The sequence below is a fragment of the Callionymus lyra genome, chromosome 2 (assembly GCF_982586985.1).
Source record: "Callionymus lyra chromosome 2, fCalLyr1.hap1.1, whole genome shotgun sequence".
In the NCBI taxonomy this organism is placed as follows: Eukaryota; Metazoa; Chordata; class Actinopteri; order Syngnathiformes; family Callionymidae; genus Callionymus; species Callionymus lyra.
Window position 1 is genome coordinate 14,236,241 of NC_141819.1, and position 122,961 is coordinate 14,359,201.

General features: G+C 37.3%; 4 protein-coding genes across 7 annotated transcripts; 2 read left to right on the plus strand and 2 right to left on the minus strand.

Moving 5' to 3' along the window:
• Positions 1-19,519: 19,519 nt before the first annotated feature.
• ttll7 (tubulin tyrosine ligase-like family, member 7) lies at positions 19,520-100,217 on the minus strand. 2 transcript variants are annotated; one of them, XM_087783601.1, is made up of 22 exons: positions 100,141-100,217; positions 92,017-92,363; positions 90,990-91,121; positions 89,272-89,393; positions 86,449-86,516; positions 86,189-86,347; positions 77,765-77,981; positions 75,864-76,028; positions 74,501-74,659; positions 60,755-60,849; positions 56,724-56,871; positions 54,592-54,665; positions 52,594-52,729; positions 49,810-49,896; positions 45,666-45,903; positions 43,961-44,256; positions 43,711-43,845; positions 41,010-41,090; positions 38,600-38,760; positions 36,260-36,433; positions 23,645-23,749; positions 19,520-23,489 (listed from the first exon to the last, which is right to left on the minus strand). In XM_087783601.1, the coding sequence occupies exons 2-21, from the start codon at positions 92,039-92,041 to the stop codon at positions 23,689-23,691; spliced, it is 2,733 nt and encodes a 910-aa protein (XP_087639727.1). In that variant the 5' UTR covers positions 92,042-92,363; positions 100,141-100,217; the 3' UTR covers positions 19,520-23,489; positions 23,645-23,688. The 2 variants fall into 2 exon arrangements, with proteins under 2 accessions (XP_087639727.1, XP_087639729.1); XM_087783603.1 differs by lacking the exons at positions 19,520-23,489; positions 23,645-23,749; positions 36,260-36,433; positions 38,600-38,760 and adding an exon at positions 41,216-41,347 and having other exon boundaries at positions 41,015-41,090.
• A 1,327-nt stretch (positions 100,218-101,544) lies between these two features.
• On the plus strand, positions 101,545-113,388 carry prkacba (protein kinase, cAMP-dependent, catalytic, beta a). 2 transcript variants are annotated; one of them, XM_087783594.1, is made up of 10 exons: positions 101,545-101,872; positions 105,804-105,865; positions 105,964-106,092; positions 107,646-107,744; positions 107,827-107,909; positions 107,983-108,109; positions 108,185-108,280; positions 108,396-108,518; positions 108,586-108,750; positions 110,462-113,388. In XM_087783594.1, exons 1-10 carry the CDS (start codon positions 101,827-101,829, stop codon positions 110,585-110,587), a joined length of 1,056 nt encoding a protein of 351 aa, XP_087639720.1. In that variant the 5' UTR covers positions 101,545-101,826; the 3' UTR covers positions 110,588-113,388. The 2 variants fall into 2 exon arrangements, with proteins under 2 accessions (XP_087639720.1, XP_087639719.1); XM_087783593.1 differs by lacking the exon at positions 101,545-101,872 and adding an exon at positions 104,238-104,410.
• A 273-nt stretch (positions 113,389-113,661) lies between these two features.
• samd13 (sterile alpha motif domain containing 13) lies at positions 113,662-116,406 on the plus strand. 2 transcript variants are annotated; one of them, XM_087783598.1, is made up of 5 exons: positions 113,662-113,841; positions 113,951-114,040; positions 115,357-115,399; positions 115,475-115,592; positions 115,700-116,406. In XM_087783598.1, exons 2-5 carry the CDS (start codon positions 114,013-114,015, stop codon positions 115,844-115,846), a joined length of 336 nt encoding a protein of 111 aa, XP_087639724.1. In that variant the 5' UTR covers positions 113,662-113,841; positions 113,951-114,012; the 3' UTR covers positions 115,847-116,406. The 2 variants fall into 2 exon arrangements, with proteins under 2 accessions (XP_087639724.1, XP_087639725.1); XM_087783599.1 differs by lacking the exon at positions 113,662-113,841 and having other exon boundaries at positions 113,848-114,040.
• Positions 116,380-121,588, minus strand: uox (urate oxidase). The gene is made up of 8 exons (XM_087783596.1): positions 121,562-121,588; positions 120,613-120,825; positions 119,995-120,111; positions 119,842-119,920; positions 118,977-119,163; positions 118,789-118,912; positions 116,625-116,708; positions 116,380-116,561 (listed from the first exon to the last, which is right to left on the minus strand). The coding sequence occupies exons 1-8, from the start codon at positions 121,571-121,573 to the stop codon at positions 116,487-116,489; spliced, it is 891 nt and encodes a 296-aa protein (XP_087639722.1). The 5' UTR covers positions 121,574-121,588; the 3' UTR covers positions 116,380-116,486.
• Between the last annotated feature and the right edge of the window lie 1,373 nt (positions 121,589-122,961).

Genomic DNA, 122,961 nt, shown 5'->3' on the forward strand with positions numbered 1-122,961 from the left:
CTTACTTAATACTTCCTGTTGTTTATTTTTTATAAACTAGAAGACACAATAGGTGCTATAAATATATTCTGCAGATTAATTCATCTTTTCTACCCCATAACAGACAAGTTTTATTCCAGTATCAGTTATCTATTTATTTAAAAATATATTTTTTTATTTATTTTTTATTTTAGGTAATTACTCATGATTAATACACACAAGATATATGTGTTATGTGGTGGTAAATTTTAACTCATACACCAGTTAACTAACAACTAGTCATGGGTTGACGAGGCCTTGTGAAACAGAGTATCACAGTAACACAGTATCATGATACAGTGTCTTAATTTTGAAAGACCACTAGGTGGCACTCTAAGTTTGGAAATAATGCAAGGATTTATTGTATCAATATATAAGAGCCAGAGCTAGAGAAGAGAGTGTCAACTATTGGCCTTTTAAAAACAAAGACGTTTATGTAAGTAAGTAAGTAGTTAAGTAATGGTTATTTTTAAAGCGCCTTTCTAGACCAGGGTCACAAAGCGCTTTAACAATCAAAAACAATACACAGTTAATGTATCATGATACAGCCCCTAGAATGCAGTATTTGGCTCTAATCTACTAATTCAATAAAACTTGCATCCTTGAAACTAAGAGTGCCATCTAGTGGTCTTTCAAAATACAGACTGTATCATGATACTGTGTCATGCTGCTTAATGAAGCCTCATCAAACCATCACTACTTATTAGTGACGGTTTGATGAAGCTTCGTGAAGCAGTGTCTTTATTTTCAGAGTCCACTAGATGGCGGTCTCTGCACTATTTTTCTTTGTTTTGAACAACTGTTCTAATGAAACATCATTTTTAAACTGATGGCGACACCTACTGACCTCTAAACAACATGACACTGTTTCATGAAGCTTCATCAGCCCATCACTACTGCTTACTATCAAAAAGCGCAAATAATTCATAACATTTTGTGGAGCTTGAGGCCTTGGCTCCTGTAAGGTTTTGCTCATGTAAGCGTCGAGAAGCTTCATTTAAAATGAGCAAAAACTGCAAGATATTGGTTAAAATGGTGGATTTGTATTTTGAAATCATCTTAAAACATAATCTAAACACTGAAATGAATAGTTTTAGTTCTTAAGAATACATTTCCACACATTTATTCAGAGTTCAGGACAGAGAAAGATCCGGTCTCGTACAGTGACCCCAGCATCTCGTATGTCTGAGCCACCTTGGCTCCTCTTGACGTGGCTCCACTCTCTCCAAGCGACGGACGCCCTGCGGCGAAAACACCATCCTTGGCCGCTCGTTCCCAAACACTTGGATCCGGACACAACATTAGCAACCAAATATCACCGAAGCGAGACTTTCTGATGCGGTTTCAAACTCAACAAAGGACACACAATCTTTAAAGACAACATGTGAGCTGTGAGAAAGTCTTCACCTGATCACATGTTTCAAACCCCCTTCGGTCTCTCTCTCCCCGCGAGGCGTTCAGGGACAGGCTTCACTTCATTTATAAACAGCCTGTCTATGGGGGGTTAGTTTGCTTTACAGTACCGGCAGGAGGGCTGATGGGAGTCAACCAGGGTCAGGGCAGGCGGAGGCTTTATCGCAGCTTCTCTGACAGAGGGGCGTCGCCCCTTCAGACCCCACAGATTGTCGGTTCAATAACATCTCCGCGCCGAACACCCCGGCAGAGGACGACGCAAATCAAGCGTGAATGATCTGTGGAGAGAAAGTCTTTCCTGTCGTTGTTTTAAGTCTGTCACCGGTGTTGTTTAACATGAAAGAAGGAATTTAAGTATTTAATATTGTGCAAAATCTCTTTCTTTTTGCAGTCCTTGACATAAATTATGATATTAGCTATGGTGGTCTATTAATGGAATACCTTTTTTTGGAGTTTATTGTCTTTCACTTTTATGGCTTCTGTGCGTTGATGCATATAAGGTAAGGTAAAAGGTAAGGTAAGACTTTATTGATCCCTCGGGAGGTCTTCTTCGGGAAATTGTTTTTTTTCCAATAGCCACAGAAAATACAGCTATTTTTCATGAAAAATAAAAATAAATCAAAATGAAATAAGAACAAAAACATAAAGAGATATGCGACCACAAATAAAAGTGAAATATTGTGGTTAAACAAAGTGTGTTTTTAACAATGTTTTGACATTTATAATCATAGTTAATGTCACTGTTGCTGCATTAGTTCAAAGATGGAAATATAATTCTACAATTATACAATCTTACAATAGTTTTTACACTTATTTCTGTGTTTTATAAAGCTTATATGCAAAAGTATGAATTCTCGCAGTATTCCAATTTTTTTTTTTTCTTTAAATCACATTTATATAATCTTTTTGGCCAGTTTTTGCTGAGCGATGGTGGTTAAAAAGAAATGGTCTCTATGCACACATACTTTTTTATTTCCAACAAGTCAGTCCGTTCACCTCTGGTCACAGGAGAAAATGGAGAAACGGTTGCTAAGCTAACAGAGTCAAATGGGAGCAGAGACAAATGGAAGGGCCTTTAAACATCATGTGTGAACTTACATCAATAAATATGGAGGAAAAAAAAAAGGCTTTATGTTTGCTTATTGGTTTATGTTAGCTAGTGTGTTTGTCTTAGCCTGGTTTATGTGATCTTTATTTCACTTTTAGAATAATGAAATCAATCATGTAACATTTAAGTGAAAATAAATGAATTTGGAAACTTTTTTTCATCCCTTCAGCTACAAATAAATGGTAATATTTGTTTTTTTTAAGTCTGTCCATGAAACGGGAACATACATTTTATCTGTTCACTATTGGCAAAAGCAATTTTGGATTATTAATATATACTGGCAATATACTTTCAATTTTAGATAAAATTTGGGTGAAATTTAAATTTCAACGGGAACATGTTCACTACAAGTCTGTGAATAAACCAAATATATCAAGTTTTGCTTAAAATGTATTAAAAAAAATGTTGCTTTGAAGCAAAATATTAAATATTATCAGTGTTTTGTTATAACTCAGAACATTAAGTTGATAAATTTACTTGTCTGAGGGGAAAAAAAGAGAAGAAAAGTAAATAAGATAAAGGTCATTTGTAAAGCGCCTTTCTAGACCAGGGTCACAAAGCGCTTTAACAAACAAAAACAATACACAGTTAAAATATATACTTTAAAAGGCCAAGACACATAAGACAAACACAGGAGTTCCAGAAAATCAAGGAAAAACCTGCACAAATAAAAAGGTCTTAAAATATTTCTTGAAGGAGTCAGTAGATCATCAAACACAGAGGAAGATCGTTCCAAAGCTTAGGAGCAACAGTCTGGAAGGATTTCTCTCCTCTGGTCCGGAAGTCTGTTCAGGAACCATCAGTAGATTCTGATCCACAGACCTCAGAGCCCGAGCTGGGGTGTAAGGCTGGATCAGATCACTGATGTAAGGAGGAGTCTGACCATGAATAGATCTGAAAGTAAGAACCAGAATTTTAAAGTTGATCCTGAAAGAAACTGGCAGCCAGTGAAAAGTTTTAAGGGTCGGGGAAATGTGAGTTCTTCTACTAGAGCGGGTCAGAATTCTCGCTGCAGAGTTTTGTATTAACTGCAGGCGAGACAGATCCTTCTTGTTTAGACACGAAAATAAACTGACATTGTGACATTTTGACATTGTTAAAGTACAACTTATGAGGATTAAATCAAGTTCTATAGTAAAACAAGATCCCGTTTAGAATCCGTTCTTTCAGGCGTATACGTCGAAGGAATAAAGTGGCGCTGTTGGATTCTATTCATTCAAAAAGCTATTAGCCTCATGGCTACAGTAAATAAAGTAGCTAGAGCGATGAGCGTAGAGTGAGGCAGAGCCTTTGTTGAATTCAGAAAAGAGTTATGAAGTGGGTTGATGAATTATTCTTAGTCTTGAATAGGTCGTAATAATTTATTGAACGTGTCAAACTTTGAAAGTTGTCCACAATGAGCCATAACGCACTTTTACAATTTCCATTAATCAATTTAAATTCTGACCAAAGGTGCTCAAAGGTACTTAACACCGTTTTTTTTTTTTTTATGATTCACCAACTCCATAATTTCCTTAATAACTTCTAAAAGTTAATCTTCCAGCACAATACTTTTTTTTTTTTTCTAATGAATTGAGGCCATAGTTTTTAACCGACCACTGTCCTTGTCGTAGCGTCGTCCCCTGGAGAACGCTTGAAAGGAGTTTACAGGCAAAGCGAACAGAACTCTTGGCAGATGTGAACAGCACGGCTCTGCAGAAGGGCAACTTAAAGAGACCTTACAGGTGTTTTAATGAGCAGCTTTTTTTTCACTGAAAATCCCTGAAACAATTTCACTCCTAATCAGCCTCTGGGCTATTTTTACCAAACCCTGTGGGCCCCTCCAGCTCCGCCACTTTGAGGTAGTCTGCCGGGGTGTCGTCTTCTGATGAGCGGCTCGGCACATTATTAGGACGTGTTCGGATGTAAAGACGTCGTCTCGTCTTATTTTGAAAAGTCATGAATGAGTAAGATTGTTTAAATAAATACATGTAATTATACCTTTATTTTATTCTTGTTTTCATCAAGTCTTGCCTCTCAAAATAAATGTTAAAAAAAATGTAAAAACATTGAGAATATTTAAATAAAATGTCTATAGAATGAGTTTGCATTTTTATTTATGTTAAAGATGTATTAATTGTTTATGATGCACAATTGTACCATAACAACTTCCTAGTTGGTGGGATCCTTCACTGACAAAGGCAAAAAAAGAAATAACATAAGAATAATATTTATAGTTTAATACTATAATTTAATGACAAAATTAAACCTAACATGTTTTATTTATTTTTCTATTCTAGTTGGCTTACTAGAGAATAATCTTTCTCTCTTTATTTTAAAGTTTCTCATGAAGCTTAATGAAGCAGTGTCATTATTTTCAGAGTCCACTAGATGGCGGTCTCTGCACTATTTTCTTTGCACAACTGTTCTAATGAAACATCATTTTTAAACTGATGGCGCCACCTACTGACCTCTAAACCACATGACACTGTTTCATGAAGCTTCATCAGACCATCACTATCTGATAAGCCTCTATTGTTTTTATTTTTTTTATTCGTCTTCAATCTTTTCAAAGCCCTAAGAAAAGAGTCCCCTAAAGAAGTGTAAGATCCCAGCCCTGTTCTAGTTCGCAAGATTGCTCGGGTATCCCAGGCAAAAGAAGTGGGACACCCTGGAAAGGTCAACAGTTAACCAGAGTGACACCTACAGAAAAACAGTGTGTGTTCTGTGTTTTTGTTAGTTTGGGAGGAAATCAGATTATGTATCAACAATAGCACAATATTTAGGTTGTAAGATGAATAGGAAACTTAAATGAAGTGTATCATGATACAGTTAGTGATGGTCTGATGAAGCTTCATGAAACAGTTGTTTAGAGGTCAGTAGGTGGCGCCATCAGTTTAAAATCAATGTGATGTTTCATTAGAACAGTTGTTCAAAACAAAGGAAAATATTGCAGAGACCGCCATCTAGTGGACTCTGAAAATCATGACACTGTTTCATGAAGCTTCACCATCACATCACCATTGTAAGATACAATGCCGTACATAAAACAATCCCCCAAAAAAAGATCTTTAATGACAAAATCAATTAAACCTCTCTCGTGCACAGTTCCCAATATACGTGGGACCAACTGCCAAAACGTTCCCAGAGTATATTGAATATACTGGTGCAGCCATTGTGGGAGTATGTTTGGCTGATAACCTAATGAAAACAAACGGATGCCAATTTGGCGTGCGCGCTATTAGAGGGTAGAGGCCTGATCATGACTGGAATACACTCCTCAGCATTTATGAGAAAGCTACACCAATCCTTGGTCCCAATCTCAATAGTGAGTCTGAGTGAATCTAGTCAATTACAAGGACAAAGGAGAAAACGGAGTGAGATTCATTATAAATCGCCGCTGAAATAGGAGCAGTTGGAGTTCAAGCCGGCGCCGTCTCTTTGTTGCGTCGCAGCACCACGGGAGCTTGGAGTCCCTGACAAACCTCAGATCATCTTTAACGCGAACGCTGGCCTTTGAAATAATTGCAGAGAAAACCCAGATTAAAATGGGAATTAAATTTGGTCGGCGTGGTCTCTTAATCAGTCCACGAAAAGGTTGGGAGCGAAAGAGAAGAGTCATGATTCCACTTGTTCATTCTCCAGCGAACGGCGGAGCTGCACCCACACCTGATGACTTCTTCAATAACCCGGGGGCGAGTGTCTTGACATCTCTCACCCATTAGCCCGGCGTGAGGTCCACATGAATTCTAAAATTACTGAGGAGACATAAAAACACCTATTAACCTCCGGTGTCATCCCTCAAAGTATCGTGGCAGCTGCACCAGCTCACCTTCTTTCATAAAGTATTCACACTCCCTGATACTGGGGCGCGTGGAAAGAGCTGACAAATGATTAAAAGTTTGGCTCCAGAGTTTCTGTTTTGTAGGAGGGAGTTCTGAGCTGAACTGTTATTAAAACAGAAGCTGGAGTGGTTCACTTTCAGGTGTGCGTCCATCATGGTGGTTAAATATAGCAAAGGCACTTTGATTATGAAAACTTTTTAAAGGGTTCAACTGATTCTTCACAAGATAGATTTTTGCTAAAACTCATACAAAGCGCAATTGTGTTTTAAACAAGTTCAAATGAAGCTAGTTTTGACAGAATATTTCTTTAAAGTGAAATGGTCATGTCGCAAAAGATTACATTCTGTAACACGAAGTTAAAAATAGGGCACATTTACAGCATTTATCGCTTGAAGTAATAGTTCACCCATAATTAAAATTTCATTCATTTTCTACTCACCCTAATGCTGACTAAGAGTTGGGATTATTGTGAGTAATTTGTTCCTTTTAAGTGTTGTAGACAAAAATCTTTGGTCATTTTAATGTACCGACTGGAGCTCAGTTGTCTTCGTCTTTATCTTCATCCAAAAAGACACATAAAAACATCCAAATACCTCCATACTGCTCGTCTGTAACTTCCATCTTGTATTGAAGCCTCAACATCAGGAATTGTTTAGGAAAAACGTAAAGAAGTCTATATTTCAAGTGTGTTTTTTAGCGGATGCTGCTAGGCTAGCTGCTAAGCTAGCTGCTAGGCTAACACCAGACACAGACAGGAAGTACCCCTAGTAAATAGAGATTAAATGTAGGAAGTAAAATGGGAGCACTCAATATCTTAACCTTGAGTATTTCCTATTTATGTAAGATGTTAGCCTAGCAGCTACCCTAACAGCAAGCTTTAAAAGATTTACAAAAGCGCGGTATGGTTGCTCAAATCACAGTAGATTACAGTTCATGTTAATCTTATGACCTAAAGAGATGTTTATTGTTCAAAGTTTAAGATAAGATAAATAAAAGAGTGTATCTATGTCAACAGTTATACAGAGACTTACAATAAGGGTGAAATTGAATGGAAGGACTTTGTTCTGAAGGGTACGATGACTCTATATGATAATGAGTTAGCAATCGGATTCATACATTTCACACTAAAAGAAACAATAATAACAACATTTTGCATTTTGCACATTGCAAAACTTCAGTATTGGTGAACAAAAAAAAGAAACACAAATCTTCATAGACTTGACTGAAAAACAATATCAAACACTAGTGAAAAATTTCCTTATCAATATTATAACTGTATAACTGTGATTAATCAAACAACGAGGTTTGTCACCGGGCGTCATCAATACCGGAAATCTTCAGCTCCAAGGGACTTGTTGTATAAACAAAGCGGGGCGTGATTACAGCTGGCTGGAGGAGGAGTGGACTCTGCTCTCGTAACCTCTCGTTCGCCCAGATTTCAGACGAAATTTGTAAAGTAATAAGTTGAAAACATGGTCATGATGAGAGATTTACTGCATCTTGGAGAGGAAGACTTCAACAGTTGAAAAATGGGAGTCATAAGGGTTGGGATGTCACATGAATTGCCCTTTAAACAGGAGATATTTTTGAGTTACGAAAAAATCTGCAGTGTCGTTGTACAAGTCACAGTTTACAGCCGGCGTCACAGCAACATGGACAGATTGATAATGGCGAAAATTTGTGTAATTGTGCTCAATCTAACAGGTGCTTGAACCAGACGCTGTTTTATGCCGAGAAGTCAATTAGAGGCGGTCGTAATGCAACCAAGTATTTAGGTTCAAGGATGACGCTCTACAAGTTGATAGATACAGACTCACTGTCGTCTGAGATGCCAATTATTTCCAGTTCCAGGGTCTGAATGCCGAGAATGCTCCTATAATTATCAAAAAGCCGAGCACCTTCAGTGGCTGAAAAGCTGTAGATACTTGAGAATCATTTGCTCCCATTGAGTACCCAGAGTAATTATCGTCAGCCTTAGAACTGAAAGAAAGTTTGTTTTTATGTAAGCTCCTTTGATTTAGCACCTTAACTTCAGAAGTACTTGGAGCAGCTGCCGCCCGACTTTCAATGCTGCTGAGAGAAAGAACAAGCCGTGAGTGTCTCGTCTATCTGGGGTCTTTATGTTTCAAACTCAGACAAAAATGAGAGCACATCTTAGCATTCATCCGCACGATCTCGTGCAAAACTACAACACTGGGAAACAAAAACAGATTTGGCCTTGTACAAAAAAACTGAAGCACACCACGTTCAATTTGATTAAAAGACACACACGAAACAACACAATTTCTTTCATTATTAAAGTGTTTTTTATTAGACGTTTTGTTTAGTAATAACAAGCTCTTATCTGTACTTTGATTTGGTTTAAAATATTTTTTGTTTGTGTTGCTACTGGTGTGAACTACGGTGGCCCTGAAGGACAGAAATCGGTACATTTGAGTTGATAAAACAGTGTACCAGGCCAAACGAATCTGCAGTCATGAGAATTGTTTTATTCACTTTATCATAGGCTGTATTTTAAAAAGAAATGTGGGAGGAGCTCCTTAGCAGAGGTATGCACTGTCTAAGTGCTTTTTCTAGTTATTGAATGAATCTGTTTACAGATTGTTCCAAAACCATTACGTGTAATTTAGAATCTACAATTAATGGTAAAATTCATGATTCATTAAGTAACTGTTTTAATAATGTTAAAAAAAAAACATACATCTATAAATATGTAAACACTGAGTCTGGTTCTGCTCCAGGATTCTGCCTTCATCGCCACTGACATGCTGTGATTCCCTCGTTGTTCATTAGCTGGAATCTGTTTTTATTTTCTCCGATATAGTCTTACTTAAATAAGTGTCTTGAGATAACTTTGTTATGATATGACACTTTAAATAATATTTAATTGAATTGGTGATCAGTAATATATGTCAATATACTAGAGAAAACATGTTACATGTTATAGTACTCTTTGTTTATTTGCTCTTGTCAAATTAATTCAGATCAGATGACAAAATATACGTTCAGAACTACATGTCCTCTAAAGAAAACACCGGTCTAAGCACTGCTATGTTGGTGGAAAGTTGACGAAGCACCAGTTGATCAATAGGAATTTTCGTGTTCTAAAAAAGAATACTTGGAGTTCTTAGCATGGTTTGGATACAAAGTACTTTTTGACCAAAGAACTGAAGCCAGTTTAGGAAAAAAGTGGTTTTGGTCCAGAATACATTTGAAAGATTTTGAATATATTTAGTAATTTTCCTGCCGTCGTCACATATTTAATGTTGTCCCAAAACTTTGGACGTCCTTGACTTCCTGTTGCCATCATTGTTGAGTTGCTAGCTTAGCCGCTAGCAGTTGGTTAGTCAAAGTTCTGACACAAGGAAAAAAAATCGTACTTTTCTTCTCCTGGCTTCTGGACAGTTCATCCGGAAAATGTTCTTTTTCGTCTCCAAATACACACCATGTGAACCCCCGCGTGCACACACACACACACACACACACACACACGCACACACACACACACACACACACACACGCACACATAGGAACAATTACCAAAGGAAGCCAGCGAACTCATCGTATGGTTTATATTTGTATTATTTCCTTGCCACGAACAAAGAGGAAACCAGCGGCTCTCCGAGGGTTTCGGGGTCACTGTATTCAAATGATCTCTGTTATTGCCAACGAAAAGACGATGAGGTCACGCGTTGGCCTGATGCGAGACGTCTGCGAAAGTTTCAAAATGGCAGCAGGTTCCACGCAACAGACCTTGTGGTCTTTGTTTGTCTGGCTTCCCTCGAGCAAGAGCAGAGATCGGCCAAAGTAACGTCTCCGTTCATTACTGGCCTCAAACTGGAGATTACACATAATCTGCAAATGATCCCAAACAATTAGGGTGGAAACTAATTAGAATCCGGTCTCTTGTTTTGTGTTGGTGAACCAGGCAACGAGAAAAAAGGTTAAAACAAATAAAACAAAATGCAAACTGAGCTGCTTTGTTGATAGAAATTTAAATAAATTAACCCTGGAATAAAGTGGATATGTAGACCATGAAGTGACAAACAATAAATCACTTTTTTAAATTACAGTAGCAAGACATTGGAGCCTGAATATTGGAGCTGAATAATCTTAGAGATAAATATTCATCAGACGAAGTCAAGGAGAGTTTGTACGGTCGCTACTTAATGTTGTTTTCGGACCACCCCGAGTGTCCTTGTTTATCAAAGATGTAGAAAACACAAATCTCCACAGGAAATGTAATTCTCTGGTGAGGCTAGTTATGTTTTGTTTTTGGGAAACTCAGGTTGAATATACTATAATGTGCACGATATCATCAAAATTATTTACAGAGTTTTTAAAAGAAGTACTGAGAGATTTTTTGAATTTACCAGGAAGATAAAATGAAATATATTTACACATAAAACTGACACAAGAGCCTTTATCTTGTTTTGTAAATAATATTAAAGATTATATTACTCATTTAAAGGTGATTTGGCAGTTGATGTAAGTATGTCTATTGTATCATCAGTGTGTTTCTGTTTGTAAAAAACTCTCTTTTCATTGAAATATTTACATTAGAAAATTATCTTAAGCCTCGCCCACTGTAAACAATCTTGTTTACCATAACAATAACTTCAAAACATGGTCATGATGAGAGACTTACTGCATCTTGGAGAGGAAGACTTCAACATTTGAAACATGAGAGTGAGTCAAGAGAGTTGGAGTTTTCACATTAGTTGACCTTTAAGTTTCGTACTTTTAGCAATAACTTTTGATTTTCGGTTCTCTTATTAGCAACGTGTCCAAGAGAAGTAAAAGAAAAACCGACAGTTAGTATTTTCCACCTGCTTTTTCAATTAAATGTAAAAACGCAGAAATGCTATTTCGCTAAATTATAAGACAATGTTTAGAACCCATATTATGGTTTTGCCCCAAATCCATCCAACCAAATAATTTCATGTAGTGTCGAACAATTTTAAATTGGTCAATAATATCAAATATTTACCTCAGATTTAGGGCAATGTTTAAATTTACCGCCATAAATTAAATACTGATTTTATTTAGTTTGGTTTTTCCTGCCACAAAAGTTTTCTGGCAACTTATCTTCAGCTCCTATTTTTCCACCACAGACTCTATCAAGACAAAGTATTTTTGGCTAATAAAATAGATTAGAACATCAGGTAATCACCCATCAATGTTCATGAACTTTTGGTAGTGACTTAAAAAACTAGATGGAAGATACAAGATGCCGAAATATTTTTATTTTACTGTAGTTTGTCTGGACTCTGGTCCTCCTCATCAATAGAAACCAGGTGGTGTTCTGAACATATTGAACTGGGGGGATGCTAAGGGTCAGACCCATTAAAAAGATTTGAGCACGGCCTTGGTATCTTCCCAGAAAAACAGGAAGAAGTTTCTGTGGAGATTAAATCTGGGCCTTTTTTATCTTTCCTGCAGCTGCTCCTTTAACAAGACTTCATGACAAACTTCAAGCTGTTGTAAAAAAACGACACGATAACCAACTTTGATTTTTTTGGGATCAGTGGTATTATTCCTGTCGAGCGATAACACGGAGGCGAATTGTTTCGTCGAATCGATAGATTGCAGCGACACCACTGGGGTCGACGGAGTCGGGGAGATACACGTCTGAAAAACCATTCGCGTCTCGGGTCTACTTCAGGTGAGCATGCGGGGGTCTAGATGAAGTAGACTTCACCTGCTGTTGAAGCAAACACCGATGCTCAGCAGTCGACTAATAGGCAGAGAGAGTCGGCGGCTTTGTTTCCTGTCTCCCGGGCTGCCTGGAGGGCCCGTATTGATAATCGCCAGCCTGCCTGGCTCAATAACTCCCCGGAGGCTTTACAGCAGCAAGTGACAGAAGAGAGTCCCTGGACGGTCTTCGCGCCCCAGCACCGGTAGACTCGTGAAACAACCTCGTCTCATTTATTCCCATTTTGAGTTTCTCCTCTCGCGCCCGGGCCACAAGGACAAATCGGTCTCCTCTCCCCAATCAGACCCGATAATCCGACACCGGCGCCGCTCACACCTGGATACGCTCTTCTCCGTCTTGTTAGGATCCGGATAGGAAGGAGAAGTGACTTCCTCGTTTCACTTCCACCGCTGGGCTTGTTCCCGCACATTAATGCCTTTTGCTGCTCGGCTTCGTTCGCTACACACACTCCGGGGCGAGCCCACGGCGATGAATGATGGCCATATGCAGAACCGTGCTCGCAGGTGAGTCCCTGTGGCTGCCATGAAGTACAGTCCTGAGCCAAGTGAGACCGAGGATAGGAAGTGACGCGACGTGGTCTAATCCGGGAGGAGTTTAATAGATTATTTAGTTGAGCATTTGACTGAATAACCTTCATGAAGCAAAGATGAAAGTGATTGTCTGCAATACATCTTGTTTTAACTATCAGCGTGAAAGACAAATGACGTGGGTGGAAGTGTTTAAAACTCATGTGAAACTCCATCTCCTCTGACTCACTCCCATGTTTTAAATGTTGAATCTCCTCTCCAAGATGCAGTAAGTCTCTCATCATGACCATGTTTTCAACTTATTATTTTATAAAGTTCTCATCCGTCTAAAATCTGGGCGAACGAGAGGTTACGAGAGCGAATCCATTATGATGTAATAATGGCTTCACTCCTCCAGCACAGCTGTAATCACACCCCGCTTTGTTTATACAATTAGTCCCTTGGAGGTGACTTCCTGGATTGATGATGTGCGTGACAAACTTAGTGCTCAACCAATCACAACATAGTGGGCGTGGTTATGTTAAACAAGATGTAATCTCCATAAAAAACAAGCTAAGACCCGCCCACAGAAAAAACAAGCTTTGTCTGTGGGCGGGGCTTAATCATAGTTTGTAATGTAAATATATTTAATAAATAAAGGGTTTGTAAAAACAGACACATTCTCACACACTGATGATACAATAAAGGTCCAAGATCTACTTAAGACACACTTAAATCAAGACTTTAGTTGACCTTAAATGACGTCTTACCTGTGAAATTAAGCCTCATTTTTCTCGTCTTAATTTAGGTTCTGCTCACACGTCTTCAACTTTCTGTTGGACTTTGGTATCCAACCAGATCCTATGGTCAACTACGTAATGTTAGATGAAGTACTGTGTCAGGTACAAGTCCGGTAAAAAACGTTGACTATAACCGATCAAAGACTTCCAAAAAGTCAGAAATAATGAACAAGAAACATTGAAAACATAGTTCATCAAACTGAGGTATTATTTGAGTTCAGCACAATCGAAGGAGTATTTAATAAATGTAAAAAATCCTCTTTCACCTGATGATATCGTCTTATTCAAACGTCTAGTTTTGAGTTAGTACTGCGTGTACTTTATATTCCCATCGTCGTTATATTTAATGACATGTTTAATGGTTGATTCAATCACACACTCTGAGGGGCGGAGTTCAACATCCAGCCCTGGAACATGTATTCCTTGATTATAAAACAGTGAAGGTGACCCTCCGCTCAGCACCTGGCAGCGCTAGGCTATCATGATTCACGGAGTCAAACACCAGAACAGCAACAGTGTCTCTGGACTGCATCAGGCGTCTCTTCAAGCAAAACACAATGCAAATGTTCGGAGGTTTTTCTCGCGGATCCAGAGCCAGTGGACCAGGGACAGAAACAAGTTGTCCGTTGAGTCGCTGAAGGAGCTTTTATTCGTGCAATTTCAGATAAATGTCTTGCAAGACGTTAAGGTTTATTCGACGAGCGAGAAAAAAAAATATGCTGGACAGACCAGGAAGAGAAGGACGGAAAAGAAGAGAAACAGACAGAATAAGATACATTTTTCCTTTTTGTTTATATATTATTGATTTAATGTATGACCTCAGATTGTTGTCAGACCAGAAGATTTGATGTAAAATACACAACTAATACAGACCATCATTTTGTCACACACGCTAGCATTCTAAAACACACAATTAAATTCACTACACACTGGTTCTCACACACACCGTTTTGCACTCACAAAAACACACACACCTCTGCAATGACACGCATACACACTTGCAAACATAGACAAGCAAACTTGCACTCAAACATACACTATCAGACAAACACAATTGCATTCGCACACACACTTGCATTCACATAAACACTCACACTTTTGCATATAAACACGAATTTGCACTCATGAACACTCACACTTGCGTATAAACACACATATACACATACTTGCATTCACACGAACACACACAATCGCACTCACAAACAGACACTCACACATATACACACAATTTGCCTGGCGAACACGCACACCTGTATTCACAGATACACAGGACACGCTTGCACAGACATTTATAGACGCACACTTGCATACAACAACACGCACTTGGATTTAAACACACACAAACATACACATATCCACTCACACACACTTGCATATACATACAATGCGAATGACTTACACGCACACCTGTATTCACCCGTGCACAGACATTTAAAGACGCACACTTGCACACACAAACACAAACTTGGATTTAAACAAACACAAACAAACACACTTCCACACACACTTGCATATACACACAATGCGACTGACGAACACGCACACCTGTATTCACATGTGCACAGACATTTAAAGACGCACACTTGCACACACAAACACAAACTTGGATTTAAACACACACAAACATACACACATCCAATCACACACACTTGCATATACACACAATGCGACTGAGGAAAACGCACACCAGTGTTTACCTATGCACAGACATTTAAAGACGCACACACACACACTTGGATTTAAACAAACACAAACATACACACATCCACTCACACACACTTGCATATACACACAATGCGAATGACTTACACGCACACCTGTATTCACATGTGCACAGACATTTAAAGACGCACGAACACATGGATTTAAACCCACACAAACATACACACTTCCACTCACACTTGCATATACACACAATGCGAATTACTTACACGCACACCTGTATTCACCCGTGCACAGACATTTAAAGACGCACACTTGCACACACAAACACAAACTTGGATTTAAACAGACACAAACAAACACACTTCCACACACACTTGCATATACACACAATGCGACTGACGAACACGCACACCTGTATTCACATGTGCACAGACATTTAAAGACGCACACTTGCACACACAAACACAAACTTGGATTTAAACACACACAAACATACACACATCCACTCACACACACTTGCATATACACACAATGCGACTGACGAAAACGCACACCAGTGTTTACCTATGCACAGACATTTAAAGACGCACACACACACACTTGGATTTAAACACACGAAACATACACACTTTAACACACACACACTTGCACACACAAACACACACTTGGACTTAAACACACACAAACATACACACATCCACACACACTTGCATATACACACAATGCGACTGATGAACACGCACACCTGTATTCACCCGTGCACAGACATTTAAAGACGCACACACACACTTGGATTTAAACACACGAAACATACACACTTTAACACACACACACTTGCATATACACACAATGCGACTGACGAACACGCACACCTGTATTCACCCGTGCACAGACATTTAAAGACGCACACTTGCACACACAAACACAAACTTGGATTTAAACAAACACAAACAAACACACTTCCACACACACTTGCATATACACACAATGCGACTGACGAACACGCACACCTGTATTCACATGTGCACAGACATTTAAAGACGCACACTTGCACACACAAACACAAACTTGGATTTAAACACACACAAACATACACACATCCACTCACACACACTTGCATATACACACAATGCGACTGACGAAAACGCACACCAGTGTTTACCTATGCACAGACATTTAAAGACGCACACACACACACTTGGATTTAAACACACGAAACATACACACTTTAACACACACACACTTGCACACACAAACACACACTTGGACTTAAACACACACAAACATACACACATCCACACACACTTGCATATACACACAATGCGACTGACGAAAACGCACACCAGTGTTTACCTATGCACAGACATTTAAAGACGCACACACACACACTTGGATTTAAACACACGAAACATACACACTTTAACACACACACACTTGCATATACACACAATGCGACTGACGAACACGCACACCTGTGTTTACCTATGCACAGACATTTAGAGACACACACACACACACACTTGGATTTAAACACACACAAACACGCACACATACAAACATACACACCCTTGCAAAGTGATTGTGTTCACACTTGCGACAAAAGAACACACACAGGCAGCAACATTTCTCTAAAGGTCACGTGTCTCTTAAAGACGACTTGAAAGGATGAAAAAGTGAGTCTCAAGTGTCTGAACCTCTCACTGACGGTGACGCACATTTGTGTCGACGAACGAGATCGAGCAGATTTTTGGGGCGACTTGTGTCACCGTGTGTGTGTCGGACTGTCCTTATCTGGTCGCACACCTCCAGAGCTGGACTCTTTTGTTGGACTCTGGCTGGTCTTGAATAGGAAGAGCAGTCTGGAGCTACGAGGAGTGATGAGGTCAGGACAACGTTGAGTCTCTCTGCTGTGGGGGGGCGTGGGGGGTCATGGGGGGGTATTTTTGGACAGCATGCCGGGGGTCACCGCCTCGGACTGACAACTTCTGCTCTCATCTGTTCTCAGCGGCCGCCCGAGGTCTCACCCTGAACCTCCGCCGCTGACAGAACCCAAAAGAGATGGTGGGGGTCGGCATGAATGGGGGAAGGGAAGAGGTGAAAGGTCACAGGAACTTTGACGCCGCGGCCAGGAGGGAAATCAAAGCGAGCCCCCCCCCCGCAGACCAGGGTCGGAACGCACACACATGTGGAGCGGCTCCCGGGTCAGAAGGCTCATGACGGAGGTACACATTCCTAATTCTGAGACAAGTGACGGGTCAAGAGGAGTCACCTGTCCTCACGGGGCCACGGGTGGGAAACGTGATCGGACCCCCGGGGGGGCCAAGTCGCCCAGGAGCTCCCTGGGTAATGGATATCAGGTGAACAGGAAGTTTTAAAAGCCATTAGCTTCCTGGGGCACTTAGCCTCCATGTTGATAGTTAGTTCTGCTGGTTCCTGCCAGGTTAGCAGTCGGACCGCTCGCAGACGGGTGTCCATTACCATCTACCGTCAGAACCATTTCATGGACGATCCTTGATTGACCCCTAAAAAAGAATGATTTGACGAAAACATTGCTAGAAAACTTTCATTTAAAAATAAATCAAAAAGAATCGAGAATACATTCTGTAGTCATGTGTTGATGATGCTTCATGAAACAGATGTTTCATGATACAGTGTCTTCATTTTGAAAGACCAGTAGATGTCACTCTATGCTTTATAATTTTTGGGCTCAAATCTACTGATTCAATGAATCCTCATTACTTTGGGAGGTGCTTTGTATTTCCCATTTCTTATTATTATAGAGGGGTTGAAGAGGCTTCACGAAACAGCTGTGTAGTGAAGACACTGTATCGTGATACAAATGCCACTAGATGTCACTCTCTGCTTTATATTCCTTGTTTTTTATCTAATAATTCAATGTACCATGATTTTTTACCATGATTTTAAAACGTAAAGTTAAATCTAGTGGCCTTTCAAAATGAAGACACTGTGTCATGATACAGTGTCTTCACTCAACAGCTGTTTCATGAAGCCTCATAATAGTGATGGTCTGATGAAGTTTCATGAAACAGTGTCATGTTGTTTATAGGTCAGTAGGTGGCGCCACCAGTTTAAAAATGATGTTTCATTAGAACAGTTGTTCAAAACAAAGGAAACTAGTGCAGAGACCGCCATCTAGTGGACTCTTAAATAATGACACTGTTTCATGAAGCTTCATAAACCCATCACTAACATCCCATGATCCCATGTCACAGAATAGGACACACTTAGTCACATCATTAGTTGAGGAAACACGGTACAACAAGTGTCGACAGAATAAATCTTTCAATTCAAGTTGAGACTTCGACACCGGACCCAGTGAAACCATCATAGAAAGGATCTAACGGTCATAAAGAGGTGACTGACACCAAAGCCAAGAGCATAAATTCAGGGTTTATTTGATTCCAGATTTGAGGCCAGTTTGAAGGAAATACTGTAGCTGTATATTTCCAAGATACAAACAGCGATGCAGAGAAAATGTCTTTATTTCAAAGATACACTAAATGTGTTCCAAACTACATGTAACTGAATCTAAGTGCACATTTTCAAGACCCTCCCGAAAACTGTGAAATGTTTCCTGACAAGAACAAATAGAGAAGATGTCTGCCTGCCATTGAATCTGTTATCTCGGCCCATAGACGGGATTTATAGTGAAAGCCCTGGTGCTCGAAGTGACTTTCTAATTGTGTGAGAAATACATCCGACCATAACTCTGAACCAGGAGTCCAAGGCTGGGTTTTCCTTTTAGTCCTTTAATCTGTTGGTTTTCAAGATAATGAAATTCATCTCACGCAGTTATAATCAATACACCAGTTGTGGTGGCCTCAAGGCCCCGTACTTGGCCCCGGTCAGATGATTTAGAGACCACTATTATATCCACTCCTACTCAGTAGTTTTTTTGGAAAGTTTTCCATCAACTGACTTTCACTGATCACTGTCACTGAGGGGATTCATTTTGATGTCAGTCGTCCTGATTTAAATGTTCTTCGACCTCTGACCTTTATGGATGACCCTAATCGTTTGTCTCACACAAACACGTTTTAACAGATCGTAGGTTTTCCCTGCAGATATGACTTGGCTCTTCTTTTTGTCAGGTGGCCTGTCCAGGTACTAAAAAAAAAAGAAGACCCTATCTGAGGTGTAGCTTAAATTAATTTCAGACTTGAACACAACACACAAAACTAATGTTGGATCATCCTTTAATGTGTTGATTATCACTAAATAGTTAGTGATGGATCTGATGAAGCTTCATGAAACAGTGTCGTGTTGTTTAGAGGTCAGTAGGTGGCGCCATCAGTTTAAATATGATTTTTCATTAGAACAGTTGTTCAAAACAAAGGAAAATAGTGCAGAGACCACCATCCAGTGGTCTCTGAAAACAATGACACTGTTTCATGAAGCTTCATCAGACCATCACTAGTAAAAAGGGTAAAAATGAATACAAAAAAACAGTGTTTGAACATTTTATTGCTATGTAAAATGAAAAGAAAAATCCTTCTTACAGTTTTCAGCAGATAAATGAACATTTGGCATTACCCATGAGTACTGAGGTATGACGAGTATTAAGGTAATAAGCTGCTTGTTCACATGTTTGACACGACACATGTTGCACTTTTGCCATTTTCTGAAGGTAAACTCTTGAAACTTGTCGTCGTTTTTTTCCTCCGAAGTTTGTCTCAGGGCTTTTCGAACAGCTATGGTTTGAATGTTTAATCACAGTGGAACAAAGCCATTTCAAAGCAACCTTGGTGAACGGAGCTTTTCATTGTGGTCCAACTCTTCCTCTCGTCGTCATCATCTCCTTCACTCCATTTGTCTCCTGCTGAATGGCGACCTTCCTGTGTCGGATTCCTTGTCAGACTCAGAATGAATGAAGTAAACACAAGGTCAGGCTGTGAACCGCCAGAAAATACTTTCATCGCTCCCATGAAGTCGAGTCGAGTTCAAAGTAATATTTGAAACTTGGATAAGCGTCAGATTAGAAGCACTTCTCGTTGTTGGCAGAGATGTTTCTAAAGCATCGGTGTTCGAGACGACTCGTGGTTCGATACTGTCATCACTCGACGTCCTACGGTTATAGCGAGATCCATGTTTAACAACTGGAAGCAGATGTGCAGACAGTCCGAGCCAAAAGTTAAAGAACCACCTCCTTAAAAAATGTTTGTCCGTTGATCCAAAGAGACATAGAACTATAACGTAGAACATTTCCTGAAGTCTTTCATTCTTAAAAAGAGGGGGAAGAAGTGAACCAAAAATTGAGGACATTCAAGTTAAACCTGTGGTTAAATTATAGAAACAGTGGATTGATTTTTAACATTTAATTAACAAATCGTGATACACATTAAAGTATTTCAAGGCCTACCTTTTGATGTCATCGATTTTTTAATGAAGATATTAAATGTTTGAGTGAAAGGGAAGCATTTATATCAAGAGCTACAGAAGCTGGTAATTCACTTAATTTGCTTAAAATACAACATTTTAGACATTTGTTTATGAGAAAGTTTTTTTTCTGGAACATTTTGTGTATTTGATCAATCTTCTCAATCGAGAAAATCACATTCACTGGTATATTGTTGTTGTTTTTTGTCATTTCTTGTAAATAAAAAACATCTCTTGTGGCAAATAAACCTGAAGAAACATGTTTTGTACCTACAACTGAATCAACATGATCAGAAGTCCTCAAACCAGCAGGTATAAGTAACTATAAATGATATTTTTCTTATCAACAAAGCTGTTTTTGTTTTTATTTCTAGCACCTTCTGAAACACAATCACATACGTTTTTTTAAATGAGGTAAATTAATGGATTGATTGACTTTTGAAGTAGAATCCAGTCGTGATATGTTGTTAAAGTGTCATGATACAGTGTACTCCAGAGCCCAATACATGCTGTTATTATTAGAAAACATGTAAGTTTTCATTAAAACAGTTTCTCGAAGCGAGAGATTATACAGCAGAGAGTGTTGGGCCCTGAAAACGACGCATCATGAAGCTTCACAGACCCATCACTCGTCAAAAAATGAAGCTTCATGAAGCAGTGTTTTCTTCAGCAAAATCCACTAGATGGCACCTTTGTTTATAACATTTTAACAACTGGTTTACTGAAACCTGACGTCATTTCTTATCCTACTGAGTACGGGTGTTAGAAAATATTGGCAAAATATCACAATATTCTTTTCCACGATACTGTATCGGTAATTAATAGCACTGTATCAATTTATTTTCATTTTTGGCTGGCAAATTATATTTTATAAGGTTTTTATGGTTTATAGTTCAATATTGTGTGTAAATAAAACTTCTTTTTTTTTTAAATTAACGTGCAAATATTCATGCCGTTTTTCCTTTTTCTGTTGCAACTAATGTCCTTCTCTTCTCCGCAGCTAAATTAAACATTGAAATCCTGAGAGGTCACGGCCAGGACTGAGTACAAGAGGATGCAGTCGACTGCAACAGCATTTAAAAGCCGATGTTTTGACATATTTTTGTTTCAAAACAAATGAAAGTAGTTACGACTTCATCAAGAGTCATGTGGTCTGTAAATTCTGCAACACCAGAGTCAAGTACTCGACAATACTACACATATATCCTTGATACTACAGTACAATATATCGTATCCTTGCAACTGTAGCATGATACATATCGTATCACCAGGTTCTTGTCAATAGACAAGTTTCATGAAGCTTCATCCCAACATCGATCCAGATCATGGTACATTGTTTCTAGAGCTCAATCCGATGCATCATATCGTCAACTGGCTTCTGACTTTGGCCATAAACACCTACAACGTAACTTTCTTAAATGACTTCCATAAACCAACTTCCTGATCATCATCCTTAAAACTTGCTTCAACGGGAGGTTTTTAAGAAAACTCTTGACATTCAAACCAGTGAAAATGGACCACTCACAGTAGAAGTGACCATGTTTATTTATCTTCTTTTTTTCATTTCAAGTGTGGTCCGAAGCGTTTGGCCGAGACTGTACATGCACATTCCTGCTCCCTGGCACTTCGCTCTTATATATTAGTGAGCTGGAAAACAAGCTGTGGCTTCTCTTCAGAAGTAAATCAAACGATACAGTCCAGTTAATGTAGCTCAAGAGTTCCTTCAGTGTTCAGTACAGTAGCGTGTGTTCAAGACAATAATTCAATTAAAAATTAAAAAAACTTCAAGTGTATTCTCGGCGCATTTTTCTAAGACTAACAAACACGTTCGGTGGACGCACTAAAATCTACGCATGCAAACACTAGCATTCACTCTTGTCTTTTCTCATGTTTTTTTGAAGTAACAAAGTGCATATTGGTGTGAGACTCTTCACACGCTGGTCCAAATTGACTTGGCTTTGACTTCAAACGTATTCTTCTCATGGCGTCTTGCCTTTTGTTTCGTCTTCAGGCAGAATTCTCGGCTCAGGGTTTTTTTTTAATCAAAGTCTTCCATCGACTAGTCATGGCTGTTTAAAGGAAGTACAACCACCAGACGTCCATTCAGGGACCGGATGACAAGCTTGTTACTATAGCGATAAGATAAGAGGCCGGACGTGAACCGAAGGAAGCTAATTTTGGCCAAAGTTTTGAGATGAAATGAAGCCGATCGCTCGATGTAAAGCTTCAGCCTTTTGTTGTTCGGTGTCAATCCCTCGCAATAGAGCAGCTTTAAATTAAAAAAAACGCATCCCTCGTTCCTCTCACTCTCCAGGACATTCAAAGCATCAGCAGCTTTCCATCATCATTATAAAAAACCTACTGTAAATGTTAAGCGTTAGGAAACATTAAATAAAAATCTCATCGACTGCAATCATCGAAACGTAAACTTTTAAAACGAGAAGCTTCTAATATAAAATAAATACATCCGTTAGAAAATAGCAAAAATAACCTTGTTATTTTTCCTCAAGCAAGACTCTGGCATTCACGCTGCATAACAAAATAAATACATAAATTAATCATTGTTTTAAAAAAAAAAAAGTCAATCTATTACAGTACTGTGACTTGAAACTGTACAGGAGGATATAAGTCGCACTAACGGGGAACAATGGCAACGAGATCAATCATACAATGGAGGTTGCAGTTGTCACACAAAGTTAAACAAAAACACACAAAGAGAGGCGATACCAACTCAAGAGTTTGTCGTCGACCGCGGGCTCAAGGTCGATCCTTTGTCACGAGCTGCACAAAGTGGGAGAAAAAAAAAAACCCATTCCTGGATTTGCTGGGATGCAAGTTTGGCTGTTCGGGGAGTCGGGGGGGGGGTCAGAGGGGTCAAAAGGCGGGAGCTGTCTGAAGCCAAGGTCGTCTCATTGACCTCAGAAGTGGCCCGTCCTGGCGGCGAAAAGGCTGCGTGAGCGTGGCGTAGTGGACGAGGTTTTTCGGCCCGGTTTGGACGAAGGCCACTTGATGATGAACTGGGAGGTCACTGGCAGCAGGTACCTGGAGGTCAGAGAGAAGACTTTTTTAAAACCAAGAACCAATTAAATAAAAAATAAATGATTTTAATAAATGGATGTGAGACGGTAGGCGTCACCCCTAGATGAGTTTCCTCGCCTTGAATTTTTTGAAAGGTATCATGAACAGAGAGTTCTCACCTATCATGCCGAGGCATTGGCGTCAATATCTGTCTAAGATCTTTCTATGACACCTTCCACCGAGACAGAGCAGTGAGGCAGCTCCTGCTAACAGCGTTCCAGTACCTGAGGAATGAGACCAGCGTCAGGTTGAGATCGACTCGCGAAGGACGGAACCTTCCCACCCCATAGTCATTATCTTTCCAGGGTCATTGCTCAGTGAAAAAAGGTGAACTTTGGCCTGTTTTGAAAAATGTTAATGTGTTGATCAGAAGACGCCAGAATAAAGGAAGGTGTTGAATTCTTCCAGGACTGTTTTTTGGTTTTTATGAGGATGACTCATCGTCAGCCTTCTGAGCCGACGACACACTCCAGGTTATACAAGCTCGTTATACAAGAGCTGACGAGCAAAACAATTATCACTCGTTAAAGTACGTCACAGGAATCGTTTCCATAAAAGTTTAGCGAGAAACGCCTCGTTCCCAGAACAACAGGTGGAAGAACGTTGCTCTTGAATATGCACAGTTTATGGTTATTAGTGAAGTGTGACTGTCAGCAGAAGAGGTACGAGTGGTTTCATAAAGATGTAATATGTCAGTTAAAATAGTAACAAATCGTAAATATATCTAATTTCAATCAATAATAACTAGTTAATTGTGTATGTTCTTCAATTTTGAAGTTACTATCTTGGTGGAACTATTGTTCACGGTTTCTGGGGGACGTATTTGACGTGCGCACAGACAGACTGAGCCCATATTTGCAAGCTGAGTTTTCTCTCATGATATTGCTGGTGATGCAAAGTTTCTAAAGTCAATTTTGTAAGTTTTTATTTTCCTGTACGTCTTCATGCCGAAAGTTTATTTGATTCCCTCGCCATATACAGTATGTCCTTTATGGTTTTTTTAAATATAGTTTTCACAGTTAAATAAAATCACAAAATCATTGAGTTCTTAATTTCGAAGTCAAAAGGAAGTCACTGATGTTTAATATTGAAGGTGAATACAGTCTTACAAACTGGAATTGTCTTTGTATTTTTTCTTGAATTTAAATATACAATACTCATTTTTATTTGATAAATATAGTCGTCCAAAACGTTATATTCCCGGCAACCCTGTGAGAAGTGAAAATCTGCAATCTTTCATTCATGAATTCAACACAACAACATAATTGTCTTATTTTAAATATATTAGTACGTATTACAAATAGTCTGAGCCAACCCTATATTGCCTCCTGACCACTTACACATGTCTGGAATAAGTTTTGATAAAATATAAAATAAATACATTTAAAAAATGTAAACAGTGATAGTGGTAAAAGTAAAAGAGGTAAAAGTGATTAAATTCGACAACTTCTGATAATTTTATGTGGTTTGTCTATTTGTTTGTTTTGGCTGGAAATTTAAAATTGGAAAAATAACTGATGAACTTGGAAATCAAGGCTACTGAAGATAGAAAACACAGACTTCAAGTCAATACTAAAAGGATTCTGTTCAGTTGTATATTTCTGGATGAATTGTTATTCGTCAAACAAGATTGTTTCTGCAATTTATTCTCACATTTTAACATTAACTGTAGTGTTAACTGATGTTCAAGTTCCCAACAGTTTTTTGATTCTGATTTAAATTCAGAAGTGTGGGCGATTAACAACAAAAAAACCTTTTTAAAAGAAACACAAAAAAGGACTTCTTCCATTATAAGAAAAAAACTAATCAAGGAAGTAAGTAAGTAAGTAATTATTTGTAAAGCGCCTTTTTCAGACCAGGGTCACAAAGCGCTTTAACAAAATTTAAAATACATGCTTTAAAAAGCCAAGATAACATAGAGACAAACACAGCTGCCCTAAGAAATGTGGGGAAATGTAAGTTCTCCTACTAGAGCAGGTCAGTTTTGTATTAACTGCAGGCGAGACAGCTCCTTTTTTGTAGACATGAAAATATTTAGTGAATACAGTCATATTATTATATATTGATTTATAAAGATAAACAATTTAAAATAATTATTTTCCCTTTTAAAAATACAATTATTGCAAAGGACTCAATGGTGAACACTGTTTTCCCTATAAAGGCCGAGCAGAAAAGAATACTGTACATAAACATCTCTAGGATGTATAAAGATTAAAAAAAATGGATTTATATGTTATTAAAATTAATAATTGTGTCACAGTTTAAGTTATCACGAAACAATAGATGAAAGCACCACTTTATATAATATATCTGTTTTTAAACTCGATAATAAAAACCATACCATAGAAAATGCGAGTTGTAAAAAATGGCATTTCCCCTTTAAATCTGAAAAGTCGTCCATGAAACGTACAGGACCTGATATAACCTCACAGCGACGGCCACTGCGGGGATCTTTGCTCAGTTAAGGAACTTCACCTAATATTCATTTAATTATAGGAATATAGTGACCAAAGAGAAACAGAACCCGGGGAGACGTTTAGATGTGACAATCTAATCAAAAGAGAGCCACTGGGGCTGAGGATTACAAAGTGGAGAATAATATCTTCTTTTGAGCCGGTGCAAAGATAGCCCACTTTCCTCTGACAGCTCTCTTTCCGTGTGATATCGCTCTCGGACAAATTAGCCGAGCAGCTTCTTCTGACGGCGAACGGGAAGAAAAGGAAACACGTCGCTGAGGGCTTTCAACACAAACCCAGGGAGAGCCTGGGATGGATTCAAATTAACTTCATTTAGTCAGATGTCAGTGTCCTTGAAAAGTGCTTTGAGTGGCCCTCAGGTATCCCTGCACCTCATCATCTCCACTTTTGACTCCAATCACCCGCTAAGTCCAGCACTTTTAGGATTTCTATACAGCCGACCCAGAGAGTGGTCTGGGTGGAAATGAAAAGGCTTCAGTTGGAAAAAAAAAAACAGCTGAAGTTTGGGGATTTTTTAAAGTTGGTAGAAGTCAAATGTATTTACTTTAACATAAGTGTATCCATAAATGATTTATGTTGCAGACTTGAAAGACTGTTATGACTTCCTGTGAAGTCTTACATCTGACAAAATCATTTTTGGATACATTTTTATCAGCGTTGACTCCACTGAAAACAACACGGACTAATAATAATTACTAATAATGGAAAATGCTGATTGACAAGTCGTGAGAATTAACGATGACCATCAGAAGATACGTCTCTATTGTATCATCAGTGTCTGTTTTTACAAAACTGTCTATTTTTTTATCAAAATATTTCAATTTATTTATCTTAAGCCCATTGAAAACACTTTCTGAAGATGAAATCTTGTTTACCATAACCACGCACACTCTGTTGTTACTGGTCAAACATCAAGGTTTGTCACCGCGCGTCATCAATCCCGGAAGTCTCCACCTCCAAGGATCTCTTTGTTTAAACAAAGCGGGGCGTGATTACAGCTGGCTGGAGGAGGAGTGAAGCCATTATAATGTCATAATGGATTCCGCTCTCGTAACCCTTTGTTTGCCCAGATTTCAGACGGGGGAGAACTTTATAAAGTAATAAGTTCAAAACATGGTCATGATGAGATTCGATATTTGAAACATGGAAGTGGTTTACATTACATTCCAATAAAATAAGTTACACTTTCAATAATTTTCCAGTTTACTTTTGAGTTCTCTTGGATGTACAGGGGGGCTTGATTTCTCCACCACAGCAACACACTGAGCTTGAGCAATTGTTATCTCCTGCTTTTTAATGCTTGTGTTGTTATTTATTATTGTTAATATTATTTAATTCATGTTTATTTTCCCAACATCTCCATCATGAAAATATATCAAGGTTTAACTTCAAATGCTGCATGAGCATCTGTTGCCATTGTCCAACATTTACACGGTTTAGAGGGTGCCCCTAAAAGGGACCCTCTATTAACAGTTTTGTTTATTGAAGGTTATAGCATTTCCATGCTTGAACAGGAAACGTATTCTTCCCAGCTCAAGGAACAACCCCAAATACCCAAAACCTCTATGACAAGCAGTGTCAAACTCAATCACACAGGGGGCTAAAAACATTTTACCAGTTAACGTTGAGAGCCAAACAAATATATGTATATATATCGTATATAACCCTTATCTTACTTTTAGGAATCACATCTTTATAGGTCACCAAAGGTTCAGAATCACTGCAATCCTGCAAGTTTTGTGGTTAGTGTTAACTAGTGAGTGTGATCTGGACTTTCTCTTGTCAAACACTTTCAAGTGTTATGGTCTGCAAATTGAGAGAGATTCACACTGAGAAATATACTTATACACAGCGGTGTAAGAAGTAGTAAATGTATAAAGCAGGTCTGCCAGTGGATCAAAATGTCCGTGGAATTGTTATGGATTGTAGCCTTTTTTTCTTTTTTTTTCCTCCGAAGAGCAAAGATTTCGGTCGGGCTGGTGTAATTGTAAATGTATCTTTTATCTTTTGAGTCAGAACAACAAAAAACGAAGCGAAATCACATCGTTATTATGTCCCACAGAGAGACAAGATACATGTAGTTGCAGCTATTTGCTTCGGCGAGGTGCCTCCAAATCCCATCATGAAAGTACAATTTAGTGATTCCTTCACGAATTCTCCGTCTCTCTTGGATTATTTTCTTGGACAAGATTGCCTCCCTCTCGCCCTGCACCCTCTTCTCCACCACTGTGTTGTATGAGAATGAGCACATCTCCACTGGGATTCAGTTCATGGATATCCTTCCCTTGATTTCCATACGATTTTTTTTTTTTTTTTTTTTTTTGCTGAGAATCCAAACCCCGGCCATAGAGAAATGCCAGTGAAAAAAAAAAAAAAAATCAAATATTGAACGTTCATCGGGGGCCAAGTGTGTGTTCTTCGGGGGGGTTCCTCTGGTATTCACTTTGAGAATATTCCGCACACATATATAGAACGATAGCGGTGGTGCGCCGTGGGATGTAAATGGGGAGGGGTATATCTTAACGTCCAAGCGAACTCTTGTCTCTTCGGGCTATGTTTAATTGGAGCCTCATTCTGCATCTACCAGGTTCATCCTCCTTTTGATCACTGAGGAGATCTCGGTAACAACGTGCTTGAAAAAAAAGCCAGAGGGAGGCTTGTTCATGCACTTCTGCTTTAATTCCGCAGCTGACAGGGAGCAGGAATATTCTTGCTGCAGCAGCCCCTCTACATGCCATTTTTTACAATCGTCTCATGTCCTGAATGACGGGGTTCTTCGACGCTACCCCCTAATCCTCCACGGAGATGCGATTTGCCTGGGCAAATTAGCCGAGGGGCCAGACGGGGATGACACGCCATGACTGAGGACGGTTTTCGAGGTGACGGGCGACAGTCAATGACGCAAGAAGAGGCGCGAGAGGTTTTCTGAAGGTTATCTGCCGCCCACGTTTTTTTTTTCCAGCTCGACACCCCAATTAACCCTAATTACCGCCCGCACTCTCAGACGGATGAAAGTTAATAGAATCTCAAAAGTTTTGTCATGAAAAATCAGTCTTCGGGTAGTGACAGTAATTCCAGGCTTAACAAGGAAGTCATTAGCGGGGAAGCTATTTGGCGAGTTCCTCTCTTCAGCCCACACAGAGTGAAGGACTCGTGCCAGACCCCGGCGGGGCTCTTGACACACCTGATCAGGCACTCCGCTGAGAAGGGGCTGCTTGAACACGAGTGGGCAGGTGTGGTCAACAACAGAGGCCCCGGCAGACCCGCGGCGAACAGACCCCCTCTTTGATGCGTGCCAAGGGGTTGTTGCATAGGTGTGTAAGTGTGCGAACCACACAGCCAGCAGGGCCGTGTCCTGCACACTGAGTTCATGCTCGGAGTCCTGCCGTCTGTTTTTAGAAGAAGAGGCCGGCATCAAACGCTGAGTCAGCTTTATGTACCCCCCCCCCGAAAATGTAACGTGGGGCCATTCTAAGGGAAACAGGTGGCATTTAGCAATATGTCATCTAGAAAGAGACCAACGATTATCTTGGGAACATATGCTAAAATATTTTCCCACCTGGGCATGAATTCCAATGGGAATCATCAGAATTACTGAAGCTAGTAGCAAAGCTATGCACTTGCTAAGCTAGCAAATATACAATAATATAAAATGTATTTACATTACACTTTTATTATACATTACAGGGTGATGAGAGTTGGCTTAAAGTTCAACTCATGTGTTGAATTAAGTGAGTCTTCAATAGATGTTGGACTCTATTGTATCATCAGTGTCTGTTTGTACAAAACTCTCTTTTCATTGAAATATTAACATTAAAAATAATCTTAAGCCCCGCCCACTGAAAATACTTTTTTTATGGAGATAAAATCTTTTTTACCATAACCACACCCACTCTGCTGGGATTGGTCAAGTCTCCACCTACAAGGGACTCGTTGTATAAACAAAGCAGGCGTGATTACAGCTGGCTGGAGGGGGAGTGAAGCCATTATTATGTCATAATGGACTCTGCTCTCGTAACCTCTCATTCGCCCGGATTTCAGACGGTGGAGAACTTTATAAAGTAATAAGTTAAAAACATGGTCATGATGAGGGACTTACTGCATCTTGGAGAGGAAGACTTCAACATTTGAAACATATCAGTGAGTCAGGAGAGTTGAGTTTTCACATAAGTTTAACAGATGCTATCAAACTACCAAAAAGGTCATATAAAAGTCATATAAAATTGCGTAACAACTTTAAGCTTCAGGCCTTGACTCCTGCATTTTATGTGATATCATCTACTGCTTATAAAGACACTGAAATTAACAATTTTTTTTGTAAAAATAATTTATGGGGATAAATCATGCTTGTTATATATATATAAGACTCAATTATCAATTATTGAAGGCAAAAGAATGTGTGCTTTTATAATTATCGGCAATGAAATGTGTATTATTTAGTACATTCAACTGTAAATAATTTGTGAGGTTTCTTTTAATTTAAACTAACAGGAAATGTACCAGAAACAAGAGATACATGTTTGTAGAATGACTTGCACAATGTGTTAACATAAACTTCTCAACACGTTTTTTTTTTCCCAGACATCACCAGTGATGTTGTCAGATTAAACAAACAATCCTGAGGAAGGAAGAAGCATGTCATGTGACCCGACAGAAACACATCGCAACAACAGTGTAATAAAACAACATAACTGCAGAATCTAATAACAATTGGAGGAGAAAAATCTCTTTGTTGAGCTTTGAGGGTGGAACTCTTTTTTTTTTTCATCTACCCCACATGCTAACATATGAGTGACACACAGGCTCAACACCATGCAGTGTGAAAGTGAAGGGACTACTCGGGTAAAGGAGAGGAATGTTGTTCAGCCACTTGTATTCCATCTATGAAAAATGTTGGCTGACCTCAGCGCGGATTAAGCTACCGCTACTTGTAAAGAATTCAGCGATCATTCCAAACATAAAGCCATAGAATACCTTGTTTCTCTATTCAAGTTGCCAAATGTTATACCTGGCATTGTTTAAGTGCGCTCAGAATTTTGCAAGGCCAGTGTTGCTTAGAGCCAAAAGAGGCATTAGCTGAATTGGCTTAAAAATTGAAATATAGAGTCACACAGTAATGGGTTCTATTTGCTCGATAATGACTCAAGTTGTTTAAGAAACAGGTTTTATTGCCAAAGTGTGAACTTTAAACTAGTCTATTATACTGTATGGTTGGTATAAAGCATAAAACCTACTCGTTCAATTGATTTTCTCGGAAGGTAGTTGAGGACGAGGACAGATGGCTTCACTGACACACGACAAGTTCATGCACACGTTACAGTTTATCTCACTCGTATAAAGCCAACGAGATGATAATGCTAATTGTATCTCAACTACTTCGAGGGTCCTTGAGTTGAGACGGTTTCATCCATGCCTACCAGGAGGAATATGAAGTGCTTCGTGCCATTAAATCGCACACGACACAGAACGCAGTGTTGTGTCTATGTCGATCATGACACTGACACTGTGCTCAAGGACACTCACACTCGGGGTAATATCGTTTTCAGAAAGACATGTGTGAGAGGTGGAGTGCAGCATGGAAGTGCGGGAGTGAAAAAAAAAAAAGCAGAGTAGTAGTTGCTGTGAAGACCAAATAGTTCTAGCATCCGTCTCCCACATTTAGATGGATATGAGAAGATGTTACATTCCTATTGTGTGCAGTAGAATCACACAATTCCATGTGTTCAATCTAACTAAAACTAAAAGTGTTGTTGTGGTTGCATTTTTGTCAAAAATTGGCTTGTTTTGTTGGTTAACATATAAGGATGGTAAGTTAATTTATGCACAAAAAAAAAAAATCACTCATCACTTTATTTCTTCATTTTTTTCAGCTGTTTTCGGCACCTTATTTATTCCAATGCATACAAGCATATATGCACATGTATCTTTAGATCTTGGCCCTTTTATCTAACTTTGTCTTGAGCAAAATGCAACGAAATTCTGTGTATTGTATTCTGTGTGTGTAAATGTATTTTTAAGTCTCCATGCCAATAAACCCAATCGCATCATTTTACCTTCAACTGCATAAAAGTCACTTCAACGGCCTGGTTTTCAATCAAAAATTGGAAGGAAGTAAAGTAGATAGGAACAATGGGACAAAGACTTTGCCCTAAAACTTTGTTATTTGCTTAACTTGACCCAGATAGGCTGTGGACACAGTTATTCCTTGTCAAATTATTATATTGCAGGATATGTCACAAGATTGCACACTTACATTTTATATTTTTATCCTTAAATCAGTCTAAAAAAATGTATAAAAATTCAGTAGAAGTCAGTAGTGGCAGAGGAAAAAAAAAGAGACAGGTCAGTTTCACTGTACAAAAATATCCTTGGAATTCCCCCACGTTCAGAAAAACACGTGATTCTATCATATAAACATGAAGAAAAATATCTGATTCATGTTTAAATAATTTTCTGCTTCTGAACTGGTATATATAATAGGTTGACCAGGGACTATACATTAGAGAGTTCAAACGTGTGTTTAACATTCATAGCTTCAATATAGACCATCACTCTTACTATAAACTGAAGATACACATGTTAGAAAAAGAGAATGTTTGGAATTTCATTAGAATTCTGGCTGCACACAAGAGTGAAAAAGCGTAAATGATTCTTTTTTTGGGGGGTCATGTGAGAGAAAACAGATGCTGGACTGTTGGTTGTGCCCGAGCAACTATCTTTGTGCAGAGTAGAAGCGGTTTTCGAGGCGAGGTGAAGGCAGCAGCAGATACAGTGGTTAGAGGCGAGATTAGCACCAATGAACCAAGCAAAGACCTGAATCGAGGGGCGAGGAGATGGAGGAAGAGGCAGCGACAGGAGAAGAGCCATGAGTAGCGGCTGGTCCAGCAGCAAATGAGAAGCTTTTCCCACACAAACATAGATAAACACGGAGGAAATAGAAGAGAGAAGCCAGAGCAAGCTTAAGACTCTACCGTTAGCATGGATACACCAAACATTGTGACATATTCATTGATAGTGGAATGACTTACACAACAATTGTATGTTCAAACAACAGTGGTGTGTAGAACAAACGTTGTCGACTCGGAGCTCTTCACACTGCAGGCACTAAGTGATAGCTTGTTAAAATATGCACACAAGTTATGAATCATGTAAAGCGGGGCCCAATGCAAGTGTATTTAAATATACCATAATATCGTGACCTGAATACATTGTATGAAATCAACGTGAGCTAAATATATCGTGTTGTGAGCTGAATATATCTTATCGAATCGTATCTTGAGCTGAATATATATCGTATTAGATTGTATCGTAAGTTAGAAATATCGTATTAAATAAGATAAGGTAAGGTAAGGTAAAACTTTATTGATATTTTTACCTTACCTTACCTTATTTAATACGATATTTCTAACTTACAATACAATCTAATACAATCTAATATGATATATATTCAGCTCAAGATACGATTATAATTGCATCATAAGTAAAAAAAAAAATATCATATTAAATTGCATCGTGAGCTGAAAACATTGTATCTAATAGTATCATGAGCTTAATTTATTGTCTTAAATTGCATCGTGAGCTAAAAATATCGTATCTAATAGTATCATGAGCTAAAAATATTGTATTAAATTACATCATAAGTAAAAAAATATCGTATTAAATTGCATCGTAAGTTGAAAATATCATATTAAATTGCATCGTGAGCTGAACTTATTGTATTAAATTGCATCGTAAGTTGAAAATATCATATTAAATTGCATCGTGAGCTGAACTTATTGTATTAAATTGCATCGTAAGTTGAAAATATCGTATTAAATTGCATCGTGAGCTGAAAACATCGTATCGAAAAGTATCATGAGCTGAATATATTGTCTTAAATTGCATCGTGAGCTAAAAATATCGTATCCAATAGTATCATGAACTAAAAATATTGTATTCAATTACATCTTGAGCTAAAAATATCGTATTCAATAGTATCGTGAGCTGAATATATTAGATTGAATTGCATCATGAGCTAAAAATATCGTATCCAATCATATCGTGATATGAAAATATCGTATTAAATTATATTGTCAGTAGAATATATTGTATCAAATCGTATCGTGAGGTAAATATATAATATTAAAATGAGTAGCGGCTGGTCCAGCTGAAAATGAGAAGCTTTTCCACATGAACATAGATAAACATGGAAGAAATAGAAGAGAGAAGCCAGATAAGCTTAACACTGTACAGTTAGCATGGAAACACCAAACATTGTCACGTATTCAATGACTTACACAACAATTGTATGTTCAAACAACAGTGGTGTGTAGAACAAAACTCGTGAGCTCTTCACACTGCAGGCACTAAGTGATAGCTTGTTAAAATATGCGCACAAGTTATGAATCATGTAAAGCGGGGCCCCAGGAAGGAAAAGAGCTCACTCTCTCATAAGGTCATTTGCCGCACAGCCTCATCTGGGCTCTAATTGAATTAAGCAGTTCTCATGGGGCCCCCGGCTAACCTGAGCGCTAATCTGTGGACCATTTTTTCCTATTAGCAGCACGCTCCCTCTCCCGACTCGCCTCCCTCATGTCTAACAGCCCAGAGCATATGTGCTTTAAAGCTTCACTCACTCTAAATGTGATCTGCTGGAGGGATCAACCTCAATCCAGCGTGAATAGTTGGCTTGTTTGTTTATGAAAAAAACATTTGGATATCAATATTTCAAGTCCAATGATTTCATTTGTTACTGGTATTTCTTAAAAAGTTTCATTTTGTTTTACTTAAAAATTTATAAATATTTACCTAATACTTTACTTTTTATACTAATTTTTTTTATGTTTAAATAATGTTGTTATTTTTTGGCTTTCAAATTAGATTTATATTATTTATCGTATTTATAGTATTTTATCACAGATCTATCGTATCGAATCGTATCGTGAACTGAATATATTGTTTCGAATCGTATCGTGAAATGAATATATCGTATTGAATCGTATCATGAACTGAATATATTGTTTCGAATCGTATCGTGAATTGAATATATCGTATTGAATCGTATCATGAACTGAATATATTGTTTCGAATCGTATCGTGAATTGAATATATCGTATTAAATCGTATCATGAACTGAATATATCATACTAAATAGTATCGTGAACTGAATGTATCTTATCAATTTGTATCATGAACTTAATGTAACGTACTAAATAGTATCGTGAACTGAATGTTACGTACTAAATAGTATCGTGAACTTAATGTTACGTACTAAATAGTATCGTGAACTGAATATATCCTTTTGAATCGCATCGTGAACTTAATATATCGTATTAAATAGTATCGTGAACTGAATGTATTGTTTCGAATCGTATCGTGAATTGAATATATCGTATTAAATCGTATCATGAACTGAATATATCGTACTAAATAGTATCGTGAACTGAATGTATCTTATCAATTTGTATCATGAACTTAATGTAACGTACTAAATAGTATCGTGAACTGAATGTTACGTACTAAATAGTATCGTGAACTTAATGTTACGTACTACATAGTATCGTGAACTGAATGTAACGTACTAAATAGTATCGTGAACTTAATGTTACGTACTAAATAGTATCGTGAACTTAATGTTACGTACTAAATAGTATCGTGAACTTAATGAAACGTACTAAATAGTATCGTGAACTGAATGTAACGTACTAAATAGTATAGTGGAGTGAATATATCGTATCGAATCGTATCGTGAACTGAATATATCCTTTCGAATCGCATCGTGAACTGAATACATCGTATTAAATAGCATCGTGAACTGAATGTGTTGTATCGAATCATATCCTGAACTGAATATATTGTATCGAATCGTATCTTGAACTGAATTTATCGTATTAAATCGTATCGTGAGCTGAATATATCATGTCGAATCGTATCTTGAGCTAAATATGTCGTATTTAATTGTAGTGTGAACTGAATATATGATATCAAATCGTATCATGAGCTGAATATATTGTATGGAATCATATTGTGAGCTAAATATATCATATTGAATTGTATCGTGGCATTAGTGTATCCAAACAGCCCTACTAGCTTTTGTCTTTTTTTTGTTAACACTGAATACAATAATAAATATGTTTAAGAAAAAGAGAAAATTTTCAAAACCTTGAAAAGGAAATACCACTCATGCACTCCAGTCAAGCCGTGGTGCTAAAAGTATTTCTTTCCAAATAAAGCGTATCAAGAAGATCTTTAAATCACCCGGCGTAGGCATCTTCCCACCTTGTGTCGTCCCATTCCGGGCTGAGTCCGGTCAGGGATCCACGGGACTCGGAGACAAACTTAAAGACCACCAGCAGGCAGTCTCTGCACAGCTGGACCAGCCTCCGGCAGCACTGCAGCTCCAGGGGTGAGACCACCTCGCTGCTTTTGTGAAAGATGGTCTCCCACGATGAACTGAAACACACGTTTGGAAAAACAGGTGATACGGTTTCAGATAAATGTGTCGTATATTTTTTTGGCTTATGTTTGTTATTTGAGTTTTTTTTCTACTATATTACTTAAAGTTGAAGTAACTAGTGGATCATACTCTTCTATAAAAACATATTTGAATTGTTTTAAGCATTTTTAAATTATTAAATAGTTCTGTCAATTGATGCTAGGAAGGTGTGCTATTGGGGGAAATTCATAAAAAATGAGGTTGAACTTTTTATTCAAAGGTTGCTCTCACTGTTTAAAAGAACAGCTAAACCACCTTTAATATAAGCTTGGTTTTGAATTACCCTTGCAATAAAAGTGTGAATGAAAATGAATCTTTAAAAAACCAAACCAGCCATTGCTAAATTGTTTTTATTCCTTCATGAACAGAAATTAAATTGATATATTGATATTTAATTGCTATGAATATACTTTTCCTTCCATATTAAACAGTGAACAACAAGTCTTAATATTTTTGAGATGGTTTTGCAAAAAACTAATGAAAATTGAGCTAAAAGAACAGCCAATACAGCATAGATTCAACTCATTTTCTTATGGTAGATACTATTATGAAAAGCAATTAAATGCTATTTCTATTTATAAATAAAAAAGCAACACAATTGCACTTGTTGTTTTTTAAATGGTATAAAGTTATCAGATGGTATTTACGCCCCAAACTAGTCATATAAAAATAAAGTCTCTGTGCTGCGTTAGCAACCGTTTGTACCATTTACATTTGTTCTCTCCAACAAAGACCTGAAGCAAGACGGGCAAGGCTCAAAGAGAATGGAGCAAATCCCATAAAAAGTACAGTTAACCCTCTTCAGAAACGCACACCCCTAACTGTGAGCCGACCTCGAAACCTAAACCGCAGAAGCCAAAGGGGCTGCTTTGATGTCCACACGGTTCCAGTTGGTGGGGCGGCGGGTGCTTGCTCCCAAATGTCTCTATTCTTTTTCAATAGATTTCTTTTTTTTCTTTTTTAAGCCCAGCAAATTCATTTCCAATAGCGGCCACACTGTTTTATTGTTTTGCGAAGCCCCAGAGATGAAGTATCATCCGAGGGTCCGGACAAGGGGGGGGGAGACAGATGGAGGGTGGTGCACGGATCGGGAGCATGCTCCCTGAGAGGCGCTGCTTTTCTTGAAGCCACGTGACATCAAGGTACCCCGTCGGTTCCTCCATGTTGGAGCTACGACCTCATGTAGCGAAGGAAAGAACAATAGACTCGCTGGCTAGCCGGATCATTCAAAAGAAGCTGTGATCAGACGAAAGCAGCATGGGGCGAGTCTTTCTGAGGCTCAGATAATCCTGGTGGGCCACTAAACCCTCAAAACAGCCTTTCCCCAGGTTTTTCCTTTTCTTTTTTTTTTTTTTACTTCCTCTCCGTCACAGGATGCCTGCCTGCTGCCTCTAATCCCATCATCTCGATTACTCACTTTCTGCATTTCTCACGTACAACTGCCAAAAAAGTTAAGAGGAACATGGATGAGTGTGGGCAATGTCTTCAGCTACTGTTACTCCCACCCAAGTCCTCTGCGTCCAGGGAAACATGGCCGGCGAACAACTGAGCTGTTAAAATCATGTCGGGGAGGAGAATTGGAAAAGTCACACCTTCATAACAAAGACAAAGACGAATTAACGCAGCAGCCTGTGTGCTAAGGTTTTATGTAACACCGAAAATTGGCACTCGTGACTCTCGTACTTTTTTGCTCAGCGTCTTTTGCTTCTTATACAGCGTCTCCATTATCATGGCGGACCGATACACATACTTCTATTTCACTTTTAGTCACACTTTTATTTCTTCATTAATATAGTTAACGACTATTAGAGTTGCTGTTCTTGGCACATATTTTAAGTGACACAATGAGTTCATACTTTAAAAGGCAGAAGGTATGAATACAACAATACCTAATGCATTGTTTTGTGAAGAGTTGTGTAATAATGACGTGTCGCCCTCACACTTTGGAAAGAGTGTGTGTGGGTGTTTTGTGATTAACAGTTTCCTGCTACCTTTATTATTATTATTTTCGACAAGATCTCCTGTTTTGGAAAAAGTTACACGAGTGCATTTAACGTTATTTTTCCTCATCGTAATCTTTAATGGGGTTGAAACAGATGCACGGATCAGAAGTTGATGCCTACCCAGTGTTGGAGAAGCAGTTCCAGAGACCCTGGCCGTGACTCCAGAGCAGCCGGTTGAAGACCCGGTTAAAGAGGCGGTAAAGATGGAGACTCTCGACATCTGGTTCCCTCCAGATGCGCTGAAGAGCCGAGCGGACATTGGTGCGAACAATGTCCAACAGCTGAAAGAAGAGGAAAGATAAGTAGACAGGAATGGATGGAACTATATTTAGAAAAGCGCTGAGACAATCCATGCCTCTGCCAAGGAGCTTATTTTATTAAATTAAAGGTGTGACTAATGTGAAACTCTAACTCTCTTGACTCCCATGATTCAAATGTTGAAGTCTTCCTCTCCAAGATGCAGTAAGTCCCTCATCATGACCATGTTTTGAACTTATTACTTTATAAAGTTCTCCCCCGTCTGAAATCTGGGCGAATGAGAGGTTACGAGAGCGAAGTCCATAAGACATAATAATGGCTTCACTCCTCCTCCAGCCAGCTGTAATCACGCCCGCTTTGTTTATACAACGAGTACCTTGCAGGTGGAGACTTCCGGGATTTGATGACACTTAGTGACAAACCTTGATATTTGACCAATCACAGAAGAGTGGGTGTGGTTATGTTAAACACGACTTTATCTCATGAAAAAAAAAGTTTTCAGTGGGCGTGGCTTATTATAATTTTCTAATGTAAATATTTAGATGAAAAGATAGTTTTGCACAAACAGACACAAACTGATGACACAATAGAGTCCAACATCACAACAACACATACTTAAATCAAAACATGAGTAGCTCTTTAGACGAAGAACACGATCCATTTAATTTAAATAATTTAATTATAATTAATATTAATATGATCAGGTTTTCTTGAGTTGATACAAGCGAATGACCAAACCTTCAAAACCTTCCTAAATCCAGATAGAACTACCGAATACTTCTATTTCTTTTTTCCAAAATGTTGTTTTAGATGCTAAATAAACACAACACAACTTAATGGTTGCAGCAAAATATGAAGGGAATTCTCCTACTTTACTTTAAACAAATCCTAAAGCCACATGTCTGGGTGTGTTTGGATCATGGTTTCAGACACAACTCTGAATTAATGAGGACTAATTGTTCTCCTGGATGTGAGTTCGGGGTGCGTCAAAAGTTTGGAGGTGGCGTGAGGACGAGCTCGCCATCATCCCCCTAAACTCTCTCTCTCCCCGCGTCCTTCCACCCCTGCTCAAAGTGAAGCACCGTGGGGTCTTTTTGACTTTGATTCCTTCCACCTCATTACCGAGCGCGTCCGCACAAGTGTTTTCCCACAGCAGTGCAAGACGGTCAGGTCGCATATACATGCCACGACTGGTAAGTAAACACGCATACAGTTTTGGGATGGTAATCAGATGGCAGAGCAGTGGGCGCCACATGCCTGACCTCTGCCTGCTGCTCATTAAGCTGCTGCTCTCCAAATAAAACATCAGCTCGCGCCGCCACAGTCGTGGAGAAAGCAGCGGCTGATAGATCGCATCATTACTGACACGCCTACTGGATGCTATTCCACGTCTTATCACCTCTTCACTTAAGTTTACATCCCACTTAGTCTCTGTGCTGGTTACTGTCTGACATGGTAATGATTCTCACACTGTCGCAAAAATCCCCGTGTTTTCTTTTCCCCCCCTTTTCTCTAAAAAAGTTGTTCAAAAACAGCTTGTTAAATGTTTCTTGGTGAAGCCGCATGAGCCCTGGTGGGGATGAAAGGTAATTTAGAATAGTTGAAAGGAAGGCATAGAGTCTCTATATCACCACAGAGGCTCATTTGAACGAGCGTACACAAACAAACTCTACCTTTAGATAACAATCTTCCATGTTTTTTCACCACGTCTCGGTCCATCAAGCAACGTAACCTGTCGATTTAATCTTATTTAACCACGTTCATAAGTTGTAGCTATGATGTTACAGAATGAGCTAATGGAAGCACTTTTGCAACTTTTGACAGCTTTAATGCTAAGATAAGTTTGGTCTTAAACTTTGGCAGATTTGGTTCAGTCACAGTCCGCTCGAGCTTTTAAGGAGCGACAGTAAACCTATTAGAAGAGAATGATTTACTCCCACAACAATTTCACCGCTCTTGGCACATTTTTAGTGTGTTTTAATGTGATTGTAAAATATTCTTGATCACAAATGTAAATATATCAGATGTACTCTGTCAAGAATTAAACTTAATAAAAACAGTATATGCTGTAGCTCTCCAACTGTGATGTGGCTCTTTCAAAACAGGAATTGTTTAATAAAAAAAAAAAACTTAAGTAAGATAATAATGAAGGTGTGAATATTGTCGTCTTAATTTTGTATTATTTTTCAAGGCCTTCGGTTAGTTAAGGAGTGTCGCTTTTCAAAAGCCCTCATATAACAGACAATGTGAATGAATAGGAATAAAGACTTGCCTTTCTTTGTTTCGTAGAATCCAACTTCACCAGCCAATAGGAAGCAACTTTTGGTTTATGGTATTTCCAGTTGTCAAGGATCTGTGAATATAAACGATAATTTTTCTACATGAACAGAATAAACAAAAATTGAAATTACAATCACAACAAGAACAGTTTTTAACTTCCCCTGCTCAGGTGTTTGTAATTGTTCTTCAGCCTTTTACCTTTTTTTATTTTTTACGTCTTGTTAGTGGAATGATCTTCTGCTTTCGACCTTTTTTTTTTGGGCGAGATTTCCCTACAGCCTGCTTCTTAATTGGTTCGTCTGCTGAGGTGCCATATGTCCTCCCTTCCACCTAAAATAAATGTGAAACTTTTACTGTTGCTTAAATTTGACCTTTCTGGAGCAAATATCATAACTAGTTCACATTTATTCTGGTTAATATGTGCAACAAAGACATTGTAATTGAGATGTTGAATTTGTGATGATGACTCAAGGTACATAAAACAATGACCTATGTTTCAGTCAATCCCTCTCATTGATAATGATGGGTTTGATATGGTTAAGGTTAAATCGTTTCTATGTGATTTATGTATTCTAGTGGGACCAGTACCATTCCTTGAGGCATTTGACTCTGGACCTCATAGAAGGAAGAAAATCATCGAAATTCTATTTATTATTACTGAAATAAAATTAAATTTGACAGGATTGTCTTTAAAGTAACATTATCATGTGACTAAAGACTAATCCAAAGATAAACCTGTTAACTAGTGAAAAAGAGTGAAACACAAACTCTTGATAAACACAACTTTTGATTCAGAGTCCTCTTTTCATGATTATATTGCTAAAACAAAACACACTTATGCATATTGGCACAAAATAAAATCTAGGAGACACACATACAGAACACCATCGTCAGCATACAATCAAACACACGTGAATGCAAATACAAAAACAACTCAATTTTACAGGGTTTTTTTCCAAATCATGCTATTTTATTTTTACTTTTTTATTTAGCTGAGAGTAGGTGAATGAATATAATGCTGTTATTAATCCAGTCCTTGGTACAAAAAATTGCCTAAATAGTCGATGCAGCATCTGTATCGTACACGTATACACTTACTCTAAAAGTTTGTTTGAGCTTTGATGGAGGTGAATGCATTTAAAAGTAATGATGAAATTGCGTTGGGATCTGGAGTATAGTCTACACCGTTCCTGACTGGCTTTTGTCAATAAAGTTTGTGCTAAAATGCCGAAGTGCTGATTTGCTAACAATCACTTTAAGCGCTCAGTATGAACCAACCCCTGCTGCTTGTACTGTTGTGTTAAATTTTGCGTTTCCCCCAGTGCTACATAAAACATCTTACACTGCAAGAGAGGTAATGTGCAAACATAACTATTAGTTCACAGTCAAACTTTTCTTCATGAAAGCCATCGCACATAAATACACGGATGCATCCAATCTAGCCCACGTTTTCCTCGAATAATCTCTCCCACCTCGTGCGTATTTGTCTGCTAAGATAGACTTTCATTTTTCTCTTATTTGTTCTGTACTTTCACAAATTACTTCCAATCAAGACACAGCAAGACAAACACGATGCTTTCCAAGAAACGATAAGAGTTTCTTTCTGAGCTGCAGTTATCTACATCTAAGCTTGCAACTTGAACTTTAAGATAGATTAAAGATAAAGATAAGAAAAAAAACATGTGTTTGAATGCAACTGGAATACCTTGTTTTTTTCTAGAGCAGGTACGAGTTGTATGGCTCTAATAATCAGGAGTCATTAACAATACAGGCGAGGTCATAACTAACTGGCATCCTTGGAAAATCGAAAAAAAACCTTCATGATTATAGAACTGCCTTCTATTGTTCTAAGCTGACATACTAATGGAGCCATATACAAGTGTTTCTTTTGTTCTTTTTCCTATTGAGTGTGTATTGACCGCCGTCTCTTTTTTCTTTTCGTTCATCCTTGGTTTGTCTTTGGTTCATAACTTGATGGACTTGTTTCTGAATCATGATTTTCATGCATAACTACTGTGCCCAATCAACACTACACCAACTCTGAGAGACCCTAAGAACCATCTCTAGTGAAGTCCATTTCAAACACAAATTAAACCTCCTGGTTAATTCGCAGTGCCATCCTAATTCCTTAGATAATATGGCCGCCATATACGTATATACAGTTATTATTACATTATCACAATCTTTATTATAAGCAAATGTTTATTTTTGTTGACAAAGCTAACAACTAGTGTAGAGTGTTTTCACCTGCTGTAATAACTAAATCATTTGGACAGAGTAACTGTAACATCTGTCACTAGTCTTTCTAGTTCAACTGGCAGTGATGCAGGAGCTGCGACGGCCAATGGACAGCTGGTCCTTGAAACCAAAGACTGTAAAGACAAAATTGTCCGAGTTTTTTGCTCACTTATTAGATGTTAATTGGATGTATTGACCACTATAAACTATGGTACAAAATGGACAGTTTTTCTCATCATGATAAAGGTTGATGTCCATGCTAGCGATTTCTAGACTTTTATGTACACTATGACGAATAAAGTTTGTGTTTCACTGTGTATAGGAGGAAAATATTCTCTTTAACCTATTGATACACACAAACTGAAATATGTCACTTATATGCAACGACAAAGTCCCCGTTTGAACGCTGAAAAAAGAGCAGGTTCACTTCATCTTCTCTTCATTCAGATTCATACCTCGTCCAGCATGGCCTCCGCTTCTTCCTCGGTCTTCCCGGGAAACCTGATCCTCATGGCGGTTAACGCGGAGAGCGTCTGCCGTACGAGCTCCGCCTCCTGTTCTTTACTTCTGAGGTTCAACAGTGGCTCACACTGAGTCGAAAACAAAGACAATGAAATTCAACAGTAAAGTTTCAAAGTCCAGTACATCAGAGTCAAGCAGAACATGTTGCGTGTTGCGTGTTGCGTTGTTAGCGTGGCATCTTACTATGTTGGCGTGGATGGTACCCAGGCTGTTGCTATGAGGCACGCGTTGGGCGGAGCCACTGCGGCTCAGCGAATGAGAGCGCAGCGTGGCGGAGCTGGGTCGAATCAGAGGGGTGGCGACGGGGACCATGGGGGCGGGCCTGATCGACAGCGGCCGCACCTCGTTGGACGACGACAGGGAGGAAATGGAGCGAGGACAGGAAATGGAGCGCCGTATCGGACCGGAAAGCGTCGGGGACGCCGAAGGGGTCGGGGTATTTTTCATTGACTTCATTCGAGGTTTCCAGTGAATGCGACCTGTCGGTAAAAAGACGACAAATAGTGAGTGAGGTTCAGGTACACAACAGAGTGTCAATTGTATTTTCTTGGAAGAGCCTTTTCTCTGCGCGAGTCAGTCGTACTCTCTCCTTTCTGCCTGCAGACATTGACACTTGTTTTGGGGAATAAATGATGGCAGCATTACAAGTTCCAACTGCCAAACCCTTGCAAACTACTGAGACCGACTGTGGCTTGTTTTGTCGGAACAAAAAGTAAATAAATAAAAGAGTAGTTCCGGTGCTTTTTTCCCCCTCACAAAACAAAAATTATATGCACATAAAGACCCACACAGATGTTGCGCACCATAACTCCGCATGCTTGTCAAGCAGTTAGCACATAAGTGCGATCTCTAAGAGTGCAGCCTGCATGTGAGTCGAATGTGGAGTTGTGTCATTATACCGTCACACTTGCATGTCGTTTGAGAATGCAGCTGTCCTAACATTTTGGGCATTGCCCGGATAACCACATTAAGGGCCTTGGTTCTTGCAGCCATTTGACGACTCGGTGTGGAATGGTGCTTGGCAGTGCTGTTGGCTCAAAATAGACAAATACACCCACTGAAAGAAACTTTTGATAGCCTCGTCCGTTTTATATGGGTGTAATCTGTCCAGTACAAGCCAGGCAAAAAGCTGCGGTGAAAGTTTTGCCTTTTGCATGTTGTAAGGCAGAAAATAAAACAGGAGTTCTGCCAATTTTGAAGTTGAGACTGAGAGTCGTCACTCTTAATAAAACATGAATATGTCAGTGCTAAACTCAAGGTTTTTTCAAGGTAGACAACAGAAGGTCTTGTTTTTTTATTCCATTTTATTCTCAATCCAATTTATTCTTAAGCTCTCCAGGACGCTTTTATATCCCCAAGTGCTTTTTAATGTTCGGTGTGTTTGCGCCGAGTTACCGAGTGGAGATGTTCCTTTTTTCGAAGGGAACTCTGCCACAAAAGAGCCACATCCCCCCCGAGTCACAGTTGATCAGACGTAATTACCCCGCTGAAGATTTAATTAAAATCAAAGATCTGGTAGCGTTTTGTCAAATTAGGTATGCAGAGAAAAAGTCGGAGAAAGATCAACAACAGCAATTGTTCCCCGTGACTGCTCACGCCCTTCAAAAGAAACGTGCGTGTCGGTGATGCATGAAGACGTTTCTATGGGAGTTAATGACGAGAGTAAATCTTGTAATAAATGTTTCACCTACAAGAAGGTGTTTCACACAGTTTGGTACCATAGATTTAGCTGCACATAACTTAGCAAACACTTTAAGATCATTATCACAGATGAAGAACTCCTTATTTTAATGATGAATTAATATATATTATACTTGTTGGTGGTTTCTTTTGAATCTAAAGAAAGAAAGATTGTTTTACTTAAAGAAAGAAATATTGAATATTCTACCTGAACGCTCGTCCATGTTCTTTTCCTTGCTCCCGAGGTCATACGAAACTTTCTTCTCTCGTTTCTCAATGCCAATGCACTCTATCTCGGCTTGCCTCCTCTCCTTCTCCTCATCCTCGTCTGAAGAGGTGCAGGAGTTCTCCGCACTGCTGCCGCTGGTGAAGTCGGTGGAGTAGTCGGCTCGTTGACGTCTCGGTGTTTGGCTGCACTCTGGCATGGATGTCAACGGCTGGAGGGACTAGCAAGCAAGATACAAATCTACTTTAAAATTCACAAACAGAAAAACATGCATATGTCAACTTTAGATCATTAGATGCTGATCTCCTCAAATGCCGGTATGGAGCTTTACATCTGGAGTTTTCCCTTCAATCATTGCTTTATAATGGTTTTGTGCCAACAAAGCAAAAACTTTTTGGGAGATTGTATCTTGTTTGTAGGTCAGATTTTTCCTTTTTTTTAACCTCGGAACCCACATCTATGCCTCAAATATATCAACTAGCATACTTCATAAGTACCGTATGTGGTTTTCTCAAAGAGTAAAATGTCGATGCAAAACTAAGCAGCTGAAAGAAATATTCAGATCAACTAATCTCACGACGTTATGAGATGTGAGTCAATTTAAATTGTTGCGGAAATGCCCGTAATAATGAAAACGTGTCGGACGTCGGAGATGTTCTTGATTGCTAGTGGGAAGAAGGGACCAGACAGGCAAATCCCTTTTGGACGCTGCGATAAATTAAAAATAATGACCTGCTCTGGATAAAACAGCAAACGCTGGTTAGAGAGGGTCATAAGAAAGACGGTGGACAAGTTTAATTCTGCCATATTTTTGGACTGAATTGAAGGGGTCAGAGGAGCGTGTATACTCAAAGCTAATGATCCGTGATGTTTTCCACCCTCACCATCTTTGACAATTTAACCATTTTCTTCATGAGGTCATCGCAGATACAACATGTCAACATGTGGACCCCTATACCCTTAATAATACGTCTCATTCTCGAGGGATAGGTTTCCTCATTAAGGTCGAGGAAATACAACAAATAAAACTGTCTTCCATCTGTATCTGATTTGCTTCTTCTACTTAGCGACCAGACGGTTTCCGTGGTTCCAACTGGTGACACGAGAACGTCTGTGATCATCTATACACTGATTGTCAAGGACTGAACCAAAAAATCAGCACCTAACCATAAACATGTTTCTTTGTCTACGGCGTTCATTATAAGGGGTGTCTTCGTCTCGTCGCCCGTGTTGACAAACTGATATAACGAATGACGTCTTTCCATGTCTGCCGCGGAGTCAACTCCACGGTGTTGCCGGGCCAAGCTAATGGAGAGGAAGTGATCACAGTCAACAGTGCGTAGTCGTGTGTGTGGGTGAAGAGAGAGAGAAGGAAAAAAAGAAAAAGAAAGGGAGACAGAGGGAGATTAAATACACAGGCAGAGAATAAAGAGGGAGATGGGAACATCAGATTGATGGGATGAGAACTAAGGAGGACAAGGTGAATCTGAGTATTGAGACTGAGAGAGATGGAGAAGAGGTGCAGAACAGATAGAGTGCAACGGAAATGAGCAAAGAGAAAGGCCACCTAACATATGAAAGGAGAGACAGAAACAGATGGCGGCGAGACAAACGTCGGGAGGCAACATTAAGACGACGGCGTGCGGACGGAGAAATAAACTTTGGATATGAGTTAATACAGACGAAGCGGCGCTGAAGGCCCAAAGATAACAGATGCAAGGAGCAGATTCAGATTCTACCATCTTCTTAGATTAGAAGAGAGATGTTACATTGTGTTTTGTTGCAAATTTGAGGATTTAAACTATTAACTATTACAGACCATAATGCTGTTGAGGTCTGGTTAAGTGTCTTAATAATAATTAATTCAGAATATGCATTAAATGAGTTAAAATTGCGTAGAAAACACTTCAAAATTGTGCCACAACTCATCTCCCCATAGCAGTGTCCTCTATTTGGGGGATTCACAACACGGTCATATATTAGGTAGACCTTTATTGATCCCTCAGGAGGTCTCCTTCAGGAAATTGTTTAAATTGTTTAATTATTATGTGTGTCACCTTTTAAGGCTTAATTATTCCTTAAAATAATGTCTCTTATTGTGGCTAATACCAAATATATCGCTATGCTTTAACAGTGAATTTTAAAAAAAAGAAAAAATCAGGGGAGCGCAAGTCTGATACTATAAACGCAACACAAGATTTAAAAAATAACTTAAAAATGACCAGTCTGGAGTCGAACCCATCAGCTTTGGGAGTCGTGTGCTCTAGCAACGGATATATCTATACCCATGACATCAAGGGGGTGAATTGCAATTCATAAATGAAAGAAGTTAAATCAATTGTTGGCCACGTATTAGTATTTTGTGGCCACAGATTCCCTCTTTTATGTCATGTCTGGGGCTAAGTAACTTTCTGCAAAGCTTTTTTTTTCTCTGAAATGTCAGAGGAATCATTACTTAAAACAAGTGCAGAAATAAATATGTGAGTCCTGATAATAATCATTATAGCAACAGTGGCTCACACAAGATACAGTAATGGAAAAAAAAAAAGTTTTGCACACAGACAGAGCTTGAAAGAACACTAAGCACTCATCAATTCAGTGCCAACTAAGAACTCAAGTCACCTTCTACATATGCAGATTAAAATTACGAGTTGGGTAACTGTAGACTTGTGAGTTTTGATCGAGGACCGTTCATACTGTGATACCAGCAGGATATCGAGGAGCATTTGCTCTTAACAACCATAACAGTCAAAGGGTGACTTGTTATAAGAAATGATAGAAAAAAAATTATATTAATTAAATAAAATATTTACTTACTAAGACAACAAATGAGGTATCGAGATGCTTTAAATGAAGAGTTTAAGATTATAGATTTGACTTAACCCACTATTTTAGGTCGAAATTATTGCTTTATTGAATTATATGTGGAGGGTTAAGAGTTACATTTAATGTTTTAAGGTAATAGTGACAAGTTATGTTATGGTTAACTCATCATCAGGATTTTGTATGTATAAAAAAACATTTTAAGTAAAAATTATTACCAAAGTTGTAACATTTATCTATGAGACTAAACCAATGTCTTTTTTAAGAAGGATTATTATAAATCTTAAAGCTAATTAAATTTTCTCTTAAAAATATGTTAGTATATATCAGATAGTATAAGGTTTAAGCCTGTCCACGAGAACAGAGAAATTCCTCATGCTATACATTTTGTGATGCGATGTTAAACGCTAATAGCGACGCACAGAAACCGGACACAACTGTTTGGGTTTAATAAACCATTTAACTAAGGGCTCCTTCCTTCCCTGTCAGGAGATTTTCTCAGTGATTCTAAAACCCCCGCGCTCCCCCCCTGGCACAAAAAAATCCAGTCTCTAAAAATCCTTTGCTCCGCGCCTCAATCTTCAGTTTCACACAAGCATCGGTTCACTTTCACCAGATGGCTTGTGAGCCGTACACCCCGAGGAGTGAATCTATCCGTCACAGCTCTTTCATTCTCCTGCTCCGAATGTCTTTCTCCACACTCTCGGCAACATCGTGACTGACGGGACACAAATTAATTTGGACAACAGTGATTGTGTCTGAACAAGTCCTTATTCCGGCGAAGGCCTCGCTAATGCAACACTGAACTGCCCTGTCGAGTCCCAAACACACAATTTGCGCGTTCCAGCCGATTTAGCCGTCAAGTGAGGGCTGAATGCAAATTTTAGAGGAAAAAAAAAAATGGACGGGTGAAGTAAAGTGATGGAGGGAGTCGTTGTGGGGATAGTGGGGTGTGTATAGGTGACAAGAGTGACAGAGAGAGGAGTGGGGAGATGGACAGAATGAAAGGTAGCATAGAGACAAAGAGGAAGAGGCTGACAGCTGTCCCCCAGGGGAGCTGGTTCTTTTTCTTTCCAACTCTTTTTGATTCTTTTCTTCCTCTCTAACTGCCTACTCGCATCTTTATATTTCCCAGCCATGTCCATGTGTCCTCTCTGGGCGTTAGCTCAAGGCACCTGTCTCCTTCTATCTCCTCGCTGACACTTTCTGGCACCATTTTCCCCCCTCGGTCTCTAGAGGCACGTGGACTCCGGCCCTCTTTCTCGATCGAGCCTCTCGCAGACGGCGCTTCATTTTCACCCACCTTTGGACAACGTTGGCGAGAAGTCTTGCCAGTCAGCTTTTCATCATCCAGCTCGCATTGTTCGAGAAGATCCAGGATGTCTTCTTCCTGCGTACAAAATATTTGCAGAATAATATCACCAGACACAAAATCTTGTTTTGTATAAAAATCTGCTTTTGGTTGTCCTCATTGAGTGACTTGCGTAGCATTTAAATAACGAGTATTTGTAAGTATCTGAGGTAAAATTTAAGTCTAGGAAGGAATAGTAATTGTCAATAATTGTTTTGTTAATAAAGCTATAAAATGAAGTGATTATCTCAAAATGATTTGTGTAGATATCGAAAAAATCATGATCTACAAACTATTGTATTTACATTTAAAGGTCAACAAACCAAATCATATAGATTATTTTATCCATTTCCTAAATAACATCTAACTAATATTGGTTTATTTATTTATTTTATTATATTTTCATTCCCTTAGACTACCTTAGAACGTTCAACCAAAAAAAACAAAAAAACATTAGTTTATCTAGATATAAGTAAAACAATATTTTGGAATTATTGGCTTTAATGTTTCACAAATGTGTGTTAATTACTTTTTAATTTCACCACAATAACATTGAACATACACAGAAGTTGACTTATCTTATAGGTTTATCATGAAATAATATATAATTATATAGAAAAAGTACTTGATTTTAAGGCTAAATTCAAAGCAAAAGGAGACACCATTGACAATTTCAGTACAAATAAAGCAAATTACATTTTTTTCATGACACAACCCTGAGCACACAAACACAAACCCCGCATTCCTGGAATATTCAACATAAACAACTTAGTTTTCATTTCCGTCTACACAATTCAAAGTTGGTGGAAACTGGATGATCAGAAACCTTAAATGTCGCATTTTAATTTAAAATATGTCTATAATATGAAAACCACGTGTGTAAAAAGCATGGTTACATATCCCACAAAGGTTTCGATTTATTTTGAATAGACACTTACAAAAGGACATTGTGTGCGCAGTTATTGTTGACAATGTGCATCTTTTATTGCTGTCGTCTCAAAGACATGTGTGAATGAAGGACGATATGCAGAGGAGGTACAGTATATTGCATCTCTTATAGCTTTCTATGAGTTCAGGAAAATATGTAGAAAGAAAATGATCTATGGGCTGAAATGTGTCGGAGAAATACAAACACAATTTCCATCAAGCTGCAGTGTAATAAAAAAAAAAGCAATATAACATAAGCAGTCAAGAGTCGCCCGGGGTTACTCTGTGTGAGTCAAAACTCTATTTATTTAATTAATAAGTTGGACGGTGAAACTTTTGTACGTGTTAATTTAAGTAAAATGAATCGTGAATAATCTAAATATAACAGTAACTGAAGCACAGTATGACATGACTTCTCCTGCATGATTTTGCCATCATCATACCCGTGTTTAGTACAAACACAAAACTTGAAAAATTAGGGCCCTTGTAGAGCCTGCATGACCACAGCTGGATGATCTACTCCAAACCATGGAGGGCTCTTGTTGCAGCTCTTTAATAATAGCTCAGAGGCAGAGCACTACAAGCATACGGACCCCGCATCTGCTCAACACTTCCATGAGGGTTCCAATCGTCAAAAGAGGGCCGGCATTTAAAGACATAAGCTTTTGTGGGAAAGATTGTCTAAAGTGCTTTGAAGCAATGCTTCAGGTTTTCAAGCACAACTTTCTATTCGACTACTAACCCGGAGGAAGCCAGTATACTCTGTGTTAGCAAATATCATTGGCAGAGGATTTTATATTTATATTTTGTATTATTTTATTTTTTTAAGAAAGTTTCGCATTTCTTCCAGTTTGTGACACAGACAGGGGGAAATACTAGAAAAAGAACTGTTCTTTTGTTAATGGTCAACTAGTTCTGATTAAGAAAATGCATCAGTGTGAATTTTAATAGATAGATAGATGTATAGATAGACTTTATTCATCCCTCTGGAGATCTTCTTTGGGAAATTGGTTTTCTAGTTCAAAGCAGACAATATAAGTCACAGAAAGTTTGATAGAAACAAGAACAAAGTGCAAACACAAGAACAAAGTGCAAATATAAAGAACAAAGATTGAAGGAAATAACGCAAAGAAAAGGAGACACAGATTAAAATTGAATAGAATACATAATGCCTTTTTCATTAGGTAGGTTAGGTAGAACTTTATTGAAACTTTTAACTGTGTTTTTCAACTAGAGATTTTGTAAAACACATTATATCAACTTCAAAAATATATAGTTTTAAAAATCATCAAGATCCTGTTAGTCAAATGAAAACACAAAAGAAATGAAGCGGCTAAATGTCGATGCTAATTCTTTTAAAAATATAATAATAATATTAAAATACAGAAAAGTTTTTCCATTTTTTTCCATTGAGAGGTTATACTTTTGACTGCATGAAGACATAGGAACTTTTATTTGGATTTCCGTGTGAAATAGCTCTTGATGTCTCCGTTCACATTTGGCCCCCACTCTTTTTTACGGCATCAAATGTGGCCCCGCTTCCAGAAAAAGACTGGATACCCAAGAGCTTTATCAAGAGTTTTTAGATACTCGTAAAAATATCATAAGCTAAATGTAATGTCTCTATTTAATTGTTGTTCAGTGTTTGTATTCAAACAGACTCTATAAATAATATCCTCGCAGATTTACTCATTTCTTTGCTTTTGTTTTTGCTTTAAAAATGCTTCCACGTCTGAATATCCACGAGTATTTTGTCGTGTGATTGTTGGAGTCGGAGTGAAGCTGTGCGTGCGCCGCTGACGTACATACCTTCATTCGTTTCAGGGGATTATTCATTTCCTTTTGAAGTGAGGCAGCCCGCCCGGCGAGGAAGGTCTGAAAGGCGGCTGAAAGCAGGTTTTCATACTTTTCCAACAGCATCTTGTCATCGGGAGGGTAAATGCGTCTGTTGGCCACGAACACACAAATCAAAGTAAGCCTGAGATGCCAAAAATGAGAGGAATGTAGCGAAAAAATCTGGTAATTCATACAAACAATTCAAACCTGAATTAACTAAATAGAAAGAATGCCAGATATCAGAGGACGGCAATACAGGTAGAGACATTTTTGTGTTGCCAAAATTCTAATGAGGAAGGCAAAATATGAATATAAAGTCTAGTAATGGGAAGAAGTTCTTTGGCACTTTTAAGAGACATCTATTCAGAGTTTGAGGCATTTCAATTTCCTGTTTTTATAACTTCACAAACATGGATCTGTTTTTTAGACACTAATGCAACTTAATTCAATTAATCAAAATCAACCATTAATGTATTTGCCTCTGAGAAATATTTCAGTTAAAGTACTAAGCAGACACAGTACATCAGGACGTTTTTAAACTTCAATATATAAAAGGTAATTAGACTAAATTCAACTGTCGTCTGTGTGACATTTCTTTAGCACACTTGAAATATTAGAATGAAAGTGGGAAACCAACATCCTGGAGTAAAAAAAAAAAAGAAAAAAAAAAGGTCAATTACCAAACTTTCCACACAAAAGTTCTTCACAGAGAACTCATTTGCATGCTAAGTACCCTTTAAAAGGGATCCTCCAGACAGACCTTCAACTGTCTAATTGACTATTTGACTATTGAAGAAGAATCAGGAGTTGACAGCACTTCACAAAAGAAGAATCATCCACTAACCCAGTCATTCAAAGGTGTGTATGCAGATGTGCATTTCTGTTTTTTAATAAAGGCACTTTTTTATTAAAAAATAGTCTCAGGTTTATCATAAACAAATGATATCTTTGGGGACTAAAGCAAATATCCAACAATACCACGATGACAAATGTTCTCTGAAATGTATATTTACACCTTTTTTATCTCTATATAAAAACACTTGAATAAATTCCGACTTTCTCACTTGCTCTGACAACATCAACCATTTGATGGAGCAGCTGCTGAGAATTACATAGTAATAAGTTCATCATTTAATATATAATTATTAATGCCCTCTGGTTATCACTTGACATGGATTTTATCAAGACTTATTAAATATGAATTAAATAATATTTATTAAAAAAAAAAACTTGGTTCCCCTCACCCCTTGGTTCAAATAGTACCGATCTGTGAGGCATTTGTTTCCGGGAAAGAAAGAATAATAATTTGTGTTATTGATTATTATCATAAAAACAAAAAGATGATATTTTCTCTGGAGTAAAATGAGCCTGTGGCTCTTGACACGTCAAGATGCTCGTTTAAGTCTTTAAGTTTGTTTAAAAATTCAACCTGTAAACTAGTGAAAATTATTTAAAAGACAAACTCTTATTCAGATAAAAACAGTAAAAAATAAATCAATGTCGGTCCGTGAATATATAATGCCAAGATAGTACCAGTCTGTGGCGTAAAAAAGGTTGGGGACCCCCAAACTAAAAAGGTATCCATTGAGTTTTGAGCCGAAAAGTAAAAAAAAAAGAGGGGATAGGTTCACTGACAACTAACGGTAAGTATAAAAAAATAATCCTTTAGATAAACCAAGCACATCAGGTATGACTGTAAAAGAATAGCTGAGACTGGTGCTGTGTCTCAAATCACGCACTTCTCTAAGTGCACTGCTTTACAGTACACTTTAAGACTCGACAGCTTCTTCTTCTACTACTTTTTAACCGGCCGTTGGTATACAATCGCCGATACTTGACAGCGATTTTCACCAATTAAAACAAGTTATTAAATTGTGTTTCACTGTGCTATTGTTGTTGTTGTGTTGTTTTGTGGTAAAAATGTCATGATTGTAATAGAAACTGTCATATTTGGTGAAGGTGTTTCCTTACCTGTAGTTACCCAAGTGTTCTCGTTCATGCTCTTCTCTGCTGATCTGCTTTCGCACCTGAGCCAGTCGCTCTTTCTACAAACAGAAGAGAAAACAATGGTTTTATTTAACCAGAATCAGAAAGTTTTATTGCCAGTGTTGTTAAAACAACATTGGAATTGTTATGGTGGCAGAAGAGAATAAAAGAATGAAATATAAAACACAAAATAAGCAATAGAAAAACTGAATCTAGCACTTGAGGTGATTTATTCACTGGAATTTTTGACATAATCCATGCGTTTGTGTCTTCTCGTTTAGACTATTGTAACAGTTTATTTTGGTGTCTTAACAAGTAGGAGCTGTCTCACTTGCAGTTAATACCAATCTCTTCAGGGAGAATTCTGAGCCGCTCTAGTAGAAGAACTCACATTTCTCCGATCCTTAAAACTCAAGACATTCTTATTTGTGCAGGCTTTTCCCTGACTTACTACGACTCCTTGTGTCTTGATCTTTTAAGTATATATTTTTAATGTGTATTGTTTGTGATTGTTAAAGTGCTTTGTGACCCTGGTCTAGAAAAGTGCTCTAGAAATAACCATTACTTACTTACTTACTTACTTACTTACTTACTTACTTAAAGGGACAACAATCCGAGTATTGATTGCCAGAGCTCTTATATTTATATGTGTTTATTTACACGTTCCTGTTATGTAAGTAGGTTTCTGGAATATGTACGAAACAATAATTAATCAAATAAATTGCTGTGAGGAGTTTAAACAAGTGCATTAAAAAACAGTATCTCTAACAATGGTTTAAAAATCTGGAGCAACTCAACTTTCAACTTTTATCACGACCCGTGCATAAGATCAAGTGATCCACAGCGGCGTCGCTGACGTCGCGTCACTGTAAGGTAAACAGCGTCGGTAACTGTCGGTGAATCCAGCTCTGATTTCTGCTGATTGCGACTGTGTCTGCTTTAAAGGTTAATTAACAAAGGGAGGAGACATCTGGGGGGAAATAATAAGCTGACTGATTGAAATGTTGCCGCATCATAATCTTTCTTTAATGAGCATCAACAGTAAGATGCGATTCCGAAAATCTAGGGGAAAGCAATAAGGTTAGGTAGTGACACTAATCCAAGATGACATAAATGCAATCACCAGAATGGAAAGTAAGACACAACCTTTGTTTCTGTTTTGCTGTTATTTTCCTGGTGACTTATACACACATTGAACAGGTATTTGCAAATATGTCGTATACATAATTGGAAGTCGCCTGGCCAACCCCTCGTGCATGCTGTCACACACATTTTAGCCCCAAAATAATTTTGACAGAATATAACTCAATTAATATTTGAAAAAATTAACCTAAAAAAGAATAGGGCTAAACTTGATTATAGTTATTTTATGGTTAATATTTAAATAAATCTGTAAAATAAATCATCTTTAAATTGACAATTAACATGCAAATATGCACAGCGTTTGTTCATTTTTGTTTTGCAATTAAACCTCTGGCCGCTAGATGGTAGCAGTCATTACGTCTCTGCAGCTTAACGACAATGAAATCATGGCGACATCCCAGTGATGACTGAGGACGAGAGGATACAGCGGACATATTTTGTTTTTCCAAAAAGAGAAAGCAGGTACGACTTTGTCAAGAGTCATGTGGTCTGTAAATTCTGCAACACCAGAGTCAAGTACTCGACAATACTACATATACAGCATGTCCTTGTTCCCACAGTATCACAATATATCAGACTATATCGTATCATTATGTATGTATTGTAAGTTAGTCAGTAAGTAAGTCATTTTTATTTGTATAGCGCTTTTCCAGACCAGGGTCACAAAGCGCTTAAACAATCAAAACAATACTCAATAAAGTATATACTTTAAAGGGCAAGATAAAAGTGATATTGTTTCAAGAGATTCTTTTCAATACACACTAAAAAAAGAATGGTACTGAGTGTGTTTCAATTGACAACATTTTACACAAAATAATACTGACAGAACATAACTTTAACAAAGTACATTTTTTTATTGTATTATTCAAAATGTAAGTTTTTGGAAACATTCTCTGTTCAGTGTTTAAGTTTCAAAAGTTCAGGTTTGGCACCAGCATGGAATGAAACCCGTAAAGATACCCGTCCCTGCTCACCAGTTCTTCTCTTCTTCTTTCAAGCGTGTGACGCTGCTTCTCCCAGTCCGAGGAACTGGCTAGAAGTTTCTTGGTGGAGCCGTGACCGTACAGTCGCCTCTGAGCTTCGGCCTTCTGCTGAGCCAGGTTACGTTTCTTATCACTCGCTCTGGAAAAGACAAACAGACGGTAGGATACTTTAGAGACAGGTTGGGATTTCAATGAATCAGTCATTTCTGTACATGTTACAAAAATGTTTAAGAAAACGAAAAAATCTAAAGATAAATGCAAAAAATGTACTTTTTTTAAAACGTTAGTTTTAAACACACTGCCTGTACAAGCAGATCTCAGATCAAATGAATTCATTTTGTTTGGTTCACGTTGTTCTTCCCAGGAGCTTCTGTACTTGTCTGTTCATTCAGAAGTTGATCAAAACAAGGAGAATTACAAAGAGTTTTAAAAGAAACTTTTGTATTTAGATTGGTTTGATCCTTCAAATATCAATGATCATCGAGGATCACGAAAGAAAGAATCATCAAGTGCTGATAAACCAGAGTCGCAAACAAATATATTATTCAACATCTTTAAACCAGAAGGGAAATTATAAGAATATTTAATGACAGTTTTTCTACAAAAAGATCAGTTTAAATCATTATTTTCTTAAGAAACAAAATGTTTTTTCAGGCAAAATGTTCAGCTTCCTCTTTTCGTTTAGACATAAATTATATTCATATTATTGATATTAGAGAGTTTCTTCTGTCTCGACCTAACCGAGAACTTTATCAAAATACATGGTAATACCTAGGTAGTACATTCTTTAGAATAAATTATCTCATGTCAACGATATAAGAATATAAATATTGACTAATCAATAACAAACAAAAAATATTCAAACTCATTTTCAATGTTAATTCCTATAAATTATGTCTGTTATTAAGTCTAATGCAAACAAACAAATGCCTCAACATTAAATAAATTGAAGGCCAGAGAACGGACGTCTGCTATTGTAGCCACAACACAATAACATCTCTAGAATACTCATGTAAAGATTACTTAAAGTCAAGGATCGAAATCGAGACTAAGAATCCAGAGTCATGTACTCTAATAACGCTATTTTTATTAAATGTTACTTGTTCATTTAAAGTATTTCGTGGCCACATACTAGTATTAGAAATTCCTTTTTTTAACCATGTCATTTCTGGGTAGTTACCCTTAAGTTGTTCTCGTGTTGTCTTGACCTTTTAATCACCTATTTTATTGGGTATTGTTTTGATTGTTTAAGCGCTTTGTGACCCTGGTCTAGAAAAGTGCTCAACAAATATTACTTACTTACTTATTTTCTCACTTACATCCGAAAAAAAAATGTGTACCTCTTATGATTATGTGAAACTGTGTATGTCTAACACAGACAAATAAAACTTATATTATAATATTATATTAATTCTTTTAATTTTTTTCATAAAGTTTGACACATGCAGGATGAAGCACTCGGGGCTGATTATGTTGGATGTTTAAAAAAGAGTTTGGATAACGAATAAATACAATCTCCAGCAGAAAAAAAAGAACAAAAATAGACGTTTTTATTCTAAACAACTGCTCCGCTGCTGCCCAGACAAAGCACAATTCTTTTAAGTCCATCGCTGGCCCTTTAAATTAGATATTGAGTGCTGTTGTGGGCTGAGGTTTATCAATGTCCATGCTTGGCTGCTCCTGAATTGATCCCAGATTGATACAGTTGCTGTTGGAGCCGAGTCAGAGCATGACCCTTCCTCTGTGCACCATCAACCCCAGACCCCCCACACCCCCCCCCTCAACCCTGCTTCTATAGGAAAGTCAAAGTCATTACTATATAAGGAAAAAATGAGCGAGGCAGAACAAAGCTGCCTTTCAGTCCGGCGGGAACATAAGTCGCTTGTCCACTGGAAAGAGATCCGCACTGCTTCTTCAGACATTCCTAATGTATTTGTCTGAAAATAATGAAGTCCACTCTTTAAATCAGTACACAACTAACCCGGGCGTGCAAATCATTTGGCTCAGTGATGTATTTGTAAGCTCTCGCTTAACCTGGTTAACGGAGGGGGGGGGGGATCGTTTCCAGGTATATGGAAAGTTGGCGCTAACACAACGGCAGAGATCTGCTGCGCCTCGTATAATTGATCCATTGTGTGGCTCTGTGAGTCTGATCTCTGCGACTGTGTGACCCGAGACTATATTTAGAGACACGGGTCGGACATGGAGAGAATGAAGACGGGAAAAAAAAAAAGAGAGCAAAGATCCAAAGGTCTTGTGCACAATGATCAATCAGCGTAAAGCCGAGCGACAACACAGGGCCACGCCAAGATAATACACAAGTCAAGTCCCCGCAAAACAAACGAATGAGCAGATGGAACAAAGAAACGTATTTGCATCGACTTCACCTTCGTTTGTGTTTGTGTCGACTTCTTTATGGAAGGAACCATAGTCAAGGAAGTGAGTAAGAAAAACGATCATTTTAAAATGATAATGATACAAACACCCGTTTGGATCCATTTTAACAAGAAGAAAACGGCAGAAATGTCAGCAAAAGACTTCTACAGTTCTACAGTACATTTTCATTAAAAAGTCTCAATAAAAGATCTTTTATCTATTATAATAAAGTCTACAGTTGAAATGGCATCAAAATATGACACAAATGAGATATAATCATATTAAATAATTCATATTGTGAACATTTAGTTATATTCAGTATAATAATAGTAGCAAAGATGGAACAAATTTCTATATTTTACCTTTTATTCTACTTATAAAAATGCACACCAGACACAAGCTCAATTAATCACAACAAATATTTTAAAAGGATAAATAGCAATGATAGGCAATGGGTTTGTTAACCCGTTTAGAGATATTTGTATTTATTTTATAGTGTACTAAATTTATAATTAAAGAACATTTTTAGAAATATAATATTTTATAAATATACATAATATTATATGTATGTATATTACAATTGAAAAAGAAAATTGAGAATTTTGTACAACTACAAGAGATGAGGTGCGGCAACTACAATTGCGGCAGCTGGAGGCCTCTGTAATTTTTATTTTTATTATTTTAATATTTATATAGATAGATGAAACTTTATTGATCACTCTTACAGTTTTTTCAAGCGCACATATCCATAAATCGTCTTTTATTATTTGTCAAATATTTTTGTGAAATAATTCTGTTTTAATTTATTAGGATAATTTAAGTGTAAAGAGGAATTAATAAGTATGTAATGTAGTTTTTTCATTTATATTTTTGGATTTTTTTCTCTCTCAAGCAATTTTTAAAATATAAAAAATTGTGTTTTTAAAACCATTTTTTTCCCCCTTCTTTTACTTTTAGTGCGCCTCAGGGTAGCCGTGTCTGCAGGTTGAATGTGGTATGAATAATGTCCAAAAGTCCAATTATACAAATGTAAGCATAAGTATTTAAAAATATAAGATGTTATTATTATTACTATTATTTTGTAAAATGTGATTTGTTGGGTTATTTCAAAAAAGGCAGCAAAGGGTAGTTTAAGTGCTTTTTATTAATAATCACTGCAACTCAAATGAGTCTTATTATGATAATTATTATTGTTGTGAAAAAAACATACTTTAGATAGTTGCAGTGGTGACCATTTAGCATTTTCATTATACTATAGTATTGACTTATACTAGACTATATATATAGCGCTTTGTGACCCTGGTCTAGAAAGGCGCTATATAAATAGAGATTATTATTATTATTATTATTATTATTATTATTATTATTATATATATATATATATATATATATATATATATACAGTATATAGTAAAGAATATTGTGAATTTTCTATTTTAACGTCTGAAGTCTGTTAGAGTGCATTTTATGTTGAATAATGTAAAAACAAAACGATTCTAAATTTTGAATCTTGGAATATTAATGCAACGTCTTGAGAGTAACCCCATTTTCCAAAAAAAAAAGAAAATTCTGCTGCAAACTATTGTTGTATCATTGCCTTGAGGATTTGAGTGAAACTTTACAAAAGTATCTCTAGAGAACAGTACCTGATATTGAGGAGCTTGAGAGCATTTAGCAGAGCCCCTTTCTTCACGTCGTAGTCAATCTTCTGATCTGTGCCAAAGCTTGGAGCTCGGTTTATCTGCCAGAAAAATATTTAAAGGTTATTCGAATCAATAAACAATTGTTTATATGTGATGCCTCAGACCGTGGATTCATGCTATTTTTTTTTCTTTTAAAGCATGTGACACAGACAAGGACGCAAGTCGCGACTTTTCCTCCATTGAAGGACCCATTAGAACCTTTAGACCTACTTGTGGCATAAATCCGACCCAGCTCGGTTGTGTGAATGCTCCCGAAGAAAGGGCTATGTGTAGACCGGCATGACCCCGGTGGCCCTCGGAACACAAAAAGAACCATAGAGAGTTCCGTAACCCAAGAGCCCGGGCCGGGCACTGTCACAGCCGTATCACCACCTCCACCGCTAATCTCTCTCGGAGCATCTGTGGATCTAACGGCGCGGATCAGTTACTCACCGGCGTGATCAACAGAGTACAGATGGAAGTAGGTATCTCAAACAAAATAAGGAAACTTGTGATTTAAGGTACAAAGGAGGGAATCTCCCAGAGAGACCTCGACGGAGGCTTACTTTTACTAAAAGAGCTTTTTTTTTTTCAAGATGTTCAAATATCAGATATTACACCTGACACAACAAATCAATGTAGCTTTCTTTTTTTTTTAAACCCTTTGTTAGGTTCCCCAGGTCCCTCCATCAGGCTAGAGAGAGGGGGATTGTGGGAGACAACAAAAGGAGTGAAGCAAATGGAAGAAAAACCTACAGTGAGGGTGAATGAAACTGGCAACAAAGGTGTCTACAGTACGAGGAACCCTGAATGTGTCCGGATGACCAGTGTCTTCAATTGTAACTGTTGGGCGTAAAAGAAAATAATATCAGAATTGGAACTGAATGAACTCCAAATATAAAACGATACCTTTATCTTAAACACCTAAAAACCCAATACAAAATACAAAAACAATGATACGAAAAAAGCGTATTTTAGAACGGAAAAGTAACAATTCCAATTTTCCGAAAGTGGGTCACGAAATGTTTTACTACGTCCGTTGATTGACATGTGAGGGGGTTGGAGCTTTGATAAACTCAGACTAACACACCCAAGACTTTGTCTCCCATTGGTTACCACCGGAAAATGAGAGCGCCTCACCAGCCAATCAGGATCCACGCCCAGGTTTTTTTTTTTGCATTCACACGCATTTACTACGCCGTTCCTCCGGTCATGGACTGTCTGGCAAATTAAATAGTAAAGACGTTTGTGAAATAGCAATTCCCAAAATATAATGTTTCATAAATGTTTTACTGATTGTCTTCTTGGATTTCTTCTTAGATAATACATTTAATATGCTACTAGTACTCAATAGAGAAATATAACCTACTTATTTTGACATGTTTTTTGATTTTTTTCTGGCCGTATCTTCATTGCCTCATACAGTATTTATTTGGTGATCATCGTAGTACAGTGAGGTCGTAGAGACGAGGTAGAATTTGCCTCCACTTGGATACAAGGGCAGAACTCAAGGCGCCTTCGGTAGCCAATCAGAGGCCAACAACACGTTCCAATTCAAATGCATTAACTAGATGTTCAAGGGTTAGAGTCGCTTGTGAGAAAACGCTGAAAATTATCATTAAAAGTTAAAGATAATAATGTAAATAAGATAAACACTATATTTATTATTGTTATTATTACACTATTACATTTTGAATTCCCCGTATTTTAAAGAAGTTTTACATTTTGAGCACTTACTCAACAGGGTTTATGTACATTGACTTTCTTACTATTAAAGTAGTGAAATAGAGTTTTTTTGGTTCATCAAATTATCTCTGTTACATTCTTATAATATTGAGATTGCTTGTTTTTGCCGAGCTCCATTAAATCTATTTATTTTAATTCTAATTGCCTTCTACTTCGGGGCCAAAACGTTGTTACCACTTGGAAACAGAAGAAAAAGTGGCGCCCAATCAAATATCGAGAAGTTTTTCGCGAAGCAACTTGCAGCCAATCGGAAGTTCAGGATTAATGCACAAGCCTTGCTGCGTCCACCAATCAATTTACTTGGGATTACGGAGCAAAACCAGCCAATAGGAAAACAGCTAGATCGGCGATTTCAGGCAAATTGGAACCACAAAGGTTTTATGCCTGGGAAAGAGCAACAAAAGCCGAAAGCTGCTTTTTTTTGTAGGAAAAAAAAAAATCCACTAAATGGTTGTGGGGGTAAGCACTCATAAACCCTATACCTCTTCAGGAGTAGCCATTACTAATCCTGACACAAAGGTGCTTACTGCCGTGTGGCACCTTGGAAAACAGAGCGCTGCGATAACATTTAACAAAAACAAGAAGAGGAGAGAGGCGCGGTGTTTCCAGCTTGATGGAAGGTATCGCAAATAATGTGGGAATGAAGCAAAATCGTGAAAAACCGTTTATTTTAAAAAGCAGGTAAGTAAGACGCTGGTTCACCATGCAACACATTATGAATCATCAGCAAATTGTGGATACGTATATTCAAGTATCTAAGCACTTGAATGGCTCTTCTAGTTATTTGTAGCACTATAAGGAACGCTCTTTTTTTAAATTCGTTCGGATGTATTTACTCTGGTTTAAAGATTTGTCTGAATTAAACTACACTTTAATGCATAGGATAAAATACAAATATAATAAAAGCACAACTACTTAGAAAATGAAAGTTATTGTTAATCCCAAAATTCAAATTTCACACATTTTAAAGTTTTAGAGTTTTAGAAAGAAATGTTTGTTAATTTTAATGTAGCGACTAGAGCTCAGTTGTCTTCATCTTCATCTTCTTCCAAAAAGACACTTGAAAACATCCAAATACCTCCATACTGCTCATCTTTAACGTCCATCTTGTATTGTAGCCTCAACATGAGGAAAGGTTTTGGAAAAAAAGCTGAATAAGTCTATATTATTAAGGTTGTTTGTTGCAAAAGTTTAAAGAAAAACAAGTGATACAGTCTATAATCCGGGCAAATATCACAAGCATTTTTGCTTATAACTTAAAAAATAACAGAGTACTGTCAAAATAATCCCAACCCTTAGTCTACAAAGTTTGAATTTTACTTTAAATTCTAAAAGGACTTCACCATTTCGCCCACAGCCCCTGAACCAGCATGTTTTTTAGGTGCAAAAGTAATTGAATGTTGTTTTTCTGACCCCAAAAAAATGTGTCCTAGAAATCAGAATCTGATCTCCTCTCCACAAAAACGTTCTATATGTATGTATAGTATTGAAGTAGCGACTTCAAGGACAACTGTGAAAAACACCGCCTTCTTATCAGGAAAAAAAGAAAGATTTGTGGTATAAAAAGAATGTGTGTCGTTTTTCCCCCCGTCTCAAACTATGCTCTGTGACAGATGCAACGAAAGACTATGGCTTTAGAGCGCTGTAGCCTATAGGTAGCAGGCAAACTGCCAGTGATCCCAGTGACAGTTGTCTTGTTACTTGTCTTCATAGTTTGATTCGTGGTGTCAAGCTGTCACAAAACAGACTGGCATCCAAGTGCTCCCTGACTCGTCTCTCCCTCAATCTCTCCATTTCCCTCCTTGCCTGTCCTGCTTCTCTACTCCCAGTTAGTTTCTCCTCTTCCTCGCACTGCTTCTCGTGGACTTTTGCCCTCCTCTGAGGTACTTCCTGTTCCTTATTTCGCATCTCTAGGTTTTTTCAGTGTCCTCTTTTTTTTTTTTTCCTAGAGGGAAGGTTGGCCAAGTCTGGTCCTAATGAACCCTTCGAGCTCTAAAAGAGAGAGAGAGGAAAAAAAAAAAAACCCTGACGTCTTGAAGTGATCCTGGCGTGGTCTAAAGGAAGCCATCGTTGTGTTCAAGATGCATTTAATAAAAACGTCAAGATGAAAAGATTGGGCTCCCTCCTTTCCTTTTAGATCTAATATAGTTGACCGCGGAGTCATTACGATAAAATAAGACGATATTCCATGCAAACTTTTATCCTTTGTGATGGTTAAATTACACATGCTGTCAAGCGAGGCCGAGTTAAAAGGTCACACATCAACCTTGAGTGCACAGAGTCATCATTTTAAACCAGCTCGGCAGCTGATGTTTGCCTACAACTGTTATTTAAAGCAAATCTAGGTTAAATTTAGACCTAGTTTGCATTTTTTCTTTCATAATTGTACAGTCAAAACGCTTCTCAAACATGTTTCTTTCACCACCTGGGTACTAAAAGTACTTTTCCAAGCTCATATGAAAGAAAACAGACACATAAAAAACTTCTCCGGTCAGATGTGCCAGAAACAGATATGCTCAATCTTCCGAGAGGGCTGCTTCAACGTCTTAGTTGATTGAGTTTCCTTTGTCCGTTCTTTACGCCAATAAAAGCGATATATTTCTACATTTCCACAAAGTGCGTATTGCAAATTTTACCATGAAACGCTGTGTACTCTTTTGACATCATTTTGACCAGTCATGGCTCATGTAGGATAAATACCGGGGCCATTATTTTTACAATTCTCTTCGCTACGTAATTTCGTCTGGGCGACCGGCCCGGAGAGTCTGCGAGTGTCATGTGACCACCAAACTGCTCGACTCGTTGAACTCACCAGGAAGCTAAAAACCTGAAACTGACACAAGAACATTTTTTTCTAAAATGTCAAAAAACGGACATGAAGTATGTGGCAATGGCGCAACAGAGGTATTGCAGTTTCACTGTCCTGACACTGGATTATCCTGAAATACATTATTTTTTATTTTTTAACCAGTAAGTAACTAACACTACAGCAAACTTTTAAAGTAAGGTATTAACAAGTTGTTGTTTTTTTTCTATTTTTTATTTAAAACGAAGCATAGTTTCCATTAATCTAGATTAAAAATGTGTGCGGCCTAGTAAGTAGAAGTTCCACTTGGCAAATCATTCTATAATGGATTTATTTTATTAATACTTACTCTAAGTATAACTTGATGAAGTTTTAAGTACTGTTTTGTCTTCGTCCTGCTTGAGAAATGTATTTTTAACACATTTCTTTTTACTTCTTTTTTTAACATTTGAGTGAATATTGAGCTATTTATATATATATATATACATTTTAACATTTCTTTTTACTTCCTTTTAAATGTTAAAAAAAGGAGTAAACAGAAAAGTCTTAAAAAAAAAAGTATATATTACAAGTATTTTCAATCCATTTACAATTGAGGATGTTTATGTGTATTTTATTTATATATTTTGGTGTAATTGTGTTTTAGTTTCCCATCATAGTTTAGCTCGTCGCTTCTCTTCTAGCTTGGAAACCCCTCACTACTGTCTCAATATTATCCTCATCAAAAAACCATCATGTATTTTTCTTGTTACCAACCATTTCTATGTACAAAAAAAAAAACAGAATAAAGTTACAGATTAAAACCCAACAGTTGGTGCCGATGGCCCCTACTGTATCACAATGACCCTCGCATTGCGCCAACCCATGATGGATCAACGGCAATCAGTTGTTTTCTCTCCACAACAAATGACTTCCCCCGACGACCATTCCTGCGTCTGGAATAGTCGTCAAACAAGTGCAAGAGCCGCCGGTGATTAATCGGTACTGAAAAACGAGCCCCTCTTATTATTCCTGGCAGAGTGTAAACAACCGCTGCTTTGACAAGCCTCCCTTTTCTGCCACGCACACTCAAGGGTATCGGCACAGTTCAACCGCTGTCAAGACGGAGTGCCGGTTGCGGCACAATGGCGGAATGAAAACAGGGGGCAGGAGAGGCAGGCGAGACAGACAGCCGGCCGCCCTGTTAAGTCATGGTCTTGTTTCAGGCGTCGTATCAATCACTGTATTTCTCTTCTTTTGTGTTGCTTTCAGCGGTCAAGGTGGACACGCGGAGAAAGGGCTTTTTTTTTGTTGTTGTTGGAGGTCTCAGATGCGAGGAACCCGACAGGTTTTAATTTCCGCGGAGATGCTTACTAATAGACGTATCAATCGTCTCCACCGATAAATAACGCTAGGCCCGGGTCAATTCTTTTTATACCTTCAGATGTTCAATATTCAAGCACATGGCTCACACAGACACTGGCAAACAGGCCTGATGATAAATGGCTAAAAGCTGAGGTGTGTTTTCACATGGCCCATATATAAGGCCTGTGCGCTCCTAATTTGATACTTATTCTATGAAACAGTCATGTTGGGGGGGGGGAATGGATGTGGATAGAGACAGACGGTCCCATACATCATTCTAATTATTCTTTAATAAACCCAGCAGCTTCCAGGAGACAGATCGCAGGCAACTACTGCCACCTAGAGTCGGTGTTGGGTACAGTTTAAACGTTGCTTCATTGGGATTTCAAACAAGGAATTTCTTAAATATTTCAGAAAAAAACAAAATAGTGATTATCATCTACGGTTAATCCGACTATAAAATGTCTTCTAGATTAAAGAGTTGAGCAACTGCATTTTCACTCGGGCAGCTGTTTATGTTTAAAAACACTTTCCTGTTTTTTGTTTTTTTTTCCACTGACATATAACTTGCGACTTGGAAAAATACACAAAAAACTACAATCAACATCTGTTTGGATGTAACAGCCCATCATGTAAATAACCTTTCCCGGAAAAACAAAAAAAAAACAAAAAGATGCTTTTGTTTCTCCACAGGAAATGTTTCACTGCAGTTGTAATTCGTTTGCAGCGCATGTTTGTATGTGTTTGGAGACGAATGAGACAAAAGAGTCAATGTGTTCACTGTGGCATCTGTTTACACTTGCCAGGACAAACACACACAAGCACACACGCATTTGTACGAAGGGAGAGAGAGAGAGAGAGAGAGAGAGAGAGAGAGAGAGAGAGAGGGAGAAGGAAATCTGGATTATGTTGGCTCCGAGGTATGGACAAGGCAAACCAAAACTCATCTTGAAGCAATTCGAGGACAGAAACACAGGGAAAAGTTGCAGGAAGAGATGGAGCGAGGGAGGGAACCGGGTTGAAGTATCCCAGTCCCCCCGAGGGGGAGCGAGTCCAGCTGCAGCCTGTTGGTGTGTTGACGTCATGCCCACTCGCTCGCAAACACACACACACTAAATGGAGACATAAACAAACCTGTGCCATGGTTGACCTAACTATGATCGCCTCATTAGTTGCCAATCACTTTGCATCACAGGCAGCAGTGGCTTTTAGAAATGAAGACAAATGGCCCGCAGTTTGGAGTCAAAAGTCCTTTTTATACAAGTAGTGGTAGTCGTTTGTTTACTTTATTTACTCAAATATGTGGTCACTGTGTTGATTACAGTTATTCTGTATAGTGGTTTCTAATCTTTTGACAATTATTGTTATTGTCTTACAAAACCCAGAATCCTGTTCCAGTAGTAATAGAAGCTTTTATGTTAACAGCTCTTCGCTACAGTACTCACTGGGTTACATGCTTTGAGGCAGAAGTTTGGAGACGGCGGTTGCATTTATTTCCAAAATAAGTCCTTTTAGAAAGAGACACCTAACCCTTTCTCTCATTTTGACATTTCAGTTTTCATTAAAGTTCAACTAATGTGTTGATTTAAGTGTATCTTAAATAGATGTTGGAATCTATTGTATCATCATTGTCTTTTTGTACAAAACTCTCTTTTCATTGAAATATTTACTTTAGAAAATCGTATTAAGCCCCGCCCACTGAAAAACACTACTTTTTTTTGTAGATGAAATCTCGTTTACCATAACCATGCCCAGTCTGCTGTGATTGGTCAAGCATCCAGGTTTGTCAGCGCAGGTCATTAATTCCCGGAATTCTCGGCCTCCAAGGGACTCGTTGTATAAACAAAGCAGGGCGTGATTACAGCTGGCTGAAGGAAGAGTGAAGCCATTATTACTTCATAATGGACTCCACTCTCGTAACCTCTTGTTCGCCCAGATTTCAGACGGGGGAGAACTTTATAAAGTAATAAGTTAAAAACATGGTCATTACTAAAGACTTACTGCATCTTGGAGAGGAAGACTTCAACATTTGACGTGTTGGAATTTTAAGAAGCACTTGATTTTCAGAGCGAGTCAAATTATTCATCTTGAATATTTAGCTATAAATAATATTTTTTATATAAATCTCCCGTCACTTTAAAAACTAATTTTCTCCATTAGGATGCCAAGTGAAGTGTATAAGTATCTGTAAAAATTAAAAAGGTATGTGACTTTTCTCCACTGGTGAGACCTAAATATTTCTATTTTATTTTGTGCTGCGAACGTTTGTTCTTACAAGCAACGATCCTTCTTATCTGTATGGTCTAAATCCTTAAAATCTGTTTTATAATGAGCATCGTTACTCCTTGTTACCATGTATAAATAAGTGTCTCAACTTAACCACACCTTACATCTGCAAACCTTGTCGTGCAATATTTGTATGTCATTTTTCACTACAGTTTAAGTCGTACGCGCCGAACCACCTTCTTTGACATTTGACGAGACGCAGAGTCCATTGTGGGTCACATTCCTGTGGTTTTAATTGAAAACAGCTGCTGAATGAGAATGCCTTAAACAGATTTCCTTATAAAAAATAAAAAAAGGAAAGTCAAAAACATCATACATCTTTGTCCAGTGTCGGGTTCTCATTACATTAATCACGTTTTGCCGCTGTTTATTTTCAGGAGGAGGATAAAGACAGAGATAACATTTTTTTAAAATCTGGATCAAGCTCAAATTAAATAACGTGCTGCTTCTTTCCTAATTGCGTCTTTGTTTAAAAAAAAAAAAACATCTGGATAGCTGTACGACAAACAAGTTATCCTTCATTTGATGGAATAAGAAACACAGATGATTCCAGTGAATAATAAATTAGGAATCAATTGTGAGTTTAGAAAAAAGATTGTAACAACACCATTTTTGGATACGTCAGTATCTACTGATTGATGCTCAAAACCTAATAAATCATAAAATACTAATAAAATGAAAACTTTCTGGTCGAACAGAGGAGATATTGATTGGTAATTCAAGGGAAGCAGAGAAACAATCTCCGGTGACGTATTGGGATCAGGTGCACATGTACGATGCCTGTGATTTGTCACATTTCCCTCTCCTCGTTGTTATTATTTGTGAATCCTCGCTCGTACTGTTTTCATCATTTCCCCTGGAAAAATAGTTTCCAGCTGTTATCTGATCTACTGAGGGGGATGTTGTAAACCTGCCCCTCTCTTTAATGTCACCATCGGCTAAAAGCCTCTGGAAAGAGTGATTTAGTCCTTCGACAACGACATTGTCTAATTCTGCTCCGGCATCTACAACAGACGGAGTGACGTTCGTGCATGTGTGCGAGACGGCTCAATAAAATGCCTTCTTTATACAAGGGCGCAGATGCCGTCTGGGCCGGAGTAATGAAAGTAAATGTCTCAGGTTACCCCCTTGTGAGAAAGCAGGGGTGTATGTGTCTATATCGTTCCAGTGTTGTTGAATGTGAAAAGGAGGTAAAAAAAAAAAAAAAAAAAGTCTGATGAATTAAGATAAGGATTGAACAAAACCTTGTCAACCTATTTTATCTTCTCTCCTTTCCACGCTCGCCCCGAGCACAATGCAATGCGTGTTTGATGACTAGCCTTGGTTTGAAAGCATCACTCTTGCCGTCTCTGTTTTCACCCTAGTGACAAGCTATTTAGCAGGTGTTCAGCAGTCTGTGGGCTGCTGCTCTGGAGCAGTCCTATTTGTAATGGTGTCTGCTTGGGATTTCTCTTTCCTCGCACTCTTCTGTTGCTTGTCATTCCAGAAGAGCCCCTCGTGGGGTAGACGTACAAGAGCATATTGTTTGACCGCCGACATCTTTTAGCAAATCATTCCATTAGCTGTATTTAGATTATATTAAAACAGTTCATTGATTAAGACTTTTTCTGTCAAGGGAATTAAACAATACATTTAGAAATATAAGATGTTTTTTTTAAGAGTTTTTAACTGCCAACAAATTGTAGTATTTAGGTTAGGTTAGGTTAGGTAGAACTTTATTGATCCCTCAGGAGGTCTCCTTTGGGAAATTGTTTTTCCAATTAGACACAGCAATACAGACCATTATTTGTTTATTTTTATTGAATAATAGTAAGTAAGTAATAGTTATTTGTAAAGAATATTGCTAGACAGTGGAGTCTACTGACTCCTTTAAGAAACATCTTAAGACGTTTCTATTTGTTCAGGCTTTTCCTTGAATTTCTCGAACTCCTGTTGTGTTCTCAGTATTATCTTGATCTTTAAAGTATGTACTTTTTTGAGTATTGTTTTGATTGTTTAAGCGCTTTGTGACCCTGGTCTCGAAAAGCGCTATACAAATAAATATTACTTACTTACTTACTTACTTACAAGGGTCACAAAACGCTTTAACAATAAAAAAAACAATACACAGTTAAAATATATACTTATTATTAATCATAATAATAATAATAATAATAAAATTGCATTTTATCTGAAAAAAAAAAATCGAAAGAGTTTACTTTACAAACATATTTGTACTGATCACAAGACTGCTCATTATCGCTTCCAAAAAATGCCACTTTATATTTGCAATACCATGTTTTTGAAGTGGATTTAAGTAGAAAAAGAAGTCTGGTTACAGAAGTGATGAAGCAGTGTTACATTTTTTTAGAGCTCTGCTGGAGGCACCCTTTGGAAAATAATGAGGGATGAGATTTTTACGGTTCAAAGCAACAAATTTAAGTGTAGAGTGCCATCTAGTGGCGTCTGAAAACAAGTGTATTACTTCATGAAACTTCATTCAACCAGTAATACTTAACAGCAGTTGGGCTTGTTTAGGGTTTTTTCCAAATCACAGAGAAGGATGGAGAATATATATATATTTTCTCAATTTGTTATCTTACTGTAACAGTAGGCTACTTTCATCAATAACTACATAGTATATACTTTATTGAATATTGTTTTGATTGTTTAAGCGCTTCGTGACCCTGGTCTGGAAAAGCGCTATACAAATAAAAATTACTTACTTACTTACTTACTTACTTACTACGTTTTTCATGCCAGATGTTTGGGAATTGCATATAGCATCGATGGATCAATAGTCAAACTGTATCATGATACAGTGTCTTCATTTTATAAGGCCACTAGATGGCACTCTCTGCATTATAAGGCATATATATATATAGGCATTTTAATGTTAAAATACTGTATCATGATACTGTATCTTTACAACACAGCTGTTTCATGATACAATATCTTCATTTTGTATAACTCGTAATCATTGGCTCTGATCTCCTAATTCAATCAAATCTTTTTATTCAGAGTGCCATCTAGTGGCGTTTTAATATTCAGACGGTGTATCATGGCCATACAGTATATTTAAAACACAGATGTTTTATGAAGCCTCATCAACTGTCAGCCCACACCAGCAGCATTTCTGTATGTGTACGTTGTTGTAAAAAAGATCAAGGACTTCCGTGGGTTTATAAACGAGTCAGTAGTTTTTCGTTTGTTCAGGCCGGCTCCAACATAAACGCGCAGCAGACAAAGATTCCGAAACCATCAATCTTACATATGATACCATCTAGCGTTTCTCAAAACCACATTGAATTGGCACTGAATCCACACACAGCTTGATCTTCCATTTCCTGGTTTCAACTCTGCAGAGTGCGATGACCGACTCGGACATTTCCCGAGCGGAGACGTGGGGCTCAAAGGTGTCCCCGAAAAAAGCAGGTCTGACTCGAAGCACAAACAGACTTGGCATTCATAGCACCGCCGTCGGAAACCCGAGAGGAGTCCGACCCTTTCGCAAATAAAGCGTTGGGGTCCGTGTTTTGTTTCGCTGCCAGACACATCTTTACTGATTAGGCAATATGAATGATGAAACAGCTTGAAATGTATTTCATTTAGCTCCCCAATTCTGGCTAAGTGATCTATTTAAAAAAAAAAATGTAATTTGGACTGGAGGGCTTGCTACAGGGTAACATCCAGGGCACTCTTTTGGGCCCGGCTGCATGTTGCCTCCCTGCTGAATAAGAATGAATGTCTTCAGGCTAAAAGAGTAATAAAGTTATTTTCAGGCTTGACAGCCTGTGCAGGGAGGCTATAAGGAGGGGTCTCTGTGCCCTCTACTATCCCCTGACTAATCAGTTGGATTTTGGGAATAAATGATGGCTGCTGTAAATGTTGCATGAAAGAGACGCAGGGTTGTGTGCAAGTGTGTACGGGATGTTAATTGATGAGAGTTATAGGTAACTGCTAGTAGCACGGGGGGATTCATTACCGCTGAAGTGGAACAACTGCATCCACGGCTGTTTGCTGTGTCTCATGAACACAGACACACACTCCAACACACACACACACACAATGGACTGCGAACACCTTTCTTTCTCTTTTTCCCCGGGAAAAAAAAAAGTTAACAAATTCGCAGCTCAGGCAATTAAAACAAACCAACTGGCTTGTTTTAACTCCACATTTAATCCGCTGTGAAGAGTTACAAAGTATGAACATTTTTTTGGGGGAGTGACGGATCCAGGGGAAAAATAAGCGTTTATGTCAATTGTAGAGAAAGACACAGCCACTTCTGGTTAAAGGATTTAGGTCATACTCTAACTGGCTGACATGAAGGCAGGGCGGGATACAAATCCTGGTGTGGAGTATAACTCCAGAATCACTGACAAAAAAAAAAAGAGGGGCGGCGGCGTGCCTTTGCTCGAGAACTTCTTGACCTGAATTTCCTAAGCCAGCCTTTTTCACAGCAGCATGGGAGTTCAGAGCAGGAGCCAGATCTCTCTTTCTTCGTTCGTTCAAGTCCTCCGTGCGAAACATGATCAAGAATGTAATTAGGTGTTTACCATGTTGTTGTACTTGTGCGCACCTACACAAGTGAGAGTGTGTGTGCACGATCCTTTTGATGTGTGAGGTGGTGAAGTGTCTGCGTGTTCAGGGGTGGTATGAAGATGTCCTTGAAACTATTACAACCCCTGTTTGTTTTCCGTGCTTCGGGGGTTTGCGCGTGTGGAGGTAATCAGTATGTGTTTATGCTATCTGTCACCGTGATCGTCTCCATCTCCCTCTTGCACCGTCCGCCTTCGCTTTTACAATCCCCTGACACCAGTGAGGCAACGCAGACCAAATTCCAAATCAATGGAGTCGATAGGGTTTGAAATTGAATAGGTAGGAAAAAATATTTAAATCACAAACTAGAGAGAGATTAAATAACGGCATGACGAGAAGGCAGATTGTACTTTTTGAGTTTAAAAAAAACAGATTGATCAATGGTTTTGGGCAACACGTTCACTATAGAGCAGAAGCTGGGCAAAGTGCGGCCCCGGGGGCCACATGCGGCCCTTTGACTGTATTTATGCGGCCCTCATAATGTCAAAGTATGATCATGTATAAATGGTTTTTAATGCATTAACAAATGTATTTTGTATTTATTATTCATTTACATTTTCCCTCCTTTCTTGTGTGTCATTTCTCGAGTATATATAAATCCCTCAAAACATTTTTTTTAAGTTAGATAAAGTAATGGTTTGAAAAAAACTTGTATTTACAAGAATAAAATTGCAGCTTATTTAGCTTAATAAATGTCACGGCCTAATGACGAACGTCCTTTTTTTGAGGGATTTTCTCATCTTTCTTTTTACTTGACGGCCCCTAACAACATTCACAGAATCTAACGTGGCCCTTGAAGAATTATAATTGCCCACCCCTGCTATAGAGTGAGTAGATAATAATCTCTAAGATGAATCATGAAAATATAAATAAAAATCCATTCCACGATTAATTCCGGTTTCCTTTTCCAACGAGAAAATACATCTTAGAATGAGTGAAATAGTTTTTACCTCCAGAAGCCACGGCTTGAGTTTGCGGTCCAAGATAATGTCAAAGCCCAGGAGCTCAAAGCAGACGCTGTCGCTCCCTGGTGGCTGTCCGGGGCGGCACATGCGGTATGCATGGAGCACATGTGGTTCAGCCACTATTAAGGTTTTCACTACCAGCTCCTGAATGAATGAGAATAAAAAAAAAAATGTATTAAAATAAATCGTTATAATTCTGTTGACATTTCCATAAAGTTGTTTGACCCGACATGAGTCTACGTTTTTCTGTGTGCATGTCAGTGTGAAAGCAAACCCAAACAACACAGCGCTTCTGGCTCAAGACTATTTAAATTTCACTCACAGTCTATTTCCAAAAGTCAGCGATGGTCCAACTGTGTCTTTAGCAGCTTCTAACCCCGTGCGCCTTTTTTTTTAGTGTGTGTGTGTGTGTGTTTGCATGTATATTTTCTGGCTGCTACCTGGCGGCCTATCCCCCAAAGCAACATGGGTAAATATGCTTCCCTTCCCTTCTCACACACGCTGACATGGAAACACACACACACACACACACACTGCCTGTTGGAGCTTCCGCCTCACCAGTGGAGCCCCATGCAGTTTGGCATGTAGTCTGCCCGCAACAATCTTCTTCTGGGTGCAGGAGAGAGGCGCTGTGGTCTGGTTCTGGACTGATAAGGCTGAAGCCCCACGACCACCAATTCTATCTGTCTGTCTGATGTCACACAGTTCCATCCATCTGTCCCTCCAACACCCCCCAATTGACCCACAGGCAGCCCAGTACAAACACCTGCTCCTACAACAAAAAGTACCGGGACTCCGCATTTCGTGTGTGTGTGTTTGTGCCCAAGCTTGTGTCCAAAAAATTATTATTTTTTTGCTTAAGTTATCTTTTTCTCATAGTTTTTTTTTTACTTGTCACAAAATAAGTCACAAAAGCAAAAAGAAACATATCTTTTCTTTTAAGTAACAAAATTAATTTGTGGCCACGAAATATATATATAATTTTTTTTTACCATGTCACGCCGAGACTCGCACACAAAAAATTGAAATTTTTTGTCCCAAACTCTTATTTATTTTGACTTATCTTTGATTGTTGGCTCACCATATTTAACATTTTCGCTTCCATTTTATTTAAAAACAAACTGCAAAACCTCCAAGTGTTTAAAGAGTAATAAGCCCTTTTTTATTGTGTATTAATCTCATTACTTTGATTAATATCATTCATTAATATTGGACTGTGTATTTATTTATTCATATTTTTTAATGTAAGGGTATGGCATCTGTTTATAATACATATCTTCTGTTGGAACCAATTAATTAAACTCTAAAATGAAGTTTTTTAAAAGTGTAGAAAATTCCAATAACTCACTGAAACGTCCCCCCAAAATTTGGCCACGTCGTAGTCGTTGGCACGTAGAAACTCGGTGAACCAGCTGATGGATCTCTTGCTGCCTTTGTCCACCGTCTCGTCCCGTTCAAAGTTCTCGTTGTGTTTGTTGACGGAGTAGTTGGTCAGATGCATGTAGAGTTGGCTCTGAGGGGGGATTAGAAATAAGAGGGTCACGATTCCAGACGATCAGAGACAAAATAGAGACATTTCAAATCATGTTGGGGTTTTTTTTCAAATATTGTATTCATCTTTATTTAATCATCACAGTTATGAGATAATCTTTATTTTGTATATCTTGTCTTGAACCACATTCATATTTATTCAAGCTTATTTGTTCATTAAATCTTATATAGAGTTATTATTTTCTATTTTATTTTCTCATGGGTAGAGAATAATTAAAAGCATTTTATATGTATTATTATATAATTATATATTATACAAGTATTATTATGTGTAGGACTGCACAAGGTTATACGACTTATCAATAATTAAAGTGCCTATTTATCAAAATGTATTTGCTTAGAAAATATTCAATTTTGATGAAGAAGACATTTTAAAAGTAAAAAAAAAAGCTCCTATGTTATATTTTCAACTCTAGATATTTCATAAAAAAATATTTAATGTTGCTAATTATTATTATTATTATAGTTCCTTATTTGCTAATATTCGCTTCTATTTGTACACAGAACCATACAAGTGCAAGAAAAAGTCTCATATTATTGTTTCAAATGCATGCAGTGATTGTTTATACGCCGGTTCTGACGAGCATCTCCCAGACAACCTTGTCTGCTTAATAAAAAAGTGGTGACCTCAGCCTCCTCTCACTGCCGGCGTGGGAGTTGCTTTGTGAGGGATTAAATTCATCTTCATGGCATAACTCACTTCTCCCGTGTCACATAAAGGGCCGGCGTGTCAATGGGTGAGTGTGAAGATAAGCATCGCGCTCGATAAAAGTCTTGTGTTATCTGCCGCAACAGAATAAGCTTAAGCAGGTGCAGAACCTCAAGGCAAGTATGAGCGGCTCGGTATTACAACAGACAGCTGGCATGTGGACACACACCCAGCTGTGTGGGTACTGTACATGCGTGCACGCCTCACTGTGTGGAGTTTAAAGCACAATATTTGACCTTTGGTTCAGAAAAAAGATGAGATAAACTTTGTATTAAGCTGAATTAAACATCATTGTATTAAAATTACATGTGTCTCTAAGATGTACCTGTATTAACTAATTTTTCATTTTACATTGGAAGCTTATTATGTAGAAAAATATACAAATACAAAGAATAATTCTGGTGTTTTTCCTCCCAACGACAAGTATTTACATTTGACAGCTCTCCTGTCATGTCTTTTCTGAAAGTTAAAGTAAGGTAAGGTAAGGTAAGGTAAAACTTTATTGATCCATTGAAATTGTTTTTTTTCCAATAGCCACAGAAAATACAGCAATTTTTCATAAAAAAATAAATCAAAATAAAATAAGAAAAAGAACATAAAGAGAAAGAACAAGATGATGCAATCTAAGTCTAAAGATAAAGATGAAGATAAAGTACACTTTATGGCAAGAATGACCACCATATTTAGAATAAAACTGACATTAAACACCTCTGAACCTTTCCACTATTACAATTCAAACACAAAATTAAACATTATTCAGTCCGTTTGTTTTTCAGAAAGTTTTTAAAATCCAAAGACACTTTTATTCGTGCAGGCTTTTCCTTGATTCTCTGAGACTCCTGTGTTTGTCTCGGTGTTGTCTTGACCTTTTTAGCATATATTTTATCGGGTTTTGTTTGAATTGTTTAAGCGCTTTGTGACCCTGGTCTAGAAAAGCGCTCTACAAGTATCACTTACTTACTTAACTAATCCGCACATATCTGACTCACCAGGTTCTCGTCGTTGGGCGCGTGATACTTTTCCGTGCCCAGTCGCACGAGGCCGTCGTTGTAGAGGAATATCCGAAGGGGGTCGCAGGAGGTGACGAGGATGTAGATGCGCAGGTCGAACTTGTAGCTTTCCATCAGGAACGGTTTGTCCAAGTACTCCTGGACGATGAAGTGCTCGTTGGCCGGCAACTTCTCACAGTTGCGGATAAGCGAGATCCTGGGGAAGGAAAAGAAACTTTTTTAATTCTCCGGGGGGATGATTTTTGAGCGTCGCCCGCTAGGTATTATAATGCGGTTAAGACGAAAAGGGATAATTAAAAAATGATAAATGGCAGTTTAGCAGAGGTCAGTGAACATGATTGATGACGTTGGAACAGTCTTGTGCAAAAAACCGATCCAAATAAAGTACACGGAAAGTTCAGCAAAGCGATTCAACTTCATCACAAATACTGAGTATCTTGTAGGTCTAAGATGAATGTTTTACCTCTTGATTTATCAGTGTGAAGAAAAAGGATGTCCTCTTAAACGGACCATATGGACCCGACAAGACTGGTCCAGAACTCAGCATCTAGACTTTTAACCGGTTCAACAGATGGCATTACATCCCCCCAGTGTTAGCTTCAGCACACTTGCTGACAGTCTGTTTTAAGAATGGATTTTAAAATCCAACTAATAACCTATGAATTCATCTTGGTCCTGCTTCCTTCTACTGAACATATATCTGGTATGTTGAACCAGATCGTAATCTTAGATCCTTGGGTGGTACTGTCGAGTAGTTGCTCCAAAGTCGAGGCTTAAATCAAAGGGGATCACATGGAGATAAGACTGGCCGAGTCCATGCCTTCTTTGAAATTCTTTTGAAAAGAAATTGACCCTTTTTTTTCATTTTTATTGCCTAGATAGATAAATAGATAGACTTTATTAATCCCTCTGGAGATCTCCTTCGGGAAATTTGGTTCCAGTTCACAGAAAGTTCCATAAAAAACCGAACAAGAACAAAGAGCAAACAAAAGAACTAAGTGCAAAATAAAGAACATACATCAAAATAAAGAATCTAGATCAAAAGGAAATAACTCAAAGAAAGAGTATAACAAAGAAAAAGTATTCAAAGATTAACATATACACTCCTGCCCCCAAACTCAGAAAGAAACAGTCTAATCGCACGAGGAACGAATGAGTCCCTGAGTCTAATGGTGTTGCATTAGAGGAGGAGCATTCATGCACTAGTTTATCAGTATCTGAGCTACAGTTCTGTTTATATAGTTCTGAATCCTGTTGTTTTGTTTGTTGGTTTAATATTCTTTGTGAACAGATGTCCTCAAAGATGATATAAAAAACAAGGAATACTTGTTGTTTATATTTATATGAGGGTATAAAAGTGATGTGCAGCATGATGGATGAGAAATAATGTTTGTTTTAGGTTCTCTCAATTCTCTCTAGATTAAATTCCTGTCGGCATAACTCACATCCCTTGACAGAAGCCTTGTGAAAGTTTACTTATTATCGTTAAGATGTTTTTTGTTTTAGCTCAGAAGCACAAAAAAAAAAAAAGAAGGTTGCAGGGTATGTGCTCTGTTTTGAATGAGCGTGACCTTCCACTGCTCTGCAACTTTCACTGGTTAGTTGAACTAAGATTCTTTCGGGTCCGCGGGGCATCACGCTCTGTGCCGCCGAGTCCATTATCTGGCAATCTTAATAAAAGTTGAGGAATAAATGAAGCAGAACACAAACACAATGGCAGGTCTGTGTGGGAAATGTGTTTCACTTTTATCAAACTCAATTTTCTTTTTTAGAATAAAGGCGGTTGCGATGTGTTTTTGGGTGGTTAATACGAACAGACGTTGAACTTCCTGTCAACTGACTGTCTAATTCCTTTGCTTTGGTAGAATGTCACCAGCACTCAGGACTGATTGTAGACAGGCCACAGCTGGTTGGACCCGTGACGGGTTGGTGCTGGTTTGTTTGGATATGGGCACCGTTGTTCCAAAATGTGACGAGTAACATCTGAATTTTAAAGTTGAAACAGAAGTCTCGTCACATAGATGGGAGTTTGAGTTTCTTCAAAAACTCATCGTCAGATTTACACCAAACATCTCACTCCCGCCATATATATAAAAATATATATATAATCGCAAGTCGCCATAACATAACACAATCAACCAATATATAAGTAAGTAAATATCTTTATTATATTATTTTTACTCAACAAAATATATATATATAAAAAAAACATAACAAATATCAGTCTTGTGTTTTATTTGAATTATTATTGCAAATAATACGAATACATTAGGTAATAAAAAAATCTGACATGAATTTTTATTAAATATTAGAAAGAATACTAATTAACTATTAAAACAAGTCATTCTGACGTACCACGATCAACAACCAACACTCCCGCCATATATATAAAAATATATATATAATCGCAAGTCACCATAACATAACACAATCAACCACTATATAAGCACCGATGAAAGTAAATATCTTTTTATATTATTTTCTTTATTTTAACTCAACAACAAAATAAATACTAAAAAGAATATAAAATAAATATCAGTCTTGTGTAGTATTTGTATTATTATTCCGAATAATCAGAATAAAAGAGACTATTAAAAACATCTAACTAAGATATTTGTATTTATTACTACAAAGAATACTCATATAATATCGCAATTTGACGTAATATGATCAGTGAACTATATTTAATCACTGACGAAAGTAAATATCTTTATTATATATTATGATTTTAAAAATTTGATTCAACAAAAAATAAGAATTAAAAAGAATACATTACAAATATCAGTCTTGTGTTTTATTTGAAATATTATTACTATCAATAAGAATAAATTAGGTTATAAAAAATCTAAGTTTAAATTTTATTTATTACTAGAGAGAATATTAATATATTATCACAAGTTGTAGTGACTTAACAAAAAACAATATAAAATGACTGAAGAAAGTAAATATCTTTATTATATTCATTCTTTATTTTTACTGAACATTTTTACTAAAAAATATCTTTAAATGAATAAATAGTAAATATCAGTATTGTGTTTTATCCTATTAAAAACATTTAACTAGCATATTTTTTATTTATTACTAGAAAGAAAACTACTATATATTATCGCAAGTCAACTGATCAACGACCAATATATAAGCACGGACGAAAGTAAATATCTTTATTACATTAATTTCTACTAAAAACAAAAAATATATGAATATAAGAAAACATATTAAATATCGGTCTTGTGTTTTCTTTGAAATATTATTACAAATAATAAGAATAAATTAGGTTATAAAAAATAACTAAATTGAATTATTACATCAAAGAATACTAATAAAAAACATAATAAAATCTGAGACTAGTCTGGAAATTTGTGAAAACACTAGTCATTATATGTGAGCTGAAAGTCGTTTAGAGTATTTTCAAAGTCTTCTGGTGTGTGTGTAGCATTTAACGCAGCATTATCAGTATGTCTGGCTGTAACTTCATCACTCATTGTTAAAGACTACATGCGGTGGCTATAAGCAGCAATACTGGCTGATGTTGTATTACCAAATTCATTTTGAATATTGATGCCAAGGTTGGATTTTTAAATAAGGTATCAGGTAGTCAGGGCAACAATCCAATAATAAGCTTCTCCGCCGATTAAGATCTTTTATTATCCTTGGGATCAAAGATGCAACAAAAGAAATTGGTGTTATTTCCAAATAATCCCTTAGTTATTTAACCGTAATGAAGCAAAAACAACATGAAGCTTAATTTACCCGAAAAAAAAAATCCAACTTGAAGTGAGAATCTAGGTCAGTTGTTGCCTCTTAGGATATCAAGTGCTAAACTCTTCACTCTGTGTGTTTTTTGAGGAGAACTTTTTGCCGGAACCCGGTGTGATGATTTATTAGCGTGCTCGGGTTGATCAATCACTCCACAAATCCAACGCCATCCCACCAACTGAGGAGCCGGTTTGCTTCACAAAGGAGGAGTTCATGGAGCCAACAAAAGAGAACAAGAAGTGGTTGTTGTGACTGACAGTCCCAGAGCCGGTTCTGACTGGCAGACGGAAGATCTGAATGATGAAGTCGGGGTTAACAGCGTTAGTTAGTGGAAGGATGTGGAGCCGACAGGACGACATGATTGATGAGCCGTGGTGTCGGATCATCACAGCCCACTTCCCTTTGCCTCTTTAATTTGGTACCAGTGGGGATCTCGCCTTCTTAAGCCTCGCCTTTATTTTGTTTCCCTCATAACAAGCTGCGCTCCAGACACAAACAATATCTTCATTTAGCCGGGGCCTACCCCAAAATAAATTACAGGCGAGAGATATAACTTAATTTCCTGGCTCGTCACAACACAAGGAGGAGAAGAAGAAAAAAAAAAGAAAGAGAGAAGATCTAATCTAGTGAGACTAGCGCTGTTGAGTGGTCGAGCCAAACTCATCATCTCTGATATTCCTAATGTATTGCAGTCATTCAGCCTCTGCTGCCTTTTATTCCTTAATAAATAAGGGCTTAGAGCCGCATGCGCTTATAAGTAATGTTCACATTATACCAGAAAGGACAAATTCAAAGAGAGTTACAGAGGGAAGAGAAGCAGGCGTGATTCTTACTTCAATACCTCCATCTGTTGGTCTTAAATATGGATGCAAACCCTTCTCTAATAGACTTTTCTGTTCTATATTCATTTGTGGTTAGTGCGATCGCCTCACAGCAAGAGGTTGCCGGTTCACTTCCAGATCGGACCTTTCTGTGTGGAGTTTGTATGTTCTCCCCGTGTTGGATAGGTTTACTCCGGCCACTCCGGTTTCCTCCCACAGTCCAAAAACATACAGAGGTTGATTGAGAACTTGGGGAAAATTGTCCATAGGTATGAGTGTGTTTATGAATGGTTGTGTGTCTTTGTGTGTCCTGCAACAGACTGGCTTCCTGTCCAGGGTGTCCACTACCACTCGCCCATAGAATCTGGGAGAGGCTCCCCCGCGACCCCCATGGAATTAAGTGATAAATGAATTTATAATCCTTAATTAAATGTATTTTACTAGCAAGATGGAGATGTTTGATATTCAGTTGCATTGTTTTAGTAATAAATATTATTGTTCAATGAAATAAAAATGGAAGTATATTTTTACAAGCCAAAAGAATCAGCACAATATCTTATAAACCTTTGGGTTTATCGATATCAACATTTAGGTAAATTAATTTAAGTAACGTGAGGGATGAGAAAAGGTGTTAGGGTAAGGGTTATGGTTTGGGTTAGGGTTAGGATTAGGGTTAGGGTAAGGGTTTGGGTTAGGGTTAGGGTTAGGGTTAGGGTTAGGGTAAGGGTAAGGGTAAGGGTAAGGGTAAGGGTAAGGGTAAGGGTAAGGGTTAGGGTTAAGGTCATAAACACCACCTTACTTTAATAAATTCACTATATGTCTTTTATTTTGATATCTTTTAACTTTATCAGACAAGGGAGCAAAATCATTTAACCCTTGTGTCATCTCTGGGTCAAGGTGACCCGAAGGCTCGAAGAAAAATGGCTTCCATGAATACATATGCAGTGGTGGAGGTCGTTCACCTCGACCCAGAATCAACACAAGGGATAAAATAATGTTATCGGGCTTTCGGGTCACTTTGACCCTGAGATAACACAAGGCTTACCTTCCAAACAAATCTTATATTTGCACAAAGTGTCTGTTACATTAAGTCTGATTGTGATATGGATTATTATTTACCACTTTAATCCACTTAAACTTAAGCCAACAATCAGGCAGCCCACATAAAAATGACTAAGCGGGACCGAAGTATAAACCTAGTAAAAAATATTGATAAATCTATATTTTTGTTGTTATTTTCTCATAAATTGACTGACAGCTGATTGTCCTCCTACTTTTTAAAATATTAAGGAATGCAGATTTTAGTTGATTTAATTGAATTTCCCATTTAAAAACAACTTTGAGCTCACACTACAGTATCTACTGTACATTTCAAGTCCATCCTAGATGGAATACTTATGCAAATACAGAATATAAAAAGTAACTCAGCACTAGAGTCAGTGAATATTCTGATAAATAGATGTTATTGAGCGAGTCTCTCGGCAGCGACGAGAGCCATTCTGGTCTTCGGCTGGTCCCTTTTGATGGTTCCTCATAAAGAATTTCAACAATCACACGCAGAGCCCTTCAGGGAAGTGGTTACAGTAACTGTCAGGCTCTCATTGTGTATGTTTGTCCTCCACTGGCAGCGTTAACCTCTGAGTTATGGTAAGTGTGCCCATCGAGGACATTGAGGCCAACAATGAGATTCATCGCACCATCTCAGCTCAAATGCACAATCTGGTCACGGGCGATAATAACATTTTTATAGACGTTCATGTCGGGGTCACAAATCTACTAATACACTGTGTTTTGCCCGACTGGTCTTTACTAGACTTCCCTGGACTACCAGCTCCACGCACACATCCATCTGTTCATACAAAGTTTTTATTGGAAATCTCTGAAAACTCCATTTAAAAAGGTCAAGGTGCAGTGTAGCGTGGATGCTCACGAATATATGATAATGCACGCTCACAAAATACAAGGTGAGTGGGTGTTCACTATAAACACAGTATCTCGGAATAAAATTGTTTTTTATCTTTAACTAATGAATAAAAAAAACATTAGTTATTATTAATTCATATTAAAAGGACCTGATCAAGTCAAAAGTGGCTGAAGCTTGTCGAGCCGTTATCATCAGATACTTCATTGCTAACAGGGTAACTCATTGTGAGGTCAGTGCTCTCGGGTAAAGGTTAAAGGCCGACCTCCCTCGTATCCATTGGACTAAAGATCGACCTCATGGCCAGCAGAGACTTAAAGCTTGGTTTATTTACGAGAAGAAAAATGATGGAAAGTCCTTTTTTTTTTTGCAAAAGCCAAATGCGTTCATTTGGTGGATTTTGTAAAGAAGGATATAATGAGAGCCAGCACTGTTTGAAAAGCCCGTCTACATTAGAAACAGATGTTGTGTGCTTTAGATTGTGACCCCTCAGAATGACAAACCGGTTCACTTAATGCTGGTGGTGTCTTGTCAGTCAAGTGATATGTTAAGAAGCTAAAGTTTATTACCAAAGTACTAATTATATTAATCTTTTCTTATCAAGGAGGGGTAGGTGATATTCCAAAAACCTTTGAATTTTAAAAGTCCTGTGTAGCATTGACTCGCTCCTTTGTTCTCATTCCTCACTAACAGGTGAGACATTACATGATAACATTATTATGAGCCTAAATGATAAACTCGATTATTTGTGAGTACTATTTTGTAGTACATTATTTTAGTCGTTGGACTTTCGACTTCGATTTGATATATATTTCAGGAATCTGAGGCTTGTTGGATCAGTTGATTGTAGTAGGAGTGAGAGAGCAGATAGGGAAGGGAGCTGGAAAAATGACATATCAATGATGGGACTATGAGGCTTCATGAAACAGCTGTGTAGTGAAGACACTGTATCATGATTCAGTGTCAGTGTTCATTATTTTAAAAGAACACTAGAGAGTACTGTCTGTTCTATAATCTTCAGCTCTAGTCTCATAATTCAGTGTCATCTAGTGGCCTTTGAAATTAAGACACTGAATCATGATACACTGTATCATAATACATAATAACTTAATTTGTATCACGATACATGGTATTTATTTTAAAAGGCCACTAGATGTCACTCTCTAATTTTCTCATTCACTGAAACATGGTATTGTCTTCAAACGTAGAGGAAACTTAAACGAAGTGTATCATGATACAGTTAGTGATGGGCTGATGAGTCTTCATGAAACAGTGTCATGTTGTTTAAAGGTCAGTAGGTGGCGCCATCAGTTTAAAAATTATGTTTCATTAGAACGGTTGTTAAAAACAACGGTTCATAGTGAAGAGACCGCCATCTAGTGGACTCTGGAAAATAATGACACTGTTTCATGAAGCTTCATCAGACCATCACTAGATGTAGTGTTTCCTTTTGGAATCGCCACAAGATGGCACTCTATGCTTTATAATGATTTGCTCTTATCTACAAATTCAATGAAACCTGACAATATTTTTAAACTTTAAATAAAGTGTATTATGAAACAGAGCGTTCAATACACAGCGGATTCACGAGGCCTGTCACTACGTATAAGTGACATCAAATTATTTCGATGAATTTCTCAGTTCTGTCTATTACACTGGGGAGACATTTGTGTTTGTTATCCAACATAAAAGATCTCCTTCACTACCTTTCATCAAATCAATGTGTCGGGAGCACAAGTGCAGCACAACCTGCCGGCCTATCTTGCTCACTCACTCACTGCCTTAGACCTCCAAGTCCTGGAGGTCTCTCAGTGTCTCCACTGAGCCCCCCAGCTGCCTGTCACTCTTACAGTCAATGTGTTGGGTTCTACTCTCCGGGGGCGCTCGCTCTTGCTGCTGACCTACCCGTGACCCATGGCTCCGTTGGCAGGTTTGATAATAAAGGTCCTCTGTTTGCGTTTCCTCCGTAGCTCCTTGAAGTAGTTCTGAAACTGGGTGTACTCGGCTGGGAATATCCACGTTTTGGGGGTGAAGCTGTAATCCTGAGGCTGGCACTTGTTCATTCTGGGGAGGGAGAGTTGTTTTTATTCAACGCAATGATAATGAATGACAGTTTTAAATTTAATTTCAATATAAGACAATGTTTCTGCAGAAAGGAAACTTACTTAGACATGTTTCGAGCGAGGCAGTCTTTGCGGCAAATTTCGCCCATCCCGGGGAAATGGTTAATTCTCTGCAGAGGAACAGGCAGACATAATAACGTTGTTAGGGCCATTACGCCACTCAATTCCATCCCACCCCTTTATAAAAATGAGCACATTAAAGGCAGCAACCTGAAGTGAGCTTACAATGTTCTGACATTTATGCCCAATTACGGACTCAAAACAAAAAGGTGACGCTGAGACCTCTCTCAACCCTTATTTAGTTTACCATGTTTTTTTCATAACTTAAAGGTTTTGGGGGGGCGAGTGGCGAGGAAGGGGGGGGGAAGGGAGATCAATCTCAACTCTGAGCGGCCAAGGTAATTGGTTCTGCATCGCAAGCTCCCGCAGTGACAGTTGAATGAATTGCTTTGAATGCGCAAAAAAAAAAGAAAGAAAAAAAAAAAAGAAAAAGAAAAGGTGGGGGTTTAGGAAAATCTTTTGGGTTTCTGTATTCTTGGACCAAATGAGCCTGAAGTGGCGCGTTAATTAGGCTGGTGTGAACTGAAACTTGACAGGAAACTCTCACAGTTTATCACTAACCGTGGGGTAGGGAAAAAAGGGAGTTTAAAAAAAAAAATGGAAATAGGAAATTGAATGCATATGTTTTCATTTTACATACAAGACGGATAGAAATTGAGAGACTGTGGCGCGATTTTTACGATGTCTTACAAGAGTGCATGAAAAAGTAATTATATTATAGTTATGAGTGAACTGTAGTTGCCCCCTACAGGTCGAACCGGGTGATGTAACTGATGCTCAGTGACCAGTCGGATCGATGAGCCCTCGGGACGATGGACTGTTAGAAGAAGGGCGAGAAGCATCCGAGCTTGCTTTGCAGAAAAGGGAGATCATGGCGAGGTGAGCGATGATGGGCTTGTGATGCTTCATGAAGCAGTGAGGTGTAGTCACCTGCAGGGCCCAGCAGGTGGCGCCCTCGGTTGATATTATTTTGGTTTTGCTATTGAGGCATAAAAAACCTTAGATTCATGAGCTTAGATTAAACAAAGGTAAACAACATAACATCTTAAAATGAAAATGTATTTCTAGTTTTATCTAGTGTTTTTTTTCCCTTTCAAAATACTTGAGTCCTGGTTTTATCCATCTTAGAGATAAGGTTTGAGGAAATTGTTTTGTCATCCTTAGAAATCAGCCCCATATTTATTCTGCTTTAAGAAAAGGAGGTTAATACAGAAGTTGTTTTTTCTTCCATCCTTTAAAATGCCTTTTTGCAATTTTCTTTTCAGACATATTGCTTACTTTACTGCAGTTACTCCTCGGGGAGAATTGTTACATAAACTTGCCGGCACTTGTGCTTAAAGCTCACCTGAGACGTTTATTCTCCATTTTTTTTTCTAAATTACAGCTTATGCAGATATCTGTTATGATAGTGGAAAAAAGCCTTTTCTTCCTTTTTCACAGTCGCTCCTTTGTTATGCATTATGATAAGAGTGTTTTTCTTTGTATTATTTAGATTTTCTTCATGCATGTTTGTTTGTGTGTTAATTGATCATTAAAATATGAGATGTCTTGTTTTCATATAAGGGTTTTAAACAAAAACAAAACTAATAAAATTATGCAAAAACGTGGATCTTATTTCGCACATGGTTGGGCTACATTATTACTGGTAGTGTTTTGATGGGCTTTCTAATAATAATGAATAGAAATAGAAAGTCTGTAGATTTGTTTTGTTTTGTAGGGGAAAGGGATTGAATATAAAATTGAATACAGTGAAATAAAAGGCTACTTTAATGCATAATATTTTGACTAAATGATTGAAAATATAAATCAATCAATATTCTTTTACACATTTAAGAAAAAATAGAAGAAAACTATATATAATAATATAGAAAAATGTAAAAAACAAATTAATCTCAGCAAAAAAAGAACAAATATAGGTTAAAAAAAAAAAGGTTTTTCTACTCAGTATCACTTCAGGGGCATGAACACAGGCAGAGGGCCACTGCTGGACCCCAAGCAATAGTTTTGAGATTTCAGTAAATCACATATATCATCAAAATACAGACATACATGTTCAGTTGAAAGATAACACATGCTCTTAATATTTTATATATTTAGTAACAGTTTATTTTCCTGTCTAAACAAGAAAGAGCTTTCTCGTCTGCAGTTAATACAAAACTCGAGAATTCTGACCCGTTCTAGTAGAAGAACTCACATTTCTCCGATCCTTAAAACTCTTCACCGGCTGCCAGTTTCTTTCAAAATCAATTTTAAAATTCTGGTTCTTACTTTCAGATCTATTCATGGTCAGACTCCTCCTTCCATCAGTGATCTGATCCAGACTTACACCCCAGCTCGGGCTCTGAGGTCTGTGGATCAGAATCTACTGATGGTTCCTGAACACGGTTCTGGACCAGAGGAGAGAAATCCTTCCAGACTGTTGCTCCTAAGCTTTGGAACGATCTTCCTCTGTGTTTGATGATCTACTGACTCCTTCAAGAAACATCTTGAGAAATACTTATTTTTGCAGGTTTTTTCACTGATTTTCTGGGACTCCTGTGTTTGTTTCTACGTTGTCTTGGCCTTTTAGAGTTTTTATATTTGTAGGTATTTTTAACTGTGTATTGCTTTTGATTGTTCAAGCGTGTTGTGACCCTGGTCTAGAAAGGCGCTTTACAATTAACTATTACTCTCTTACTTACTGACTAAATATCCTCCTCTTGTGTTCAATGAAGTTCTTGGCTGTGGATTTACATTCATCCTCTGCGCTCTAACCTCTCGCCTGCTGTGCAAGTATAATCAAGCAGTACTGAATTAAAAATGTACCTGGTAATTCCTGAGCTCAGCGATTTTCTCATGCTGCACTGCCGAGTCGTTCCAAATGAGGTTGGCAGTCTCGTCTTCATCTCTGGTCTTCATGAAGCCCATCTCGTTGATGACTATACGAACTGATTTAAAAAAAGGTACACGTTAGAAGAAATGACATCCAATTTATTTATTTTTTTTAATCAAATAGATGCAGAAGATATTGATTATTATATTGTTTTGGCTATTAAAATAATAAATGTACGCATGTGGACAAGCATGTTTAGCTATTATTTTAAATTAATCTTCGTATCTCCCACTAATAAGCCAAAGAGAAAGTTTAAGAGACCCTCATAGCGGTCGTAAAGCTCCCCCTTCTCTTGACCATTTATCTTTGGCTGTATTATTATAGGATCCCTTATAAGAAATGGCTCCTAAACAACAAAATGAAACAGCAGAAATGACCCATACATCTGGCCATTAGTGATAATTTCCATTTAAAGTAGCGTAGCACGGGCCTCCGAATGGCCACAGTGAGAGTCTCGTCACAGTTAGCAAACACACTCACAGCTAGACTTCTGTCTATATACAGGATCCCCGCACCCCAAAAACTTCTGCTGGCTGCTGCTGACTCCTTAGTTTTATAGGTTGTAGTCCACCCCTGAGAGCTTTGCTGCCACACAATTTACTCACTGTGAAGAGTGCTTACTGCGCGCTTCTAGTCTTTAAAAATGAAAGTGAAGCAAAGTTGTCTCCATGCACATGATGGAAAGTGTATCCAGGGCTTTTTTTTTTTTTTAAAGTAGAATTCAATTTCAATTTGGATTCAATTTGGCTTCGCTGTATATCAGTTGTCCCCAACACCGGGCCGTGACCCGTTACTCCTCCCTGAGGCATTTGTAACCGTGCAGCATAAATTCAGTTGTATTGATTATTACTGTCCGAAAGGTGTTTGAGAAAGGACTGTATTTCCTCCGAGGTAACAGCAGCCTGTGACTAATGTGATGCGTTGATGTATAACAGTGTATTCATTTTTGAAAGGCCACTAGATGGCACTCTTAAATTAATGAAAATCTTGCATAATTTCCAAATGCAGTGTTTCATGAAGCCTCAGCAACCCACCGCTACCTGGTGGTTTGAAAGTTTACTCCGAAAATGAGCATGTAAAGTAGCGAAAAATAACTTTTACATGGAGCCATCGTTAACAAGCACATTCTGCATGTATTTTTAATGTATAAAACATTTTTTTATACCACCGTTTCTATTTTATTTTTGCTTTTTTTTCTCAATATGTTCTACATTAAACCACAAAAAAAAGATTGACTATGTGCTGTCATTGAATATATTATTTATTAATATATTTATTTAATATATTAACGGAAATACGTTAATTATAAACTACATTTCTGCGGTTTTGTGTGTTTTATTGGTTGAATAAAACATAAAATTAACGTTCAAACTAAGAAGTTAACTGTGTGTAACTGAATAAAACAACTGGCAAACACAACAAAACATGTGTGTACACTGAACTACATTTATCATGGAGAAAATAGCATTTTCAAGAATGTCAAAAGGTCTTTTATACTGACATACAAACAACATTGGTACTCTTCGCCACAGCGGACGATTATCTTACAACACTGCAGCCATTGTTTCCAGTTCAGATGTTGCTAAATCATGCCTTTTGCTTTACCAACATTTTCCTATTAACATTTGCTTATAATCAGTGGTTTTCTTACCGATTTCATATTTGGTGCCGGCCACGTTGGCGCTGATGGAGCTCTTCTTCTTCTTGGAGTGCAACTTTCTCCTACCACTGCTGTGGTAGGTGCCCGACGACTGCCTGTTCATGGGGGAGGCTCCTTGATTTTCTGTGAACATGATGGTGAAAAATGACTAGTAAGGTCACTGGTCAATGTATAATTGTATTTGTGCATTAGTGAAGTGAAAGATTCAATCAAGCCCGGTCTTCGCAGGGGGTCATTGTCGGCCTTCAGTCATATATAATGTGGCCCTCAAATCTAATGTTGGATTTTGGATCTTTACAAGGTACACAAAAGTCCTTAAACTAATTGATTTTAAATTAATATTGAGTCTTGTGAGTCAAATGACCAAAAATGCTCCCAGTTGTCATACTAATGGCTACATAAAAATGTTCTACCTGTCTTGTGAGATTTGTTTTTGTATTGGTCAATAGAGGTGTGAGAGAATATCGATACACCATCGATTTTTTTAAAATATTCTATCGTTATTCTTGTCATTATTATTATTTATTCATAACTGTTTTAAGGTTTATATTTCAACAAGTGTGAATGAAACAAAACAATTGGATTTTTTATTTATTTTTTTAAATAAAATGCAATTTTTTTTGCAGTGTTTGTTCATTTTTGTGTTGCAATAAGACTTCAAACCGCTTGATGGCAGCAGTCATAACGTCCTCCATGGCTACATTTAGTACTAAATCCTGTGAGGTCCAGGCGATGACTGAGGACAGGAGGATACAGTCGACACTAGCTTTTAAAAGCTGATTTTTGGACATATTTTGGTTTCAAAACAAATGAGAAGCAGATGCAAGAATCAAATCATGTAAATTCTGCAACAACAAGTACTCGAGACTACAAGAATATTGTTGTGTGTATCACAATATATCGTATCCTTGCTCGAGTATTAAGTTTTAAGTATAAGCCTATTCATTTTCACTTTCATTACTCTGAAGTATCCCCCCAAGTGTTTCTTTTATATATTTTTTTACGGTGCTTCACTCACGTCCATCATGAGGGAATGAGGGCATCTCAGGGTCTGAAGGAGTGGAAAGGGAAAGTCTCTCTCTGCCAGACCTCTACGTCTTCAGGCAGCCCCCGAACACTTTTGTCGCCCCAAATCTTCTCTACGTAGATGTCGCCTTTTAGGAGAGCCCGAAGGGTCATGCAGGCATTTCCCATGTGCCTTTGAGCAGAGTAGTCTGGGGGGGGAACTGATGACTGAAATGGAACAGGAACAGGTGAAGGTGAGACGCTGCGTGGAGGATCTCAGGGGTCAACGAGATGCATCCGAGATCCAGCCTCAGGAGGGAGAGAAGGAAGGGGGGAGGCAGGGGTGAGGGACGGGGAGTCCTGCGGAGAATAATAAGGATTATATTTGAACAGGTTCAAACTGCATTTGCGTATTTCTAGACTACATTTGATATAGATTGAAGCAAAGAATGGCTACATAAATGAATAACAAATATGGCAAATCACACCAAAGTATCAGAGAAAAACAATGGAATAAGTGGGGAAGCCATTGTAAAATATGAATGTGACTAACAAGTACGTGTATTGGAACATGTCACATGTTGTGCCTCACACTTGGCTTTCCCGTTACAGCTGCTAGGTGACTGTACTCAAGCAGATGGCATTCGTACAGTGGTTTGCAAAATGGATGCTCTTGGCTATGAATAACACGGGGAATTGGCACTTTGGGAGGGACGGTTGGGCCAGATCCTCGTCAGTTTGGTGGTTGAAGCTACTGTCAGTGCGTGGTTACCAAAAAAGGGAAAGACAACAAATCAGTTTTAATATACAGTTCATCACAGTTTTTTTTTCATAAGCTGATTGTCCTTTATGTAAACATGTTGGGATTGAGTTTGATCTTCCTCCAAAGATGCAGCTGCTTTGCAACTCTTTGAGAAGGAGGAGAGTCATTGGCGATGGTTTGGACATTCTTTTGGCATTAAAATACTTTCAGGCAGACAACAGTAGAGCACCAGGGAGATACAACCTCGTCTTGAGAATTTATTCTCACACCTAAATCAGGGCTTGGGTGTTGACGTGTTGGTTCAACTTAATTACTTTTTTTGAAAGCACTGTCAAAGAAAATTCTTTTTGACATTAAAGAAGATAATTTATATACAAATAACAGAGCAAACAATACGAATAGACTCATTAAAATATGATGTAAAATTACATTTATAGTGTACTTATTAAAGGTTTGGAAAAAAAAACATTTTAAAGAGAATGAATTAAACATATTCACATTTAAAGCTTTGTTGAATTTAAACTTGGGAGACTGACTAATGGTCCAGGCTTCACAATTCCATAAAGAGGTCAACAGTAACCTCTGCTGGATACATGTTGCTATAACAACTCCGAGACAAGAATATTTACCACATATCCATCTCATTTACTGTCAGCAAAAAAGTAAAATAGTGGTATCTTGCTATATATAGTGACTTACATTTAATGCTACTTCTTAAGAACTCCTTAACCTCTACATTAAACCTGACAATATAATCTTAAATGTATCTCGTCAGTCTATTACTATAGTCGTGAATCATCATGTACCTGACATTACTTGTCTCTGACCTTCACTTGTCATAGCAGATAATCCATCTTCATCCTCCATGATTCCCTTCTCTTACACGAACCATGCATTTTCCTTATCATTATCCTAATCTTCAACTCGCTGATCTGGGGCTTATGCCAATCCTTGTGCATTATTTAAGCACCCAAAACTATAATAGTGGAAACCGTTTAAGCGATACTTTAGGTGATAGTTTTTCCAGTCTGTGTGGAAAAAATATAATGGATTTCTTTGTTTAGAATAAATCAAATCATGTGTGGGGAAATGATATGCCTATGTCATTGCCTATGATAGTATGACATTAGTTGAATCATTTAAATGAAATGGCAAAATGTAGTTTATAATGGAGACAACTTTCCACGTTGAAAATTAATAAATACAAAATAATAATAATAACATAATTGTATGTGGCGATTAAAGGAATTCAACTGAATCCAACCAAACGGTTTATAGATAGTACCTAAAATAACTAGACAAAAGTGTTTCATACATTCTCCTGTGTAACCAATTCCACAAATACTAATTTGTGGTGCAGTAACATAATTTAGACTGCAGAGGGCGCCAGCACATCTCCATCGTGGAGCTCGACTGACGTAAACGTGACTAATTCTTGTTCATGACACCAACAGATAAAGAGTTGATTGTAATGAGTCAGATCGACAAATACTCACTTGTTTGGTGACAGATGCCATGGAAAAAAAACAACAACATCTTGTCTGAAAAGGTATTGTTATGGTGACTAAATGGTGATGGCTGTGGATATCTTAAATTGTTCACAAGTCATCTAAATAAATGATTTTCTCAAATGGAAATGTGTGAAAATATTACTTTACTTTAGTTTGTGATCAATAACATGGTTAACAAAATGTTTTACTAAAATAAAAATATATATTATTAACGTTTACATCACACTGGACAAATATCATTTAAGCCAAAACAAATAAATTCAAGCAACGATTCAACAATTCAAATTTCATATGTTGTGTCGAAAAATTCTAGAAATATACAAAAGTACTGTGAGTGATCCAGTAAATCATCTGATGAAAATATATATTTCTTCTAAATGCAGATGGGTCATATGCTTTCCTAAATGTTTAATCTTGTGCAAATGGGAGCCAACATTAACAAGCACATTCTGCATGTATAAAACAGTTTTTTATACCAATGTTGCTTTTTTATTTTTGCTTTTTTAACTCAATAAGGTCTACAAAAAAAGGTCCGAGGCACACAAAAAAAATTGACTATGTGCTGTCATTGAATATATTATTTATTAATATATTTATTTAATATATTAACGGAAATATGTTAATTATAAAACTACATTTCTGCGGTTTTGTGTGTGTTTTATGGGTTGAATAAAAATTAAATCAACGTTCAAACTAAGAATTTAACTGTGTGTAACTGAATAAGATAACTGGCCAACACAACAAAACGTGTGTGTACACTGAACTACATTTTTAGTGGAGAAAGTAGAATTTTAAATAAATAAATAAATTCAAGAAATATACAAAAGTACTGTTAGTGATCCAGTAAATCATCTGATGAAAATATATATTTCTTCTAAATGCAGATGCGTCAGATGCTTTACTAAATGTTGATAAGTTAAATCTTGTGCAAATGGGAATTACATTTATTAACCAAGTATTTTAACCTTCAAATTACTCTCAAGGCATCACCAAATGTAGAGAAAAATCAAAACTTAATAATGTATATCTGGAGTCCCTACCTATCATAATCTAACAAACGACTATATCATACATAATACTCCTTAAATAGCATTCAGAATGTATTCTAACTCACTTTCTTATTCAGGCAGAAAAAGATGACGCTCTTGTAAAAAAAAAAAAGAAAAAACACTTCTCTCTAACAACCGTCCATCTGTCCCTTAAGGGCCTGTTTTATGTTTTCTCTCCTTGACATGAAAGAATCTCTGAAAGCAACAGTCAAAAAAAGAATCAGTAGAAAAGCTCGAGGAAATACCACTTAGCGTTTTATAGAGCAGATGTTGCTCGACACATATAATTGTCAGAGCAACATTTTTGAAGTACAACCTCACAGTAATGGCCAAACCAACAAACTCAAATGTAGTATCTTTAAAACGATGACTCAATATTGAAGGAGTAACACAATATTTACTGAGGTTATGTTTCTTTTTTTTTAAGAAATGTAACTTGAAAAGTCGAACAAAACTTTTACCAGAGCGAAGCTCAGCGAACATTCTCAGTAGATGTTTCAGAGTAGAAGCTAAAATTAGAGCAAACTGACCCAACTTCGTGGCTGCCCTGTGCCTTCACCCTGATATAAGAAGAAACTAGTGTAGGAAGAATAAAACCCACGGCACGATGAAGTATATTTCAACAACATCACACAATATTCATACTTTCTGAAGCTTAATCTAGAAGTACTTGTAGTCAGATCTTGAAAAATTAAAACTTAATAACTACAAAAACACTTAATAGAAAGCAAATTATTATCATAGAAGAACATCTACACTTGTTTTCCTGACTTCCAATTTATATAATGTAATTGTATATCAAGTTAAAGATAAAAAGTTATATCTTTTTTATATATAAATACGTTTTTTTAACAGCCACTTTTTATCCACAATTCAAGACAATAAACACATACATTTTCTTGGTAATTGCACTGTATACTATACGTTATATTACATGGTAAACGGTTGTGTTGTGGGACCCATTTTATATAAATAATGAAGATAAGTAAGTAAGTAAGTAATTTTTATTTGTATAGCGCTTTTCCAGACCAGGAAACTGAGAAGAAGATAACTGGTCTTCTTACCTAAAGCCCCTTAAAAAATAAACTTTAATAGATTTTTAACATTCCAGATATAGAAAAAAACAGAAGCCAAGTTCCAACCTAAATTTGACTAGAAAGAGATAACACATGGAGAGACAACGAATAACAACTTCTGAGCAACTCTATTATAATTAAATTGAACTTTACATTATTTAAAAAAAAACATTATAAATTATTATTAACATCACATTTTGTCACACAGAACTGTAAACACTAATAAAATAAAAGAAACCCAGAGAGGGGGGAAGAAAATATGTGGTAAATATAAACATTTCAAGTGTATATGTAAAGCAATAACACAAATGTTTAAGTGAGTTACTATAAGTTTTTTTTTTAACCATACATTATCGATTTTCTTTTTCCTTTTTGGCCCTTGATATAGATATTGGTTATTTTATAGTTTATACTTTAATAAAGTGTGTGAGAAATTATACATTTAAATGCATATGTTCAGGCGTTTGTTCATTTTTGTGTTGCAATAAAACTTCTGGCAGATGGCAGCAGTCATTACACTAAAATCCGACGAGAACTAAACAACGACTGAGGACGAGAGGATACAGTCGACTCCAGCAACTTTTACATCTGATGTTTTGACATATTTCGTACAATACAAATGTAACACTGCTCCTACAATATCGTAATATTGTATATGTAAATGTAATGTAAAGCAATACAGTATATGTAAAGCAATTACACAAATGTTTAAGTGAGTTACTACTAAGTTGTTACTGATTAAAATATTTATGACAACATTTTTTTTAACCATAAATTATCGATTTTATTTTTGGCCCTTGATATAGATAGTAGTTATTTCATAGTTTATATTTCAATAAAGTGTGTGAGAAATTATAAATTTCAATGGCGTTTGTTAATGTTTGTGTTGCAATGGAACTTCTGGCCGGTAGATGGCAGCAGTCATTACACTAAAATCCGACGAGAACAACAATGACTGAGGACAAGAGGATACATTCGACTCCAGCGACTTTTAAATCTGATATTTCGACATATTTCGGACAATACAAATGTAACGCTGCTCCTACAATATCGTAATATTGTATATGTAAAGCAATAACGCAAATCTTTTAGTGAGTTACTATAAGTTGTTACTGATTAAAATATTTATCCCAACACTTTTATTAACCATATATTATCAATTTTCTTTTTCCCTTTTGGCCCTTGATATAGATAGTAGTTATTTTATAGTTTATATTTTAATAAAGTGTGAGAGAAATTATATATATTTCAATGGCGTTTGTTCATTTTTGTGTTGCAATGGAACTTCTGGCCAGTAGATGGCAGCAGTCGCTACAACATTTTCTTAACCATACATTATCGATTTTCTTTTTCTTTTTTGGCCCTTGATATAGATAGTAGTTATTTTATAGTGTGCGAGAATTTATATATTTCAATGGCGTTTGTTCATCTTTGTGTTGCAATGGAACTTCTGGCCAGTAGATGGCAGCACTCATTACACTAAAATCCCACGAGAACTAAAAAACAACTCAGGACGAGAGGATACAGTCGACTCCAGCAACCTTTAAATCTGATGTTACGACATATTTTGGACAATACAAATTTAACGATAACACAATATCTTGTCGTGATAAATATCATATTGCTGATTCTTGCCAATAGACATATTACTAATATTAGGACTTATGAATAACCATTCAAGGAAATGAAATCCTCGAAAACATGCCAAGTTAAAAGCCAACTCTCACAACACTTTCACACCATCTCTAATGGCTTTACCTCCCAGATATGTCAACAAGCCAGGAACCATATGGTCTACTAGTAAGTGTTATGTAATCCTTTTGTCCTGTTGATGATGAGCCTCTACTTGAGGGATGAACAAGAGTCAAGTAGAAATGAAGTGACGACGATGAATTGCTGACATTCCTTGTTAAAGATATGTGTCACTTGTTTATTAATCCCCACACACACAGGAAGTAAGGGTCGTGTGAAGGATACTTTAAAGACAGGACAGCAGCAGGCTAATGCTAGCAGGCTAATGCTAGCAGGCTAATGCTAGCAGGCACAGCGGTGAGAAGTGATCCATCACAGCAGCAGCAGCTCGTGTGGTATCTTCCAGATCACCAAAGAATGGAAGGCCACCTCCTTCGTGGAAAAATTTCTTCACAACAAAAGACACCCCACGACAATAAGCCACACGCACGGACGCTTGCTCAATGTTATTTTTCGATGAAACTGCCATTATTTCAACATAATCCCTGAGCTGTCAGTGAATCTGTGCAGGTGCATGATGTGGTTAGCATGCCGCGGCTAACATGGCATAGCTAGCTAATTTAATACTTCTTTTTTTTTGTGGAACGATCGCTTGAAAAAAAAACAATCGTAGTGCTATCGTCAAGTCATCAAAGTCAACAGAATAAATAACCATCAATGAATAAAGCCTAGGATACGTTACCTTGTTGTTGGACAGTGCAGCTTTTTTTTTTTTTGGTGGTGGTCTCATCCAAACCGAACCAGTGATTTGAAAAAAATATGTTTTAATCTAACTCGACAGTGACAAAAAAGGGAGGTTTTATCGTGTTATAAGTGTGACATTACGGACAACTGGTCGATTCTTTGAATCGTAAAAATCTCTATGTTCTCGTCAGCCAGTGTGGTGTGAGTGCTGGAGCGAGTCCATGGGCGAAACCATTCGCTCCGCTCAGAGAGGGGGGGGGGCGAGCTCTGAAGTTTTTTGATCACGGGATATATTGAGGTTTCGTTGGATATCGGTGAGGTTTTGAAAAGTTGTGATATTCAGCTACGCGTAAATCCGTACGCGTTGAAAACCTGACGAGGCCCCACCCACTCGCTCGTTGTTACCAACACAGAGGGCCCCCCTAGCAACTATGTCGCTGGCCGTGGTGCTAAAAATCAACCTCGTTGACGCTTCCAGCTCAGAGGTCACAACATCAATTCCTATACATATTTAATGCATGTTTACAATTTAATTGAACTTTACATCATTGAAAAATGCATTTCAATTGTTGAACAATGTTTTGTTTTTTTCACACTGAATTCTAAACACAAATAAAAGATTTAAAAAAATGTAACAAATGAAACCCTTTGTATTTTAGACCTTGGACTTTCTTTTATTGTCATTGCACAGAAAACACTGCAGTGGAACCTTTATTATATAACATGGATATATATTGATTTGTGTAAGGTGTTTCATTTCAAACTGGGCTCTAGGATAAAAAAAAAGTTGTGTGTGTGTCAATTATGTCTACTCTTTATAAGTGGAAACTTTTTAAATACACGTTTTTAAACATATAAACAAGTATTATCATACTCAAGAATATGGACTAGATTATGGATCACGTTAGGGTATGGATAAGAAATTAAAGACAATTAAACTATTACTAATTTATTGTTGTTGTTTTCTTTTTTAAAGAATACTGTATGTTGAAATGTATTATTGTTATATTTGCATTATTATATAAATCCCGTGCCTGGCCAGTTATTAGTTTGGTGTATAAAAAATAAACATGGTAGAAAATATTAAATTACCAAACCTTGTGATCCTTAAAACTACCATTATACAGTGTCAACGTCTCAAAGGAGCCTCAAAAAGTATTTGAAAGCAAAGAAGTAATATTTAAAACAAATGAGTAACACAGATAATTTGGAAACTTTACCTATAAATAAAGGGTCATTATATGAGGTTTTCGTCTATAAAACAGAGCACATTTTTAGGTGATATATATATACATGTTTTACCTTCAGTCTCTATTCAACGTGGCAGGCCTTGTCAATTTCAGAACAGTGCATCATCAACAGACAAGAGCTGGTAAGTGTTCTCTTGTAGGGAATAAGTTTTACATCAAATAACTCTTTTTATTTGTGACACCCTACCTGTCCTATGATAGAGCATTAGGCCCAGACTAAAGCCAAAGTATGTGGATTCTGATCATGTAATATAAAAGGATGAAAGTGATTTCATGAGATACAAAAGATACAAAAACATTACAAAGAAATTAAAGTAGTAAATTAATTTGTAATCAGAATTGAAACAGAGGAAATACTTACATGGATACACTCATGGATAATCTATTATAGGTATTTTGTTGGCGTTAAGGCAGGAAAGGAAAAACACAGCTCTGCCCATTGTTAATAAATAAATCTATTGATAAATGTCACAGCAACACGGTTCTGACAGTATTTATCATCTTGGTAATATAAAAATTCACCTAATCACAATTACATAATTTAAGTAAGTACGTAAGTAATTTTTATTTGTATAGCGCTTTTCCAGACCAGGGTCACAAAGCGCGTAAACAATCAAAACAACACTCAATAATTGTATTTATAAGTATATACTTTAAAGGGCAAGATAAAACTGATAACACAACAGGAGTTCCAGAAAATCAAGGAAAAGCCTGAACAAATAAAAACGTCTTAAGATGTTTCAATATTTCACATTAAACTTTTGTTTTGGTGTGAAAAATATGTTACTTATCACTACTACATGCAAATATTTGAAATAGAATCCTGCGTAGTAGGGTTAGTAACATGAATTTGTCCGATTTTATGCATTTAATTTTGAATTATTTGTATTGCCCTTATCAGTGAATGGTTCCACCAACTAATTGTTTTCTTTTGTACAGTAAGTAAGCTTACAAATACATTTGTATAGCGCTTTTCCAAACCAGGGTCACAAAGCGCTTAAACAATCAAAACAATATTCAATAAAGTATATACTTTTAAAGGGAGCGATAAAACTGATAACACAACAGGAGTTCCAGAAAATCAAGGACAAGCCTGAACAAATAAAAACCTCAAATGTGGAAAAATGTAATCTAAAACATAAATAAATATACAATTTAAGTATTTGCATAGTGCTGAAATGGTGTGTAAGTGTTCACAATAATATTGTGTTCATCAATTTAATTTTTTTTTTATATTCAATAAGAGTGGAATAAAATAAATACAATAAATAAACGCTCTTATTTCCTTAAGCCTTCAAAGGATTATTTTTTTCCTTGTCGGTAAATTATCGGATGCGTGACGCAAATGCGTTTTTTTATTTTTTTTATTCCCGACCGATGCTGAAGGCAACATACAATGTTTATTCCCACATGACGTAAACGCACCATAAAAAAACGACAGCAGGCGGAGGATGACTGGAGTTTCTCCAACATGTGTCATTTATTGACGTGTTCTTCTTGAGCATCAAGGGCATCGGTAAAAAAAAACAAACAAATTACCAAACTCCGGTGGCGTCTAAGGAACAAACTTCTCTCTCGAAAACGAAGAGGATCTAAATGTTGTCGTTAGCCACCCTAAGCTAGCTTGAATTTGATACGCGCTAGCATCGCTAACGGAGGCTCGCCCGTTAACATCCGCCACCATCATCATCATCGTCACCATCGAGTCGGACTTGCATCGGATCCCTGTCTTCCCAAGATGGGGAACGCAGCCACCGCCAAGAAGGGGAACGAGCAGGAGAACGGTGAGCAGCAGCACCACCACCATCATCCTTTCAACGGTTCGACCCTCGGTCGGATGATGCTCAGGCGTTAGCATTAGCACCACAGGAACACCAACAACGTTAGCATAGTTTTGACGCGACGAAGAGATTGTTTGTTTGTTTTGTTTTGTTTGGATGAAGATGGATTTTGACGAACGAAAAAACAGACGAGAATGAATCTTAGGAATGAGAGGATGACTTGTTAAATAACGGTGCTGTCAACATGACAGGATGGACGACAGTGTCAGCATCATCTGCAACATTATAAACATCAACGCCATGTCACTGAAGGTTTAACTGCAATAACTGTTTTTTTTTATTATCTGTATCTATCCTTTTAAACATCTTTTACTACCGGTTAAACCAACCGGTAAACAAATGATTCATGTTTGCATTTTTGGTGTAGGCAGGGCCTGGAAAAGATCAGGTACCAGATGTTGTCAAATCCACCAGGTTTTTTAAATTGTATTTTAACACCTTTACAACTTATAGAGTCGTGTTTATTTAGTGTACCGGCACTACTATCGAGAATTATATCTCTATTTTTAAAAAATGGCAGGTAAACCCAATGGATCCGCCACTTAATTGTCTTTAATGGTTTAATGGGTAGTCTTCGGTTGGTGCCGGACTAATCCACTAAACTGTACCGAGCCTGCCATGTGTCTGGAGAACGCCGCTCTTGACCTGATTTCCTTTTTGGCCTTTGTCCATTTGGGACTCCAGGTGTCAGTCCTGTTTTGGTGACCGTACGCTGTGAGGCGTTGATGCAAATACAATGCAAAACATTAAATTCCACATGGCAGTAAAGGAGAGTTCAGCAGAACCTAGTAAGTTCTTATAAATGGGCCACGTAGAAAGTTAAAAAGATTTATATTATTTATTTTCTATTGATTATTACTGTCTTAAAGGTGGTTTGTTTTGAAAATGGATGGTATTTTCTAGGAAGTTAGTCACTGACTCTTCACACGTCAAGACGCTGGTTTCCTTAAGGTTACTTAAAAATAAACCTGTAAACTAGTGGATAAAAATGTTTTATATAAAGGTCAGTCCGTGAATATAATGCCTACATTAAACTGTGGCGCTTGCTTTAGACTGTCTGTTTTCAAAGTGTTTTAGATGCGTTTGTAAATACCAAGTCTACGTATAGGGTTGTCTGTCACAATACAGACGAAACGATATGATATATTGTGATACCGTAGGAACAATGATACATATCTGTTGTTTTGTCCGAGTACTTTACTCTAAATGAAGCTGCAGAATACACAGACCAAAAGGCTCTTGATGTAGTCGTAACCTACTTTCATTTGTTTTGAAACAAAATTATTCTCAAACAACGACTGTATCCTCTTGTCCTCGGTCAACAACAGGATTTCACTGTTCCCTTTGCTGAAGTGATTGGAAATAAAAAAATAAATGTATTTTATTTTACACAAACTTGTATGAAATATAAACCGTAAAAGAAAATAATATGATTTTAAATCAAAAATATAATGATGGATACAGTGCTAATCAATACAGTATCATGACAATTAAATGTTGTGATATATATCGTTATATATTTTCACACACCACTTTCTGTTTATAAAGATATTCAGAATGTTAAACCAGAAGTAAACCACACAAATAAAACTAACCTATATTTCCCATAATGTTAATGTTAGTCGGTCCAACTGGGACCTTTGACAATAACATTAATGTGTGCAAATGAAGTTTACCGATTGTTAATAACATTATGACCAAGTTGACTTCCATTTAGGGCAAAAGAATAGAATAGAATAGAATAGAAAATGGGTTTTTTTTTGTTTTTTTTCTAAACTTATGTTTTCTTAGTCATAAAAAGTAGAACACTATTAATACAAACATGTGCATTATTTGATAGACATTACAAAGTCTGTCATTGAACTCTGCTATTTCCTATATTATTTACATCCTCTTATTTGTCACTTCCATCAGCTAGATTACAACGCGTATTAGCGACTTTTTATTTCCCCCTTGCGACACTATTCGAGGGATTATGACATTCTCAATACACAGATAATACAAATGCTCTTCCTGGTTCTGGGATTATACAACTAGCAGATTTGTTAGACAATCAAGGTACGGCATTTTGAAGGCGCACGCTGTTTCATTTTAAATTGTGCGGTCCGATATAGCTTTTGTGTGCTATTCGATAAGCCTGTCAGGTTCTGATTTAAATCGTTGAATAAGATTCTTACTGTAAGCAACTGTCGAGCTCTAAAAAGTGAAGTCAACTCCAGCCACTGAAGTGATGTACTCGGAACAGGAAGCTCGACTTCAGTGGTTAGCCATGCCTCGCCGTGCACTCGGCTGCACACAGGAAGTAAGAATCATTTTGCATTTTCCTGCCTGAAAACCTCTTTCTGAAAATGGCCCTGGGAAAGGATCAATCCTTCGCAAGCAGGTTTTTTCAAAGATGCCGTAAGAATAGCCAAGAACACAAAGGACAAGAGGGCGACATGTCTTGTGTCTCAGAGTTCACCATGTTGTGGGATAAGTTAAGTAAGTGTTGGCAGTTTTTCAAGATCGACCGCAAGATCGAGTTCGAAGGTTACTGGATTTTTAAGTTGTGTTTAGTTCTTTATCCAGGAAGTCAAAGGGACAAATATTATTGAGCACTTCTTAATGTTTCACGGCAAATTTAAGTCAGTTTTCAAGATATATGGTGTCATGGTTTGAGTGCATCGCTTACATAATATTTTGTGTATAGTTTTGGCGGGTAATAAACCTGTACATTTGTATTAATTTCAACTTGTGTTTTTCTGCTTTACAATGTGCGTTCGTTTGTTTCCTATAACAATCCAATTAATTAATCAGTTTTAAAAATATTTTTTACGTAAATTTGATTTATATTTTCATTTACTTTTTCCATCCGAGTAGAGATGTGATTGTGTTCTGACTTTCTTTTGACTCTTTATTATTAGAAACAATCAGTTGTAATCATAGTTGTAAATTAGGTTTTTGATCAGGTTAAATGTTGTAGCCATGAGTCATAACAAAGGCAACATTTGCGCTCAGGAAATAATGTTTTTATTCTGGTTTTATTAAAGAAAAATAATCCTTCTGCAGGTACATTTTATAATCACTGAAAATAAAACATATTTAATTGCATAGATTGATGTTTTGGTTAAGAATGCATTCAGAAGGCACTATGTTAAATTTAAAAGAAATTAATATATATGGTGTTTCTCTCATTTGCTTCACCTTGTCTTCAGTGTTCTGTTGTGATGTGTATGTACCATCTGAATCTCCAATGTGTCTTGTTTTGAAATGTTTCATAAATGCTTTTTTTCTCTTTCTCTTCTCTATCGTATCCATCCGTGTGGGTCAATGTTCCTGCAAATCCTTGATGAACTGTAGAGATTTTTGGTAGGCTTGCATCACTGTCGGAATTCCCAAGTCACTGAGAGAACTTTGTACGGATCACGCGATGTCCAATTGAACATTCCAAAAGATCCCTACCTACGACTCTTTGACTTTGGAAGTCTCATGTCTGCTTTGACGTTCACGATGCCGTGTCAATGCCTGCGTCATGATCGCGACCAACGTGTTTTTGTCTTGTTCCTTTCTTGTCCTTTTTACAACTCCAACCACTTTCATACAAACTGTCTTAACCCCTCAGATTGGCCTGATTAAATCTAGTTGCACTACTTCCTGTCCTGATGTGTGGTAGTTGTTCAGGAGTTGTTGTTTTTTTTAATATTTCTCTAACAAGTACCAGGCCTCCCTCCTCTGTACTTGCCATTTGCCTGAACCTGCCTCTTTCTCTTGAACATATGTCGTGTTTTTCTTTTTCCTACACTTGAACTGGTTTGCTGTGATCCCTGACTGATACCTTTTTTTTAAAACATAAGCATGCACAGATTTTAATAGATGCGTCTTCTTTTTTTTGCAGTGAAAGAGTTTTTAGCTAAAGCCAAAGAAGATTTTTTAAGAAAATGGGAGTGTCCACCACAGGTAAGAAAGGTTAAAAAAAACATTACTGGAGATGGCAAAAACGATTGGTCGAACACGGTTCTGTTATAAAGAGATATTGATTCATGTCTTTCCTTCAGAGCACAACATGCTTGGACGACTTCGATAGGTTCAAGACCCTCGGCACTGGCTCTTTTGGCAGAGTAATGCTGGTCAAACATAAAGGAACAAACCAGTTCTATGCCATGAAGATCTTGGACAAACAAAAAGTAGGTATCAAGGGTTTGTCGTTCCAAAACGGCGGAATTCAAAATGCGACTCTGTAACCGCCTGCAGCATGTTAAGCCGTTGATATCATAACAGGAAATGGAACACTTCCTCTTGTGCACTTGCAGCATTATTGAAAAGTTGGCTTCAGGTTTGATCATTTGATGCGGATGTGAAAGTTATTTTGAGATTTTAAGTGGCTTAGTTTAGTTATACTTTGTAAATAAGCTGTCCCTCTTTTGACCTTTTTGTATTTGCACGCGTTTAATGGTCCGCCATTTTATTATGACCACAGGGCTGATCTGTTGTACCAATACTGAAACTAAAAATCTTGGTCCGACTCAGTTAGAGTCCTTAAAAAGCGAGTTTGCACTTCCTACACATCGTAAATTGTAAAAAAAAATGTAGGTGAGTATCAACTAGTGTAATGTGTTAAATCCAACGAGGCCTGTTGTGAGCGCTTTTTTGTGTGTTTTTGTTCACTTATAGAAGTATAATTCACTTCTTTGGGGTTCAGCTTTTCGGTTGTTTCAGATGCAACGAGCAGCGCCAAGTCAGGGTTAAAAGAGGTGGGAAGAGGAAGTGAGACAGGCAGTGAGTGAGAAGGATCTTTGCTGAAAGGTAGGCGAGACGACAGAAGACGGTCCTTCACCGTGAATGAAGCTCTGGTTGCGGAAGCAACAGCTACTGTACATATCAGGGTGGTGATCTTTAGTGAGTACATGTGATGGGTTACAGTTCATGAAACAACCGTGTTGTAAATACACTGTATCGCGATGCACTGAAAGTCCACTAGATGTCGATCTCTGCCTTATAATATTTGGCTACTAATCTAATAATTCAATGAAACCTGACATTGTTTCAGAACATAGTTTCCTCTGGTAGCCTTTTAAAAATGATGGCTTATTTTTCATGAGGCCTTATTAACCAATCACTAGTAAGTTTACTGTCACCTTAAGTAAGAAAATATTAATTTGTCATGTTTTCAAACTAGTTGATTCGGACTTCTACTGTAGTACCTAGTAGATATTTTATACTGTGACAAACGCACACAATTTGATTACAAACATTGTATTAAAACATAAATCATAAGTGTTATGGCGATAGAAACAATGTTATCTAGACCCGTGCCCAGGTCTAGATGGAAAGACAGTTTGTTTTATTTTCCACGATGAAAGTCTTTTATTTCTAAAAACCTAAGGTGATTCATCTCAAATGTTGAACGATTGGAAAATGCAAGCATCTGCATCAGAAGCCCTCAAGGATTTCTCTCTGACTCACACGCAAATGAGCCCCAAAAGAATGCCATTCAAGAGCGTCACTGATTCAGAAGTACCATTTTAGGCAGCGGCGATGAATTCAAGCTAACCATTAACCAGGCCTTGACGGTTGCTGTTGAAAAAAAAAAAGGGGGATGTTCACGTGCTTTTTTTTTAATGTTGAAACTTGTTTTAATACAGTAAACCAGATTCAACTTCCCGTCTGCGACCCCCAAATATTTACCAACTAGACTCCCCTTTCTTGTCACTGACCAGCTGTGCTTTTACTTTGACAGGTTGTGAAGTTGAAGCAGATAGAACACACCCTCAACGAGAAGAAAATACTTCAGGCTGTCTCGTTTCCTTTCCTCGTCCGACTGGAGTATGCTTTTAAGGTAGCTCCTTATCCACACAAAGCTACTAATGTAACACTTCTTTTTAAATGCTGCCATACTTGTTTGTATTTTCGTAATACAGGACAATTCAAATCTGTACATGGTGATGGAGTATGTTCCTGGTGGAGAGATGTTCTCCCACCTCAGGCGTATTGGAAGGTTCAGGTAGGTTTTGTACCGAAGTACATTTCACATGCAGGGAATTGTCATTAAAAAGTTCCGTTTTTGATTCCTTCAGTGAACATCATGCAAGATTTTATGCAGCTCAGATAGTACTCACCTTCGAGTACCTCCACTCTTTAGACCTCATCTACAGAGACCTGAAGCCTGAGAACCTCCTCATAGATCAACATGGTTACATCCAGGTATGCAGAAGAATCTACTAAATGATGTAGCATTTCTAGAAAAAGGTCACTCTTGATCTGGATTTCTTCGTGTAGGTCACAGACTTCGGCTTCGCAAAAAGAGTAAAAGGCAGGACCTGGACATTGTGTGGAACTCCTGAGTACTTGGCTCCAGAGATCATCCTCAGCAAGGTAAGATCTGCATCACTATAACCTCTTTTCACACTTTTATATTTGGCAAATCTTCTGGTAGCTACGTTCTAAGCTCTGGCTTACGGTTGCTTGACTTTGTCATTTTCTTTTTCAGGGCTACAACAAAGCTGTGGACTGGTGGGCACTCGGGGTCCTGATCTATGAGATGGCTGCTGGATATCCTCCATTTTTCGCCGACCAGCCTATTCAGATCTATGAAAAAATTGTGTCCGGCAAAGTATGTTAACGTAACGTGTTAAGAAAGAGTTCCTGTGCATTAAAAAAAAATGTTTTCACTTCTACAGGTACGATTCCCGTCTCACTTTAGCTCCGACCTGAAGGACCTGCTGAGAAACCTGCTCCAGGTGGACTTGACCAAGAGGTTCGGGAACCTGAAGAACGGCGTAAATGACATTAAGAATCACAAGTGGTTCTCGACAACAGACTGGATTGCCATCTATGAGAGAAAGGTGACATTAGACGATTTTCATTCTGTCGTTTTTTTTTAATTATTGACGAAAGAAACTCTTTCAAAATGATCACTAGACTGGTATTGGTTTGTTATCACTATTTTATTGTCAAGGTCTTTGATGACAAACTAGTTCTTCTTATGTAATCTTTAATTCATAGCCGTTCATTATGAGTTTAACACAAATTTTTAAATCTCTGCGAGCAAATCTTTTAAACAGTTTTAGCTAATATTTCTCTTGGATTTTAGTTAGTTTTCTCGAGTTCTCCTCCGCGGACATTTGAGTGAGTGAAGCCCCAGATTATTTTTAAACCAGAGAGGAGGTACAGTATATCTCCATCTGGTGTTTCCTCCCTGCCGGATGTACCTGGAAAATGTCCAGAGGCAGATGACCAGGTAACAGGGATGAGCTTTTGTTCTTCAGGGATGGAACTTGGACCCAGACGAAAGGATCGTTATTTTGTTACCATTGCAATAAAAGATTTATCGGAAGCTGGTTTTGTTTTGACAAAAACGTGGTATTTTCCGCGAAGTAAAATTAGCTTGTTGTCCCGGACATGTCAAGACGCTAATGTAGGTCAAGTTTGTTTAAAGAAATTAACCTAGAAACTAGTGAAACAGAGTAAAACACAAACTTAACTATTTACTTGTACTGTTCCAAAGGCTAATCCATGGATAAAACTGTTTTTTTGGGACCCCTGCTATAAAGGAAATGTATTTATTGGGGTGACCTAAGCAGAATTTTGCCAGGGCGCCACAAGCAAACCTCTTAATGCATATGTTGCCGTCATAGGGTCTGAGTGATACTATAAAAATATCTGACGGCTAATAAACAATTTAATTTTATACTTCTTCAGTGCAATACGACTTTATTTATTCACGCTATTGAGATCCACTTTTGCTCTTCTGACCTATAAATTTTATCCGATTTGAACTGTTCAAACTTTTATCAATTCCCGAAATGTGGGCTATGTTCTAGCTTTCTTTTATTTCTTCAACTCTTTCTTCTACTCCTCTTTTTCTACCCTTTTCTCCCCTTCACTTCAATGGGAAACATCTTTATCTCATGTTTCAACTCCTTCCACTTTGACCTTCACCATTCATCTACTCACACCTAGAAACTTCTACTTTAAAAACGCTTTGTCTACTTCTAATACTAATACTACTTTTACTACTAATTCAACTTATACTTTTACTACTAATTCTACTACTGCTTTTACTTATTGTACTTATACTACATTTACTAGGTACTTCTATTTCTACTACTAATTCAACTTGTACTTTTACTACTAATCCTACTACTGCTTTTACTCATTATACTTAGACTACTACTTCTTCTACTAGGTACTACTTAACTACTAATTCTACTACTAATTCTACTACTGTTTTTACTAATTATTCTTCTACTACTACTTCTACTTTTTCTACTCCCACTACTTCTACATATACTACTAATTCTTATAATACTTCTACTTCAACTACTACTTCTACTTATAACTCTACTATTTCTAATTCTACAACATCTACTCCGACTACTACTACTTATTCTATTTCTACTATATTCTACTTTTTTCTTCCTCTGGAAATGCAAATTTTCTAGTTACAAATAGTCTTTTGGAAATGATCTTTCTGTGTAAAATAAATATGTGTGTATATACATATATTATTGTTTGCTGAGATTCACACAAAACCTTTGTATCTATTCTTTTAAGGTGGAGGCACCGTTCACACCAAAGTGCAGAGGACCCGGCGACACAAGTAACTTCGACGACTACGAAGAGGAGGACATTCGTGTGTCACAAACAGAAAAGTGTGCAAAGGAGTTTGCGGAGTTCTAGTGAGTGGGGCAGAGTCCCATCAGGACTCCCTGGTTTTAAGATATTTGCACTCTCCTGAGGGGTTAATGTGAAACAGACGCTGACACAAAAACAAAAATGCCTAGTTCCTTCGTTACATTCAGATGAATGAGGCTCCTCTTGCCATGATCTAGTGGGCAGTGAGCATTAACCTACACACAGGCACATTATGCAGACTCCCCCTTGTGCTGCACAAGACTAGACCACGTTGTCATTTCCAGCTCGTTTTTTTTTTTTGTTGTGCGTTTGCCCCCCCCCCCCCTACACGCCCCCCTTGAAATCCTAGACTTTTATCAAATTATTTAATGAAAGAAATGGCGTATAGATGCTCTTTATGGAGCAGCACAAATGCAGAAGATTTTTAAAGCACCATCACTCCCGAGAATTTTAAACAAAGGTGATTCTGTAATGTTCGGCGGTCACAGCTACTTCATCAACCTGTAGTCACAGATGCTGTATTCTGAATAACATTCAGTGAGAAAAAAAAAAGCTCATTTGTGGCTTCTTTTTATCTTCATCATATCCAGAGTTTAGTGTAGAACATTGTATGTTATTGACCACAAATTGATTTGCAAAGGAATAATCAGCCAGAGATGCACAACAGAAAGTGTGGATGTTGGCAAAATATATGATGAAGTCTTCGTCACACACTGTTTTTGAAGTTTCATGTCTGATGTAATATAGCGAGAAGACACAGAGTTTATTGATGAGAATTTTAAACACACGTGCAATTAGAGCTATAACTAGCATTTCAACTCATTTTCCATTATTAGTGTCTGTAGTACATGTTTTAATTTTTTTTTTATTAGGCTTCTCCCATATTTACATCAGTGTTAATAAATAGAAAAAGAAAGTGTGTCCAATTGGGATCTTCATTACATCATAAAAACAGAGTTTATTAATAAAACGTATTCCATTATGTTTTATGGCATCAATCATATCTTCATTCATAACAGGGCATTTACAGCTGATGGATTTTTAAGATGCAGGAATTACTGTAGCATTGTATATCCGTGTCCAGTCAAAGGATATTTCCTTTTACCTCAGACTATATGTGGTGGAAATGTAACTATGTATATTTAAAGGTACAGTTTGATGTCACGATTTAAAAAAAGGGAAACGATAATGAAGTATGTTACTTCACTAGAGAGGTCCGTGTAGCAGCACATTAAGAGATATTTGTATGCCAACGAAGCATGACTGAATCCCTACAGGTCGGTAGTTGTGAATATGAGGCACGTTTCATGGATCAGTGTTCTTTTTTTTCTTTCTTTCTGGTACTGATCTCATAGGATGGAGGTTATTATGTTTTGTTTACCTTGATGGTACAGCTGTATACGACAAGCAAAGGTTGTTTAGAATGTTTTCTATCATGCGTTTATGATCATAAAGCTGTAATAGTTGAAGATTCATGATTCTATCATAGCTCAAACGAGGCTGACTATCGGCTTATTTTAATTTCTCTATGTGATCATTCTCTCATTTCCTTCTGCAGAATAAAACGTTTAAGTTTAAATTAATTCTTGCTTTGTTTTCCCCTGATGGATTACAACCTTTAAAGACTCTGTTTCGTCGGTTGCTTATTGTCCTTTAAGCTAATGCCAGATAAGTGGAAGATAAATGGTTTGAAATACATATTGTATGATCCACTTTATCTTTTTATTTCTGAAACGTGTCTGAGCAAATGTGCACACTGTGATGGAGCGGTATCGGCTCAATCTTCCACGCATTAGCGCGTAGCTGACTGTGAGAACATTCTCAACCAGGATTAATGCAAGAAATTAACTTTAAAGCCTTTTTTTCTCAAATGTGCAATGTCTGTTTGTCGTCCACATGTGTTTAAGTCATCTTCCTCCCCGGGAGAATAGTATATATTTTTGTGACGACTTTGGTTGTACCGAGCACCTTTTTTTTTCTTTCTTTTTTTTCTTCTTTTCCGACTCTATCCTGACATGTTGCCTGTCCTTGCTGCGGAAATGCTACTCTTGCTTCCACAAACCTCTCACAGGCATGACGGGTTAATGTTGTGTAAGATGTTATTGAAATCCCTTTGTTTCCTACTAGCTTGTTACAACTCAATAACTTCCTGTTTTTATGAAAACTCTTTTCTTTCAATAGTTGTTTAGGTCATTTGATTTTTTTTTTCTTCCCCCATGTGTTTTACATGAGATGCAAATGCAATCCAAGTAATTTCAGCTGTTTTTCAGAGGCAAATGTGAAAATGACTTGTCTATAAAAAGTTGTATTGAAGATGGATTATATAATGGATGCAATGATCAACCTTTTCTCTTTTTTTTTTAAAAAGCCTCTTTCTTTTGTTTTTCTCTATTCAAATAGGAGATTACCACAATAAATAATAGCATTTTAAAATGTTTTCTTTAGTTTATAAACATTTTTTCCTGCATTTAAATTATTTTATTTGCACATCGGTGCCTCTCCTGCTTGAAAATCTAAATTGTTTTGGAATAAAGTTCGAATAAAGAGAAATAATTTCCAGGTTTAGCCAAATAATCCTGAGCGGAATGTAGATGTGGATCTGTAATGGGTTTGTTTTTGTTTTGTTGTTAAAGTTTGAGAAGTGCACATGGATTTCAGCATGTTTCAATCCAAACTGTATGTCAATCCCCTCAGAAAAAAAGACTGTGCAGGAGAAACCACAGCTCTTCTCCAGTGTCATTTATCCCCATGTGCGTATAACTGTTTGTCATGTGTAATGTAAACGATGGCACTTTCCTGAGCCTTCTCACTCCTTAATAAAATGAATAAAAAAAAACATCAGTTAATTGTAGTTAGTCGCACTCGCCAGTGTGGAGGTCAATAATCCAAAATTGTGTTTAGTTTGTGGGATATTTTTGCACAGGATCTAAAAGGCTGACATGTTTTTTCTCACCCATGTTGTGTTTGCAAGGGGGGGAGGGGACTATTGTTTGCTGTAGCAGGTAACAAATACGTCACTATAATAAATGATTTGTATTAAAAAAAAGTTCTCCGTTCTTTTTATTTGTACGTGAACTACACTTCCCATGATGCATCAACGTCACGTGGTCTGCTGAGGCTAAACCGATCAAAAGCTAGTTTCCTCTTTAGTTGATTTAATCTGCAATTTATTAAATAATATGTAACTTATCGATGCGGGAAAAATATAGCGATCACTTGAGGACGGTTGGTTTTATTGAACGTGACCTATTGTCGCGGATTCATTCATATCGTCAAACGGACTTTATTGGGAAAATAAGGTAAGAATTGTGTATTAGCTTTACGAGCTAACCTGCTGTTAGCTCACTGTGGTGAGTCGTGAAATGGAGAGAGTGAGGAATTCTTACGCCCATGTTTCTGCATTGACAGCGAGGAGGAAATGATGATGGATCATCCAAACTACTGACAGCTGGTCGAGAGCAAAACGTCTGATGAAAATAAACTGCAACCTCGTCATCTGTGAGTGGATCCTTGCTTTCTGTCAGACGTGTGTGAGAGAAAACTGCATCTGTGTTTTATTAAAGGTAAAAAAAAACACTAAATGATTTGTGAAGAAGCAGTTTATCTTCTGTGAAAAGAAAGAGAGAGAGAGAACCATTCAATGGGTTCCTTAAATTATGAAACTTCTCATGAAGATTCATTAAATTAAATTAACCTTTTGATGTTTATTTGTTCCGAAAAGCCCATGTAATGGAGGAGATCATTTGCTTTAAGTGAGAAAGAAATTTAAAGTGATGCTAGGATTTATTTTTGTGATTAAATCCCTTGAGGACCCGCACAATTAAATTGACCGGGTTATTAGTAAAGTTTTATTTAATGTTGTTTTTTTTACCGGCTTTAGATCATACCTGGAAACTTTTTGGATCATGTTTTGTTTCCCTGACTTCATTTATATTTATTTAATTTGGATTTTTTTTATCTCTCTTTGCGCTTGATGGATCTACTGACTCCTTCAAGAAACACCTTAAGACATTTTTATTTGTTCAGGCTTTTCCTAGATTCTCTGAGACTCCTGTGTTGTTCTCGGTGTTATCTTGAGCTTTTAAATATATATTTTATTGAGTATTGTTTTGATTGTTCAATCGTTTGTGACCGTGGTCTGGAAAAGCGCTCTATAAACATAAATTATTTACTTAATTATATTTACTTATTTCATCATAGTTTTGGGCAATTTTCACCCCACATATAAATCAAAGTCGTATGATCTGTAATGTTGTCATACTTTTAGTATGATGCCTTTTCTTTGCGTGTGTTTGTTTTATTAGATGCTTATATTGGTATTCTTAAATATTTGTGTTTTTCTCCAATGATCTTTGCACTTTGTTATCTCTTTACTGTATAAGTATACTGCATAAATGTTACTTATACATGTAACATTTCCTTCAACTAAATCATATCAATTCAATACATATGTATGTATGTATATATATATATATATGTGTATATATATATATATATATATATATATAAAATTACTCTACGATTACTTCCTTTCAATTTAAGTTATATTTATCTTAATTTTATATATTCATATTATATTTTTTGAATAGTTTTACTTCTTATATTTATCATTTGTATTTCTACTTTCAAAAATCTCAACAATTTAATTTCATATCAAGGGTTGCCACAGCAAGTTATCCTCCTTCAGAAGTCTCTTGAGTGTCCGTCATCACTTCTATCTCTTCCATGCCGTGTTTTAACGGATACATTAACATCATACCTCCTCACCTGGTTCCTACTGTTCTAACATTATGCACCTGGATGTGTTGCTGCAGCCGCCATGGAAGAAAAAACGAATGGCTCGGTTGAAAACAAAAGGTACGTGAAATGATCCGAGGCGTTACTGTCGACCCTGAAAAAATGTAAACATGTCCTCCTCTGGACTCCCTACAGCTCCAGCCCGGTTGAAAACGGTCAGCTCCCCGACCCGGCCAACTGGGGGGTCGCGGACGTGGTCAACTACTTTAAAGCGACAGGGTTTGAAGAGCAGGCCACCGCTTTCCAAGATCAGGTTGAAAGCCTTTCTCGAGAGCTGGAAGCTCCTCCAGTCAGAGGTTTAACGGTTCTCTCTCCCCCTCTCTCTCTCTCCCTCTCTCTCTCTCTCACATTCATTTGCAGGAAATAGATGGCAAGTCGCTGCTCCTGATGACGCGGAACGACGTCCTGACGGGGCTGTCGATAAAACTCGGCCCGGCCCTGAAGATCTACGAGTACCACGTGAAGCCATTGCAAACCCAGCACTTGAAGAGCGGCAGCGCCTCTTAGCGCGACAGTTACTTCCTCGCCCCTCGTGACAATCGTTTATGTCAGTCGACAACAGGCCGCGTGTTTTGACTACTGTGTATTTTTGACATACGCGTGAACCCCCAAATTAAGGTTTGCACTTTGCCGTTTCACCCTTGAGCCACTTGTTTTTTTTCCTGCTGCATCAGGTTTTCTCTTGTGTTTTATTTATAAAAAAGGTTGATAATGGACGTGTTTCTGTATTTGTTTCTGTGCTATGTTTAATGATTATCACGGTTTTTAAACTATTTGTATATAAGATTATATAAAGTCGAAGGTGAATCGGAGAATTTGTTTCTTTCAAATTTTTTAAAAGTGCAGCTGAAATTTTGACAAAGGGGTATCTTTTCTCTAAAGAGCTCAAATTCTTTAAAAAATGAGACCATGTTGGCTAAATAATGTTTGATATGGAAATATTTTTGTGTACACAGTGTTTCTACTCGTGGTGCTTAAACATGAATGCAAAAAAAAACGTGTATAGAATTGTGGATGAAACATGTGTTTGTGCAAGAAAGTTTGCAATAAACGGTGCTGTTTAACATCAGTCATTTGGTTTCAAAGTGATTCCACTGCTCGTTTTGTTTTGCCGATTGTCTCCTTCCTTCTGTCATGTCGTTTTTTTTTACAGCTTGGCTCGCTGCTTCCTGCGAACGGTCCCTGTGATGTTCCCTGAGGGGCTGTCGAGAGCGAGAAGAACCTGCGAAAGACGTCAAGACACGTCAGTAACTACGCGGCTTTGAATCGTGTTCAGTTGATTTACTTCCGCTTCGTTGTTGAGCCCCATCTTGGTCATGTCGATGGTAACATAATGCACGTTCGGCATCACGATCTCAATCTCATCCACCTGGAAAGCAAAGGATGATATTGGAAATATTAGCAAAGTCACTAAAAAACAGATAGTTTTTCATAAAATATTCATGATAAGCCAGGGCCAGAAGTTTTTGCTGGCATTCTAAGCTCCAACAATTGTGAGTATGAAGGTACATTTGGTGCAAAACCAACTGAAGTCACATGAGTTTATAGTCAGAAAATCAGGTGTTTTAGGATATTGGCACCTAGAATGTTGTGTTACATACATAATAATTTATTTCTTGCAAATTAAAAAACAACAATCATCGGGTAAATGAAGGTATTACAAACCTGTACTGTTCACTGAGTAAATATGTGTACTGGTTGCTGTTTTTATGAAAGGCTACCTCAAAACTTGGTCATTAGCTAAGTTAGTCTATAAAACACACCGCAGGGAAACTTGGAAAGAAATTTCCGTTAAAAAAAACAGCATATAGTGAATAAATATGAATATTAAGAAGTTAAAAATAGTGCAATATACTATAAATAGAATAAATAAATAATGTTTTAAATATTGCATAGAATTAATGTATACAAAAGTGTATATATATAAATATTAATAATTTAAAAAATAGTGCAATATAGTATAAATAGAATAAATAAATAATGTTTTAAATATTGCATAGAATGAATGTATATAAAAGTATAAATATTAATATTAATAAGTTAAAAATAGTGCAATCTAGTATAAATAGAATAAATAAATAATGTTTTGAATATTGCATAGAATGAATGTATATAAAAGTATAAATATACATATTAATAAGTTAAAAATAGTGCAATATAGTATAAATAGAATAAATAAATGATGTTTTAAATATTGCATGGAATGAATGTAAATAAAAGTATAAATATAAATATTAATAAGTTAAAAATAGTGCAATCTAGTATAAATAGAATAAATAAATAATGTTTTGAATATTGCATAGAATGAATGTATATAAAAGTATAAATATACATATTAATAAGTTAAAAATAGTGCAATATAGTATAAATAGAATAAATAAATAATGTTTTAAATTTTGCATAGAATTAATGTATATAAAAGAAAAAATATAAATAAGTTAAAAAATAGTGCAATATAGTATAAATAGAATAAATAATGTTTTAAATATTGCATAAAATGAATGTATACAAAAGTATATATATATAAATATTAATAATTAAAAATATTGTGCAATATAGTATAAATAGAATAAATACATATCTTTTTAAATATTGCATGGAATGAATGTATATAAAGGTATAAATATAAATATTAATAAGTTAAAAATAGTGCAATATAGTTTAAATAGAATAAATAAAGAATGTTTAAAATTGTGCATGGAAATAATGTATGTAAAAGTATAAATATAAATATTAATAAGTTAAAAATAGTGCAATATAGTATAAATAGAATAAATAAATGTTTTAAATATTGCATAAATATAAATATTAATATGTTAAAAAATAGTGCAATATAGTATAAATATAATAAATAAATAATGTTTTAAATATTGCATGGAATGAATGTATATAAAAGTATAAATATAAAAATCAATATGTTTAAATTGTGCAATATAGTATAAATAGAATAAATAAATAATGTTTTAATAAAGTTATATTGCATTTAGCGGGCATATATGGTTTTCGTGCTGTTTTGCTGAGCCGTTGCGTTTAAAAACACTAATGTAGATTGAAAAATGTGTGATATATTAGCTGTGTTACCAGGAGCCGAAGCAGACGCCACCGTACAGGGCGCCGCTATCCTTTCTAATAGGACATAAAAAAAGTAGTCAATTATGCAAATTAGAATTATTAAAGGGCTCAACTCCTAGAGGACATTTCTCCATGACTCTGTATTCATAGTTAGAAATACTCGAATTCATGAACGCCTTCCTCTGTGACGTCAGAAATCTGTTTTGCACCTAATTTACCTTCATAGATGAGCTACTAATCCCCCTGGCCTGATCTGTATTGTGCCAATAATTGAACCCTGTGGAACGCCTTTTCTGATTACACTCCTCCTCAACTCCTTATAACTACAGTATTATTTCAGTTCCAAACAAGATAAATAATATCATTTATAGATTTACCTCCGGGACTCTCTCCAGCGCAAGGACTTGTGCCTCGTAAAGCGTCTTCTGCACCGACGGGGAGAACTCTCCTTTGTCGTAAGGGCCGGCAAACTTTTCAATAATCGTGTCTCTCACTATCTTCCTACAAGAGTCATCATCGTCAGTGTTGGGGTGAAATGCACCGATAGGATCCCTTTTTTTTTTACCATGCAGCGTCAAAGTTGACGTTTCTAATTTTGTTGTAGCGCCATCTGCTGTAGACGGAGGTACAGAAACATCTGTCCTTGGTTTCTTGCAGGGTGGTGAAACGGTCCTTCAGGAAACCCTCAAAACCGGACTGAGTGGTCTTCAACAGCTTCATGCTCTTAATGCCACTGTGGACGACTGGATCCCCTGTGGTAGGTAAGAAGAATTGGGGTTTTGAACGTATAAAGTAACTTTATCAATAACTGAACTTAAAATAAAATTACAAATATTTAACGTCAAGGTAAGAAATTTATTTAATGTGCGGAAAATGACTTCAATAGACTGTAAGATTCTAAGGTCAAGGTCATTGATCGTAGTAGTCGTAACTAGTGATGGTCTGATGAAGCTTCATGAAGCAGTGTCATTATTTTCCACTAGATGGCGGTCTCTGCACTATTTTCCTTTTTTTGAACATCTATTTAATGAAACATCACATCATTTTTAAACTGATGGCGCCACCTACTGACCTCTATACAACATGATACTGTTTTAAGAAGCTTCATCAGACCACCAATAGTCGTAGCCAGCCGAGACCTAGACTAAGACTGCAGTCAAAACTACGTTTTTCACAAGAAGACCAACTGCCCACTATGAATGCTACATTGTATTATTTATCCAAACAAATGACCGACACCATTGACCCGTGAGATTGAAACAATTTCAAGACCATATAAAAGTTTAGTAGGAGAGCTAATGGACTCACCATCTTTAAAGTATATACTTTTTTGAGTATTGTTTTGATTGTTTAAGCGCTTTGTGACTCTGGTCTCAAAAAGCGCTATATAAATAAATATTACTTACTTACTTACTTACTTACTTACTTACCATTGAGATGTTGTTCAACGTCACAGAAGCGGTAACTCTCCGGACTCTGGATGAATGCATGAGCATGATCTACTCCGTTCTTTAGATGAAGACGACATCCTCATTAAAACGTACCGGTGTTCAAAAAATATATATATGTTTTTTTCTACTTACCTTTTCCAAACGTCTCCACGGAGCCTCTTCCATGTGAACCTGGGCTCTGAGCACATGGTTGAAAGAAGTGAGGAAATGGTGGCAGATGTCCAGAGAAAACTGCTCGATGGTGTGAACCTGTAGATCCAAGAATTGATGTAAACGAGTACTAGACAAAGATCAGAATAGCTTAAAGAGGGGTTGAAAAAAGTGCAGACAGGCCAGAAAGGGTAGAGACGAATCTAAGGGGTGATTTATAGCAGAGAGAAATAGCTTTGTAGGCCTTGATTTTTAGGGTTTAAGTGGAAGATACTTGGGTTTTATTAGGGGTTAGATGTGTGTCTTAAGATGTTTCTTGAAGATCCAGAATTTTAAAATGGATCCTGAAAGAAACTGGCAGCGAGTGAAGAGTTTTAAGGATCGGGGAAATGTGAGTTCTTCTACTAGAGCGGCTCAGAATTCTCGCTGCAGAGTTTTGTATGAACTGCAGGCGAGACACATCCTTCTTGTTTAGACAAGTTAACTTCATGAAGCATCATCACTAGCCATGATCACCAATATTTGGTCGACCCTCTAAAAGTGTGTCACCTTCAGGGTCTTTTTTTTGTTTTATCACGTTCTCATAGTCCGGTGACCTACCCCCTTTATCTTGGCCAGCGCGTGGACGGTGTTTTTGATGGTGTCGGTGGGGATGATGTCTCCGTTGTCTCCGGTCAGGTAGTCCTTGCGCGACTTGAGCGTGAGTTCCACGTCGGCCTTCAGCTCGATGATGCTGTGCTGGTTCCGCTCCCTCCTGATGGTCAGCACCTTCACGGCGTTCTTGCCATAACCCGTCCGCACAAACTCCACGTTCTGACGCACAGAAGGGAGAGGGTGAGGGTCACGATTGGTACCATAGTGGCACCGGTTCTGACATAACCAGAAGTAACCTGACTGAAAAGCAACACAGATTTTTGTGCCTTATCTCGGTTTTTGTAGAATTTAACGTGATCATTTTATTACATGGATTAAAAAAATATAGTGGCGACAGTGTTGGCCGCTCTCCTGCTACGCCTCTGATTTATGTCTGGGCCGGGAAACAACGCCCATTTAGCGACAAGTTAGTGTCTTAAAACCCAAGCTCATTTCGAAACCAGCCTAAAGATATTGTTATTCAACCGTTTCTCCTGCAGCCAGCCTCCAGTGTACACTCACGCGTTGAAACAGACTATTGCTCACACCATTTAGCCCCACAATTATACTGACAGAAATCAACTCAAGATTCAACTGATACATTTGAGCTTGTTAAAGAATACCGACAGTCAGACAAAAGTGTATTACTCTGGAAAAGGGTAAAGTTGTTTAATTATTCCAAATAGAATTCAAATTATTTAAAAACTACCAGTTTGGTATCAGATCAAACCTGTAAAATACCCATCTTTAGTCGTGTATTTGACTTTCATTTGCTCTTCGATTATTAAAACAATGAATACATCTTTATTATTTCCTTTTATATGACGTGCTCCGTCATGCATATTCCACACAAACGTAACCTTCAGGCCATTCACCTCGGAATGATTTCAAGCAAGTACAAGCCGAGATAATTTACCTGGTGTGCCATAGTGATCCGTCTTCGTCCAGCGGCCGAGTGCCAATCGTCTCCTGCTGCTTCAGATGTATTTCGCGACAAGGGAGGATCTATGAATGAAACTCTGTGATTGGAAGTTTTGACAGAGCAGGTCTTGTTTGGGCGGTTTGTTTGGCTGAGTTTATTGATTTGCTTTCCCTTCCATGGTTATCTTACGTAATCATCAAACACACCTACTTATGTGTTCTGGTGCGGATTTTTTCCTTTCTTTTTAGCGCTGGTTATCATAGTGAATTAATGGCAACATGACAAATAAGAAAAATACTTCAAGACGACAAATGGTATTAACTTAAAGCTGTGTTGTGTGTCCCAGAAGAATCTTGTAAAACAGGTGTCTCTAAACCTGTCCTCAAAGGCCCGGGGGTGGTGCAGGTTTTGGTTCCAACCAATCAAGAGGACTCCTTTTAACCCGATCAGGAGTGTTTGGAGTTTAATCAGTTTACAGTCCGGTGTAGCTTGTTTCAGCTAAAGCTAATTGGTTAAACTGCACATGCTTGATCGGTTGGAACAAAAACCTGCACCTTTGAGGACCAGTTTGGAGACCCCTGTTGTAAAGTCACAAGTCACTTTGAAGACTGAAAACGAAAAATGTGATGCTGTCTGAATTAAAAATGACATTTCCAAGACCTGTTAATAATAATAAAGTAAAAATAATCATCATCATAATAATAATAATAATTAGAAAATGTGCAGTTCTAGAAGAAAATGCAGTGTGACTGTTGAATCTGTAAATTGATATGCTTGAAAGTTTTGAATTCGTATTCAAAGTAAAAAAAATGGGTGGAAATGGAAAAACTGATGTGACAACGTGGAAATAAAGTGACAAAGGTTAAGAAGAAAAGGAAAAAGAATATAAAGAAGAAAGAGAAGAAGAAGAAAAAAGTTGTATAATTTGTAGTAGAAGTAGAAAAATTAAGTAGTAAGTGGGAGTAGAATAAGTAGAAGAGTTATTAGTAGAAGTAACAGTAGTAGAAGCAGTAGTGGGAGTAGAAGAAGTAGTAGAATAATTAGTAGTAAAAGTATTAGTAGAATAAGTAGTAGAATAATTAGTAGTAAAAGTAAAGTATTAGTAGAATTAGCAGTCGAATTAGTAAAAGCAGTAATAGAATGTGTAGTATCGGTATAAGTAGATTTATTAGTAAAAATCGAAGAAGTAGTAGAAGTAGTAGTAGTAGTAGTAGTAGTAATAATAAGTAGGCAAGTGTTTTCAAATTTGAATGAAGTTTCTAGGTGTGAAAAGATACCGTCAGCATTCACACAATAATATTAATAATCAGACAAGGGAATTAAAATTGTGTTGTTCTGGTGTTCCATCCAGATCCACAAACCTTTTTAGAGACTGTACACAACAACAATATTTC

Coding starts and splice junctions, on each gene's coding strand:
- ttll7 (XM_087783601.1), bottom strand. CDS start 92,041: ATGCCCTCATTCCCTCATGATGGAC. Junction 86,517..89,271: donor CTGAGCTCAGGAATTACCAG/GTACATTTTTAA, acceptor GTTCCTCTGCAG/AGAATTAACCATTTCCCCGG. Junction 36,434..38,599: donor AACTGCTTCTCCAACACTGG/GTAGGCATCAAC, acceptor CGTGTGTTTCAG/TTCATCGTGGGAGACCATCT.
- prkacba (XM_087783593.1), top strand. CDS start 104,278: ATGGCCCTGGGAAAGGATCAATCCTTCGCAAGCAGGTTTTTTCAAAGA. Junction 105,866..105,963: donor AATGGGAGTGTCCACCACAG/GTAAGAAAGGTT, acceptor TCTTTCCTTCAG/AGCACAACATGCTTGGACGA. Junction 108,519..108,585: donor AAAAAATTGTGTCCGGCAAA/GTATGTTAACGT, acceptor TCACTTCTACAG/GTACGATTCCCGTCTCACTT.
- samd13 (XM_087783598.1), top strand. CDS start 114,013: ATGAAAATAAACTGCAACCTCGTCATCT. Junction 114,041..115,356: donor AAACTGCAACCTCGTCATCT/GTGAGTGGATCC, acceptor GTGTTGCTGCAG/CCGCCATGGAAGAAAAAACG. Junction 115,593..115,699: donor CCACCGCTTTCCAAGATCAG/GTTGAAAGCCTT, acceptor ATTCATTTGCAG/GAAATAGATGGCAAGTCGCT.
- uox (XM_087783596.1), bottom strand. Junction 119,921..119,994: donor CGTGGAGACGTTTGGAAAAG/GTAAGTAGAAAA, acceptor CTTCATCTAAAG/AACGGAGTAGATCATGCTCA. Junction 118,913..118,976: donor GTCAACTTTGACGCTGCATG/GTAAAAAAAAAA, acceptor TGACTCTTGTAG/GAAGATAGTGAGAGACACGA.